The sequence below is a fragment of the Pollachius pollachius genome (assembly GCF_949987615.1).
Source record: "Pollachius pollachius genome assembly, chromosome: 1".
Taxonomy (NCBI): domain Eukaryota; kingdom Metazoa; phylum Chordata; class Actinopteri; order Gadiformes; family Gadidae; genus Pollachius; species Pollachius pollachius.
In genome coordinates, this window is record NC_136934.1 from 31,456,086 (window position 1) to 31,596,131 (window position 140,046).

General features: G+C 45.2%; 12 protein-coding genes across 22 annotated transcripts in view; 7 read left to right on the forward strand and 5 right to left on the reverse strand.

The window, feature by feature from the left end:
- fam131bb (family with sequence similarity 131 member Bb) overlaps positions 1-11,335 on the reverse strand; it is an 18,219-nt gene extending 6,884 nt beyond the window's left edge. The window contains exons 1-4 of the mRNA XM_079758204.1: positions 11,206-11,335; positions 3,535-3,572; positions 867-902; positions 216-318 (exon numbers count right to left, since the gene is read on the reverse strand). Coding sequence (XP_079614330.1) covers positions 216-318; positions 867-902; positions 3,535-3,572; positions 11,206-11,233 — 205 coding nt within the window. The 5' untranslated portion in view covers positions 11,234-11,335. The remainder of the gene's footprint in view (positions 1-215; positions 319-866; positions 903-3,534; positions 3,573-11,205) is intronic.
- A 7,787-nt stretch (positions 11,336-19,122) lies between these two features.
- Positions 19,123-33,793, forward strand: zyx (zyxin). 2 transcript variants are annotated; one of them, XM_079745529.1, is made up of 10 exons: positions 19,123-19,309; positions 26,332-26,576; positions 26,763-27,016; positions 27,555-27,650; positions 28,405-29,055; positions 29,280-29,421; positions 30,282-30,451; positions 30,838-31,016; positions 31,108-31,228; positions 31,620-33,793. In XM_079745529.1, the coding sequence occupies exons 2-10, from the start codon at positions 26,357-26,359 to the stop codon at positions 31,731-31,733; spliced, it is 1,947 nt and encodes a 648-aa protein (XP_079601655.1). In that variant the 5' UTR covers positions 19,123-19,309; positions 26,332-26,356; the 3' UTR covers positions 31,734-33,793. The 2 variants fall into 2 exon arrangements, with proteins under 2 accessions (XP_079601655.1, XP_079601656.1); XM_079745530.1 differs by lacking the exon at positions 19,123-19,309 and adding an exon at positions 19,679-19,908.
- A 1,171-nt stretch (positions 33,794-34,964) lies between these two features.
- On the forward strand, positions 34,965-41,271 carry kel (Kell metallo-endopeptidase (Kell blood group)). Its single transcript, XM_079735204.1, has 18 exons — positions 34,965-35,057; positions 35,446-35,755; positions 35,993-36,286; positions 36,584-36,702; positions 36,797-36,955; positions 37,051-37,122; positions 37,240-37,428; positions 37,949-38,109; positions 38,228-38,345; positions 38,428-38,523; positions 38,922-39,020; positions 39,098-39,175; positions 39,818-39,921; positions 40,029-40,118; positions 40,221-40,288; positions 40,410-40,570; positions 40,675-40,764; positions 40,865-41,271. The coding sequence occupies exons 1-18, from the start codon at positions 35,031-35,033 to the stop codon at positions 41,024-41,026; spliced, it is 2,397 nt and encodes a 798-aa protein (XP_079591330.1). The 5' UTR covers positions 34,965-35,030; the 3' UTR covers positions 41,027-41,271.
- Positions 41,272-42,768: 1,497 nt separating this feature from the next.
- On the reverse strand, positions 42,769-46,487 carry emg1 (EMG1 N1-specific pseudouridine methyltransferase; the record flags this gene model as incomplete). Its single annotated transcript, XM_079758058.1, has 5 exons — positions 42,769-43,278; positions 43,520-43,728; positions 45,854-45,995; positions 46,085-46,186; positions 46,338-46,487. 5 exons carry the CDS (start codon positions 46,485-46,487, stop codon positions 43,165-43,167), a joined length of 717 nt encoding a protein of 238 aa, XP_079614184.1. The 3' UTR covers positions 42,769-43,164.
- A 158-nt stretch (positions 46,488-46,645) lies between these two features.
- On the forward strand, positions 46,646-52,105 carry nop2 (NOP2 nucleolar protein homolog (yeast)). Of its 2 annotated transcripts, none has more exons than XM_079734855.1 (16): positions 46,646-46,747; positions 47,217-47,338; positions 47,439-47,481; positions 47,564-47,628; positions 47,872-48,149; positions 48,256-48,463; positions 48,576-48,775; positions 49,074-49,163; positions 49,268-49,355; positions 49,510-49,650; positions 49,828-49,967; positions 50,192-50,281; positions 50,386-50,508; positions 50,935-51,032; positions 51,114-51,250; positions 51,345-52,105. In XM_079734855.1, the coding sequence occupies exons 2-16, from the start codon at positions 47,233-47,235 to the stop codon at positions 51,722-51,724; spliced, it is 2,187 nt and encodes a 728-aa protein (XP_079590981.1). In that variant the 5' UTR covers positions 46,646-46,747; positions 47,217-47,232; the 3' UTR covers positions 51,725-52,105. The 2 variants fall into 2 exon arrangements, with proteins under 2 accessions (XP_079590981.1, XP_079590980.1); XM_079734854.1 differs by having other exon boundaries at positions 51,342-52,104.
- A 137-nt stretch (positions 52,106-52,242) lies between these two features.
- m6pr (mannose-6-phosphate receptor (cation dependent)) lies at positions 52,243-57,015 on the reverse strand. Of its 2 annotated transcripts, none has more exons than XM_079757844.1 (7): positions 56,724-57,015; positions 56,155-56,324; positions 55,732-55,883; positions 54,332-54,441; positions 54,053-54,180; positions 53,882-53,952; positions 52,243-53,466 (listed from the first exon to the last, which is right to left on the reverse strand). In XM_079757844.1, exons 1-7 carry the CDS (start codon positions 56,727-56,729, stop codon positions 53,396-53,398), a joined length of 708 nt encoding a protein of 235 aa, XP_079613970.1. In that variant the 5' UTR covers positions 56,730-57,015; the 3' UTR covers positions 52,243-53,395. The 2 variants fall into 2 exon arrangements, with proteins under 2 accessions (XP_079613970.1, XP_079613969.1); XM_079757843.1 differs by having other exon boundaries at positions 53,826-53,952.
- A 6,702-nt stretch (positions 57,016-63,717) lies between these two features.
- Positions 63,718-75,373, forward strand: arhgef5 (Rho guanine nucleotide exchange factor (GEF) 5). 4 transcript variants are annotated; one of them, XM_079745649.1, is made up of 15 exons: positions 63,718-64,226; positions 64,800-68,096; positions 69,565-69,610; positions 69,769-69,815; positions 70,534-70,937; positions 71,367-71,527; positions 71,633-71,785; positions 72,130-72,259; positions 72,615-72,689; positions 72,814-72,903; positions 73,293-73,435; positions 73,692-73,835; positions 73,946-74,016; positions 74,406-74,510; positions 74,683-75,373. In XM_079745649.1, the coding sequence occupies exons 2-15, from the start codon at positions 64,820-64,822 to the stop codon at positions 74,823-74,825; spliced, it is 4,989 nt and encodes a 1,662-aa protein (XP_079601775.1). In that variant the 5' UTR covers positions 63,718-64,226; positions 64,800-64,819; the 3' UTR covers positions 74,826-75,373. The 4 variants fall into 4 exon arrangements, with proteins under 4 accessions (XP_079601775.1, XP_079601776.1, XP_079601777.1 ...); XM_079745650.1 differs by having other exon boundaries at positions 64,895-68,096; XM_079745651.1 differs by lacking the exons at positions 63,718-64,226; positions 64,800-68,096 and adding an exon at positions 68,537-68,841.
- A 500-nt stretch (positions 75,374-75,873) lies between these two features.
- Positions 75,874-79,532, forward strand: LOC307091043 (gamma-aminobutyric acid receptor-associated protein-like 1). Of its 2 annotated transcripts, none has more exons than XM_079757888.1 (5): positions 75,874-75,943; positions 76,517-76,606; positions 77,074-77,152; positions 78,482-78,600; positions 79,140-79,532. In XM_079757888.1, the coding sequence occupies exons 2-5, from the start codon at positions 76,517-76,519 to the stop codon at positions 79,203-79,205; spliced, it is 354 nt and encodes a 117-aa protein (XP_079614014.1). In that variant the 5' UTR covers positions 75,874-75,943; the 3' UTR covers positions 79,206-79,532. The 2 variants fall into 2 exon arrangements, with proteins under 2 accessions (XP_079614014.1, XP_079614013.1); XM_079757887.1 differs by having other exon boundaries at positions 75,888-76,051.
- A 275-nt stretch (positions 79,533-79,807) lies between these two features.
- Positions 79,808-86,530, forward strand: LOC307085230 (early activation antigen CD69-like). 2 transcript variants are annotated; one of them, XM_079749926.1, is made up of 7 exons: positions 79,808-80,061; positions 80,565-80,657; positions 81,160-81,273; positions 81,800-81,901; positions 84,769-84,920; positions 85,052-85,143; positions 85,332-86,530. In XM_079749926.1, the coding sequence occupies exons 1-7, from the start codon at positions 79,977-79,979 to the stop codon at positions 85,450-85,452; spliced, it is 759 nt and encodes a 252-aa protein (XP_079606052.1). In that variant the 5' UTR covers positions 79,808-79,976; the 3' UTR covers positions 85,453-86,530. The 2 variants fall into 2 exon arrangements, with proteins under 2 accessions (XP_079606052.1, XP_079606053.1); XM_079749927.1 differs by having other exon boundaries at positions 81,803-81,901.
- A 2,003-nt stretch (positions 86,531-88,533) lies between these two features.
- LOC307085343 (transient receptor potential cation channel subfamily V member 5-like) lies at positions 88,534-89,227 on the reverse strand (the record flags this gene model as incomplete). Its single annotated transcript, XM_079750120.1, has 2 exons — positions 89,105-89,227; positions 88,534-88,868 (listed from the first exon to the last, which is right to left on the reverse strand). Exons 1-2 carry the CDS (start codon positions 89,142-89,144, stop codon positions 88,534-88,536), a joined length of 375 nt encoding a protein of 124 aa, XP_079606246.1. The 5' UTR covers positions 89,145-89,227.
- A 23,477-nt stretch (positions 89,228-112,704) lies between these two features.
- LOC307073198 (natural killer cells antigen CD94-like) lies at positions 112,705-131,503 on the forward strand. 3 transcript variants are annotated; one of them, XM_079732899.1, is made up of 8 exons: positions 112,705-112,766; positions 126,727-126,846; positions 127,325-127,417; positions 127,814-127,927; positions 128,454-128,552; positions 130,283-130,434; positions 130,566-130,657; positions 130,850-131,503. In XM_079732899.1, the coding sequence occupies exons 2-8, from the start codon at positions 126,762-126,764 to the stop codon at positions 130,968-130,970; spliced, it is 756 nt and encodes a 251-aa protein (XP_079589025.1). In that variant the 5' UTR covers positions 112,705-112,766; positions 126,727-126,761; the 3' UTR covers positions 130,971-131,503. The 3 variants fall into 3 exon arrangements, with proteins under 3 accessions (XP_079589025.1, XP_079589027.1, XP_079589026.1); XM_079732900.1 differs by lacking the exon at positions 112,705-112,766 and having other exon boundaries at positions 126,558-126,846; positions 128,457-128,552; XM_079732901.1 differs by lacking the exons at positions 112,705-112,766; positions 127,814-127,927 and having other exon boundaries at positions 125,570-126,846.
- Positions 131,504-131,620: 117 nt separating this feature from the next.
- Positions 131,621-140,046, reverse strand: part of trpv6 (transient receptor potential cation channel, subfamily V, member 6) — an 8,729-nt gene continuing 303 nt past the window's right edge. The window contains exons 2-17 of the mRNA XM_079732890.1: positions 139,773-139,920; positions 139,497-139,594; positions 139,051-139,173; positions 138,533-138,673; positions 137,580-137,678; positions 137,244-137,419; positions 136,762-136,908; positions 136,551-136,630; positions 136,313-136,448; positions 135,904-135,990; positions 135,464-135,540; positions 134,484-134,649; positions 134,114-134,180; positions 133,560-133,828; positions 133,094-133,200; positions 131,621-132,887 (exon numbers count right to left, since the gene is read on the reverse strand). Of these exons, the coding sequence (XP_079589016.1) occupies positions 132,614-132,887; positions 133,094-133,200; positions 133,560-133,828; positions 134,114-134,180; positions 134,484-134,649; positions 135,464-135,540; positions 135,904-135,990; positions 136,313-136,448; positions 136,551-136,630; positions 136,762-136,908; positions 137,244-137,419; positions 137,580-137,678; positions 138,533-138,673; positions 139,051-139,173; positions 139,497-139,594; positions 139,773-139,903 (2,178 nt within the window). The 5' untranslated portion in view covers positions 139,904-139,920 and the 3' untranslated portion in view covers positions 131,621-132,613. The remainder of the gene's footprint in view (positions 132,888-133,093; positions 133,201-133,559; positions 133,829-134,113; positions 134,181-134,483; positions 134,650-135,463; positions 135,541-135,903; positions 135,991-136,312; positions 136,449-136,550; positions 136,631-136,761; positions 136,909-137,243; positions 137,420-137,579; positions 137,679-138,532; positions 138,674-139,050; positions 139,174-139,496; positions 139,595-139,772; positions 139,921-140,046) is intronic.

Genomic DNA, 140,046 nt, shown 5'->3' on the forward strand with positions numbered 1-140,046 from the left:
GTGTGTTGGCTGAATCAATTGCCGTTAGCATCAATGGCAGCCATTGACGAGGGATATCGTAGCAGGGGGGTGAGGGGGGGTGAGGGGGGATGATTCAGGGGAACCCATGTTTGGGTGCCATGTTGACTCAAGCCTCACCACGGGGAGGGAGGGCAGAGGTTGAGGCAGGGGCCAACATGGGGACCGTTTACCAGTTCACAGCAACAGACACACACCTGACACACCTGTCAGAGAGGACTTAGCCAGAGCTCCGATCCCATAGGCGTTTGAGTTCCTCTTCAGCCGTGGCAAGATGGATGTGGTGTCTTCCATAGACAGCTAGAGCAGGGAGGGGGGAAACAGAGAGGAGAAGGACAGAAGAGGAGGGGGAGGAGGAGGAGGAGGAGTAGGAGGAGGAGGAGGAGGAGGAGGGAGTGTGTGTGGACGAGTTGTGTGGACAGTGCACATCATGACACACCAGACAGTGAGAGTTAAAGAGAGAGTGAGAGAGAGGGTGAGTTGAGAGGTGACGTAGATGGAGGATTAATAAGTTGTTGGGTGATATGTACAACCAAGCAATCAAACAAACAATACAACAAGAATCTCAGAAAAGCTACGATTTAATAAAACCTGCAAATTGGCACGCGATTAGGAAGTCGTTTTGAGACCTGCGCCTATATCCAAAAATGGACTAGTATCTGTATCTGCTCACTTCAATTATTAAAAGGGGCCGTACCATTGAGTCTGAAAGAGAAGGTGAGGGAGGTGTGAGGGCAGAGAGTCAATTCTTGGGGGGTGAGTGAACTTAAAGCGTGCAAGATAAACGATAATGATAGGAGGAGGGTCAAAAAAGTATAGGATGAAGGAATGGTAATCACAACACTTACATTGATTCCTTCCCATGAAAATTCTGAACGTCCATGCTGAGGAAGAAAAATAGGAGGAGAGAGGGATGGGGAAAGAAGGAGAGGAGGGAGCAAGACAGAGTAAGAGAAGAGTGGGAACGACAGAGGATATCGATGACGTGCATGATGGAGAGAGAGAGAGGAGGGGAGAGGAGAGAGGGAAGGACGAGCAGGGTCAGTGTGGGGAGAGAGTGGAGAGGGGTAGCAAACCACACATGCCAGACAGAGAGAGAGCCATAGAGAGAGAGAGAGAGAGACATAGAGAGAGAGAGACATAGAGAGGGACTTAGAGAAAGAGAGAGACATAGAGAGAGAGAGAGAGAGAGAGAGAGACACACACACACACATAGAGAAAGAGAGAAAGAGAGACAGGGAGAGAGACAGAGGGAGAGACATAGAGAGGGACATAGAGAAGGAAACAGAGATGGACATAGAGAGGGAGACATAGAGAGAGAGAGAGAGAGACATAGAGAGAGAGAGAAAGAGAGAGAGAGAGACATAGAGAGACCGAGAAAGAGAGACAGCGAGAGAGAGACATAGAGAGAGAGACATAAGTAGAAAGATGGAGGTAAAGAGAGACAATGGAGGAGAATGAGAGAACAATGCAGGGCAACAGGATTTCCAAGGAAAAAAGATGGAAGGGAGGCGTCCCGGAGCCAGAACAAGGGAGGGAGAAGGGGAGGGATGGAACAATGGATCAGTCTATCGTTTCTAAGACGTGTGCAGCAGAGCGAAAAAACTTTGTGGATGAGCAGGTTTCTCTCCTCCCTGCCGACCCCACCCAGGCTCCATCCGTGGCTAAGACCCTGTAAGCTAGTCCCAAACTCTGTGTGTGTGTGTGTGTGTGTGTGTGTGTGTGTGTGTGTGTGTGTGTGTGTGTGTGTGTGTGTGTATGTGTGTGAGAGCACATCCAGACTGCATTCTTGTATGTATGGGGAGAATGCCTGCGACAGGGTAGATAAGAGGTAATCTATGTCTCACCGTCTCTCAGTTGGACTTTAGCTAAACAGACTAAGGGTCTGCCAGCGGACCAATGCTAATAACTTCCATAACCTCTCAACCGCTCATACGGCAGATATAGGATCCAAACTCAAATAAAGATCAACATTATAGGGTCAACATTATACACCACACTGTAAGGCTTTTCTTACAGTGTGGTGTATAATGAGATTATTGAGAAACGTGTTCTTTTGCTGGGTTGTATTATGTGTTTCCCTAAAGGACTATTGTACTGGTCTGGGTCATTAAACCATCATAAGCATCTCTCTTGGCGTCACTAATTTGCCAACATAATTTCCTAAAATGACTTCCGTTGTACTGATTCTACCGCCGAGCATTTAGCCTGAGTGCACTCTCACCACAATGTAAACAATAGCATAAGCCCTTTCAGCTGCCGTCTGCTACATATTGCATATGTATCTGTATATTCTCTAATGGCTGTATGCTTTTATTGTTATCGTTGCCCTACAATCTCGCATCCCTTGTATTCTCTGTATCTCTGGGTCCATTTAATGAGACATTTAGAGCTGGAGTGGTGCAGCTAATGCCTGTTGAAGTAGGGCTTGCAATGTGCTCTGGCATCGCTGATGTGTGTGGTGTGGCGTGAATGTGTATGTGTGTTTGTTTGTGGTGTGATTTGAATGTGTGTTTGGGTGTGTGTGTGTTTGTGTGTGTGTGTGTGTGTGAGTGTGTGTGTGTTTGTGTGTGTGTGTGTGTGTGAGTGTGTGTGTGTGTGCGAGTGTGTTTGTGTGTGGTGTGGTGTGAATATGTGTTTTGTGTGTATGTGTGTGTGTGTGTGTGTTTGTGTGTGTGTGTGTGTGTGTGTGTGTTTGCCTGTGTGTGTGTGTTACAGATTTCCTCCAAGCCAATGACGGGCATTATAGGGAACAATGGTTAAATAAATAATGGATTCTACAGTGCTTCTGGGAGAAAAGTAAAGAGTTTTCTTCATTTGAGACCAAATTACTTATTTTCCCACTTGTGGAGACGTGTGTCTCCAAATAACTCTCTGTTCCCAGGAGAGATGAGAAGGAAGGAGAGAGGAGAAGAGAAGAGAGGAGTGGAGATAAGAGATGAGAGAAGAAAAGATAGGAGGAGAGGAGAGTAAAGAGAATATAGGAGGAGAAGAAAGGAGAAAAAAAGTAAAGAGAAGAGACACAACGACGAGAATGAGAGGAAAGGGCAGTTGAAAAGAAGCATTCAAGAAGATGAATGGTAGAGAGAATCAAAGGGATAAAAGCATACGAGAGGCCAAGGGATGTCAAGATATCGATCTGACATTATACTCAATCTCAGCCCATAGCGTAGCTCTGTCGCACAGACAAGCAGCAGAGATGGCAGCAGCAACGATACTTCCAGCTACATCTTACCGTCTCACCAATGTAGTGGAAGTATAGCGACACGGAGAGTGTCAGCCTATATAGGGGACTATTACGCTAGTAGCATGGAGCGCTAGCACTTGGAGAGGGCGAGCAGCTATTAGCTGAGGGAGACAATCTGTCTTCCCAGAAGCAGCAGGTCGTGTGGTACCTTCCTGGGACAGCGGTCTGAGGCGGGCGGCCGGGGTCGCCCCCCTAGAGGCCGCAGTGGCGAGTCATTTACCACAGGAGCCGTCGAGGGACAAAAAGGGTACGACATGGGGAAGACTTACCTGCTCCCCATCCTTCTGGACCGGCACACCGTCTGCCGCTGGGAGACAAAAGACAGAGAGCGAGAGATGGAGGGAGAGTTGGAGAGAGAGGGCGGGAGAGAGAAAAACAATGCTAATTTTAATTCAGTTCCATGACATTTACGCAACAAATTAATTCTTCAATCTATCTTGCCTCACTGTCCAAAATAGCCAAGGAGCAATGCAGTGATCCACGGCCTTATAGACTGGGTGTATGGTGCAGGGGCCACCTGACGGACATGGTCTCTTTAGGATTAATGAATGTTAATATCCCACCTCCCCCTCTTCCTGGCTGTCCAAATCCTAATTAAAATATTAGTTTAATTAGGGGGGACTGCGCTTGTAATGGAGTTTAAACACGGCAGTGGTCTCCTGATGCCTCCTCGCACTATCTCTGCTGCCTGCAGGTTCCTCTCTGGGGGGGTGCACTCCAGCGCCCTGTGTCACTCGGAATGTGTGTGTGTGTATGTGTGTGTGTGTGTGCCCGCATGTCTGCACTGGTTTTCACGTGTATGTGTGTCTTTGTGTATGCCTTCCTGTGAGCGCACACTGTGATTTTTTTGGAGCTGTGTATTTAACTAATGATGAGTAATATCCTGTGTTCACCCAGAAGCCATATTGGTTGGGCGGGGAATCCTTGTACAATCTCTGGAAACCATGACATTGTTATTAGGCAATTTCAGTTGAGCTGCATTCCATTTCCTCGCCCATGCAGCATTTAGAATACATTCCGATCAACCCTCACGTTTTCCCCAAAAGATCCGGACGGTTTCCCTACTCAACTAACCAACTGGGCTGCTATAGGTGAATGAGCTCTGTTCCACGGCAGCCACTGTGTCACAGGGCCGTGACACAGAGACATCCGGTGCTGGGTTTCCATCATCCCATCAGGGCCCTCTAACCCACTGACCCAGTCATTCGCAGACAATCAGCTCCTCGCTGCCTTCTTGGTTGGACACTCGTAACTAGATTCATAACCCTTCCTTGGGCTCTGTCCTGAGGCATCACGTCAACAAGGAGGGGTGGAGACAGCAGAAGGGTTCGCTGTTGGTTTGTTTACGGTGTCGACAAGGAAACCTGCTACGTTCCTTAAGCACTGTTGACACTGGGGGAGTCTGCTGCTCCTTCAGATGTTCAGATGGATCCACGCACAGCACAGCTAAAGCTCTTTCCCAGATTGACACCTGTATTCAACAGTCTTCAGGAAGAGAAGGGGTCCAAGAGTTCATACACAGCAAAAATCTGTGTACGAGATCGACTTGGAAACCACCCTGAGAACACGTACACCTGCGAATGTCCACACCACAGCCGATATATGTGTGTGCACCCAGAAGAGCAATGTCACATAGAATCACGCTCTCTCTCCCTCTCTCTCTCTCTCTCTCTCTCTCTCTGCCTGCATGTTCTCGATCTCTGACTCTCTTGCTTTCTTCTTTTTGCTGTCTTTGCTCCTCTGCCTTTGACTGTCTCTTTCCCTTTCCCTCTCTCTCATTACGCAACCTTAGGCCAATTAGCATTTGAGCAGCCATCACTCTTCCTATAAGGCACCGATGCAGGGTTCCCGAGCTCACAACCGCACTTCCAAAGACGCAAGGAAGCCTTTGGGCATCAACACAGAACTGGGTCAGACTCAAAGTCTTGTATAATTTATGGAAATGTCGTTTTGGGAAAAGCTACAAGTGGTATATATTTTAGCATTTCGTCTCCTATTGTCTTCAAGAAACACACACAGCCTCAAACCAGAACTTCAGAGCATGTTGTATTAGGAAGGAGGATTCCACGGTGGAGGATTGTGGAAGCGGATGCTCCCCAATGTAATTCAGAGCTTCTTGGCCGTCCACACCCTGTATTTCTACACTCTCGGACTCACATCCCATGGTAAGTAAATCTGCTCCTGAGGATGCTGGATCCCTTGGTGGAGATACGGCAACAACAACAGAGCACATGACCGCCGCTCTGAGCCAGCTCTCTGTCCCCTGGCACTCTTCATCCTCCTCCGCAACACACATACACACAAAAACACACACATACGCACAAGCACACACACACAGATACACATATACACACACACATATGCACAGGCACACACACACACACACACACACACACACACACACACACAGCGGTACGGCGCTGGATCCCCCCCTGCAGCCATGTGGGAGCCAGGCTCAGCTCAGTGGAGGAGAAGGAGTGAGGAGCGGGGAGGAGAGGAGAGGGAGACAGAGAGAGATGTAGAATGGGTGGGAGGCTGTGCGTAACGAACGATGGCGGATCTGCAGCGGCTGCATGGTCGTGTAAAAATGCCCCCCGCTCCCCATCCACCCACTCTGCTCCAGCGTTGGAGGCATGATGGGCGCCAACAGAGGCGCAGAATGCCGGGCCTCATCCGTCTCTCCCTCACTGTCAATCCCCTGCAGCCCGCCGCGTCATACGCCAGGGCTGCCTGTTTACTGAGGGACAGCTGCGCTCGGGCTGGTTGCTACCATGGGGGGGGGGGGTGAGCAGCACTACTGGTGGCTATGTGTTGGTGTGTTTGTGTGTGGGTGTGGGTGTGCAGATGCTGGGATACTTATGAGCCTCTCAGTTGGGCAAGACCACAGCTGAGCACCAGAACCCAGCTGGTAAAAGAGGAGTTCTGTGAAAGCTGAGGGGAGGGAGGGGTCCGTGGAGGGGAGGGTTGGAGGATGGAGGAGTATGTCCGAGCACACGATGCACATGCAAACACACAGGCATGTGTACAGTACACCCACACAACATTCCCGGCGCCGTATCAGTGTCTTGTGATCCTGCCCTACAAGCCCTGGTCCTGGAAGGAGGTGACATCATTAATCTGGTGAGCCATTAAAAACTGGCAGCTGTATTCATCCAGCGCAGGTTCAGACCCTGATGCTCTGATGCTAAGTAGGTTACAGCAGCAGTGTGCCCACTGCAGTGTTTGCTAGAAAGATGCATCCTTGTCTTGGAAACCCGGCAGCCAGCTGGGAGGCCCGACTGCCTGGCCTACACCAGAACGAACTCAAGCTAATGATTATTGTGACTGTATGATAATTGTGGCTACGACTCCTCAGACCAAATAAGAAAGAAACTGGGGCGGGGGGGGGGGCTTTAGGCTGGTAGGCTAACCATGATGTGGGTTATATGCTTTGAAGCGGCTCATGTTAGATCCGAAGCTACGCGTCAATCTCTTGTCTTCTTCAACCAACTTTTTTGTCTCTCTTCACTGCCCTGTCTTTGAAGGCAAAATCCCATGAAAATAAAGCTTTAAAGCTTTTATTCAGTATATTTGTGATTGGCAGATAACAACAATTATGGCAGCTCTTTAAGAGGAAGGTGTTAGATGAGTGTACTTGTGAGGGGGAGTGTTATGAAAGCAAGATTTCGTTTTTCTATTTTACTTGCAAAGAGCGGTGTGTGTGTGTGTGTGTGTGAGAGAGAGAGAGAGAGAGAGAGAGAGAGAGAGAGAGAGAGAGAGAGAGAGAGAGAGAGAGAGAGAGAGAGAGAGAGAGAGAGCAAGACTTTTTGTTTTGCTAATAAGTGCTAGTCAAAAGGTTAAGCATACACACACACACACACAAACATTTTCACCAACATTGTGTGTCGGTTCCCCAGCTCACTGTAAAGCTGACTCACAGTGTTTGCCACCCTTGCATTTACACTGCCTCTCATTTATCAACAACCACACACTGCACAAGTGCTCTGTCAGTCACTCACATGGGGCGAGCTTGAAGCACACACACGCTGCCATATGCACTAAGAGGCCATTTTGTTTTTACTACATAGTTATTATAACTTTCTATAACTCAGTCATTAGACACACACACATACACACCCACACACACATGGACGCACTCTCTCTCTCACACACACACACACACACACACACACACACACACACACACACACACACACAAAACCATAGATGGTATAGGGGTACTCTTCTGGTTGTCTAAGTGACATAACTGACAGTCATGCCAGTCATTAATATCCTGCATTTTTTACATATCTATAAGATTTACCTTGCAGAACATTTTAGAAGCTAGAGATGACATTTTATAAGTCCACACGTCGGAAGTCTCTGAGGTAGGTTGTTACAGAATAGATGATCTTTCTAGTTGTAGTTATATCTGTGTACATGTGCGCCCTGTCAGTACACAGTCAGCTATCCATCTTCTGTTTGTATGAGTTTTGCTGAATGAATATTAACTATTGGTGGTCATTTTGATGACATTAACAATTTGAATTCAAGGGATTGCTCTCTGTAATGCAATATCAGAAACAGTAGAGTAACACACACACACACACACACACACACACACACACGCACACACGCACACACACCCTCAAAGAGTGCATTAATAGAATTGGCTCATAGTGCCTCTTCACTCAACAGTGTGTCAGCAGCAGCCCCATGCCAAGCCCATCAACAGAAAGAAATCGTGAAGAGAGACAGAGAGCGCGAGAGAGAGAGAGAGAGAGAGAGAGAGAGAGAGAGAGAGAGAGAGAGAGAGAGAGAGAGAGACATGAGAATACAATGGCAGAAAGACAGAGGGATAGGAAAAAGGATAACAAATATGTAGAGAGGAGATAGGGAGACGGGGAGTTGGATGAGATAAGAAGGGGGAAGAGAGAGAAGGGAGGTGGGAAATATTGTCATGTCCCTCAGTTATTTCTAAAGTCGACCTCTGGAACCCCACATTGTCTCCATTCGATTTACTACATGTCCTCATTTATAATGTGATGAATGTTTTCACTATGAACTTACCTGATCTTTGTTGTAACCTATTTAGCGAGAAACTAAACCCTGGCTTTTATCCGAGTGGGAAACTGCTTTAAAATCGTAAACACCAAGCTCCCCTAGCATTTAGTATTTTGTTGTTGTTGATAATCATGATTTGCAATGACTATCTTTAATCCAGAAATATATATCTATATAGAGATATATACATCACCCTTCACTTTTAAAAATCGAATACATTACCATGGATACGTATTAGGCCCATTCCATGATCAAATAGATTTAATAGTCTAATAAAATGTAACAAGCAAAGGCATCAAAGATATCCTCCAGGCTCTAGTGTCACCAATCACAGTGAGGCGTGTTTCTCATGGGGCTCCGTGATGTGAGGACAGGGAGAGGTCTTCGGTTTTACATAGGTCTGACTACATATACGACCACGACAGAGGGCTGTTGTAGGTTGTTGTTCCTGTAATACAAAAACAGCGGCCTCATGTGTTCGTGACTACCGAGCCAGCTCTTGTCAGACGTGACACGGAGCCGGTGTTATTAACAGAGGGCAGGGAGACGCGTCCGACGCTACTCCCGTGTGCCGTTCATATATTAGCCCACCCAGCCGCCGCGTTATCCGGCTTTTCCACCCTGCTCTTGCTGGTCGGCAGCCGGTGCCTGCAGCTGTGCTGACCGAGGGAGAGACAATCGATAACGCAAGCGAATGCCATTCTCACCCAGGATAAACACAACCACGCCTTGAGACACCAGCTCGAGTTCAGCGACAGCAGAAGACGGACTGGCACTCAAGCCTTTTAGCTAGCATACACTTCTCACCGGACAGCGTTCGTGTCAATAAGTGGTTGTTTACAGGTCCATGCGGAAGCATATCGATGGTGTTAAAGGGCATTCGGGCCGTGTCAAATTGATGGAAAAACGTTCCGCGGGGGCAGGTGGACGGACCTCGCAGATGGACTTCATTATGGCCTCCTGTCTCGGACGTGGCTGATCAGAAATTATAACGTTACAATTTCAATGAGATAATATCAGCTGGCTTCATAACTTCTTTATGACATTTATAATACAATAAGACCTATAAGAGATAACACACAATGTTAATCCCCCTCAATGTCACAGCTAGATATGTTCTGTTAAATAGCTGTTTATGTTATGGTGTTTATGTAGAAAGATTAAATCATAGCTCTCTCATTGTGTCATGGCTGTTAATGTGATACACAAACACAGGCACACACACAGACACGTGCACACACACACAGAGACACTTCACACACACACACACACACACACACACACCTGTAATCAGACATCCTGATAATTGTAGCTGAGCTCAAGCAGTGGCCATGTTTCTCCTTGTATTCAGAATACACGCCACTCTGCTCTTCCCCTGTAAAGATTCACCGTATTGTGCTCATGTAGAAACTACCGTGTGTTTCTTTCCCTCGTTGCTATCTACTCAGAGAACAGGTCCTTACGTTGCCATAGGGGTGACCTTGTCTGTAAGGGGATTCTGACATTAACTGACCCCTAAGCTCTGGCCCCTCTTTAGTGTGACCACACAGAACATACATAAATACTGATTGGTGCGTATGGTACGCTAAGTGGCTTATGAATATTTCACGCTGAGCTGCATAATTTAAGATTTTTTTTTGCTATTTAAGAGGGCACCCTCAATTTACACACTTAGATGTGTGAGTGTGTGTGTGTGTGTGTGTGTGTGTGTGTGGGGGGTTCCGAGTGTGGTCTTTCCCACATGTAAACGCTACATATCAATTTGTTTTGTTGATTACCTAAAACCAATGCCGTTATTTATAACAGGCATTAATGTCTTATTTCTGTCATTTCCCATCCCCCTCTCACGCTGTCGCTCTCCCTCTCCCGTCTCCTCTCTCCGTTTCCTCTCCCCTTGCCTGCTTGTCTGCATAGGCGAGGTTACGAGTTGTCCGGACATTCAGTGTGTGGAATTCTTTACACCAGGACGGTCCTAGCGGGAATTCTCCACACAATCCCACAAGCCCCTCTACCTAAAGCCCCTCCCTCTCTTTCTGTCTCCATGTCCACCCCCCTCCACCCAGCTCCCCCTCCACCTCTCCCCCCCGCAATAAAAAAAATGAAGCATGTGTTTGATGCTGTCTTCCACCCCCTCTCCATTCATGCACAACAGTGGATCTAACTGCCCCGGTAATACCCCCGGCCAGCGTCGCCTCTCCTTGCCCTTGTCTCCTCCTTTTGTTCTTCCTGGTTTCCCATCGCGATGCCGACCCACAACATCATCATCATAGCACCACCTCAGCTTTTCAATCTTCCCTCCTCCGCTCCATCCCTCTCTAGCCTTTATCCTGCACACACACACATACATACAGCCACTGCCAAACAGCATCATATATCAACGAAAGGGGGGAGGAGGGGATGCAAACCACCGCCTTCATCCCTGCCACACACACACACACACAGCAGCAGCATCCGCGGTACATATAACACACACACACACACACACAAACACACACACACACACACTGCCTGTGACATCTTGTCATCATCTCATATGCACAGAGATTGTTCTGAAGCCTGTGCATTCACAGTCTCCCCCCCCCCCCCCCCCCCCCCCCCCCCCCCCCCCCCCCACACACACACACACACACACACACACACACACACACACACACAGACGCTGCGCTCAGTGGCAGCAGCAGCCTGGTTGATGCACCCCCGCATGCATGCTCTTCCATACAAAACCTGCCCTGGTCCACCCATACCTCTTTCTCTCTCTCTTTTGCTCTTTCTCTCTCTCTCTCTCTCTCTTCCGCAGGACCCCCCCCTTACTGCTCTCCCTATCTCGCCACCAGCCTCCCTCCCAGACCTAGCCATGCGCCGGATAGGAAGGACAGGAAAAGAGAAGCCGGTCTTACTGAGTGTCCTGGAGCCGATGCATCCCATGGTGTATTCACAAAGGCCCTGGAAACAAGCGTGGAAGCGTAACCCGGACACCGCGCATTCTCCCTCTCTCTGGTAGATCGCTCAGTTTCTCTCTCCAGCGTGTCTCCGTCCGGCGTGTCTCTCTCTCTCCTGTGCCCTCCCTTTTTCTCTATCCCTCCCTCCTCTATTTGCTTGATCAGTCTCCCTCTCTCTCTCTCTCTCTCGCGCTTCTTCACACCCACCCCCCTCCCTCTTTTTTTTCCCTCTCACTCTCCTCCTCCTCCTGCCCTCTCTCTTTCTCTCTCTCCGTCTCTCTCTCCCACTCTCTCTCTCGCTCGCCCCGGTGCAGTGTCTTAGAAGATATCCTGTTAGTAAGTCAGTCTGCCCTGGGGAAACAGATTAGGACTAAATAAAGAAGTGGCCCATTATTATCATGACTGTAATATATGCAATACTGCATCCTCTACCTCCCAGCATTTTGAATCACTGATACTGTTTTAGTCCTTAGAAATTCCCAAGGTGACAAAAGTGGTCAATATATTTGTCGCCATGATTTGTAGGACTTTGATCGGACAATTGATTTGATTATTCCTATCAAAAAAGGGGACAAAAGGGGAGCATAAACACTGGTGTGATGACAGACCGAAATTGGATGACTGTTTGTGTGTAGAGCGTATTGAGTTACCATCAGAGGATCAATTGCAGGGAAGCTTGAAATACGGTGCTGCCATTGTTGTCATTGTTGTGGAGAGATCACTGCACTGCTGTAATATTGTGGAGCTAAAATGGGGGATTCTCTCACTGTCTCCCTCTTCTGTGCGCGTGCTGCCTAACAATACACTGCAGCGGTTTCCCTGAGAGTCGCTCTCTCTCTCTCCCTTCATCTCTCTGATGCGCCTCGCCTCTCCAAGTCCCCGCCACTCTCCACCCCCCACCCCTCACTGTCTCGCTCACGCCGATCACTCACATAATGCATATGGATCCATAGATCCCAGTGTTGAACTATCCTGTAAAATTGAGTCTCTTTCTTTCTCTCCCTCTTTCTGCCATAACTCTTTTTTTCTTCCCATCTAATTCTTTATATAGCCTTCACCTGGTTTAGCCCACTTACTCTCCTCATTCTGTGTGCATGTGTGTGTGAGTGTGTGTGTGTGTGTGTGTGTGTGTGTGTGTGTGTGTGTTTGTGCGTGCATGCATGTATGCACATAAATGTGTGTCCATGAGCATGTGTGCACGTATGTATATGTCAGTGCTTCCAGGCAGAAGACAGCGGGTTCATGGATATTTGCTGATACAGGGGTGAACCGTGGTTTTGGCTTTTAAAGAACCTGAACCTGGCCTTAGATAAATGCTGCTCTGTGATTGGTCAGGAGGCCACCAGGGTCCAGCTTTAAGAGCCCCCGGGTCCCCCGTGTCCATCTATCTCCTTGCACCCTTCCATCATTCTGTGTCTTGCAGATTGACTTCATTCGTCTTGTAGTCTCTCTCTCTCTCTCTCTCTCTCTCTCTCTCTGTCTCTCTTGGACTTGTCACATTGAATAAGGTGGTCTAAGGCTCTTTCCTTTGCTAGAATCTGCTTTGAATATCCATCCATCTTTGAGTCTTCATGTGTGTCTCCTATGTCAGAGCCTCTTCCTCCTGTGTGGCTCTCTGTCGGGCATGCGTCTGTGTTGTGACAAACGGGGCCGATTGGGTCAGATGCGCATGTTGTTCAGTTGAGAGACAAGCAAAGGGAGCAGTGAAAAAGGCACGGTGAGGGATGGACATGGCGACGGAGGTCGTAGGTCGTTGAGCTACGGCACCCAGCGTCACCGCGTGGCAAGGTCAACGCAGATGGAAGGAGACCTTGAGACTAATCTCCCCCATGATGCATGGCTCTTACCTAGCCTTCCTCTTGGTCTTCCTTTCTTTCTTTTTGACACCCACAGTAGAACATACACGGCCACACACTAATACAATCAGCCGGTGAGACATGGATATGGATGTTACAACACTGTATTTCTTTGTCCTGATTCTTGGCCAGGGGTGACTCACTGTGTTGAATAACAAAGTGGCAGCCTCTCCATGACGCATATCTTGGAACCAGGATATTACACTTCCAGAATCAGTGGCTTTTAAGTGAATGTTTGCTGTCACGAATTGTTGATTTGCTTCTCTGGCGGACACGGACACTGTGGTTAAGAGAATATGAATTTCTGCTTGATAATGGGATGGTTGTTTTAAAGGTGTCATTTCCCGAGAAACCATTTAATCTTGTTTCCTTTGAAATACGATAGGTCACTTGGAGGCTCATATGAATGCTGAACGCGAAAATGTTCTTCTACCTCGATTGCCTGCATTAGCAAATGAAAGAAAATAGATGCATAAACAAGCAAATCAAAACGCCTCACCAACTGACGTCAGTTGGTGAATTAGTATTCATGGCCTCGCCCACCTTGGCTTGCAACGGCCCACAGGAAGACAGTATAGATTTTGCGGCCAGGTGAAAAGAGCCCATCTCGGCAGGTAGGAGGTAATAGCAAGGTGCTTACATTGCGGAACAAGTTCGTGCCTGTGCTATTTGTGGTGATACAAATCAACGTTGCATCTCTTGGCCAAGAAAGAAGACTTGTGCCCGGCAGCCCGGGTACCGTGACCATGCACCAGGCATCGCGGGCACAGCGGGAGTTGCGGGAGTGCCCGGGCCGCGGTCACGGTGAATGAATGTCCAATCCAACCATTTCTTCCTCAACTCTTCTTTCTTGGCAAAGAGATCTCTCTGTGTGTCTCTCTCTCTCCTTCTCCCTCTCTCTTTCTCTCTCTCTCTCTCTGTCTCTCTCTCCTTCTCCCTATCTCTGTGTGTCTCTCTCTCCTTCTCCCTCTCTCTAAGTATCTCTGGAAGTTTAATTGGTTTTATTACTGTGACGGACAGTGGTGTTAGCCAATCAGAGGTGATACATTTGCATGTCATGAATATTCATGAGTAAGAGCCAAAATCATGTTGTTCCTCCCCACCCACCTCCTCCACCACACTAGAACAGCATGAAACAGGAGCACCAGAGCATTTTTTTCACCAAAACCGACTCATTCATTGCTACTAGTGACCACAGCAAAATGAATGAAAAAACAATGCAATGACACCTTTAATGGAGTTTTGGAATTTGCTGTGGAAGTTGCATTGTGTAACCTTTGAACTGAATCATAGCATAAAATGACCTGACATGTAGTCTAAGCTGGTAAATATTGATTTAAATTATGTTATCAATCAAATCGAATCGTATAAACTATTTTCTAAAAAATAAAAAGGCAGGCTGGCCCGTAACTCTCTCTTTGTTTACAAGAATCCTACAATGGACCCTCCCGAAACCATTCACGTAACCCACGTCGAGCTACGCTAGTTCATGACAACCAGTTGCACAGACAGATAGAGTCTCCTCCTTCAAACTGGAAAGGGCTAACTTCTACACATTGTGACTTTAATATATAGAGTGAACGGTAATCTTCTGTTGTCCAAGAAAGATCAATCTAAGAAAGATAAATATGGCACACAGCAGGCAGGAAAAGAGAGACGCCAGGGGCCTGTGGGCTCTGTGCCTGTGTGGCCTCTGGCCCCTTGATATCTTTTTTGTTTTGTTTTCTTACGGGCCCTTTGTCATTTCCCGGCCCCAAGGCACTTGCCCCTGCTGCCCCCCCTCTCAGGGTCCCTGCACCCATCTGCCTCCACGCTGCCCCTGAGTCCATGTCATCTGGAATGAAGAGCAATACCCTTGGAGAATGGCTTGGGGTGTGTGTTTCTGTGGTTGTGTGTTTGTGTTTGTGTGCACACACGTGTGTATGTGTATGTGTGTGTGTGTGTGTGTGTGTGTGTGTGTGTGTGTGTGTGTGTGTGTGTGTGTGTGTGCGTGTGTGTGTGTCTGAATGTGTGTGTGTGTGTGTGGTGGTTTGGGGGGGGGGGGGTGAGTTTACTAGCCACATGGTGGACTGAGCAGTACATGAGCGGAACAGTGAGGAACAGTGAGTTTAAACATGAAAGGAGAGCCTATAATTGAGTTCAGGGATTGAGTGGGTTTTTACGGGGTTGTTAAAACAAGACACAGGGTGAAGATGTGTAGCGAGAGTTGGGGAGGAGGAGGTTGGAGAAGGGGGAGAGATAGTTGGAGGAGAACATAAGGGTACAGTGTGGTCTACAAGAAGGGGTGGCGGGTGCTTAAAGTGTAATTCTGGTGAAAATGTAACCCAGGGTCTTTGTTTTGGCATGTATACCCATCAAATAAGTATAGAAAAAAGACTGTTTTCCAAGTCTGTGCCTTACCAGTACCACTATTATATGATTTACGGTAGCAGGTCATCGACTTGTGTGGACTTCCTGGAAACATTGACCTATTGGTAGGGCACAGACTTGGAAAACAGTCTTTTTTTTATAAACTCACGGTACGCTAACTAAGTTGTTGATGCTTTGTTTTATGTGTAGCGACTCTAATCATGCTCCTGCAGAGGATTGATGCTATTTTGAGCAATATGAGTGGTTAAAAAATGCAGATTTGGAAGCGTTCGCGGTGGCCCTAACCAATAACATGGAAGCCAAACATTGCGCCGGGCAAACTCTACTCGATTTTCAATTAAAAAAGTATCTGGAGGGCTTATTTGATGGGTATACATGCTAAAACGAAGACCCTGGGTTCAATTTTTGCCAGAATAACACTTTAAAGAACGGAGGAGGAGGAGGGTGAAGATAAAGATGGAGAATATGTTTTTCTGGAGCCTTGCTTGTGTAGTTCCACAGCCTTATCTCTACTATAGTAAATAGAGCAGCACAATGCTCATGGTGTGGGCGGACAAGGTCACACGTGGGAGTGTATTATTAATATTTGATGCACGTTTTCTGCATGTGTAAGTGTGAGCAAAATATATGTGTTTGTGCACTCCAGTTAGTGAACCTTGTTCACTAAGTTAGTGAACCTTGTTCACTAAGTTAGTGAACGAGGTTCACTAACTGGTTAACGACAACTGTGCACAGAGGGAGTTCCTCATTCCTATCAATTATTTAGGCCCACCTTTTTCTTCTCCTCTGCTACAATCACTCTTCTCTATCTCTCCAATGTTGTACCATGTATTTTTCCCATGTTGTGGATACTACCACCACTTCTAAACCTCTCCCCTGTAGGAGTATCCACCACCACTTCTCTCTCTCCCGTCTGTTAGACATTACCACTTCTTGAGTTCTCCAATGTTGTAGACGCTACCAACACTCCTTTATTCTGTCTCTGTTCCGACAATGCCCTTATATAATCCATTCTCCTCACCTCGTATGTCATTATTTTGCACTCTGTATATATTAGGAACTTAACCGAACCTCTGTATCTTTTTTCCCAGTTATTTCAACTCGTTTTTCATTATTTACAGGCTCCCTTTGAGGCAGTGAATGCGTTATGATTACTAGGCTGTTTGGCTGATTGCCGCCGAGGATAGTGTGTTAGACTGACATCTATTGGGGAGGCGTGGAGCTGCACCCTGAGGCTCTGACAGCCATTGGATGGAAAACTACGTAGTTGGCAAACAGCAATCTTTTTTTCTTCCTGAGTGTGCTGACTGAAGAGAATGCACTGTCAAAACACGCTCGCTCATTCCAGCCAGTGGCTGCTTGAATTCCTCCATGATACTGTTCACGATTTTCGGTTCAACAATCATTTCACATTATGGGCAATGCACTGTTAATTTACTGTGTTATGTGCACTTATAGCTGCAGATCCAGTGTATATCCAATTGGAATGGAAATTATATACTGCATTCAAATATTAAATTTGTGGTCTGAAGTAATTAAGGAATGGTCCAGAGCAGGGGTCGCCAACCTTTTTGACCCTGAGAGCTACTTCATGGGTACTGAGTCATACGAAGGGCACCCAGTTTGATACACTCTTCTGAAATAACAAATTTGCTCAGTTTGCCTTTAGTTATATATGATTATTAATGATACTCATCTATGTGAAGACACTGATCATGTTAATGATTTCTCACAATAATTATCAACGATGACTTTAAGAACAGGCCTGCGGGCGCCTCATATGGTCCTTGCGGCGCCCTGGTGCCCCGCGGGCACTGTGTTGGTGACCCCTGGTCCAGAGAGTGTGTGTGTGGGGGAGGGGGAGGAGGAGTCCAGATCGGTACAGATCATACATGATCAGGATGTTACCTCTTCAGTGAGATTTGAACAGGTAGTGCCTCACAGGAAAAAGAGGAAGGCAGCAGGGAGGAGGTGAGCTAGGAAACAGACGGGGCACTGAGCACACTTGGCGAGAACTGCAGAAAGAAAGAAAAAAGAGAGGAATAGAGATAGAGAGAGAGAGAGAGAGAGAGAGAGAGAGAGAGAGAGAGAGAGATAGAGAGAGAGAGAGATAGAGAGAGAGAGAGAGAGAGAGAGAGAGAGAGAGGAGACAACAGGGAGGGATCTCCTACTGGGCTCTGGCAGGATTCCAGCCTGTCTGTCTCCTAATACCGATGGCCTCTTGTTATTCTCCTTCCTCATTCCTCCAGGACAGCTATGGAACCCCCAGAGCTGCTCTCAAACCGCCCACTCCATCCTTGCCACGAGGGTTAGGGTTAGAGACCCTTATAGACCCTCACCTTTTCTTCTCTTACTAAAGTGGATGGAGGTTAACTGTGCATGCGTTAGTTCTGTTTCTAAAAGCTCAGAGAGAGGCTTTTCTTGCTCCTAACTCTTGTAAAAAGCTTTATTTTCCTCATGGAATTTGGGAGCAATCTGGAAGGATGCCACATTTAACAATAGGCCATCCAGGCTACCACCCTCTCCATCAGAATCACGAGCCCTGATCTAGAAACAACAGGTTATAAAACCAAGCCAAAGCCACATGGCTGCATTTAGTCTACCTGAAAGTCAGATAAGGACTTTGGGTGTGGCCAGAATAAGTCCTAAGTCCACATGAGGACTGCAATGCATTAGTGTGTTTGTGTGTGTCTGTCTGTGTGAGAGGGAGAGAGAGGAGAGAGAGAGAGAGAGAGAGAGAAGGAGAGAGAGAGGAGAGAGAGAGAGAGGAGAGAGGAGAGAGAGAGAGAGAGAGAGAGAGATATTATTCTGCCAGATGTGCAGAGAAGGAGATATCCTCTTTCCTTGGGCAATACGCGCCCAACTATGATATGCAGGCAATGTGATGGTCTCTCTCTAGATCTGGTGCATGGGACCATCCATGTTTTTATTACCTCCTCCATTGAATTAACGATGGGGCATCTTACTGGCAACAAAGATAGAGTAACGACTTAAACATTTAATGTAACATTTAACGGTACTCAAAGAGTTACAACTTTAACATGTGGCCCGAAAACATTGTTGTGCTAATGTGGGGAAGTAGGGGGAGAAACAAATCGTTGAAATCAATTGAAACATCTATGGACAGCATAATAATCCCTGTTGATCAGAGCAGGACACCGCGAGTTCATAACCCTCAACCAGCAGTCTGGGGGTCTGTATCTAACAGAGTTACAGCTCCATTATCTCTCCCTCACTCGCTCGCCGTCTCCCTCTCTCTTACCTTAGAAGGAAAGGCAGCAGGGTTGATGTCATAGGATGAAGAATGTTGCAAGAATTCAATGGCGGAGTGAGACAGAAAGGAAAAAAAGGGGGAGGAAAGGTTTGGTTGGATGGTTTGTGGGCACATGTGAGAGAGGGGGTTTAGCGGAGAGAGGAAAGAGGAAAGAAAAAAGGGCGCTAGAAAAAGAGGGCGAGTGAGAGAGGAGGGGAACAAAGAGAGAGAGAGAGAGGAGAGAGAGAGAGAGAGAGAGAGAGAGAGAGAGAGAGAGAGAGAGAGAGAGAGAGAGAGAGAGAGAGAGAGAGAGAGAGAGAGAGAGAGAGAGAGAGAGGGAGGGGTGTTTGTGTTGTAATATACACGTTGTGAGCACAAGTCAAACGAGAGGGAACTTGTTTGGAAGGATGGTGTCATTCCTTTTCCAGAGAGTGGGGGACAGGGGGAGGGTCTAACAGCTGGAGGAACTGAGAGGGGGGAAAGCAGAAGTTGCCATTAGAGACCACTGCCACAGTTTGGATCCACAGAATCCAGAGCAGGAAGGGAGTAAGCGAAGCAAGAAGACCTACTGCACACACCAAGGGTAAGGCTGTTGTGATGTTATCGGAAATCCATTGATGGGAGGTTTATGTATAACAATGGGCTTGTTACATCTTGGATTTATATTCCCTAATAAGGTAAACTATTTAAAATGGGGAAGGTACCATGGCACTTTGGACTATATGAACGGTTGTACTAAAGTGTTACCATGCACAACCAGGTATATCGCCTGACGTGTGTTTATCAAGTTATGCATTAACAATAGGCCTACGGAAAGATCTACGAATTAATAGTTACTTTGGTCTAACAGGGATCTGCGCTGCTTGAGGAATATGCGGAAGCATGAACCGGAAGTCGACCTGAAAGTTGATTTAGCACAGCAGCACTTCACAATTTTGTGATAACGAAAGCTGCTGAAAAACGCAGTGACAGTAAAATTGTGAAAGTCTACTACCTCTGTCACGAATGAATCAAACCAGTGGTGTCTCTTTGGATATGGCTAGGCCCGTCATTAGCTTGGCGGTGGAGCATCACAGACGGTAGCAGCACCGTTAACGTTAGCAGTACCGTCAACGTTATCTTTAGTGGTGGACGGGGTGAAGCTACCAGGCTAGGACGCTGAGGAGACACACGGGGTCACAGGTAACATAGATGACTCTTTAATGAAACGATTGATGCATTTCCATGGCGTTTGTAAATACCGTGTTATTTAACAAGACGGCTAGCCGTGTGATTTGAGACGGTCCAAGATGAACCGCGGAGCCGCCTCACCTCCCCGCGTCTCATAGACCAGGAGGCTCGGTCGGTGAGGGACCAGGAGGCTCGGTTGGTCGGTGAGGGCACAGGAGGCTCGGTCGGTCGGTGAGGGACCTGGAGGCTCGGTCGGCCACGGATGGGCCGGCGCAAGCCTCTCTGTCTTTATCATCGGAGACTGGTGTTATGTTGCTGCATCATTTGATTGCATTCATTCGTTCGTTTCACGCCATTCTCGCTTTACAATTGGTTCATAACCGGGTTCATCTATGTGTCTGTGGTTTGTGTGAGTACCATTCCTCTTATATGAAAAATTGGACTTTAATTATTTTTTGTTGTTGAAGAAGGTGCTGTATAATATGTCTGTATGCTGTCTTGCTGATCATATGACTTGACGCGATGCCAATGATACTTTCACTGTGGATCTCCTCGGGGTTTCTCATTCATCTACAAAAGCTTCAGTATACTGTTCTTTGACTCAATTAACGTAAAGTAGTCCTACATGTAGGCTAGTGTGTATATAAAGGCTCAATCGTGATCATAGACGTAGCTATAATTGTATCGTTAGACTCTATTTACAAATAAATATATTCAGAGTATTTTTACTACTCCACTAAAGCAGATTTTCCAAATCATGGTTAAAGCACTACTAGTCATACACATATATTATCATAACAAAAGATTGACGTAAAGTACGTAAAACATAGGAGTCTATAGCTATGGACATACCAGTCCTACAAGGATATCATAGCCTGCTCCTAAAATTACACGTTTCCTAATAGAGTTAGGCCAAAGCATGGGGCTTGGGTTAGGGTGCTGTCTCTGAGATTAGGTTTCTCATTGCTTACTGTTCAGTACATTACGGTAGATGGCAAGGATATGATTTGCCTTGCCTCCTCTTACTACTAAGTAACAGATAAGCCTGTCCTAATTGAAATATGTATTGGTCACACACATTATTACAATGCACACCTTTCACTTCCCTTATACCCTGACGTTGTTCCTCATCACTTGGAATTGTTCTGAAGTTGTTCTCGTTTCCAATGAAAGCCTCTTTTGATCCACTCCGTTTTAGGTCAGCATAAGAATTTGAGATGACTTGTGAGTCTTTGCACTCATGGTATAGTGTTTATCATGCTGTCACTCAAAGACGAGTACAGCCCCAGTGGAAGGTCAGCAGTGCCCTCTGTCCAGTAAAAGGGTGATGACCTGTAACATTAGACTCAATTAGACTGTTTGTTCCTGCGTGAGTAAACCCAGGGTCTAGACAGACCCCTCTTCCCGCACAGAGGGCGTGGCAACGGCATCGTAACAATAGAGTTTATCACCATAATGCCAGACACATTAATAACAAAGCGAGGTGAAATTGACTGGAAGTTCTTCCAGGAATGCTGTTTGTTCATTGGCTAACGATTACAACTGGGCTGGAAATGTACTTTTTACATGAAGCGGTGTAGTTTTAAATTGTTATTGACAATTCAAGGTAATTGTCCAGCTTTTCATTTCAGCTGGAATTATTGGTGACTTGGTGGTTTACAACATGCAACCTAAAATTCCAACCAGATTTTTGACCTGTTGAACCTATCACTGAAGTGCCAAAATAAACAGAAAACTGTTGAACAAGTATCAAGAAGGGGTCTTGCAAGTTTACTGCTCCAGCAACAAAAGAATCATTACCAAAAGCAGAACACTATCCATCATCCCCTGTGACGGCTGTTTGATGTGATCATGGTCTCAACAGAAATGGTTCACAGACGGTGCCGGTCAGGCTACGTAACAGCAGTTTATTCATGTAGAAATGTTAAAAAGTCAAGCCATGCACTCGGATTACAAGCAGGATTCTTTGATGCCTTTACATGATACGTAGCTTGCGGAACTGTTTTTGCAAGTCTTTGTTTTTTTGTTTCAGGGCCAGAAAGTTTGGATTTTTGGGGTGTAAGACTGTCAACAGCAAGAGACACAACATTGCAAGATAATGACTGTCTGTACCACAACAAGAAAAAGAGCAGTACTTTGCTTCTAGGTCCTTTTTATTGTCTGTCTGCCCTTCTCTATATTTGGGCATAATCAACATTGCTTTAAGCTGAAGTCACTCGACCTTAAGCGTGCTGTCGATAAAGTAGCCCTCGGTACTAAAGGCCTCGCTGCCATATGGAATTCATAAGTTGCATTAAAGTCAATGAAGTACCATTTCCTCTACATGATCTGTTGGAGACCTTATCGCAGATTAGAGGGCCGTGATGCCATCCGCTGCCTCGGCTCCACAGTGCGACTAATGAAAGACAGGCCGCGATGATGTCATCGGTGTGAAATAACCACGGGGACATGTTGAAGGAAACGGTGAAGGAGACTGGAGTCCATGATGATGGATCAGTGGTGTAGGCTTTTGTTAGAGGGAGGGAGAGAGAGAGAGAGAGAGCCAAGTGATGTCATAGGTCTACAGTGCAAAGCATGCTCTCCCGCCGAGGGTCTCTCTGGGATCAGGTTTCATTTAGTGTTGCTGGGGGGGCTGTCATCGATGTGCCTGGAGGTGAGGTCATCCAATTATATGTGCGTCTGGAGCCGCTGGAATCCGACCAACTCACCAATGTGAAGTAATTGGAAAGGCAGTTGTTTATAATGCAATGTATACGGGATCGTGGGGTAGCCGTTAGAGATGGGCGATATGGCCTAAGATCCATATTGCGATATACATGGCAGCCTCTTGCGATAACGATTTATATCACGATATAAAATCATAAAATAACCATTTCAGAACAGGTTACATAGACCCTAAGGAAAGCCAAACTGCTAGATGTATTTAAAAAAAAGAAATATAGTGTGTCATTTCGAGAACATTTATTGTGAAACACTGTAATCATACAACATAATGTTGCAGATAAATAAAATTAGTTTTGGGTTTCTTTCCTTTAGTGCAAACCATTCTAAAAGGCACTACACTTAGTTTAAGTCCTTGGTTCTTAAATGCCACCCAAGATGCAGAGAACAAGAAAAACGGGTGTCTTTCTAGATAAGGAACAGACACTGTACTGACAATTAGGGATGGGCATGATTAATTGATGATCGATCATTGATTGTTAAGATTTTTGTCGATTACGTGATATTTTTAACCATCGAAAGGAGGTTGACCCAGCCGGAGAGGTGGTCTCGGAGACGTTGCTCAACATGGAGCAAAGAGGAGACGGAACGTCTTTTGGATATTTGGGTCCGATATCCAAAAGACATTCCGTCTCCTCTTTGCTCCATGTTGAGCCACCACCCGACGGTCCGACAAAAGCAAGTAAAAAGTATGCTGGAAAACATAACTTAAAAATGCCGATGCATTTAACGCATTCCGAGTCAGGATGAGAGAGAAGGAGTTGGACCAGTCCGCAGATCAATGTATATCACGCTGGATATCCATTGATATTGTTTACTGTCACCGGTGCTTCCCCCCCCCCCCTTTTTCTTTAACGCTTTACAACGCCCCAGACCTTTTTGTCCAATGATTTAACCCATTCAGACCGGATCACGCATCTGTGCGTGTTTACCTTTAAGACCGGATTGCGCATCAATGCGTGTTTACCATTAAACCATTTGTACTGGCTAAGCGGAGCAACATTGTATCTACTAGATATAATGTTGCGCCGCACAGCAGCCGGTACAAATGGGTTAACGTTCTTTGCACACATGCAGGTTTGTTGACGAATTCTGGCACTGTTGCGAAATTTGCAATGTGAAAAGGAATTGCACCAAACCAAAAATTAAACATTGTATTTTGCGTCATCAACATGCGTTATCGCGATAGAGCGATAGAATTAAAATCTCTATCGTAGGCCATTTTCTTTAAGTTTATATCGTATATCGTTTATATCGCGCATTACCAGTAGCCGTTCAACTGCCTCGGATCAACCGTTGCAGTGCGGAATGTCTCAGAAGGATAAGAAAAGAAAGTGGTATGCCTGTTGTGTTTTGATCAGTTATGATGTGAACCTTGAGGATGCAGTCAACTATGCCAAGAGATTAACATAATAATTGTGTAGGTGCATTTGCTGCATACCGAAACGATGCACCATATTTTTTATGTGCAGCTTCTTCTTTGATTGCATGTGACTTAATGTCTAAGGGACGGCCACTGAATCACATGGCTGTAGGCCCACAGTTCACTGATCACAATCACAATAAACTGGGTCTGGGGGCGGGGGCGGAAAAACACAATCTTTGGCTAACAATTCAAGTTGTGTGATTGGTATAAGAGCAAAATAATCTTCCTATAATTATTATTTATTTAATAACACTTAACAAATGTCTCAATTTGACATAATTAAATAAACACACATTTAATTTGTCTGAATAAGGGCAACACAAGGGCAGCAGCATAATCCTAGCTATTAGTCGAGTTATGCTAAATGATAAAGAAAAGGGTTATTTGGAGGTCATGTTGGTACTCCTTCAATACATATACACTGGAATAGCTATCAGTCTTGGTAGGCCTACTTTAAAGTGTTCCATGTGCAGCACTCTACTGATAAACCAAAGAGTCCTGCCGGTTTTTGTTAGCGTCTATGAGGCCGTTCGATGTATGTGCCTTGGTTTTGTTCTGCTATTTGTCCTCAGAACCTAAGAGCTTCTTTAGGAGTGGCATTTGTGTGTAAACGTCTGCTCTGTGTGGGTGTTCTGAAATAACTGTTGCAACATGTTTTTCGTGATCATTCTAAATATATCTCCTTTTATGGTCAAACTTTAAAGCTAACTTGGAACTGAAACTGGGGGGGGCTGTAGTTTTATAAATATATATATATATAAATGAATCTATATATCCTTATTTAATGTATTGCAATAGAGGATATTACCAAGAAAAGGGAAATAACCCCCTCCATCCCTGGTGTAGGTCTAACAGACAAGTGGATTGGGTGTCTGTGACCAGGAGAGTTCCCCAGATCCATCAGACATCACTCAAGGACCTTGAACACAAGACTAGAGCTGACAAAACTAAACAACCCAAACATATTGAGACTGAATAACAACTGTCCGCTGTAGTCTTTCAACTTAGACTGGAGTTTCTTTACTTATAGTGAAGCACAATGAAGTGAAGATAAAATTATTGTTGATAAGTTTTGTTGTCAATGTTTCAGATTATGATGCATGCTTTTATTCTTCTTGTCGGCTTGTGAGAATTAAGTTAATTTAAGTATCCAGTAGAGTAATCAGCATTGCCATATAAAAGTATGTGCTGCCCTTATGCTCTGTATTTCCATGCAAGGCCTTCCAACCAGCAAAAAAAAATATTTGTAGTTTATCTTGGATAATGGATTGTTTTAAAAAATATCCTGGTCAGCACTTAATCATTCCACTTGGCGGATCAAACAAACGGCTATTCAGAAGGAGCAAGAGAATAATGTCTTGTATGGAGTACTGCTGTCCGACAGTAAAAGGTGTCTTTTGAGGACCACAAAGGACCTACTGTCCATCAAACTGAGACCAGTGTGCTCATCTTTTTAAAGGGGGGGGGGGGGGGGGGCGATGTCTTTAGACAGGAGGGATCTCAGAAGGAGGCCTGAGGAAAGCTGAACCCCCTACATGTGTGAAGTAAATATTTAGCCAGCTTTAAACACCAGCCTCTCGTTGACACTGTATGCTTGAATATGTTATGGTAGTATACAAGTCCTCTCTACTTCAAAGGAGCCACAGCCTACAGGAGAACCAGGGGGATCAGTTAGCCTCATGTAGGGTCTCGTATTCTACACAGCAACGTGTTTTGATAGGGGAAAGTATCTCTGGCATCTGTTGGCGTCCCCTCGCTATATGGTATGTCTGCTCTATATACAAAGCCTAAGGGGGACTGCAGTACAATTGTGTAGAGTCAGCTCGCCGTATGTATGCCAAAGTTTTATTTTTAAATCTGTCGGCTGATTGATGGTACTTTAAATTAACCTAACAGGGACAGTATCTTGACACGTTTTATTTTAACACTCTACTTTTTTTAAGCATTTTTCAACTGTTATTTTACTTCAGTTGAATATAACCAAGACAAAAACATAGCGTAACAGATCCAACCGGAATCTCTTTTCAATGATGCTAATGCAACAGGATTCAAACTGAGCTCATGACTCACCACTACCAGGAATGTACTTATCACACTTGGGCAGTGAACTATGGCTGTCCAAAATAACTTTACCACATCATGATGATTAATATCCTGTGTGGGATGTGAGAATGTCAAACTTTTGTGGTGTTGCATCGTTTCTGTAAACTTCATACACTGCTTGTCTTTCCCTATCGGTTGGTAATTATGTTTAATGTGTCTATCATTATGTCATTATAATTTTTCAGAGTTTTGGTTGGATAAAGACACAAGATGGAGGAATCCAGCAACAAGCCCTTAATGGTGACCTCCTCCATTAACTTCAAGGTCACCACTCCATCATTTTATAACCAGCCAAAGAAGTTTGCCTCCGTCGCACCACCCCGCCCAAAAAGCCAATCCCCGCCCTCTGGGCCGTCCCCAACACCAGTGGGCACCGCTGTGATTGGCCGCGTTGGGGAGATTCCTCCGCCCCCTCCTTCGCTCTGTGAAGGTAATGAGATGTTTGTGGTTTGCTTGGATGCAGCAAAGTTGCGCTTCATATGTTTGGTTTTAGCAATGTATTAATTGTAATTTTAGAACAGTTTACTTTAATTTCAGCCAAATATTTATTCCCATATGTAAATAAAAAACAGCCTTCTAACTGTCCCAGCGTCTAACAAAGTGTGCTTCCTTTCAGACTTCCCGCCCCCCCCTCCTCCTCCCCCATTGGATGACGACTTGCCGGCCCCTCCCCCCGAATGCCATGCCCTACCCCCTGCCTTTGACGCTCCGCCTCCCGTGGCAGACGACCTGCCCCTCCCGGCTCCCCCCGAAGAGAGCTCCTGTCTGCCCACCTCTCCGTCTCCCCCTCCTCCCCCTCCCCCTCCGCCTCCCCCTCCTCCTGCCCCCTCCAGTGGGTCCAGTTTCCCCAGCGCTGGGGGCAACGCACCGGTGAGTGGGGGGGCGGGGCTCTCCTTGGTGGGGTTTGTTGATGTAGTCTGTAAGATGGTCCAACTCCCATGGAAGCACAATAAACTTTCTTTGGTGGCGATTGATGGCAGTGCTGGTGTGCCAGGATCGCCCCCCCCCCAAAGCAGGGAGTCGAGGCCTTGCAGCATCTCCCAGCACCCATTAAAGAAACTGTGCGCTATGTTTAAGTACGACTCCCCGAAGTCATTAGCTCCTTTTTAAAGATGCTATGAAGTATTTATAGTGTTGCAAAGCAGCAGAAAATGAAGTCTTCCACCACATGTTTCCTGACCACAGTAGACATGTACCCAATACACCACGCTGTAAAACAAACACATTTTAAGAATTTTCTCTTAAAATTCTTGAACAAATAAATGTCATCTATGGTTATTGGGGATATAAAATACATGAAAGATCACATGTGGTGTGAAAAACACATTTTATAGTCACCTTTCAGATATGAGCAAAACCTTGTTTTGACATGTGTGTACGCGTGCATCTGCGTGTCAAATGTTCCCAGAGGCCAATTGGTAAGCAGACGAGTTTCGACAAACAGCTGGACTCCCTGACCGACCTGCTGTCTGAGATGGAGACCAGGGGACCGTTCAACCCCAAGGTAAACAGCAGAGAGACTAGAGGATGTTGGTGGAATAAAGAGTACGCAGAGATGGCTATTCAGCGACACCAAATAGAGAACCAGAGAAACAGAGCGTTGGCCTTTGTTTAGTCGTTGTAGGGGTTATCGTGGGCACAGTACACTACATCCTGTAGCGTTTACAGGCTGCAGTGCGTCTTTGGTTGCTTTTGTCCACGGTGTAAACAAAAGAGACCAAATCTGACGCACAATGCGGAATAAAGCGTGCAAAGGTGAGGTCATTAGGACAGAGTTCGGGCCAGATGACATTCTGCTCCGTGGGCTCTGTGTTCAGGGTGAAAGCCCAGTGATGAGTGAAGGACACGCAGCCAGGCACTGGATCCAAACAGAAAGCAGAAGGGGCGGGAGGACAGGAAGGACGGAGGTGATGATTCATCAAAGGAGAGTCAGGGATGTTTCAAGAGAGCGAGTGATGCGTACACAGGACTTAGTGGAGCGCATGAGTGTGCGCCGAGGCCAGCGTGCGCTGCCAAAGGGCCATGTGAGAGGGCCATAAATGGAGAGTGTTTTCATCCCAACTGGAGGGAAACCGGATCACAGCGGAATAATGTTGAGGCAAGATAAGTTGCAAGGCTTCGCTCTGAGCTACCGCACCTATATCAGCATAAAAATATAAGGGTTGGCCTGCATATCTTCATCTGGGCCTATAAAAAGCCATGTATTAAATAATTCATTCTCTGTTGTGTGGTTGTTGTTGTTATTGTTGTTTCCACAGTTACCAAGCCAGTACCCTTCAGCGCCAAAGCCATCAGGTCCTCCCCGGACCGCTCCCAAGCCAAACCTCTCCTTCCTCCCGCCCCCGGAGATGGGAGACCGGCCTCCCCCTGCCCCCTGGGCCGAGGAGCTCAAAGCCAGAACCAACCGTCACGGCAATAACAACGCAGTGTCCGGCGCCTCGCCCGCCCCCCAGCCATTGGCTAAACCGGCAGTGGCTCCCAAGGCCGCTTATGGCGGGAAAATGGCCACCTCTGCCACCGCTCTGGCCCAGAAACTCAACCAGAACTTGAACCAGAACCAGAATCTGAACCACGCCCCAGCCAAGTTTGGTGTAGCACCAAAGCCCTCTCCTATGATCGCCCCCTCTGCCCCCTGCTCTTTCCCCCCCGTTCCTTCTGCTGCTCCTCCTGCTCCTCCTCCTGCTCCTCCTGCACCTCCTGCTACTCCTGCTGCACCTCCTGCTCAGCCGGCCAACAAGGCCGCTCCTTTCACTTCCTACAGCTGCATCAGGGGCGCTCCCTCCCCCACCAGTCAGGAGAACGTGAGGCCCAGTCCCCCGGCTGCTGCCCCGCCTCCGCAACCAAAGCCCATGGTGACTCCGCCCCCCTCCCCCTTCAACCAGCCAATGAAGGAAGCGCCCTCATCAACGGTACAGTCCCCAACAACTTCCTGCTTCCTGTTATACTGTATGAACTTCATAGCAAGGTTGAATTATTTAATAGGGCACTCAACAAGACTTCATACTTTTGTCACCCATAAATAACAAAAAATCATATGGATGCACTTATCCATTTGAGTATAAAATACTTTTAAATAATGCATTCTGTGTGTGTGTGTGTGTGTGTGTGTGTGTGTGTGTGTGTGTGTGTGTAGCCCTCCCCCCCTGGGCCAATGGCGGTTCCGGGTGGGGGTGTGCCTCTAAACATGAGGGAGGTGGAGGAGCTGGAGAGGATGACGAACGACTTCATCAGAGACATGGACACACACGCTCCCGTCATCACATCGCCCCCTACAGGTAGACACGCTGCAAGGTCGGCCTGCTTGTCAAGACAAAACCAAGCCCGGAAGACACAAGATGGGGTTCTGATAAGGGAACTGTGTTTAGTGTGTCTTTATGCATTCTATGCTTTGTTCATGTTAGGTAAATTAACTTGCCATTATTTAGACGGGCTGAAGCACATTTCAATATTATCTTGTTGGCTTTAGGTTGCAACTATCTAATGTAATGTGATGTCATCATACATTTTGACATTTGAAAAAATAATATAATACGTAGGACAATTGATACTATTTTTGTTAAGTTTTATTTGAAAACTAGTTGAGCTCTTTCATATGTTAGATGATATCACATTGTTATCAAACGTTGTTGATAACACAAATAGTTTGAAGTCAGATCAGGCAGAAGGCTATGCATTGATGTTAGATGAATATCTTAAAGTAAATATCTATAGTCTGATGGCAGACCAGCTCAGCCAGTCGAACAGGGCGTTTACTTTCTTTAGCTTCATCTATGTTTCTACCAATCATGTTACTGGAGCTCGGCCAGCAGTAGTCCACTGTAAAAAAGAGTCTGTAAAGGTTTCAAGTCAACACGGTGAAGACCTGCACTGTAGAAATACACTTATTAAAATCCCCTTTGGAAAGCTCGGGCAAAGCAGCTTTCTACAGTATAATTTCTCAATATCAGGGAACAGGACACAAGGCTTAGCTCCGGCCCTCACTGTTCTCTGTTCCTGGCCCAGGCTCTGAGCCGTCTACCCCCAAAAGTTCTGCTGTTGCATGGTAGACTGCAGGATCCGAGTGTTGGACTTTTACTGTAACCTTTGTTATTTAATAAATCCTCGTCCTCCCACCGTCTCTCCCCGTCTTCATCAGAGGTGTGTGGGAAGTGTGGTGAGTCTCTGTCCCGCAGCCAGCCTGCCGTGCGGGCAATGGACAAGCTGTTCCATGCCAACTGCTTCTGCTGCATGGGCTGCCAGCGCCCCCTGCAGGGCATGCAGTTCTACGACCGCGACAGCTCTCCGCAGTGCGAGGACTGTTACATGGTGAGGAAGAGTGTCATTCTCTAGTCCTCTGCTGACCACTCCCTGAAAAGGCTTGAACCTTTGAAAAATTGCCTGTTTTTGATTGATTGAATACGGTTCTGCAGACGTCCAACCAAGCATGGTGAAGAAGCTTTTTGTTTTCCTGGAACAAACGTCCAGAAGGGTTACCTCAACACTATACTTTTCAAACTGGCCGCCAAACTTCTTTAGCTTATTTGTAGTTTCTATATCTTTTATTAAAATTCTACACACGGCCCCTTTTTAAAATGTGATTTCCTCCTATGTTTTCCTCCTCTGATTTGTTTTAACGGGGCCAAACCTAAACCTGCCCTGGCTGTATAAATGGCTGGTTGTGCTGCGGCTGATGAGTGTCCCTGATCCCCCAGAGCTCCCTGGCGGTGTGCTCCCGCTGTGGGGAGCGCATCACGGACCGAGTGCTGAAGGCGGTGGGCCAGTGTTTCCATGCCCACTGCTTCCGCTGCAGCACCTGTGCCTGCAGCCTGGAGGGGGCGCCCTTCATCACCGACGACAACAACAACCCCTACTGCGTCCAGGACTACCACAGGTGGCCCCTCCTTTCTGCAGGGCTCAGGGTGGATGTGGGGGGGGGGATCGGCGCCGGGCTGAACGGCTGTGTGACTGTGTGTGTGTTGCAGGCGCTTCTCCCCGCTGTGTGTGAGCTGTAACGAGCCCATCATCCCCGCCCCGGGGAGCGAGGAGACGGTCAGGGTGGTCGCCCTCGAGAAGAACTTCCACCTCAAGTGTTACCGGTGTGAGGTAATGGAAGAACACAAGACAGTTCGGTCTTTTTAGATGGTCAGATACAATGAGATACATTGGTAGTCCGAAAGTCATTAGGAACTTTTGCTTGTTTGCATATTCATATTATTTGCTATGTATGCCATACTTTTTTATAAATGTAGACGCCCAAAAAATAATTTGGTGTTGAAATCTTTCAAGTTGTAATATTTATTTTATTGAACCACTATTCCCCTCTCCCTTATATAGTAATAAGTCATATTTCATTCCCCCTATTTTTTTTTTCCCCTGCTAATGAATTGTTTCAATTTTTGGAAATGTGTTGCATTACAGAAGCAAGATATTTTCAGGATTGGAAGCCATTTTACATTCTCTTTAAAAAATAATTCACCTTAATTTGTGGTTGCAGGACTGCGCCCGACCCCTGTCAATAGAAGCAGACGCCGACGGCTGCTATCCATTGGATGGCAAGATCTTGTGTATGAAGTGCCACACCCAACGAGCCAAGCAGGCCATGCAGTGATTGGCGGAAACACCCGTCACCCAAGTCACTCTATGAACCAAATTGAAAGCACAGGATTGATTCAGCTACCAGTTTTGCCTTTTTGCAATAGAGCTCCATGTACGTGCGCAAGTGGGTGAGAGAGTGTGAAAGAGTGTCCTGTGAAGAGGATTTCTGCATGCCTAAATAAGTGGTGTGTGTCAAAGACTCATCAATGCGGAGGTAATGTACTGCATTGAGACAGATTTACTCCATCTTGTATCCTCCATCTCCTTTCTCCTGAGCTCTCTCCTAATAGCCTTTCGTGTGCTGTGCCAGAGTATTATTTCATGGCTATTCTATGTTTACAAATACTCTCCTAGCATATTTGCAAAAAACTTCTTGATTAATCAACAAAAAAAGCATCCAACCAAGCTAAAAGTAGAGCCCCTTTGGATGATTGTTGCTTAATCTGCTAAATCACTTTCTTAATAACGCAGACTTTTAGACGTTTTATAACTGTTTAGTGTGCGACGCTAGGTCTTTGGCCGTCTTACAGGTCTGTAGGCTTGCAGGTTGTACGGTATGCAAGCATGTTGCTTTCTTGCCCAGAGAGAGCAAGCTCTCCTGTCAATCAGTATGCTCTCTCTCAGAATAACATTACATTTGTAGTTCTTTCAGGGCTGTAGCCTGAGTGCAACAAAAAAAACATCACAGCCGTGAATTCAGATCTTTGTATTTTTCTCTTTGTTATTATATGGATCTGTGGGCTTATTTGCATGCACTGTCAAAACTACATGTCGCTCTCCATGCAACATGGAATTCAAAGGAAACCAACACTGTTTTTTTTAAGGTTGCCCTGTGTTCTTATGTTCTCTTGTATGCATGCTAGTGCGAATTGATGAGCAAAAACATGAAAGTGTTTTGTTGAGTGCTGACTTCATTCCATATATCTTAAGAGTATCATAAGAGAGTTGTAAGAAACTGCTACCATGGCTGAAAACGGGACCTATAATTGCACAGCTTTTTTACAATGATGCATTTAGCTGAAATTAACATAGAGAATGGTAGAGCCCCTTTTACGCTTGCTAACGCCACAGCACACGATACAAGACTGCACCTTCAAGAAACATGCTGTAGTGGACCCGTCTGGGGAATTGAAATCCCTAAATAGCATTTATGTTGTATGGACGTTTATTTGGTGAAATGTTATGGCTTTGTAATTCAACCAAACAGACTTGTGAGGGCAAGACACAAAAATAACTCCATGAGCAGATTTATGAATAGGGCTGACCAGCTTATTAGCAGTGACCAAGTTCATTTAACATCTGTTTGAGATAAAGGACACTCTCCTGTCTTTCTTTTATATTCTCTAACATTCACCAGTTTTATTGTGGTTAATCAGCACATGAGGACCTTGTAATTTAGTGATATTACAGTGAAACCACTACTCTTTCCATTTATCCTATAATGTACGTTATTGTGTTATTGATTATGTACTACTTATGTCACTCGATGTTGATCTATGTTATTCAGTCTGTCATGTACTTTACTGTTTTCCTCCCAAGTTGGAAACGTTGGTTTTCAGATTTTTTGGAAATGTGCCTTCTACGCTTTTGTATTCCTTCTCTATTTTGCCTGCTTTCAATGCCATACCAATTAATTCTGCTAACAAAACGATAATATTCAACCACTTTTGTTCAAATTAGGTATTTTGTTTGGCGAATGCAACAAAATTCAGGGTGATTAAAAAAACCATAACATGAGACATTTTGAGACCCAGTATTGCATGCTACTTATGTCCTTGGTGGGGATTTTAGTATTATATCACAGTCCTTTTGTATTTTGTATTATTGCACAATGTATTCCAACTATGTGATTCTGCCTTTATCATCACAATGTGATCAAACGTGCCCATGTCCTCACAGCAGCAGCATTTATTAAGTGTTCTTGTCTCGTGATCTAAAGTTTTTCCTCCATAGTATTTTTTTATGTAAGTTCCCATTCCATTGGTGTGAATGTGTAAACGTATATGATCAAACATGCCAGCATTATTCAACCTGTACTCCAACCCCCCCCTCTCAATTTGGATGCATTAAAAAGAAAATAGCTAAAGACCAAGCTGTCCTGTCTCTGTGTGTGTGTGTGTGTGTGTGTGTGTGTGTGTGTGTGTGTGTGTGTGTGTGTGTGTGTGTGTGTGTGTGTGTGTGTTCAAAAAAAAAAAATTGGTCCAAGGTCAGCAATAGGAATCTCAGACAATGTACACAGTACACTGTGAGAAGGATCATTGTGCACATGTTTTTGACTAGGATGGATAGCCAGGGTGGGAATAGAGGGAATATTCTTTGTTTGCCAAAAAGCATAAAGAGAAGAGCAGACGAAGAGACTCAGATAGGTTGTAATTCAACTGATAGTGAGAATTTTATCTTTGCTTCAACTGATAATTTAATTTTGATGAAAGGCTTACTCAATACCTATTCAAGACTTGAGGAAGCTTCCACTTTCTATACCTTTCTGTTTCTAGTTAATATCTTGTGCCCCGGGCTGGAGTAAACTAGCTGTCGATACTAAACATACCCCCTGAGACTGGAACTCAGTGGTCAACCTTACAGTGGGAGACACAGTCAGCCTGCACCTGGGAGAAGTAGAATGGGAGGGTGGTGTTTGATTAAGGTGGTCATTGTTGAAGTTGGGAGCTAGTTGAGGTTTCTGTCTCCCTCCTGTACCTGTGTTTGTAGTTTCATTGCTTGTGTCTTCTTTCCATGTATTTGATTCTGTGTCTGTGGCACAGAACCCACGTGACGTCATAGCAAGGTGTTGGGTCCCATGTGCTCGAGGGTGTGTTACACTTTAAAGTGACACATTGCCTTTATCGGCTCATGCCAGCCATGAGTTGCACTGATAAGACCGACACACGTATGCACGTGTGTGCGCATCTATGCATGTGTGTCTACTCATCCTATGTATCTATGTAAAACAAATAGCTATTTTTAGCATTATTCATTGTATGTGTCCGACACAACAACGACTATTAACCCCAACATGAATTACTCCTGAAGCCTTTGGGCCTTGGTTTTTGTTCAGGAAAAAGACTTGTTGGTTGAATGTGATCCATGGCCTCATTATCTTGAAGAAGTGAGCAGTTAAGACGTAGCCAGTGCGTTTGGTTGTTTTTCTCATAGCGTCAGAAGAGAAGTGAGTGATGCAGAGATAGAGGGTTGAGAGGACAGTTGCTTGAGGGAGAGAGGTAGTGGAACTACTACACCTGAGAGTGAATCGACCTCAGAGGATGTCACATCCTGGACAGATTAAAGAGTTGGTCGTCTAGCTGCCAGGAATATGACTGAGAACCAACTGGAACATGAGGTAGGAATCTCACTAACTACGTTGTTATGCTGCTGTCTTGAAATGAATGGCCAGAATGCTCATATAAAAAGTTATTTTATTGTTTGCACATGTCATCTGCATACTTTAAAATGCACTTATAATATGGAAAACTAGACTGATACTGGAGTTGGGTTGGAGGACTGGTGCAGTTTAACTTTATTTTCACTTCAGAAAACGATCAGATCTACACTTTTTATCTCAATGCTGTGTAATCATTTTGATTATCATGTTTTCACAATGAAGCAATGGAAGTCAAATTTGAAATTATAGTTAAATCTATGCCCATGCCACAGCAATACAGATCTATAACCTTAATGGATCGACAGACAATTATGTTGACACATTTACATCCTCCTTTCCCTTGTAGCTTCTGCCATTACCTCAGTCGTCATTCGCTCAGCCACCACCGCCAGACCGCCCCCAAGGTCCTCATCAGAACCAGCTGCTTCAAAGTCTCAACCAGCATGATATCCCACTCCACCCACCGTCAGACCCAGACTCCAGCACCCAGAACAGGCAACGGCTCCCCGACCAGAGTCAGAGGTGGACCAACCATAGGAGGCTCATTCTTCTTGTCCTCCTAGGTTCTTTGCTGTGGGCCATCGTGCTGGTCCTGGTTTACTACAGTCAACAGGATGTTCAGACACAAAGCAAAGAGACCACGCCCACTGAGAAAGGTAAATGTTGTCCTGTGTAGTCATGTGTGCTTTTTTAGTTCCACTGGCCAGAACAGGACATTAACACTGTTAGGGATTTGATTCCCACTGGGGTCCCCCATGCTGAGAATGCCTGCACTCACAGCACACCAAAACGCATTTATGTATTCATATTGAAATATAGTGGGGTGGGGATATTGGATGTTGTCTTACCTGCATTATATTGTAGTTTTCCTGTCTGATGTTTTCTTCCCCCAGTTACTCAGTGTCTCTCCAAAGCTTGTCAGAGAGCCTCAGTCCGGTTATATACCTCTGTGGACCCCTTCAGCCATCCCTGTGATTACTTCTTGATTACCTGTGGGTCTGACAGACCTTGGCCGACCACCAGGGGGAAACAAAGAGGCGATGGCCCTCCCCTGAACTTACAGAGACAACCGAAAGGAGCAGAGATGAGAAAAAAGAAGAAAGAGCAAAATCTGGATGGAAATATGAAAGGAGAGGAAATACTGGATAGAAAGAATGCATTGATGCGGTATCTCCAAAAGGCTTTGGGTAAGATTATTTAGAAAAATTATGTTTTTTGTTTATTTCACTATCCTGTCCTAGAAAAGCGCTGAATTCACAGTAGACACAATTTGACCCACTGCCATTGTAAAACGTGCTGTTGAAATGGTAAATGGACGATTCTAAAGAAAAGTTAACAAGACGTTTAGGCATAGCACCTCTTTTCTGCCCTCTATTGGTAAAAAAAAGAATTACTGCAGCTTTAAAAAAATAATGACAAATTTGCAGATCTCTAGAGGCCAATAGTATATGCTTTTTAAACTATACTATTCTATTATTTGCCAGAATCAAATAGCACGTCTGGTTCAGCAGTGCAGAAGGTCAAGGACTTCTACCGTTCCTGTTTGGACACTAAATCCATAGAGACTGCTGGGGTGGAGCCCTTCCTCACACTGGTGCAGCAGGTGAGACGCTTACAGGGGCATGGAGATGTTTTGTTTGAACTGTGCTTGCTGTATTTTTATGTATTAACACATATACACCATGACCTGCTCTCAGCTGGGAGGCTGGGGAATATCAGGCCAGTGGAACCACAGTGACTTCAACTCTACGCTGAAGGTTCTCATCAGACAATACGCCTCCTTCCCGTTCTTCAACCTCTATGTGGGGAGAGACCCCAATGAGATTCTCCGTGGGACCAACCGGAAATACATACAGGCCAGTATCCCGCAAATCATGTTTGGCTGGAGAAACCCAACTAAGTACGTAGAAACGCAGGTTGTTTTTGACAGCTTGAACTCTATTGTCAACAGATAGATGAGCCTGATCTGTTAATCCCCATTGCATGGAACAACAAGACGCAGAAGTCCATCGCTAAAACTCAGGTTTCTAAACAGTCTTCAGGAACATTGTGGGCACCAGGATACTGATATTTGTGTTATACACGTCTGTCCTGCCAGTGTGGGCTGATGGAATAGCCCTGGTTTGTTTTCTCCACCTAGACCTTGATCCCCTTCTTGGCATTGTGCCAGAGGTACCTGGCTCTACTTGGGGCTCCTTCTGGCAGCAACATCGTCCACGTGGGCATGTTCATCTCTCTGTCCTCTGAGCTGGCCGTGGCCACGTCCCCCCTGTCCTACCGCCTGTTGAACGGACTTCTCTACCAGCGCATCTCCATCAAAGAGCTGGCGGTATGTTTGCCGTTTTTCACCTCTCCCACACACACTCTATTGGTGCTGTCAGTAAGAACCATTGGTTGCAAAGAGATGCCCTTTATTTGTCAGAAATCAGCACAGTTTCACTCACTTATATCTGATTTATTTATTCATTTATTGGTTTATTTCAGAGTCATTGCACACTAATCAACAGACAAACTGTTAGTGAGCCAGAAGTAGCCCAAGAGGCTAGTTTACATCTGTTGTCCCCTGCCAGATATTCAAAAGGCAACCTAAAATTACAGAAACAAAATGCATGTATAAACAACATTGGGACTCAGAAGATACAGTAGCACATAGTAAGAACGAATTGTCAGAAAATAAAATAAGCAGCTAATAAAACACAGCGTACATAAAACATTATAGGATGGATGGCTATGGCATTCCTAACAAATACACTCAAAAGATTGCTCTTTTAAACCTTACCAACAGCACATTTAATGATTAATCCACTTCAGCTGTACAATGTCTATGGTTGTCATTTGTGTCCACACAGAATGAAGCTCCTGTCATCGATTGGCTGGGCTGCCTGCAGGCCGCCTTCCACCCCCACCCTGTTAGGCCAGAGGACCATGTACTTCTGCATAACCTCCCCTACATTGTGCAGATGTCCAATGTTATCCAGAAGTGGCTGACAAAGCATGAATTGAGAAGCAGGTATTATTGGATTGGTCCGGTGACTACCCCTCCTGCCCCCCCCCAACAGACATATCGAACATTTAGATTAATATTATTAATAATTAACTGGCTGTCCTTCTTCTCTTCTGCCTTCAAGTGGTCCACTGCGCACCTTCATGTTCCTCAACCTTTTGCACACCTTCACACCTGCACTAGACTCCCGCTTCAGGGAGACAGAGAGGAGGTTTTATCTGGCCCTGGGACACACTGTACCGGTGAGTAAACAGCATGTCAGGAATTACTATGAGCTATGTTAAGATTGAGACACTGTGCATTTAAAATTGGATCCCCTACCAGGAAGTTCCGCGCTGGAAGCATTGTATCACGGAGACGGAGAAAGGATTTGACATTGTTCTCCCTCATATTCTCACGGACATGGCTACACAACGGAAGGTTAGGGGTGCATCAAAATCATCCATCTTTTGAACTTCCTCACGCTGATTAGAATGTTTAAGCGACTTGAGTCACTCAGCAGGAAAAGTAAAGTATATTTCAGGTCAAACTGTATTTGTATTATGTGTAATAATTAAGCTAAAACAACATAAAATGAGGGATTCTTGACACTGTTTGAAACTGCCAAACATGATATCTGGAAAGTGAATGGTTTGGTCCTGTGTCAAAGTTGAGCAAGAAACCTGACAAAAGAAGTTGGTTGAGACCACCATCAGTGTGTGTCTCAGTGTGTGTGTGAGGCATTCCAGTGTGAAGCCCTTTCCGTACACAATGTTTCCAGAAATGTGCAATCATATTACATTATATGTCTTCAATGCTCACTACCCTTTTGTTAACAGGCAGAGGAGATGCTTGAGAATATATTTTCAATCTTCAAGACCAAATTCAATCATCTCGATTGGGGAGATTACAACTCTCAACAGTCTTTGATGAAAAAGGTAAATTGACACCAAAATAAATCAAGCGTTTGTTGAAACTTAAATCTGAAAGTCAAGATGTTTCCTTTTCTCTGTAGGTCCACTCGCTCACACCAAGACTCTGGACTCAAACTGAGAGCAAAAGAGAATCTGAACTTGACCTACTTTTTTCAGAGGTAGAAATGTATAGATTCAAACCATAATATACAAATATTCCTTCTTACATTTTATTCAAGTTTTTGGTTATATACATTTAGAACGGACTAGAAGGATTTTTTATTACCTGGGTAAATTTTTATAATACAGTTCATTGATAAGCCAGGAATAAGCCTTTAGTTAATGATTAACTATTCATTAAAAACATTATATGCATTTGTAGATGATTAGCCTGCCAACCACCATCAGTGGACTGTACCAACTGCTAGGCTGACCTTCCATCATACATCTGGATGGACACTCCCACTTGTGATGTCACCAGAGGGTCGATGTTGACATGGCTAGTGATGGCTAGTCACTAGCCAACATCACATCTGGTGGTAATGTAGGGGCCCTTTAACAAAGTTCATCAATAACTAAAGGCTTCTAAACAGAGCCGGCGCTGGCCGTTTCAGCGTCCTAGGCGACTCGCCATCAATTTGGGCGCCCCCAAGCTTTTGCCGCCCTAGGCGATCGCCTAGGCCGCCTATGCCGAGCGCCAGCCCTGCTTCTAAATTAATGTTTGGTTAAAGATTATTTCATCGTTAACTAAAGGCTTATGGCTGAATTTGTATTACTAAGTGTTGCCATTACTCTGTCCCTGACTCTTTCCTTGTATTTAGGTGAATATTAGCACACGCAGCTACTTCTCTAACTACATCCAGCTGCTGGATCTGCAGCGACAGAGACGCAACCGCCTCTTCAACCAGACCCAAGAGGACGACATGTGAGTGCTATATTGTCTTCCATTTCAATTCTGAAATGATAGGAAAAAAGTATTTGATTTTGTTTTTCTACAGCTCTCAATGTATGCTTCTTTTCGCCACTTTTCAGTTTTTCTGTCAGACCATTCCACTCTGGCAATGAGGTTATATTTCCTATGGGAATGTTTGTCCCTCCATTTTTCCACGAAACCTATCCCAGGTAGGAAAATATTCTCACCCAGAAAGCCCTCACCCTATCTCTGTTTTTTTGGGTCATATATTTATTAATTTAGATATACATTGCATGTTGTTGTTTTAACAGGGCCATGAATTATGGTATTTTAGGTATCTTTATTGCCAAAGACATCTTTCATCTTCTTCTACAAGACAGTGAGTCATGTGTCTGCACAAAGTGAAGTCATGCCACTGGAAGGATTCCTCAGTGGAATCAGTTATTATACCAGTTATTCACCGATACAGACTGACTGGTCACTGCTGGTGCTCCCCACAGACCCCTCTCTGAGCGAGGCGGGGACAGCGATGGCCGAGTGTGTGTGGGCCCATTACCTCAGCACCACTGGGAGGGCCGGCGGAGGTAACGCCACGGTGCTCTCTGCGGTGCAGCGGCGGGAGATCTGGTTGCAGTATTCTGCTCTGCAGGTGGCGTTTCAGGTCTGAGAATAAACTCATTCGTCTTATAATGATAAATTGAGAGTCCGTGGGTTTTGTTTTGGATAATTAATTTGCTCATCTGGACTGTCTTGCACTTCTCTAAGGCTTATCAGCAGAGTCTACAGAGACAGCCCGAGGATAGTGCTCTATTGCATCTCTCTCTCACACACCTGTTCCTCACTTCATTTGCCCAGGTAGAATAACCATGCATTGTTATATGGACTAAATTTCCTCACTTTTGCTTTAAAATGCTGCCCTCCATATTGGCCTAAAGAAGTGGTGTCCCTCTTTCAGGTTGACTGTGATACTGAGCCATATGGTGACTCCATGCCTTTGGAGCCCTCCTTCATGATAACGGTCCTTTGCTCCACCTCCACACTGTGTCCTGCAACACTGGAGTGCCCCTCAAAGACTCAACTGCATTCATTAAAAGCATGTTTACCGCATTCCTCTTAAGGTCAACACGAATGATTCTCTGATGCAATGCCTTATTTTATATTTGCTGCTGAGAATGTGATAACTATTAATGATTGCCTAATATGTCAGACTATAGGTATAAAAGGATAATGACAACTTGGAGATTTTCAAATGTTGTATAATCTGTTTGCAGTTAATGAAAAATGTATTTACTTTATTAGAAAGATTTTTACAAGGTGAACTATGTATGCTGTTTAATTAAATGGCAGGCCTAGTTAGGCCTATTTGTTGTTCTACATATCTCGCTGCTTGGGAACAGATTGAGGAATTATTTTTCATTAAAAAGCACCATAGCAACGGTTGTTTGTGTTTGTTACAATATCTAACGGTATTTCAAACCGTCAATTCAGTTGCTGCCTGTCCTTGCTGCCGGTCGTTCATAGGAGTCTTCTACATTGTTTTAATGATGGCAGGAGTGAAATCGGCTCGCAAGGTCAGCTCTCAGATGTCCAAAAGGTCTAGAAAAACTGTCCGTCTCACCCCGAAAGGAGTCACGGAAAACAAGAAGAAACCACGGAAGACCACACCGAAGAAATCGTCGAGCCCGCGGCGGAGAGCGGTTAGCTCTCCCCGGGGACGAGGTCTTCTGAATGCAGGGCCTCAACGTAACGGTCCCCTGCTGAAACCAAGGTCTACCATTAAGAGGAAAACCAACAGAATGAAGGGGGTCGCCAACATTGCACTGCAAAGTAAGTACAAATTAATTAAGGGTCTGATACTCTTCCTTCAACACTAAAGTAACAGAACACGGGTACATTTGTAATTGAGGTATTGTATTTGTGTGTTACATCAACGAAATGTACAATTTATTTTTCAGTATGGATTGCTAATATATATTGTTGTATCTTGTAGAGACTCCGGTTCGTGTCTCAAAGGCCAGGTCCAAGGCCAGGTCCAAGGCCTCCAAGATAGCGGGGGGCGGGCGGCGTCTGCCCGGGCTGCCACAGCTCATCCGCCGCGCCGCGCTGCAATGCGCGCATCGCGGCGGCATCACCATGGCAGCGCTCCAGCACGTGCTGGCCGATGGGGGGTATGACGTCAGCAAGAACAACGCCCGCGTGAGAATGACCCTGAAGGGGCTGGTCGGAAAAGGGACCCTTCTACAAAGAGCCGGGTCCCGCTACAAACTCAACACGGTGGTTGTTATACCTTTGTAAAAACCCGTTCAGTTTATTATTGGAGTCGAGCTGTTTGAACAGTGACCTTATTCGTAGTCTCTTGTTTTGTTTTAAAGGGGTCAGGTGAGAAGATGAAGACGACAGCCGCGAGAACTACTAAACGCGCACGATCCCGTCGCAGAGGTGGTAAAGCCATCAAAGCTTCCAAACCAGCAAGCAAGTCAACCCCACCCAGAAAGCCAGCCAAAAAAGCCAGAAAGTCACCCACTAAAGTCAAGAAACAGGCAGGCAGGCCGAAGGGCAGAAAACCAATGCGAGCGACCAAGGCAAAGAAACCAAGAGCCCGTAAAGGAAAGACCACTCAGAGGGCTCATAGGTCCAAAAGCAGTTAACCGGCTGACTTCTCAAACAATGTAAAAGGAAACAATAAAAAAATTGCAGTTGAAGTTTTCAGGACCAATAATTGCTAATAAGTGGGTGCCTAGAAAGTTAAGATGTGCTTATTTCCTAACCTCACCTGTCTATACATACAGCCTATAAGTTATAGACCTATAGCCTATAACTTATTTATAAGCAGATTGAATGAATGGACAGACACATAACTCAAATGTTTAGCCCTTTAACTGTATACTCATCTACAGTCAGTCCAGCATGATAATACAAAAGTACTCAAGCAACACATCTGCCAAACAAATAAAAACTGAGCTCATGAAAGTATCTCTGATGGTCCAAGGCTGGGAGGTGGCAGAGTAACACCATGGTAGACATTATGCCTAAAAATACCATGTCAAACTGTACATATTACAATTCATGACAAAAACGGTTATATATAGAAAGATCTATCTTGATTGTGTCATGGTATCAGTTGGAAATTGGATGTACATTCCACAGAAAAAAAAAAACACAGGGTCCCAGGGTTATGAACTTGTTCAGATAGTGGGGCGGTCATAACTATAGGTTAGGACTGAAAACTGGTGCTTGTGGTAGTCTTCCATATCCTCACAATACACCCCAGACCTCCTCGAAGGCAGAGCACATCTTGGCACAGGTCAGTGCAGCGGAGAGGGGGTAGTTACTGATGGACACCGTCTTCTCTGTGTAATCCACATTTACCTAGCAGCAAAGACAACAAAATATACAGTTTACTAACAGAAAAAAAGAAAAAGTAAACAAGAAAACAAAGGATGGCACAAATTCTATGTTTTTTTGTGCTCCCAATAGCACCCATGATGAAACAACGTTCAAACGGTGAGGACATCCCACACATTGTAGCGAGAAATTGCAGTATTGCAATGGGATTTTAAGAGAGATTAATAGGGACAACGAGTTTATGAATGAACAATTCTGTACGTACAGCTCCATGTGCAAACGCTCCAATCACGATGGCAGCAGGACCTTCCTCGGGCACCACGGAGCGGGAGCACACCGCCTCTCCAGAGGTGAAGGAGGTGGAGATGCGCGGGCAGCCGGGGGGGAGGTGGTCCGACACTGGGTTCCTGATCATCTTTAGGAGACGCTGGGAACCGTCCGCTGCCCTCACACTGAGCTTATGCAGCAGCTGGACTGGGAAGGAGTAGTCCCAACGGGAGGATTAGCACCATATCATTTCAACACTAATCATGGAAAAACATATATTTACTGTACTTTACTATTATAAAATTAAACATAACATTTATTAACCTCTTAAACCCGAGCGCCCCCGGAGGCGGGGGCAGCTGCGCCAACGTGTGCTGTAAACAGATGTAAACAGCACTACCAAGCTCCAACATGTCCATGGTGCATACCCACGTAACGGGAAGAAGCTTGGCTAAAAGCCCATGATAACCATTTTTACCTAAATAAAAACACAATTCTAACACCAAGCAACTAAATGAGCCCGTAGCAAAACACGCAAAACGTGCATACTGGCCGCCGCCGATTTCGCTACTTGCATGCCACCCACACAAACTATATGTCATATGAAAGCTGAGGCTCCACAGACAAAACTCACTGAACTAGCAGCCACAGAAGAGCAAAATAAATAAACAAATAAAAAAACGTTATACAGTGTGATACTTTTGATTGGCGAATTTTTACATGGATTTGGGTCCTACGATTTGACTGTCCCTCGACTCTATTGGCTCTGACGGTTTGGTAGAGGGGTCAATCATCCAAATTGACCAATGCATACCCAATATATCTTCCCACGTTTGACTGGCAGGTCAGCATAATTCGCGCCAGAAGCGCCGAGAACATTCTCAGAGCAGACACTCCGGCTAGATAGAGGCATACGCTCCTACAACACGCTTCTTACAACGTTTGCATTCCTAGTTAGCTAGTAGTTAGCTAGTTATTTTGTATTTTCTAGCTTTTTTTATCATTTGTTATTCTTTTCAAATAAATAATGGCAGGCAGGAGAAAGACCTATACGTTTGCGGGGGCATTTGCTATCATTACTAGCGACAGTGGGGCTACTGTAGTCCCTCTTGAGTCCTTGTCTGACGACAGTGACTTGCTGTTGCCAGAACTGGACACGGATTAATTGTACTGCAGGAAGTGCCAGGTCCCTTTGTGCTTCACTTCAAAAAAGAGCTGCTTCCAGCAGTGGCATGAAAGCCCTTAGTGTATATAGTTAGTTAGTTATATTTGTTCAAAGTTGCTGCCAGCGTGATATATATATATATATATATATATATATATATATATATATATATATATATATATATATATATATATATATGTATATATAGTGATTGTAGTCTTTAGCTGTGTTTTTACCATTGTTTTTACAGTTTGGTTTTATTATATGTTGTTCTCAAATATATCTGCTCCAGTTGGAGTCAAACTTCATTTTGATTGTATGGTTTTCTTTGACTGGGAAAATGTATAGAGGTCTGGGTGAATTTTCAAAACAAGTCAAAACTGTTGAATTTGGATGGAATGAATACCTATAGTGATATGTCAGTGAAATAAAATTAGTTTTACAGTCTGGTACCTTAGAAAGGTCAAATGGCACTGATGGTGCCCAAAAGCGCCCAAATGGCACCATTTAGTCCGCCTGGACCTACCTGTACTAAAACCTCTCTAAAATCACTTTATTAGCATTTATCCTGGAACAGGGTACTCATCAGATGTTGTTATACGTTTCCCTAAAGGTTCTGGTCTACTATCCCATAGTTTCAAGGTCGTATTCACTCTAAATAATGTGTTTTCTCTAGGCGAAAATTGACATTTCTTACTATGTTCTAGCTGAATTTACACTGACACAGTAACATCTATATTGATTCTGACACTTCTGCAGCCATCTCACAGGTGTTACCTTCTTTTTGAAACCAACTTTATTCATATAGCCCTTGTAGTTGTGGAGGCATACTCTATTCATTTTGGGCATGTCATTTCGGGCAGGAGGCCTGTGAAATAGGCCTAGGGCTTAAAAGGTTAAGTAGATCTATCTTTATTTGTTGTTGATAATTCACTTCCCATTCTTATTTTACAGCTGTACACCTACATTTATCTTTTAGGATTTACAAAGTTAGCTGTCTTTTCTTAAACACAAGGGGACAAGTGTGGAGGTGGTGAAGTAAGAGTGGACAATATTCAAGAGCATTCAGAAATGCCCACATTGGCAAAAATAATTACAAGTATCAATTATTTTGGTGCATAATTAGATACAAAAGCAATTGGTCAAATAATATTTGAATAGCCTTACCCATTAGTCCACAGAAGCGATTAAAGGTCCGTGGAATGCGGGTCTGCGGATTGATTTCTATCAGTGCATTCCTCGCTGTGTGGATGTAGACCTGCAGCAAGCCTGCTCTGTTCAGTGGGCTGTCCATCAACATCAGAAGACACTGGGGAAACGAGATTGAGAAAATGGGTTGTAATGGGAACTCAGAGCGGATTGAGTTATAGCAGTAGGGAATATGTAAACAGCCATTACCTGATGAGTGATGTCTGGCCTTATTGTTCCCGGGTCCCTGCCACTTTTTATAATCATATTTTTATGCTGGTCACAGTTCATTAACTCAAACGTTTTGCCAACCTGCAAAACAAAACCAACACAGTAGCATTAATAAAACTAAATCGTTGTGATACTCTTAGAACCACTTCCTGGAATGATTTAAAGAGCATATGGCCACGGTGCACACTACATTGTAGTGTATCATAAACCCTCGACCGCGGGAGTCATTTACCTTGACGGTTTCTAACGTCGCCCCTTCCAATATGACGACTAACCGCCTTTCTGCCATGCGATCATGAAGACTACGCATATGTTTTGCCGGCTTTGGTTCATATTCGTCCAAATGTTCAAGACCACGCTTATCCCCACTGTGAGCAGCCATCGTTCTTTATTTTCAGCGTCGCAAAGTTCAGCGTCACGAACAAGAAGTTAACTTCCGTGCGCGCGCGCTCCTGCACTGGGCTCACGTTCTCCACGAGTTTGTGCGGCGACGCAAAGTGAGGCGCGCGAGCACCTACAGTCGCGTCAGGAAAACGCGCCGGATATACTAATGCAGCGTGTTGCGAAAACTCGCATGTGTTGATTTCTCCGTCAACCACAGTTCAGTATTACAACGGATCGGATTAAACATTTGACATATCGGTGAGTATCTGAACATATTTGAGTAAATAAGCAGGAAAAAAAGCAACAACATCGTTTCAAGTTATATCTCGGTAACGTTTTCATGAATTCCCTGCGTTGGCCTTCTGTACAACTGCGATATCACATGTAACGTTATAAAATGTATGAATTAACTGATCTCGGGTTTGTATATTCAGATGGAATTGATACATAATAATACACATGGAATATATTTTGTCTTTTATAATTTTTGAGAAATCGATTAGGTAATTGGTATGTAAATGTGGTGGTCACGAGGAGAGCAGACTTGACTTTTTCTTGGCGTTGTTAAAGACATTGAAATGAACGATGTGAAAACTAACGTATTCATCCATAGTAAGTAACAAGTGCATCTGGGTTGGCTCAACTTACCCTCCTTGTTAAAGACTTGTTGATTTGTTATCCCCCCATTCACGCGCTTATGTTTATTGTACCCCTACTACTTGTGTAGTATACAGCCAGCCACAATGGGTAGGAAGTTGGATCCGACTAACCAGGTGAAGAAGGGGCCTGGGAGAAAGTCCAGGAAGCAGAAGGGAGCCGAGACTGAACTTTCCAAATTTATCACAGCTGGTAAGTTATCACAACAATTATCTTATGAACTATTGTGAATGCATTCTGCAAGACGTGAGGTGTTAATGTTCCTTATGGGGATATATTTCACCATTTGTAGAAGAGAGTGAACCAAAGCGCCGGACGAGCAGAGCGAGGAAAAGGTAAGAAGTATTCCCCAAAAACACAGTAGAAATCCAAGATGTACACTGTTCTCCAGGCTGAAGTAGTTTTCATTATTTACAGAGCTGTAAAAAGGGCACTTGACCCCAAAAAGAACAAAGATGTTACAGAGCCAACACCGCTGAAAGGTAATTGATTATTTGGTTTCTTTATCCAAGATGTTTACCAGTTGTAGCTTTCAGTTATTACTAGACTGTACAGCTGGTTTAGTAAACTCAAATTGCCAATTTCATAAATGTGGACGAGGTGAACATTTCTGCATTAAATAAAACAGGTGCATGGCTAAAGCTTAACCGATGATTATTTATAAAGAAAAAAACACTCATATCATTCTAAAATACTTGGGTGCAATTGGGGTCCTCTGTTCAAAGGATTCACTGATGAAAACAAGGACTGGTTGAAACCTGCCAAAAGAAAGCGCCAGATTGACACGCCTGAAAGTGAGGATGACAGCGATGAGATGTGGGAGCAGGAGGAAGAGGAGGAGGAAGAAAAGGTGGAGACTAAAAAAGGAAAGAAAGCAGAAGCCGCCAAGATGGAGCTAAAAGAGGAGGAGGAAGATGAGGAAGATGAGGACATGAAGGACGACTATGGAGCAGCCGAGGAGAGCAGTGGTGAAGAAGTGGGGGAAGGAAGCGATGAAGAGGAAGTATGTGAAAAAACATTTATGTCATTATGGCTGAAAGAGTTTACAATGCACATTGCAAGTGTATACTATGACTAAATGCCTAACTGTTTTTCGTCAATCTTTTTAGCTGCTTCCAATCGAACGAGCAGCCAAGAAAGAGAAGAAGATCAAGGCAGCCATGGGAATAGCGAGTGACTCTGACACTGACGACAGTGACAACGAAGTGGCCATTAAGAAAGAGGAAGAAAACGCCGATGAGGACGATGCTATACAAATGAACATCGAGGAGATGGATAAGTTCAGACTACCTGGAGAGGAAGAGCTCCTCAAGGAGAGTAAGTAGCCAAAAATGTCTGCTCGAAATCATCTTTATAACCGCCCCAAAATGTTTACCCACGTTTTTCAAATGATTGTCAGTTGATTAAGTGGCTTTGGTGTTGCCTACAGGCATCATTCCCCTGGACCTACAGTCTATCCACCACAGAATCAAGGAAAACGTGGACGTGCTGTCTAACTTTGCTGCCAAGCGGGAGGAAGGGAAAGGCAGAGGAGAGTACATCTCTCTGCTGAGGTCGGACCTCTGCACCTATTACAGCTACAACGACTTCCTCATGGAGAAACTCATGGATATCTTCCCAGTCTCAGAGGTGAAACATCAGCCGTTAAATATATCTATGTATATATATATGTTTTTTTAAGGATTCATGGATATTCATGTATGATGGATGGATACAGCTACCAGCCTACCTAATCGACTGAACCAGCTGGGGGTGTGATGTTCTAACCATCATACATCTTAAGTAGAAACTCAAACACATGATGTCCCCTTATGGTGGCTGTTGTAACGGCTAATTAAAATCATACCTGGGAGTAAAAAAAGTGGCCCTTTAATGCACATTGAAAAAAGGAAATTCAGTTGAATTTAAATTTGTGCTTGGCTTTTAGTTGATCGATTTCCTGGAGGCCAATGAGATCCAGAGACCAGTCACCATAAGGACCAACACTCTGAAGACCAGACGGAGAGACCTGGCCCAGGTAAACCCCCCTGCAGGGCTCTTCTAGTTCACCCTGCTGACACCTGACACCTGAAGGCTCCAGGTTGATACCAGCTCTAATGAGTTTTCTTTTTCTCTGAACAGGCATTGATCAACAGGGGGGTGAACCTTGATCCATTGGGGAAGTGGTCTAAAGTGGGCCTGATCATATTCGACTCATCCGTGCCCATTGGTTAGTTCAAGTATATTTACATTTGTTATATGTGTAGAAAAGCCTTCTTATAAACCGGAAAGCCGTGTGAAGAAATGTTTTCAACAATCAACTTTATAACGTATTGGATGCATTGTTGTGTGATTGTGTACACATTGGGCGTGTCTCTCTCCAGGTGCTACTCCAGAGTACCTGGCTGGTCACTACATGCTGCAGGGGGCCTCCAGCCTCCTCCCAGTCATGTCCCTCTCGCCCCAGGAGGGGGAGTGTGTGTTGGACATGAGTTCGGCCCCTGGGGGCAAGACAACCTATATCGGTAAGTTCATATCCTAATCACTATTTTTAAATATATATTTAACATGGAAGCCCTTCTGCCAGGCATTTATTAGCCTACAGACGCTCCACCATCAAGTGCGTCATATATTTACGCGTCATATAAGTGCGTATTGGGTGGTGCACATATGGAATCCCAGAGGTGTGTTTGTGTTAACAGCTCAGCTTATGAGGAACACCGGGACAATCGTTGCCAACGATGCCAATGCTGAGCGACTAAAGAGTGTGGTCGGAAACATCCACCGTCTGGGCGTCACCAACGCCGTGATCTGCAACTACGACGGCAGGCAATTCCCCAAGGTAACGTAGTGTTCACGGGATACAATTCTACGTGTTATTGTTCTTTTGAGCGGCAGTATAATAATGAATTGTTATTTCTATTTAGTTCTAATGGATGTATTTAGAGAATGGTACCTTACGTCCTGACCTTGTCGTGTTGTGAAGGTAATGGTAGCTTCCGTCCTGACCTGGTCGTGTTGTGAAGGTAATGGTACTTTACGTCCTGACCGTGTCGTGTTGTGAAGGTCATGGGGGGCTTCGATCGAGTGCTGCTGGACGCGCCGTGTTCCGGCACCGGGGTCATCGCTAAAGACCCCGCCGTGAAGACCAGCAAGGTACGCAAACAGCCCTCCGCACTGGTCCTTAATCCATGTCAGTAGAAAACGTCCACGTTGTATGTATTGCCGTCACAATGGTTTGTTTTGTATTCATGGTGTAGGATGAAGCAGACATCCTTCGCGCCGCCCACCTGCAGAAGGAGCTGCTGCTGGCAGCCATCGACTCTGTGAATGCAGACTCTGCGACAGGAGGCTACCTGATCTACTGCACGTGTTCCATCATGGTACGTAGATATGGGAACAGTTCATGGGTAGAATATGAAAAATGTCTGCAAGAAATATCAAAGAAGGACTACCCATGTTATAATTGTGTTGAATGTTGTGCTTACATTATCTCAAATGGTTCCAACTATGTTGAAACACTTGAAATGTTACACTTTGCAACTTTAATAGTAGCATAGTACAATAGTAGCATGGAACACAGATTATATGTAATACTGCAGGAGCTGATTATCAAAAGCGATTTGGTTGTCATGTCTAATTTGCCCTTTGAGACTGTACCGGTGATTTAAGGGCTATACAAATAAATTGAATGTAATTTAATTTGTTTATGCTTATTTTACCAATACCATCTCACCTTTTAATTTGTAGTGGTTATTTGAATATAGACTTGGATAGATGTTTAGAGTTAACTAAATGTATTCATGCAGGTGGAGGAGAACGAGTGGGTTGTAGATTACGCTCTGAAGAAGAGAAACGTCAAATTGGTTCCCGCTGGACTAGACTTTGGCAAAGAAGGCTTCACCAGGTAAGATAGAATTGGACGTCATACCATTTAAAAGAATGTCTGTTCTCTAGTTTCCAACTAAATAATGGTGTTCATGTTAAGGTTCCAAGAGCGCCGATTCCATCCCTCTCTTCGCCTCACGCGCCGATTCTACCCTCATTCTCACAACATGGACGGCTTCTTCGTGGCCAAGCTGAAGAAGTTCTCCAACTCAGTTCCTGCTTCAGAAATGGAAGATGGTAACAGATGTGAAGTCAGGATAAAGTCCATCCATCTTTCATCCGGGTAATGTGTCAAAATGACTAAATCTCGTGCCTATTTCTTTCCAAGGAGACGGGGACAAGACGGAGACCTCTGAGTCCCTAGTGGTCGCAGGCAGTGCCGATCAGAAACCATCCAAAAACAAGACCGGCAAGGTCCCCGTGAAGGCGTCCGTCTCACCCAAAGCCCAAACCAACGGCGCAGTGGCCAAGAAATCACCAAACATCCCAGCTAAAGGTCAGAAGGAACAGAGCCCTAGGCCGAAAAAGGCCAAGAAGGCCAAGATGGAGGCAAAGAACGTCAATGAGGGGGAAGCCAACACAGAATCTGGCAACACGGAAAAAAAGAATGAGATAAACAAGAAGTCAACTGTGAAGAAGAAGACCAGGTTGGGAAAGAATAAATTCAATAAGTTGAAGAAAGCGCTTCAAAAGGAATGGAACGGAGATTGAAACTGCTTAATACGTCAGTGTACATGATTACGTAAGACTTTTTAAGAGCTGTTTTCCATTCTCAGGGTGTAGAAGTATCGTCTGAAATGTTATCAGATGTCCTTTAGATTGAGCAGCTTCCTGGTTGTTGTTCATGTATTTTACACCTTTTCAGAAGACTTGCATTGTCATAGGGACACAATTTATCAATGAACTCAAGAAACCCTACCTTTGTATCTCTACAGAGGTCCCCATCCATTTATAATCTATTGATTGATTGACTTTATTTGTTTAATGAGTGAGAACATAGGTGTACTGAGGCAATAAAATATTTACCCATTTCTTTGGCAATATACTGTTAGGAGTCTTAAATTAATATATGGTCTTGTTTTGATCATTCTAAACCCTTGAAAAATTATTTGAATTATGGAGTGATGTTTTTGCATAGGAAATGGTTCCCATTTTGCACTGAAACATTTATACATATTGCTAATTGTTTCGGAACAAGTGCTTGCATGAATACACAAACTCACCCAATGTATACTGAAATTATTTGTTTTAATAGCAAAAGCCAGAAAACAAGTCTTTTTCAATAGTGTTTGTACAGTGCACGGACACACAAACTCCCAACATTCAAGTCAAAAGCCCAGTTTCTGCAACCCAATCACAACATTAATGTCACAACTCTTCACTAGCTGTTTTCAGTTTGACAGAACCAAGACAAATTCACTCCAAAGGGTCTCTAGTAAGCCCATATTGGTACACTTCAAACTATGCCAGATAAGGATCAGTAGTAAACATTTGGTGAAGGCAAAGTATGCATCCTACATGTACAAATTATGTCCAGTGCCATCTACAACTCTAACTATATGGTGTGTCTTGACGGTTTTGCAGAGGCATTTGCAGCCACCTCAATGCAAGAGAGCTGAAACAGTTAAAATGTCTAGACTAGGAAAAAAGAGTTGGTTCTATAAACGGGGGTGAACAAAATACATTTTATACTGAATATCATCTTATTTTATGTCAAACATGGGAAAGAATTTTGGTATATTTGTACATCTTTAGGAAAATACTAGCTACATACTGTTGATAAAGCTTGAGTATTTCATATAAATATTGAATTTCTTAATTAAATTCCACTGCCAGCATAATACATATATAAACCTATTCTGACTAGTAACATTCAATATTAGTGGCATGAAGCATAATACACATGGAAGTTTTGGTTTTTGCAAAACGTTTCCAATTCAGTATCCAGTGCAGACAAATAGCTGCAACCTCAATGGCAGCTAATAGCAAACAGAATAGGATGTGGAAGTGCTCTGCGTCTGGGTCTGTCTGCCAGACCCTAAGATTCCCATTTATATGGAAAAATATATGGGTTATCCTCAAACTAATGTCAACTAATCTACCAGTATGAAGTGCATGGATTATTACAAATTAAGTAACAGCTCTTTCTGCCTTCCACTCCAACAACTTATAGATCAGATAAATATTGCATTCAGGCACAGATGTGAAGCATTAGAAGTGAAAAGCTCCAGACCTACAAGCTAACGGAGGGGCAGCAGTTTCATCTAACCTCTGAAATGGTAAACAAAACAAGAATGCGGGGGGAACGTGTCTGCTTCTGACTAGGATCACATCGGCAGCAGGTGGTCGTCTCTCTCCTCCTGCTCCTCCTCGTCCAGGGGCTCAGTGGCCACGCCCCGGTAGGTGGGCACCTCCTCTCGCGGCCGTGATCGGCACACAAAGTCGCATCCGTCCTGCCGTGGCCAGAGAGGTTTTGGGGGAAACATGTAGTTAATTCTCATGAACACAACGGCGGCTTGATAATAAATCATACAGATTTATGCTAAAAATCCATTTCTGGTCCTCTGCTACGTTCAGTCTGAAATATATATATAGATATTTATTGTCTTGGGGCCAGTATGTCTCAGACCCACTGGCCAATCTTAACGTTAAACTTAGTCATTCCTTAAACTACTCTGCTGTTCTAAGCCTTACATGCATGTTTTTTATAATGTTTTTTATTAAGTGTTGGCCAACATGACTACATGTAAATGTAAACAACGTTCTAAGGGCATGCACGCTTTGAAAATACTTTAAACAAACAGCTGTGTACCGCTGTGAGGTTTCCAAACTCTTGCCAGAAGGTGATGTTGGGGAACTGCTCCATACCCTTGGCTCCGACCACCAGGCGCTGGTACAGGAACCCTCCGATGAGGTACGCTGCCAGCAGACAGATCCCACTGCACAGACAGAGAGGTGGTTTATAATCAATGAATAGAATCCTCTATGTCAAACATGGCCGTTAGAACCTTTGAATATCTTCAAAGTACCACTGCTCACATGATTATTATAATGGTACCGGTGCTGATATGGGATTGTACCACCGGGCACAGCTCGCTGGAATCCAGCTCAAACAGGTAATAACATTGCTTCCGCACCCGGTCTTCTTCGATCATTGTCAGCTTGGCCTGAGAGAGTTAAGACGAAGAGACGGAAGAGACGGAACCCATTACATGGACAGGGGTAGTGGCAGCCAGCCCATTCATATTGTTTACGTGTTGTGTGATCATTTAACAGGGCATATAAAACACATATAAAAACACTTATCGTATCTCTTACTTTGTCCGCCTTCCTGTCACAGGAGATCATCACAATAGCTCTTCTCATATCCTTTGAGCAATGGCTGTCGTACCCCTCCCCACTTCCGTAGATAAGCATTACCCAGTCACCTGCAGGAGGCCGGAGCAACAGAAGGCTTAGAGATGTACTCGGAAAGGGAAAGAAACAGCTCAAAGATGCTAGTAGATTGTTTACCATTGACATTGTGGCCACACATAGTATCAACAGATCCTTCATTTAAACCAATTTTTTATGTAATCAAAACATCTAATTTGATAATTTAGAACACTATTTTCCGGATGCACGTAGAGGTCTTTTCATGACATCTACGTTAGTTTTCACATCGACTTCATGTGTAAGGGACACCGGCGGCGAGTTGGGTGTAATGTTTGGAGCTCTGTCTGGGCAGTGGTGGGCTGCGGCTTCTAAGGGAGGTTATGCTTCACAGACACCTATAGTAAAGCTTCACAGACACCTATAGTGTAACGTAAGAGCTTAATTTTTATATCATTACATATCTGTCAAGTGTTTGATGCTCAGTACAAAAAAAACATCACAAAGTGCCTGTAAGTTGTAAACCCTTCTTCCCAGAATGCTTAACCCTTAACATATATATATATATTTTTATCTCATAGTTTCAAATTCCAGCTGAAACAGTGGGTTCAATTACTGTTAAGTCATCTATGCAATGTCAACTTTTAGTGATCCCTCATACATTTAATCTGAATATCCTGTTTTGCGTGGAAATGTGTCATATGATGGAAGCAAGAGTGTCATTTGATGTAAAAAAATATTCTAGTCTTTAAGAGGTACGTGCTATGCCTGTAATATTACCCTCATCTGCCTCTTTTCTATGGTTCCATAGCATTATGTTTTCTCTAATTAAAAGATTCTCCTGCCCCACCGCGCAAGTTATTTTGCACTTCAATAATTCTCCCATCATAATCCCCTGCAGTGTTATGACAATGGCTTAGAAGAAACATGCCAACAGGGGGGCTGCTTTAGCATTTCACTTCAGCCACCGGACACAACTATAATCACCAGCAGCATCATTGTATTCAGTTGAGGAATGAGCAGAGTGAAGTGGAACTGTAATTTAAAATCAAAATCCCTCACTCAATCACAAGGCGTGATTGAGTGATCAATGTGACAATATGTGACTCAATGTGACAATGTATTGTCACATTGAGTCACATGATTTAACAAAGATACCAAACAGTATATCTTTCACAGTGAGAGAGTTTTAAAGTGAGTGACTATAATAAAGTCATGCATTCAAATACGCCTAAAACAAAAGTGAAGTACTCAGTGATTTGGGAAGCTGCATAAACCTGAAAAACAAACATCATCACTCATACAGGATAGCTTTAGCTATAATTTCTCAATTTTCTAATACTCACTTCCTCCATAAGCCTCTGTTGAGTTGTACCTGCCGACGATTGTCAGTTTCTTTACGCCGTTTTCTTTCTGAATGACCCCAGCCCCTTTGACGCCATCCGCGTCACCACAGAGCTGGAACACATACGTGTAGTTCTTGTCGACTGTCGTGAAGCTGTTGGCACGGCAACAAACGACAAGGAAAACAATAATCACAGAGATTAGTGTGAAAAGGTAACACAGAGACTAGATTGTGCGTTCATGAGTCTATGATTTATTAATTAAAGTGATTCAATGTATTGTACAGGGCTAATCTGTTGTAGTGCACTTATACAGTAAGTAACGTGGCAATTTATGCTGGGGACAGTTACAGCTAAGCAGAATAAAACAACAGCGCAACAGAACACTGATTTTCAAATTGGAATGTAAAAAATGAGAGCACCTACTTTTTTCCGGTCAGTGGCTCCAGCCTCTTAAGGACATTTCGCTCTGTCACAGACTCAGACAGCAGTATACATTTCGTATTGTTTTCAGTAGCGGCCAGCCCACTGCAAAGGACCAGGGAAGCTGCCAATGTCCAAATGAGGACAGGCACACTGTTGGGTCCACATGACACCTGGCAAAAATACATGTTTGACTGAGGAAGACGTACAATATGCTATTGTACAGCCAGCACGTTTCATGTATTGCTCGAATTCAAAGGCATTCAGGTTTGTACATAGTGACTACAGCCAGGCCTATACATTGTATTGCAGCACATGCGGAACCAAATTATTCAGACAAAGGAGGTCACACACATGGAAGTAGGAGTCCATGAGTGGAAGACCAAAAATACTAAATACTTTAAATAAATGTACCAAAAAGTTATACAGAAGCTAGCATGCATGCATGTGATGCATTAAACAGGATTAATCATGAATTGTCATGTTTATTACTTTAGTATAGTGACCTGTATTGGAACAATACCCCTCAAGAGAATACATGTTAAATCTCAAACTACTTTCACAACCCCTACCTTCATGGATTCTCGTAGATTGAACGCCAAACTTTGTTAGCAAATGTGTTTAAGTTATTTCCAATGGTCACCAATTAAAAACTATGTCAAGTCTGCTCAAAGCTAGCTTCCTTGACGTGGTCTTCAGCAGCCGTGAAACGTCATCGATCGGTCTCCTCTTTTGTCATGCAAGTAGGTATTTAGGTGGCGATATATTTAGAATGAATTAAGTGGTTATAAATATATATTTGTCCTGTTAGAAACCCCCATTCACCGCCATGCAGTCTGTCATACACTGGACGTTAGCGGACGAGGAAATAACGAAGCGCGGAAGTGAAACTAAACACAACCACCTGACTCGACGGCAGTGATGCCAGATTGGACCAGATTGGGCGGGAAATCTGGCCCAATCTGGCAACACTGCTGAACCACCGTGTTCAGATTGAGCAAGTGTTAACCGATCCACCGCCTTGTATTTGTCCGGTACGATGCATAGCAGAGGGGGTTCTGTAAACAACAACAAATGTCCAATACCTTTCTCTTCAATCTCCCTGCTTACGGTTGAACTTGGAGAACCGGCGTGCTTTTGTGTTTGACTGAGGAGCCGCCAGGGGGCTCTCCGGGAGAGCGGCGGTGCGCCACCGTGTGGACAGACACGTCAGGCTCCAGTTTTACCACTTAGTGTTTGTTTCTCGTCTGACAAGTTGTTGGATGATTCGCTGCCTGGTATCACTGCCTAATCATGGTTGTACCATGAGGTCACTACTGAGTCATGTGGGACTTTGAGTTGTATTTAATTTACGGGAATAAAAAGCCTATGATGTGCTGTTGAATGAGGTAGTTGAAAATCGAGCTATTACTGATCTGAGAAAGAGAGGCCAAAGGTGATGAGCTACAGTCTGAAGTCAACAACGTTGAATTTAACATTATACTGAGAACCTGTTCTCTCTAGGGGCTACACTAGTTGGGACTTGTAAATATTTCAATGACCAGGTCTCATTTAAATTCAAAACGTTGTTGATTCTTTCCAAATATGTATTCACTTACAACCGCTCAAACTGCTGTGGAAAATTAGCTATTTATAATTACCTTTAAACTTTTTGTTTGCAGAATGAGCTTATAAATAGCTTGTTCTTCATACAAAACAATATAAGTATAGAAGAATAATTTAAGACTGAAGAATGAGCTAAATACTCTGAGAAAATACTATGAGCACTCAAACAATCAAACAGTTCACATGCTATTTCAATCACACAGGGAGTATTATATTGCCTTACAGTATGCAACATTAAGCTATACAGACATAAGTGTCGTACGTCCTTTCAGTGGTTTTGCGTGATTTTTTTGTAAAAGAACTCTCCATCATATGAATACAATTTGCTATATTTAATATTTTGGATTGTAACATCACCTTTTTTACTTAATTAAATTAAATTTAATTGTTTACATTTTTTCAACATCTTTCCTAAAGATTGTGAAATGACGATGATGTTTCTACGATATGACCATAGGATGTGACTCAAGTGTGTGTGGGCCAGCGATCTGCTAAGTTGAGGTTGTTCACAGTAGATGGCGCCTTATCAATATTTTTGTGGTTAGAATGCTATGGACGCCCACTCGTATATTCGTTTCACAATCAAAAAATCTTTTAGCATCATAAGAAATGAGCTGTCAATCTAAAAAAGTGAATTCCCATCTGCAGGCTCATTTTGGCCCAGACTGGCCCATCCTAATCGTTTATACCCAGGCTCATGTTTTCCTTGCAATCTCAAAGCGCGCCCTGCTTTGAGGATCCTGTCTGCCGGCACCAGAGGGGTCCTGTGAGGTTCTCAGAACCCCTGGCCCACCCGCTGACGATCCTGCAGCCAACCTATCCATGAGTTTGGCTAATTTTGAAGCATCTGTCTGAAGGGAGTGTCTTTTTTTGGCCAACGATTATCTTCACTTCCTGCTCTTTAGGTCTTATGCAGAGCTGCCAGAAAACCTGGTAGAGGGATTTGAGGGAAGTTGGAGTGCGGGCGACAATTTCTTTGGCCGTTTGGCGTTGTCACAGCATGCTGAAGGCAATTATAGATTTATTTCTTAAGTTCTGTAGTTCTATTTTCACCCATTTCAAAGTTTCCTAATCTCTAATCCATCCCCAGTCATAAAAAATGAACATAGAAATAGATCACTGACCTGGTCAATGAACTCCATTGACCACCAGGTCTGGTGCCTTTTGACCCAGATTGGACCGTTACAGACTGCAGTCCCACATAACAGCATTTGCTTGCAATACTTGATCAACTAAGATCTGAATCACTGCATGACAACTCAGACAAGACATCAGTCATGTGTACGACACATGTTCAAAACAAGACCATAGGTTTAGAATTTGTATGCCAGAACCCCTAACATTTGTAATGCAATTGTTATGTTCAAGTAACCCACACTCAACTTATGAGTGTAGGTTATTAGATCAAATTATAATTAGAGCCATATATATTTATAACATATATTTATTGGGTGGCAGTAGGGAGGGGGTCATAAATATTATAGCACCTTAATGGCCCTTACACCACTGTCACATTGCAATATTCTATGACCATGAAAGGCAATTGACAATGTCTGCGTTATTTATCTTAACTAACTGGGAAGATTTAACTAGGAGGGGTTAATCTCTGAAAAACTGTGTTAAGGAGCCATCAGAGAACTAAATGTAAAACAAGAAAAGTAAAAGAAAGTTGTGTCGTCTGCCAAAAAAGGACGTTGTCGAGCTGGGGAAGTGCCTGGCCATCTGGCCAGATGGCCAGGTAACCAATAACCCCAGATAACCCTAACCCTAACCCTAACACTAACCAAGCCCTGTTATTGATGTAGACAATCACCAACACCTTATCGTGTTGTGAGTAGGACTTTATGGTATCATATATACGGTAAAGTTAGTTTTTACATATTGCCACTAGATCCTTAAGGGGTTTGGTGATTCTCGATTGGGAATATCTAACCAGTACTTAATGACATAAGGCGTTTTTGTCATATCATATACTGAGTTGAATTATATCAATAGTTGGTCAGAAATATTAGGCCTAAGTTCTTTAAAAGATTATGGCAGTGATTCAAAAATTGAATCTTGTTCAATCATTCACAAGCTCACCAGGTCATTTGGAAAAGGTAATTTTGAAATAAGGAATTAAATTGATTTCTTTTTTTCTTAAAACTGAATGATAAACGGGAATAATATGCTCTTTGGCTAGTCGCAAACAGAAAGAAACGCTTTTACTCCACCGAGTCAATCACCATCAAAGTAATCAATCACAGCTAACGGGTTAGGGTTAGGCAGAGGTCTTGTATTTTATCAGTTTGAACTTTGCCCTACTCAACCATTCTTTATTTTAGTGACTAATCATTGACATTCCTGCCTGTTTCAAATGACGAGATTAAAATAGGTTAACTACTTGTGATATTAGGCTTCTCAACAACGTATTAAGTTATAAACTATTTTCGTACATCTGTTTCTTTTAGCAGAATGGCTCCCTCTTAGTCTGACTTGAGATGCTTTCCTGAGGAAAGAAGCCAATCCAACTCCATAGGAAGTATTTAGAACCCATAACTTTGAACCAACTTACAAAGAACAGAATTCTGTGTATATTGTGGTTTTCGTCTTCTACACACACCTCATCAGGATATGGCAGCACTAGGGGGCAAATAAAGTAGAAGTCGATGGCCATGATTTTTTCATTCTTCAGGTGCAGAGCGAAGACTGCCAAGACTGCTTACTATAAACTGTAAGCAAACGTAGCATATACCGCCCTATCCCGATAAGATATGCAAGTAGAAGTATCGTCATAAGATTTTTTCACTTTTACAATTTGTTGCCATTTCTCGCCCAAAACGGCTTTAAGCTACAGGTAAGAACAATTTCCTATGGAGTTGGATGGGCTCTATCCTGAGATAAAGGGCTAGACTGGGCCCACATTGTGTCCGCATATAGGAATAGGCCTGTGAGTGATCAGTCTACCCATTATTTGAACCAATCCTGATTTATCACAATGAGTATTTTGTTTGCAGGGGTTTTCTGAATGCGGAAAGCCGGTCATCATTGGGAAAATAAGCCCCGACAGGGCGAACCGGACACCAACGCGAACCGGAGGTGTATTGCTTCGCCCTGAAGGAGCTTATTTTTGATAATGACTGTGTAATAAGCGTTTTAGACATTATCCCGCTTATTACATGGCTACTTGCCAAAACTAAAAGATAACTTCACACGGTGTGTCTTTACAATTTATGTTGATCAGCAGAGAAATAGTTCGCCAAAGACGTGGACGTCGCTTAGCAACGACATGCTGGGGTTGATAAATTACCAGACTACTTGCGGAGTGATACGAAAGGCGTGAATCAGAGGCAAAAAATCAAATTTCCTTGACAGCGGTCAATATATGCTTAGCAACGGTCAAATATCAAAAGATAATTGACCGATGGAAGTCGGAGGCCCATGCAAGTGAATGGAGCAATCTACACCATTAAGAAGAGCCGTGTAATAAATTCATATACCTGGTAGGAAGGGCAAATCCCATAGGCATTGTCTTTCTTTTTTGTTCTCACAGAAATGACGACAAGTCACAGAAATAGACTACGCTGATATGCTGGTGCTCTCCTCTTGTATACTGAACTGAAATACAATCCTTTAAGCTACAAGGTTTAAAGTTAAAGGTGACGGGTAGAGGATTTCGTGACATCTAGCAGTGAGATTGCAGATTGCAAACGAATTAATACTACCCGGCCTCCCCCGCCCTGTAATGGCCTATAAGTTAAAGGGATACTTCACCGGTGGAGATATGAAGTTTATATGAAGTAAATAATTCAATGTATTATAAATGTGCAAAAAAAATAGAAATCGGTTCATCCTAGCCTGAGAAAAGGCAGAAAGTGTTTCTCTGGCTCAAACGTAAGAAATCCTCAAACTACCACAGTGCATTGTGCCCGCTGCACTGCCCGCCTGTTTCCGTTTGGAGGGGGAAGGACCCATGGTCCTAGCGCAAGCAAACATTTGTGTAAATATATCCCTGTGATACGTTGACTAGTTTAGACGTCTGCCCTCGTTTTTTCAAACGCATCATTTGCATATTACTGTACAGCATAAAAACATTTGCTAATTACAGTAGCTCAGCATATCAAGTATTTGTACTCAAACTTTTCTTCCCAGTTGAAATAAGTGTATACCTTATGCAGTAGGCCCACTTTAGTATAACAGCACTTGGGTTAGTAAACAAATCACAACAACCAACATGAATTTGAAGTTTTATTCATGAAAAAATGTGAGCTATTTACAAAAATAAAACGTGTAGGGTAAGTTTGCTAGAGTCAAAATAGTCACAGCTCATCTTGAGCATCTACTGTCTCCTGGTAGCCGCGGTACTGCCCATCTTGTGCTGGGTAATTAGCTCTGATGGCCTGGACAACACAGGAAGCCGATACTGTCTAAGAAAGAAAGAGAACAACATTAGCAAAGCAAAATAAAAATTATGCCTTGAGTAGCCTATACAGCATTACACGGACTTCAAGCTAACGTAACGTAGCCTATGCTCTGCCAATAAGATTGCTTCTTTCGGATAACTACATTGTCACGTTCACCGGGACTCAAAACTATTGTAGCCAATGTGTTAATAAAAAAACACTTACTCTATGCTCAGACGTCTGTTTCTCCCGGCGGGCTTTGGCTGGCGTTTCCAGTTCACTTTCTGGGTCTGGAAATATGTATCTAATACCCAACTGTTCAGATGAGGCGTAAAGCCCCGGTTCAGAGGTTACACACATGGCCCCGTCCTTGCCAGATTCAGCCATTTATTCTAGAATAAAGTGGCATCGCTGAAATTCGCTGCAGCGCAGGGACTCTATGTTAGCATCTATAGGCGAACAGAGCAAACCGGCGCGCTCCGGCTCCTCGTCCTTGGCAACAATAATAACAATAATAATAATAATAAAAATTGTTTTTATATAGCCTTTCAGGATACTCAAGGTCGCTTCACAAGAGTTGGAGGTGAGGGTGGATGTGTAGGGTGTAACAGGCAAGGCTTGTTCAGCCGCAGCCGCAGCAGCCTCCTCCTCTATTTGTGTCAATTCTTCCTGGCTGTATTCTGGCTCATACGAATAGCCCTGAATGTCCAAATCCAACAATAGATTTTCAAAATCCACTTAGGCTGTTTCACATTGCAAATTTGTTCTTGCGGTGAAGAAACATGGCTGACATTGTGTTTACAGCTCGTATTCGAGCTCCCGCCCCCCCTCATTCCTTATTGGTGGGCTCACAAATTTGCGGAACCAGTGGTTTGTAGTCCTCGTCCCTTCTAGCAGGCAAGCAAAGTTCTCCCGAGATGACGTCAAATGACGCATTTGACGTCATCTCGGGAGAAAATTAGATCATGAAAGCTTAGCCAAGGGAATACTGGGTTAGACTGAGGGAAAAAAACCGTGTTTTTTACATTACAACAGCGATTTTATAATGATAGAACGCCGGTTCTGAATGGGTGAAGTATCCCTTTAAGTTCTTCTTATAAATTGTATTTATTCGAGGTAAAATTACAGCTGACAAATGAGAATGATCCTACAATAAAATGAGACAATCTCTTAAGCCTTTTGTCTGTTCTGGAATACTGTTTATGTTAAGAAAAGAGAAAGGCACAGGTAGGCCAGCATTTTTATAAGTAGAAAATGTCATATAGTAGTGCATGATCAACATTGGCAACTGATTTGTCCAGGTCATTTTAAGCCAAGAGACAGTTGAGATGTTACGTATTGCAAATTTAAGTTGTTGCGAATCAAATGGATTAGTCGTGGTCATAGTTTGTAATATTCACTAGAAGTCAAAGCGATCCCTTGTGATGTGTTAGCGCGTGTGTCGGTGAGTGTGTTATGCGCTGTTCTGCTCCTCCCCTCCCCCGCTCGCCCTCACGATCACCGACCTTACCTGTCGTGTTATACAGACACACCCGGTTACTGCATATCAACCAATGAAATCTCTGAGAAAGTGAACCTGCTGGAGGTTCACTTCCTGTGTCACCCCTGGGAAAAGAAAGAAGCTGAAGAAGTGGAGGACATTGATCTACTTTTAAGTTCACCTACTCGAGTGTTGCCGTGGTTAAAGGGGAAGGGAAAGCTCGATTGTCCTGAGGCGTACTGCCAACCTTGCACTCGATTTAACATGCGAAACGACGTTCCCAACGCGGGCTGTGAAGACAAGACACGGGAGGGAAAGGAGGGGAAGATTAGTGTCATCTGTTGAAACTTGTTTGGGAATTCAAGGAAGGAGAAGCAGAGGAGGGCTGTCGTGGATAATGAAAAGAACGCAGTAAGAGTGGAAAGTAAGGAGTACACTTAGTTTCAGGCACACTGAATGTGTTGTTTTTTTTTACATCAAACACGTTTTTAATAGAAGAACGTTTTATGGCAAACTAACCTTTGAGCTGTGGTTTCTGAAAGCCAATGCTTTCTCGCTGAACTGGACAGAGGGGGGACAGAAACTCCCCTTGCTACCACTGCATTCAGGTTAGTTTCAGCTATTTTATATTATTTGTTTGAGTTGCTTATTTTCTTTATTGTCGATCAAGGTAAAAACAATTGTTGGACTATGTCTCATAGGTAGGATACTACATTTGTAAAAGTCTTTCTTTGGTATGCTGGTAGGTCTGCAGCACAACACTTTAATCATGAATCATTGTAAAAAGGGTCGCACCTTATCTCTCTCTGCACCGCCACCACCCGCACTCCTGCTGAGTAACTGCATGCTGTGTTGGGGCATGTGGTTTGACGAAGAAACACTGCTTGAAATTTTAAAACATGTTTATTATACATTATTAGCACATTATAAAAATGGTAATATGTTTTTAAATATTAATAGGGATATTTATTTTATGATATTTCAATACTGCTAATGTTTAGCAAAGGGCATACTTGTTGACGCAACAGTGGTGGAAGTAGTGGTAGCTGAAGGAGACAGCCAACTACATTGTTTATAACAGCGATATTGTCAAGCGCTAATGCATGTAGCTTTATTCTTGATTTACAGACGACTCTTCCACAAACTGGTTCATTTCTAATGAGTATTTCATTGTTGCATAGGACTTGCGGATAATGGTAACATGGGGACCAAACGGCCCAGTTGGACCCTATTTGACACGCAGCCCAATCAAAACAAAGCTGTTCTTCCCCATCAGTCAGATGCACGCATCTCCGGGGAACCCAGCCAGAGACCCCCCGGGACCACAGGCCCCAGCGACCGAGGCAGGGGGAGACTACGAGAAGAAGAGCGGAGGGGAGCTAGAGAACCGGAGCGAATGAACCCTAGGAACAAGAGGAAAGACGGGGAACCAATGGACTGGTACCCGGGGAGGGAGCCGGTCCCAGGACCTGGAACCAGGGGGGAGAGGGAATGGATGGAGCGAGAGAGGGAGAAAGTGGAGGAGAAATTAAGAAATGGACGACTGGTGTCATATTTAGAGCCAGAGTATGACCTGGACAAAGTGGCGAAGAAAGGTGGGACATTTCCCCGAATGAGAAACGGCAGCAGGGAGCAAGCTAAAATAATGACTGCATTAAGGGAGGAGGAGATGGACAGGTACAGGAAGGTGCTCACGGAACGGCCAAGAAGAACAGATATTGAACGGGAACCGGAGCGAGAAAGGGACAGAGCTCGGCGAACAGAGAGGCATGGCGATAGAGAGAGGTACAGAGAAAGAGAGAGGGATGGCGGGAGACCCAGGGTCAAAGACGAAGGGAGACAGAGCGGGGGCAGAACCAGGGAGGAGAGGCCGGCACCACAAAGGGAAAGACCGAGAGATCCAGACCACAGGTTTCCAGAAAGAAGGAGGGAGAGGGAAGGGGACACCAGCGACTTGAGGGACCGGCGGGAAAAAGAGATTGCAAGGGAAAGAGAAAGGTCAAAGCTAAGCTTCGGGGACAGAGTAAGTAAAGCGCCTAGTCCACGCAGAAGAGACAGAGAGGGGTATTTTGAGAGTGAGAGGGAGAATTGGGAAAGGGCAAAGACAAGAGATGGGAAGAGAGACACAAAAAGCGAGGGAGACAGTGATGGAGGAGCAGGGAAACGGTGGGCAAAGGACAGAGAAAGGGAATCTCATCACAGCCGAAGCGAGGGGGACACCGAACGGAATATGAGAAATAAGGGCAGAGACGAGCCTCGATACAGAGATGATGAGAGGCAGAGGCAAAGAGAGGCCAGGCAGCGAGACCAGGGCATCAGCTCTGAGAAAACAAGGGACTTGTACAGAGAAAGGGACCGGAGAAAAGAGAGGGACTTAGCAGAGGACTTGAGACGGTCAGATACTAGTGTCAGAGACAGAAAGGAGCGGAGGCCAGAGGACAGACAGAGGCCAAGCGACGAGCGAGAGTGGGAGCGACACAGGTATAGGGAGGAGGAGGAGAGACGATACAGGGCAAGAGCGGAGGAAGAGAGAAGGTACAGGGACAGACGAGAAAGACCAGCAGGCCCACGGCAGTATGACCCAGGCACAGGCAACGCAGGCAAGCCAGTGAGCGAAGCACCCCCCAAGGCACTGCCCCGAGACCAGAGTAGCGGTGAGTGGAGCAGCGATCTAGACAGCGAGATCAGACAGACTTGGACCAGAGACAGTTATGAGGAAAGGGAGTCTGAGGGTGAAAGCACGGCGGAAAGCGACCGAGATGTTGGGCGAGATCGGAGCGAGGCCGAAGCCAGCCGATGCGTTGATGAATCAGAGCGATCAGCCGACCAAAGAGGGGAGAGGACGGGCCCTGTGCCGCAGCACAGGAGGATGTGGTTGGAGCCACAGAGGAGGAAATGTAGCAAAGACTCCTCTTTAGAAGATGAATTTGTTGAGGCGCGCACCGGGCATACAAACAAAACCATGGGGCAAAAGGGGAGGTCAGGTATAGAGGGGGGGAAGGAACGTGGGAGACAACTAGAGGAGCCCTATCGGAGGTTATCAGAGGAAGGACGACAGGTTGATAGACCCAGAGACCCCAAAGAAGAGACCGAAGGTGTCAGTGTAGATGCAGAGAAGTTCTTGGCAGAAAGGGAAAAGGAGGTGATGGAGTCTCCTTTGAGTGCCCCAAGAAGGGGTTTCAGGGACACCGGGCAAGGGGGTGTGAAAGATGGCGTAAAACAGGGTGACAGAGATCCCAGGAGTGATTGCACACGTTCAGAGAGCGAAGGAGGAAGTGAGACAGGGTGGGACCTAGGCAGAGACAAAGTGTTATCTGGAGAGGACGGTTTTATTACCGTCTCGAGTGGCGGTGAGGAGGAAGACGAGAGGGAGGAGTTTGAAGACTGCAGTGAATTCTGGGAAGATGGACATTCTTACCATGGCCCTCCAGCAGAAGAAATGGGAAGACGCAATAGGCAAAGAGAAGATAAAGAATATGTCATCGAAGAAGAGGAAAACGAAGAAGAAGCAGAAGACACACCACCGGGAACGGAGATGCCCCCCAAGTATGTGTTCTGTGTCATCGGGCAAACGGAGCTGCTGGCGGAGCACAGCGAGCCGTCAGAGACGGATCAGCTGGAAAAAGTGGAAGACAACGTGCCAGGAAGCCGTCTGCCCTGTGATGTTGAAACGGCAGCACAGCCCCTCCATGACACGCATCCTGTTCTCAGTAGTACTACAGAACTACATGACGGCGATGACCAGCACACACCAGACACCACCAGGAGCCAGCGCACCGAGGATCCCTCGCCGAGCAATGAGAGCTCCTACACTGCTAAGTCTGCTTCCCAGATGGATGTCAAGTACCGGGAAGCTGGCGTCCGAACGGAGAGGGACCCCGAGCACCCCTACGCTGAGATCAGAGCGGTGAGCAGGGATGAACAGACGGAGCAGCTCCTGGTGCAGTGGAGAGAGAAACAAAGCGAGTACAGAGGTCTGCCGGAGAGCAGCCCGACCCAGGAGGGGCCCGACCGGGTCTACGCCGACACTGGTGGCGATGTGGTGGTCTCACAAGAGAACTCGGTGCCCCTTCCGACCCACCCACAGACCACACAACCTGAGGACGTTAGGCCAGGGGAGGCGGAGGAGGACGAGGTGTCCATCCGTGTCCGCATGAGCGGGGCCTGGGGCATGGAGGAGGAGGCCAAGCGACGCTCCCAGGCCCCGCACCTCAAGTGGGCCAAAAACGTGGTGAGAAAGATCCTGGGCTCCTCCGAGGAACGCGGCATCGACGAAGACGCCCCGTCGTCACCCTGGAACCGGGCTGAGCCGACCCGGCCCGAGGTGGGGGACCAGGCGGCCGGACTAGAGGGACACACAAAGCCAGACACCACAGCCACCTCCGGCGACGGACAAGAGTCGCTGGGCAGCGACCAAGACTCAGGGCCGGAGGTGGATGAGGGGAACACGGAGCCACTGGAGTCGGAGGAGCTGAGAGGTAGGGCGCAGAGCCGCCGCGACATGCATGCTGAGTCGTGCGCCGACATGCATGGAATCAACGCCGCATACACTCATACCGACACACGCGTGGTAGTGCAGGGCCCTGAGATTCACGTGGACAGAGTGGCAGGGGACCCCCAGAACCCGCGGGCTGACGGCACGCAGCTGGCCGTTGGGGCAGCAGGGGGGGCAGGGGAAGGGGAGGGGGACGGGAGGAATGAGGTGGAGATGATGGCGCATAAGGAGGCCATGAGGGCAGAGGAGGTGGAGATGTATCTCTCTGTGAGCAACACGCTGTACAAGCCCCGCAGCTGTCCCTGTCTAAACTATGACTCGGAGGCCAACCCCCTCCACGGAGAGACCACCACCGCCCAGCACAGCCCAGGGCAGGAGGGTGTGAGGGGGCCAGGTGAGGGGGAGGAAGGGGAAACGGGACAGGCGACTGAGGAGAGCAGTGGTGTTGTGTTGAGCCATGGAGGGAGTGGGTGGGGAAAGTGGTCAGAGGAGGAACAGAGGAGGGGGGGGGGGGGAGGTAGGGGAGCTGGCGGAGGGGCGAGAAGCCACCGCAGCGGTGGGCAGAAGCTGTAGTTTGCTAGAGCTGGGCTCCAAGGGGCCCACGCGACGAGGGGGATTCCGCAAAACAACCGAGCGAAGAAAAGAAGAGCATGTAGAGGAGGAGAAGGAGGAGGAAGAAGAAGGAGATGTTGGAAGGGACCGCAGAACCAGAATTTTCTCCACCACAGGTAATAAGAAAATGGGAGGTGTGTGAGAATCTGAAATTGAAGGCTGCTTGGATCAAATCAATATCAACTAATACTGCCTCATCCTTTGCCTGAATCACACTTCAAATCATTTACTGACATTATTACTAATGCAAATATAATTTTTATCTAGCAAAGGCACCCCTATCTCACATTTACGCTGCCACAGAGGTTAACCAGAGGTTTATCTAGTCTGCATGTTAACGTTTTGGGTGCTAGCTTTCCCAGCAAGTGTTGGTCTGGAACTTATCCTGTCACCGGTGCACTGATTTGATATGATTGTATTTCTCAGAAATCCCAATTGCGTCACAGCTGTGGGGCGGCCGAGAAGCTGCCGGTGGTGGGAGGAGACACGACAGTGGGAAACACGAGCCTTGTTGTGGGCAATACATATAAGACCTGCGTTTATATCTCTCACTTTCAGAATATCACTGGTGCCTTATAGAGCCTGGTAGCAGAGTAATAACATGCCAAAAACATTCAACCTAATCAAGTGAATCTTTCGTTGTCAGGAAGCTCCTAGCTGGGTTAATAATTTGCTTGGATATTTATATCATTACTTCATTTTACTTTTTTATTGCAGCTACTTAACGGATTTACTTTTACGAGGTGCTTCACTTATTGAACACATCCAGTTGTAACGTAGGGCAGGGCTGTCAATGCATCTGTATGACAACTTGATGGGTGGATATTCTCTTCTTGCAGACGAGGAGAGTGCCTTTTCCGAAACCTGGGGAGAAGATGACCTCAGGTGAGCCAAACGTTGATTTGTGTCACTTTAAAACATTGGGCAACTACAATTGTGAAATAAAAATATTTAGACTTGGATATGATTTTTGTTCATGATTGCTTTGAATATGGGCAGTTTTCATACTTATTCAAGTTTGGACTGTGTTTCCTTAACTACAGGAATGTTTTGGACAAAGTTGGGCGAAAGAAAAGGAACTCATTTTTCAGTAAGTGGATCTTTTTGTCTTTCTTTGCACTGGTCACATATGACCTCATAGAAAATGTATAGCCCATATTCAGATCTTTTCATCGACTTTATTGATGTATTTTCATTTGCTTTTCATCTTAACGCATAACATGTCATTCAACTACCAAAGCAACAGAATTAATCTTAATTGCTGCAGGAAATCAACCGATTTCATCTGCACCATGCTGACTTTGGTTAGCACTGTGATCATAAAGTCAGAGTTCTTACTTAACCATTTATTGTTTGTAATTCATCATTCTCAATTTACTGAGTGACAGCTATCGCTACGTAAACTAAAACAAGTAAACAAATGAATGTCAAATTAATAATTTCTCTGACTTTTTCCAATTCTCCATTCAATTGGAGCAACCATCTTAAGCAATACGTGTTATGCTTCACACAAGGCTGTGTCTCTCTGTATTGAAGTACATGTGTGGTTACGCATTCTCTGGGGCCATAGGCAGGTCCCTGCAAGCTTTGCTATATTCTTGCTAGGAGGTGGAAAACCCTACTGCAACCGTGCATTCCAACAAGTCCGTGCAAAGGAATGCAGAACGCAAATATCACCTCTTGGCTAACCAGTTCCCTTCTCCTCTGTGTCCCTTTTGCTTTTCCATTCTTTTTTTTCTTTTTCTTTATTTGCTCACTATAATCCTCTGCCCTGCAACACTATTCACTCTCTCTCTCTCTCGGCTCAGACGCTGCCCAGCTCTACCAGCAGTACAGCGAGGAGGCTCAGAACATAGAGATCCTGCGCCAGTCGCACTTCACTGTCGTGCCCGTCCACGAGGAGCGCCCCGCCTGGCCCCTGCCGTCCGGGCCCCCGATCTCGGCTCCTCCCGCTCCCCCCTCTGCCCCCGCCAGCAGGCCCCTGCCCCCGCTCCCGCTCGTCCCTCACCCTCACTCGCTGTCCAGCTCGCGGAGCAGCAGCAGTGCCAAGAACCTGCCCCTCCCCGAGACCCCTAAGGCCGAGCCCCGGCCCCCGTCCCCGCGCCTCTCCATCTCCCTGGGCCAGTCCACCTCGCTGTGGCAGGACCTGCCGGCGGTCCGCAACAGCGCAGAGCTGGGGCAGCTCTCGGAGGACCAGAGGCGTCTGCAAGAGGTGAGGGAGGTGGAGAGTTAGGATGACAGTTGGTTATCAACACGTTTGTCCGGCATATCAGACCTACGGTTTCCTTTTTCGTTTTTATAAATAAGGGTACTTTTTGGAGATCACTAGACTTTCCGAAAGTAACAATCAGTTACCTAGAGGATCATCAATGGAAATTTACTTTTATTTCTTAACATTTCCATTGTAATTTGGGAAATACCCAAAAAGGTTCCTTGGATGAAGCGCATGTTCATGTATCATAGCTCAAAACATGATGTTGTCGCGCCAATAGTCTTGTCTGTTCAGTTAAACATTTCACAACCCCAGAGTTCTGGAGAAGAAACGCCTACGATGATTCACATCCTACTGTTCAAACGTTGCGTCATGGGAGTTTGTTGATAACTTCTAAATAATCCCCCACCCCTCTGCTTACACTCCAAGGTGCGGTTTGAGGTTGTCACCTCGGAAGCGTCGTACTGCCGCAGTCTGGACATAGTGGTGGAGCATTTTGTCAAGTCTAAACAGCTGGGGGTGCTGTTAACCACTCAGGACAGAAGCTGGCTCTTTTCCCGCTTCGCCGATGTCCGCGCCATAAGCCACAGGTATAAAGACTGCTATTGTTAACAATGGCCTCAGGCACAACAAGCCATAATGAAGTGCATACGTTTTTGTTTTTGTAAGTGCCCCTAAAATATATATTTTTTCAGTTTTCTGTCAAAGCTGGAGGAGAAGGTGGAGTCCAACATGCTCCAGTTCACTGTGTGTGACGTCATCGCCCGACATTGCCAACGCTTCAAGATGGTTTATGTGCCCTATCTCACCAACCAGTCATACCAAGATGCTACCTACCAGAGGCTTATGTAAGTCCTCCCTCAAATACGTGATGAATCGCGATAGCATGGTGACTTGCATATCAAAGAAGCATGTCTGAGTGAAAGCTGCCTTCACACATGACTCCATTGCAACTGAAAACCCTCCCAGGTTTAGCCTGTGGGAAGTTGTACGACAAAGGATCAACACAGAAAAGCAAATTGTCAGCGAAGGAAAATATGATTGATTCAAGATGATTGATTGTCATTTCAATTACTCCTCTATGAATTGTAATTCCTGTGAATTAATAATTAGTACCTCTTTTGACTCATTGCTTGGTTTCAGTAGTGAATATCCACTAATAGTGTGATTTTGATGTGACCTTTGGGTGTAGGAATGAAAACCAGAGGTTCAAGCGGGTGGTGGAGAAGCTGGAGAGGAGTCCGGTATGCCAGAGGCTTCCCCTGCGCTCCTTCCTCATCCTCCCCTTCCAGAGGATCACACGCATCAAGCTGCTGGTCCAGGTGGGTCCACACACACCTCATCCACTAGCAGGGTTTTTCTAACAGAGTTATCACTAATGTGACTCTCTAGACACTGAAATATACCTCACAATGTTCTGCAAACGACTGCACAGTACACCGAAATATACAAAGGATTTAAGTACCACAAATGCCTACATTGAATCAGTATTGCTCCGCAAGATATTGAATGCCCAGGTTTGGATTGCAATATACAGCAAAACACTGCATAATAACAAGGTGCAAACGCAGAGACATGTGATCCTACGGTGCTGTGTTTAATCTGAACACTGCTTCGGACAATGTGTTGGTCTATGGCCTATCATCTTATTTGTGGATGGTGTTTGTTCATGTGCAGAACATAGTGAAAAGGACCGCCCCCGGTACAGAGGAGGTGGTGCAGGCCATCAAAGCACTAAAACTACTGGAGAAGGTACGTTATGTCCTATATGAGGAATAGGGTTGGGCACTTTTGCGATAACCGCAATAAAAGTTGTTTATCCAGTTACTTCTTATTTAAACCCGTTTATTTCTTCTCTCTTTTCCCGTCTCCTTAGATGATACAAGAGAGCAATGAGAGTATTTCCCAGATGAAAAGCATAGAGTCCCTGGTCTCCCTCAGTGCCATGGTGGACTTTGAGTGCAAGGTAAATAATATCTAACTTGCCCCCCCCCCCACCCACCCTCCCACCCACCCCGCCATTCATTTTAGTGAATTAGAATGTGTGTGTTTATTGAATATCACCTGTAGGACTCTGAAAAACCCCAAAGAGACAGACTGACGACCAAACGATGTCCACTGCAGTGTCATTGTCGTTCTTTTGGGTTGTATGTAGCAGGGGTTTTGAAAGACAGTTAAAGAAAGGTATACATCATGAGCGATAGCGCCTGTGCTGCAGTCGGGCCGGTCTGTGAAAAACTACTGTTTCAGGGCCTGGCAATAGTTCAATAAGAAAAAAACTCTTAATTGATTGTATTTTTTTGTATAAAATACTACACACACTTACAAAAGACTGCTTGTGTGTGTGTCCTGCAGACTCTGCCACTGGTCAGCCAGTCTCGGCGTCTGGTAAGGGAGGGGCCGGTGACGGAGCTGATGGAGTTCTCTGTGAAGGACACGGAGAGGAGCATCTACCTGCATCTCTTCAACGACCATCTGCTGCTGTCGCTGCACAAAGAGTGAGTCCATAAGTCACCACTCATCCTCCCTTTCCCCCCAAGTTGGAAGTAGATGTAAAGTATTTTTAGATCTTGTCGTAAGACATCCTTGAAAACTGCAACATTCATTGTTTTCATTCATCTATTTTTGTGACTTTTTCTTTTGTTTGTTTCCATTGTACTCTTTGTTATTTCATTTTTATTTATTATAAAATATCTTGATCACGGCTCCCTTGGGTCACCTGTGATTTATCACGGTGTATGCATTTGTTCACAGAGGGGGAAGATTCACTGTAATTGACCACTCCCCCGTGTCGGACCTTCGTGCTGAGAACTGTCGGGTGAAGCTTCACTCCCTGCAGAAGAACCTGTTCCGGCTGCACCTCTCGCAGAAAGCCCTGCTGCTGAGAACTGACACACAGTAAGTAACATCATGGCAGTGTTTTGTCTTGAGTTGGACTGTGAGAGTTGGATCAGAAAAGCACCCATACAAGGACAATCGTTTTTAATGTGCCTGTCTTTTTTCTTCAGGAATGATAAGCTGCGTTGGATCTCTGCTATTTCCCGGCCCCAACCTGAGGTGGATTTCTCCGCTGCACAAGGTAATGCCGGAGATTTTCCACACATTAGAAAACGAGTGTCTTGTTAGCAGGGGCGTAGGAATGAGTTTAACATTAGGGGGGGACACATATCGGAAACCTGACAGATCCGGTATAATTTTTATGTGGGACAAATGCGCCTGTCTCCGATATTGGAGGGGACACGTCCCCTCCGTCCCCCCCGGTTCCTCGGCCTTGCTTGTTAGTCATTCATTTAAAATGATGTGGGTTTAAATTGTGCAAACATTGTTATGCCACACTATTAAACAATGACTTAAGACACTAAAAACAATACAATTTGAACAGTTTAATTACAATTGCAGAATATAGGTATTGTTGAATCGAGATGAGCAACAATTAAAAATAATGTGTGTGTGTGTTTGTTTGTTCAGATTTTACCCAGATGCAGTGTATACGTGCGTTTGTCACTCAGCAACCCGATGAGCTGTCCCTGGAGAAAGCTGACGTCATACTGGTGCACCAGCAGAGCGGCGATGGTAAGATCATCCACCCCTCCACAATCTCTACATTAGTCATCATTACTCAGTGGAGCATCTTAGGGATGATCTGCTGTGGTTTGGGTGGGGGAAACATAAACATCATCGGAACAACATATAAATAGCTTATTTTCATGGTTGAATAACATTTGTTGCCTCCCCCCTCCTCCAGGCTGGGTAGAGGGGACTAAACTCTCTGACCGGCATCGTGGTTGGATGCCTGAATCCCACCTAGAGACCATCGCCAACTCGGGAGTCTGCCAACGCAATCTGCAGGACGCCCTCAAACTGACCACGGCCACCGCTGCCGTGTGAGCAACACCCCATTGGGAGAGGACTCATTGAGACTGTGGATTCACTGCATAGGATGCAAGCCGGCCATCTGTGGAGGCTGGCTGAAATGTGGAAGACACTGAGGCACCAAAGACTCTTTTCAGAGAGAAACAGACTGACGACCAAACGATGTCCATTGCAGTGTTGTTGCTGGGCTTTTTGGGTTGTATGTAGCAGGGGTTTTGGCTGACAGTCAAAGAAAATGATATATCATGAGCGATGGCGCCCGTGCTGCAGTCAGGATCGGTCTGTGAAAAACTACTGTTTCAGGGCCTGGCAATAGTTCAATCTGAAAGAACACACAAAGATATGTTCTCTTGAATAATTATATTTTCAAAATACTAGAGAGAGACACACACACACAACAAGAATGTTATGTCTTGAATTTGTATTATTTGTGCATACAAAAAAGACGTTTAGGGAATGAATGCATGCTGGCCAAGTATGAACCAATGACATTGGTGCAATCAAACATTTTGAGCTATATTACATATATTTCATGAAATATGTAAATTAAAGCCTTCTCAATCATGAAATACTGTTTTTGGAATGAACACACTTATTATAGACTACATATATGTATATATGCCCTTTATTTTTAGCCTTCTGCTATTGTAAGTGTTTTAGGCTTTCGTTGTTGAGCACATTTATTATAAAAATATATGTAAGAAAAATGCATTAACAATGACACGTCGTTAAGGCACTATTTACAGGACAAGTTGTTCAGTCTTAAACCAAGAATGTGAACGATGCACGTAGGGTAGTTGAGGCCGACTCACAAGGTGTGACCCTTGATATATGAGAGTTTCGACCGCCTCATTATTGGTAGATTACCCGATCACTCAAGCATAAGCAGGACAAAGGGGCGTGCCGAGTCTCTAAACATAACCATCTAACCAATGAATTCGTTGTCAACAAACCGAGACACCGCCTTCCTTTTGTTTCTATTGGACAGATGGTGTTGTCTATCTAAAAAAAGGTGTCCTATTGGTGATATGTCAAGTGGAAGGGCGTTACCGACGTTTGTTGTTTCTGCTCAGAAGAACTAGAGAGCAATCGACATCTTATAAACACATCTCATCGTTGGACCTTTTTACCAGGTTTTGATCAAACTGATGCCCTGGAGACCTTGTGAAAGCGCGGAGGACCGGCAGGAATAAACCTATATCTGTGGCGGCATTCGTAACGATCTCATCGATCGTTCAAAAGTAGCGTTTATTGTTACATTCGCCAGTTTCTACCGATGTTACGTCTTTGTTAGCTATTAGGCTGGCTAACGTTAGTCTTTTGGGAATAACAATAAAACAAATGATTTGTTATAAGTATGGATAACGTGACAGCCAAACGGTATTGTACGGCCTCCGTTAAACGTGGTTTAAAAGGCTTGTTGTGCGAGGTGTAGCAGCACTCGTGTGTGTACGTGGCTTCACTGCTGGTTACACTGACCTTAATCACATCGATATCGACCTGACCAGTGGTTCGTTATGTAACGTTGCATACAGAAGGGAACATTTATAATTATAGTTCACAATACTCGAAGTTGTAACACATGTAGGTGGAGGTATGGGGTATCGACCTCCTGTTGGATCCATATGCAGCATGAACTATGTGCTTGTAGCCTACATCCTCTTTTAAAAGGGACGATCGTGACCTCATGATTTCCTTTCGTTCAGATGGGCAGTCAATATCAACGAACGGTGGCCCTGGAGGTGAGGAGAGCGGAGGGAGAGCGGGTGCGGGCCAAGCACCCCGACAAGGTTCCGGTCAGTGCGCTTTCCCCACAGCATTACGTCATACACGAGACGCTTCGGATTACACAGGCATCGTGAAACTGCGCCTCAGATCACCAACATCAGCGTGGGAGCATAAAAGCATTGAAAGTCATCATTTAGTAATCATCATCACCTGTTTTGTCATTATGGGTAGACATAGTTGTGTTTGGAAATGCCCCGGCATTTATCACGTATCATATTTCAAAACCACATTTTTATTTATTATATAGGATTTACAGTTCATTCATACCAATATCATCCAATTAATTTAATCATAGTCATTCCTTTGCCTTTTTTAATAGCATCAACAACAACCTGTTTTACAACACTGTTGAAATCCATTTTTGTACAGTGGTACCTAACACTTTTAGATAAAACTGATTGGATCATGGATCATGGCATATTCTCGGTCAAATAATGGTAGTCTACCATTATACCTGTTCTGCCGTATGTTCTAGATTATTGTGGAGAGGGCACTGAGGTCACGGGCTCCTGACCTGGACAAGAAGAAGTATCTAGTACCATCAGATTTAACAGGTGAAACACGCACACACACACACACACACACACACACACACACACACACACACACACACACACACACACACACACACACACACACACACACACACACACACACACACACAGACAAACACACCAGGGATCCAGGATGAGCTGATTCAGGGGGCAGTTAAAAACTGCAGGGGTCTAACATTTGAGGTGGTGTAAGAACCTGCAACAGTCCTTATTGTGCTATGTATGCCTATTAACTGCACTAGTAGCCTACCTTACTACCATGCTGGTGATATTGTTGGCCTAGGTAGACAGAGGTCCAGTGTTTTTTTCCAAACAAATTGTGCCAATATGACTTTTAAGATATGGCCAGGGTAGGTCACCACATGCTAATTGTCCTGGTCAGTATATTCATTATTTTAAAAAATACTATTGTGTTAGAGAACTAAATAATGACTGCTACTGTCCCTTTTTAAAATCAAAGAATTTACAACACCACAACAATAATACAAAGTGCTAGAAAAGTCTCCATGTTGGGCAGCTATTAAGGGCCAGGCTGGCTTGTGTATGAGAAGGGACTCCAGGGGGAGCAGCACAACCCCTTAGCGTCTTGTATCGCTCCCCTTCGCTCTTTTCCTCTCTTTTACCCGCTCTCACCTCCCTGTGGTTTTCATGGAAAGATAGAATGAAACAATGAATGGAATTAGGACAGACGGCTCAGACAGACAGACAGCTCACACCGTTTCAGCTCCGTGGACAGTGCAGGGGGCTGACAATTTGGGCTACACACACACACACACACACACACACACACACACACACACACACACACACACACACACACACACACACACACACACACACACACACACACACAATATACAATACTAACTTCATAATGAATAATTTAATGAAGTAATACCATTTAAAACTCAATAAATTAATCAATAAAAAATGGTTTGTGTATGAAGATATGAAATTTCTTGCATTTGAACCTCCCATTCTTAAATTTTGGTCTGAAGTTGAATCTTTGCCTTGAATGAGGCTTTTCGTATTAAAGAAAGTAAAAATGTATATGTTACATGACAAAATAAATATTACCAAAGAGATTTGACTTTCCACGTAGCAAGTTCATTTCAGATAGTGACCGCGCCCTCTCCTTTCGTAGAAAAATGAAAAGGTTATTCACGGCAGTAGTTCTTTTTTTATTAACCCCTTCTCTTGGAAGCTGTATCTCTTGAGACATCGGACATGTGTTAACTTCCTCTTTACAGTAATGCAAGAGCATCAAGGAAGATAATTCTCTCTTTCTCATGCCTCGTCTCTCTGTGTGATTACACTCTGTATGTTCAGTGGGCCAGCTGTCCTTCCTCATTCGTCAACGTGTGTCCATGCGGCCAGAAGAAGCCCTCTTCTTCTTTGTCAACAACTCTCTCCCTCCGTCCAGCTCCCCACTCTCAGCTGTTTATGAGGTAACCTTCCACCCACTCACTTCACGTGTGCCCCTCTCTTTCTCTTAAGCCGCAGTTACTCTCCCCAGGATGTAGGAAATTTTGAGGGAACTCTTAAGTTCTAGGGGCACTATTTTTTACCCCTGATAAAAAGTCCCTGCTCCTGGTGTAGTACTTTCCAAAGTACAGGATCTTTTGGGGTGAGGTCCCCATTTTTTTTTTTTACATTTCCAGCCCCAATCCGACAGTTAGTTTTTTGTTCATCAGACTTAAATCAAACACAGTCCTCTTATTGCATCCATTGTGGTAATCTACATTAATATAACTAATATTGCTATTATATGTATTGTTCCTTCATCTCGATAGCAGTTGGCACTGCAGGCCTCTTTCCTTCCTTCGCTGTCTTTATTTCTCTTTCTCTCTCGTGTTACCTTGCTCTCTCTCACTGTGTGTGTGTGTGTGTGTGTGTGTGTGTGTGTGTGTGTGTGTGTGTGTGTGTGTGTGTGTGTGTGTGTGATCATCCTAACAACAGTCTAATGAGAGCTTCCCTCTGGTTCCAGGAGCACCATGAGGAGGATCTGTTCCTCTACATGACCTACAGTAACGAGAGCGTTTACGGGGCCTGAGGCCGGAAAGGAGAAACACAGCACGCGAGTGAGACGCTGTTGAGGCAGAAGTGTCTGGTGGATGGGGAGCATGGGGGTTATATAATGGCTGATACACAGCTTGTGATGAAAGTACGCTTTGCCAGAGAGGTTTCCCAGGGGCCTGCTTTTGACAGTATTTGAGTGGGGGACTAATGGAAAACCATTACAGAGAGTTATCCATTTATGGAGAGTTTATTTGTCATCTCTCTCTCCCAGTCATCTGTATTTAATGCAAATATTATCTTTTTTGTAAATTAATGTGATGAACCTTTGTGAAAAAATAAAAACTTTCATTTCTGAATTACACATGTTGAAGTCTGTTTCATTCATAAGAAAACTTGAGTATGTTTATTTATCCTTGTAGGGCAATTCTTCTTAACATTAGTTACATATTAGTTACATTGTCAGTAACTAATACATAGAAATGCTCCAATTCCTCATAAATGTATCAAACATTCTCAATATAATCAGCTATGTTGGATGAGGAAGCATGAAAATGCACTGGTCAGTGTTATTATTTATTTGATGATGATATAAAAAGCCTCTTAATGGGGAAGCGATGAGTTGTTATTGGAGAGGAAGTGGCCTAGACCTCTTGGTTTGAAAAACCAAGAAGCTGACCTGCTCGTTGTTTAGTACATCATTTCAACTCACAGATTTGAAAGAATTGGTATGAACATTAACGGTTCAAAGCTTAACTAACGAGTCCATTCAGGCTAAACAGGTAGGCAGAGAGTTCCGACTGTTGTCATGGAGATGAAGGCGATGGAGGTGGAGGCAGGACTTCTGGACAAAGCTGGGCCGAGTGACGAAAATCTGGAAACCAAAACTGAAGGTAAGACAAAGGCTCTAGGTTTCACCCTATGAATGAAGAAATACCGTGGCCAAAATAAGCATAATAAAATCAAAAATCAATCACTTTTCTGTCAAGTTTAAAGAAGATTTATAAAGATACTCTCTTGTGTTTAATTATATTTTTATATAATGTTTGTTTAATGTTTTAATGTTTGTTTAATTATATTTTTATTTGGAGGTGATACGTATAATCCAGTCAGTGCATTAAATAAGATGTGACAGCAGGAGCAGAATAACAGGACACGAAAATAACATATACACACATGTTTATATTTATTTTAATAGCAATATGCAGCGAACAAAACATGAAAAGTAGAATGCGTACAAGGAAGTATTTATTTTGGGGTGGGGCCAAGGGAAATCAATTAATGTATCTATTTTTTATTATTAATAGTTATTATGTGTATGCAGTATGTATAACGCATTTATTTGTTTTACCTATATTTAATTATGATATTATTAATGTTTGTTTTGTGGCACTAGCGAAAGAAGCCTCAAAGGAGTACTGCAAGCTGAATTACCCAACTGATGACATCTACTCCGAGGCTGTGTTCCCCAGCCCAAAGCCGCCAGAAGGTATCGGGGCTGTTCTGAGTTATGTTTGATATTTTGTTGATGATCATGGTGGAAATTTTGTGTATTTATGTCTATGGTCCATTTCTTAAAATAATCTGGGAAAATATAGATTAAGCACACACACACACACACACACACACACATACACACACACACACACACACACACACACACACACACACACACACACACACACACACACACACACACACATATACACACACTTAGTTGAGAAAGAACTCATCAGACCTTGTCACAAAGTGGCTATAAAACCTCTGTTTAATTCTGTTCCCTCTTCCGGTTCCACTTCTTCTGTTGACTCTTCCTCCCCTCTCCTCTCCTCCTCTCCTCTTCTCCTCTCCTCCCCTCCTCTCCTCTCCTCTCCTCTCCTCTCCTCTCCTCTCCTCTCCTCTTCTCCTCCCCTCCCCTCCTCTCCTCTCCTCTCCTCTCCTCCTCTCCTCTCCTCTCCTCTCCTATTGTTGTCTTCTCATGTCTTTGCCAGTGAAACCCACCAAGCAAGCTAGGAGCAGGAGGAATGTGTTGCCGATTTTGTGCATTGTCCTTGGTGTGATATGTCTGGCCGAACTCATCATCATCCTTATTCTGAATGGGAAGAGTGAGTATCCCTTCATATGAATGCATAATCACACAATTCATAATTTATATCAAAGGTGCTGTAAGAGGGGGAGCAAAAAGGATCGGAAGAGAGGAAGATTGAAACCAAACAACGCCAATAAAGTGGCGAACCCGCCCCATAAATTGTTCTGCTTAGTGGATAATGATATTCAGATTGGGAAATAGCGCCGTTTCAGACAACCAGGCCTGGCGGTCTCCAGTTAACTGCTGCCCCGACCCCATCTCACTTCGGGGGAGAGAAGATCAAGCATCACTATTTATTGTCATCACTGATGAAGCTCACCACCCACACTTGATAGGTCCCCGCGATTAAGCCACCCCGCCTCCTTGTTGGCAGCTGACAACAAGCCACGCCCCCAGCAATTATAAATAGTAGCTCTTAATTGTTTCCTACAACACATTAAGAGCAGAGCGGTTCATATCTGAAATAGGTGTTGTTACATTAAATGGACTTGTAATCGAAAGAAAACAACACTTCTGCTGTTTTTGCTCCATCTGTCCTGCAGCAGCTCCTACCCCCGTCTGTCCAGATCCACAGCTGCAGAGGGGCACAGTTGCTTGCCGGTTTCCCTGCTTCAAGAACCCCAACACTCACAACACCGCCAAATGTGAGTACTCTTCTTTTCTATTTTACATAAGAAACATGAGGCGTCCTGAACTGCTATTATATATCCTACTCACCGATGACACTACACCACACACACATACTATTTATTTTTTATTAAAGTTTTTTTATTTTTTCATTCTATTCAGTATTATTTTTTATGATTTATTCGTTTAGCGGCATTTTGTATATCGCTAGTCGTATTGGGGCGAGTGGGACTCTGTCTCCAGGGCCACAACGGGGGGGGGGGGGGGGGGGGGGGGGGGGGGGGGGGGGGTAGTGCCCTCAAAGCCTGGGATGAAAAGTAGTTTTTTGTTTGCAATATTTTATTTAAGTAATTAATGTCATAAGTACCTTTTAAATTGGCTGAATAAAATATTTGAGTGACTGAGCATTGTATATAGAAAACTGTAGAGGCTCACTGTCACCCCTTACAAAATGTGCCAAATGTTCTACCACTGCACAAGGATTCCCAAAAACAGTGACGCAGCTCATCAAGGGTTGAGTGACTGTTAATGCTCGAGCGCTAATTTGCACAACGATAGTCGTGTCTTTCCCCAAGAAAGGGAAATCAGCCTAACCCTAACCCTAAAAAGAAAAGAAAGAAGGGAAAGGGAAAAAGAAACAAGCTAAAGAAGGGCGAACACAACGGTTTGAGAACCGTGGTTTAGAATGGTCTGGTTTGTTGTTTGGATTGAAGACAGTCAGCGAGGAGTCTATAGCTTGGAGCATAATTGCATTGAATAACATTAATCAATCAACATCATAAATTAATCAGCATTATACCTACAATGGCATGTGACATATCTATGAAATAAATAAAATCATATGCTCACATGCTCATAAAGTGGCAACGAAAAGTTATTTCAAGCAATCATGGGGCACTTCAGACGGAAAGGAGCTAAACAACAAGTAGTCTATTTTATGCTATGATCAGGTTAAGAGGCTGTTGTCAATCCTGTATGCTTCATGCTTTTAGAGAGGTCTCTCCTTCAGCAGACAGTGAGAAAGAAGACATGATAGAGGAAGAGGGAGGTGAAGAGCTTGAGGGAAACAAAGGCTGCTCTAAGGGTGGGGAGTGGTCAGCAGAGGAAAGGGAAAGAACTGAGAGCGCTGCAGATCAGCATTTGGACCCAGGACTACTGTGAGATACTGTATATATATGTTTTAAAGATGCGTAAGATACATGGATCAAGAGAGTAAGAGACTGCCTTTGTATAGGGCCAAGGCCTTTTTGCTAAACTCCTGTATATTTAGTGTGTTTAAGACAGATAAAACACACACAATTACATCCAGGAGAATGATGATTAATCCCCCTTTACCTATTCTAAATATCTTATTAAGAGCCTATTAAATTAAGATTGGTATTTTTCACACTTTTGACAATGTTTCAAATATATTTCCCTGAGTGCCACACAATACCACCCAGCGATCGAATGGGTGAAATATTGTCCGATGTTCAGTCTTTAGAAAAGGACTAATCTATCTTTTTTCCACAAGCTATTTGGTTTTGCAAGTGAATATCGTCAAACTAAAATCAATGTGTGCAATGCTCTCCTAGCTAGACTATCATTAATCCTTTAATTTCCGTAAGAGATATTACGTCTTGGACAAGTGAGACTTCTAAATGCAAAAAGCACACAATAGTTGTAGACAATGAACCTATTTTAATGCATGCATACATTAGACTCCTCTCTAGCACACACACACACACACACACACACACACACACTCACACACACACACACACACACACACACACACACACACACACACACACACACACAGATAAGTAAACAAAAATTGTACAATTTCAGAATACATTTAGACAGAGCTATAATCAGATGTCAATAATCAAATACGGTAACGTTTACCCAAGACACAGAGCTGCCTGTGTTCTCATCCAGCAGAAGAATGCATAAGGGGATGTCTTCTCCCTGGTGACCGGTTTACCCCAAGCACAAAGGCTAACATTTAGATTACTCTGAGGAAGGTAGGGTGGCTACCCTTAAGCACAAAGGTTAACATTTAGATGACTCTGAGGAAGGTAGGGTGGCTACCCCAAGCACAAAGGCTAACATTTAGATTACTCTGAGGAAGGTAGGGTGGCTACCCCAAGCACAAAGGCTAACATTAAGATGACTCTGAGGAAAGGTATGGTGGTAAGACAATGCAAGGAATAGGAAGCAAAGCTTTAGATGATTAAAAGGAAAAAACATATGGATTTTTCCATCACAATAGTTATACGAAAAGAATATTAGCGAAACATGCGGTTGAGACATCTAGCCCTACTCTGCATGCATAGAAATGCATCTCAGACACAAGTAGGAACAGTTATTGTACTGAGGGTAGGCCTAACAGTTTGAGAGACCAAACAGCAAGCAGGGCTGACGTCAGTGCAACCCGCTTGACACCACAGAAACCATCTAGTACACCCTAGCAACCACCTAGAACACCATATAAACCATCTAGAATGCCCTAGCAACCACATAGAACACTATAGAAACCAACTGGAACATCTTGTCATCCACCCTAGGACACCTCTAGCAACCATACAGAGCACCCTGGCAACCACCTACAATATCCTGTCAACCGTCCAACACACAAAATAAGCCACATATAACCACCATAAAACTACAGCACTACTCCTCGACACTCAACTGTACATTTAAAATATACCAGGTACTAGAAACCTTTTTTCATCAGGCTGCACACCTCAATTTATTCTGAAATTGTACTTTTTCTACTACTTCTTTCATTGTCATCTCAATACAATTTCTGTGTACTTATCTGTGTGTGTGTGTGTGTGTGTGTGTGTGTGTGTGTGTGTGTGTGTGTGTGTCTTTCTGTCTGTCTATTCTTCCCTCACAGCCCCTGACAGCCACCGATGTCCTGACAGCTGGGTGTTCTTTAAGGACTTCTGCTACTACCGGTCCAATCTGAGAAAAAGCTGGGCGCAAGGCAGAACCTTCTGCCAGAATCTAACAGGGGACCTGGCTGTGATCTCTAGCGAGGGCATCCAGGTAACATCCATACTTTCCTTCTTTCCCATGTCCTCTTCTCCTCTAAGAGCAAACCTGGGAATGTCCTCATCTACTCTTACAGCCTATCTGTAAATAAACAACGGTATGAAAATATAACTTGATGTTTTCAGAATTTTCTGATGCAAGAAATCCGAGTTTCACACTGGATTGGCCTACAATACGACAAGCATTGGAAATGGGTGGACCAGACCCAATACCAGGGGTAAGAAAAGCATAGGATCTCTGGTTATAGCTGGAGATAAAACATTGAATCGATATAAGGCGTGCTTTTATTTAGATTAAGGGATCATCAAGGGAACGAGCTGGATGACACTCACACACACGCACACAGTCATCATCATCCACTTCACCATCCTCTAAACCTCTGTATTTTCTGCTTTATCTCTGTAGTAATTTGTCTACAAACAATGAGAAGTTCTGTGCTGCCCTGAGGGGCAAGCCACATGGAAACTTGGAAAGTGCCAGCTGTCTAGTTTCTGCCCATTTCATTTGCCAGAAGAAGGCGTCATAACACCACCGGTACACCTGGTTTGCTGGGGCCTAGGGCTCCTGATGCTCTTCTAGCTATAGGCCTGTGTCTCATATAATTCTATTATATGAAGTGCTATTAACAAGTATAATGAAAATCATTGTTGCGGCACACTCTATCCTTTTATCTCAAAGCCCAGCACTGTATGACCAACTGAGTAGGCTTCATGCAGTGAATAGTAGCCTACTGTGTTTGGGTGAATATCCTCAATTTATGTTTCTATGCAGATAATCTAAATGAGGAGTTTGATTTCCTACATACTCTTTCACTCAAGGGCATTGCAAATCATAAAGCTTCTTTAAAACTGTGCTTATTTTTTATTAGAATAAACTTAATCCACTTCAAAGGATTAATGTGGTATGATACTCCATTATTCAGATTTTACACCTTAAGCGTCTGCTGAATTTAGTATTATTCAACTATTAATTGTATTCAACTAGTAGTCAACTTTTTTGCATATTTGCTTTTGATATATCCTGTGCCTATTTTGGAAATAGACATCTTTACATTTAAGGATGGTTGTAACGACATATTCGTGTCTAATGGCATATTCATGTGTTCAACTATTGAATCATTTACTTGTACAGTAAAGGTATAGTCAATTATGGTGTATTTGCGTCACCTACTGGCGAGAGTTAGCGCCACTCCTTCTTTAGGATTTTATTTTGATATATTCAGCAACAGGAAGTTGGGTAAACAGTTCATTCCCAAAGACCGTTCGGTAAAGAAACCACATCGAGATAAACTCCTGTAAACTCCTGTTAACGTTCTCGCCTTGGAAGGCTTTTGCTTGTAAGTTGATGAAAACCAGTAGTATTAATGAAAGTTCATAACAGGATAATTAAGTTGTAACATTTCATGTTTATTGGACCACTTATATTTTCGTTTTATAAGTAAGCTACATGAAACAAAGGCCTAGCCACGTTAAGACCATAGACCTAAACAGCGTGGTTGTAATGCAGCGAGAGTAATATCAATGTTTGTATTCTTTCTGTGTTCTTCTAGTTTTACCACACACACACATAATTCACAACTAACTTCACTAAAGAGAAGAAATCCAGCCCAAGGTGTCGTCTGTTTATTGAAGAGAAGTTAAATGGTTTAGCTGCCCGTCTTGTTACGGCTACAAGGACGGAACAATGGTTATATTGTCATTGTACATTTATATATATGTTAACAAAAAACAAACCAAAAAAAAAGGTCAAATATACAAAACAAAACATGCACATTGTAAAACCCAGAGAAACCAAAAAAACACTCAATAGCAAACACACAAAAATAAACGAGTGCAATAGTCACTTCCTCATCCGTTTTGGCTGTGACCAGACGCAATCAAATACAATTTAATTCATCTTATCATACATCGGTCCACACACAACACAGCGCAGCATATCTTTCTTCTATATAAAAAAAAAAACATATATTCATTTATATGGCCTAATACTGCTTAAACTGCACCGATGGCTATGTACAGACATCACTTCTTTGAGTGCTCTAGCGTAGCGATGGACAAGGGGGAAGGACAGCCAGAGGGTTTTCTCAGGCCACAACACCCGAACTTATGATCGGCTTTACGATCTGCTGGTGCAACCGACTGCAGAGGTCCCAAATACGTAGATCGCAATCGACCGGTCGATCGCAAAGGTAGGGCGGGTAGATCGCGTGACGTAAAAAAAAAAAAAATTTTTTTATTCTTTATATATATATATATATATATATATATATATATATATATATATATATATATATATATATATATATATATATATATATATATATATATATATATATATATATATATAACATTTAAACAAAAAAGAATTGCATCCCTATGGCATTTACCACTGGTTGCTGAAAATTGTCTGTTGGACTTTTAAAAAACTTTTCCAAGACTCTCAAGACTGTGCTATCCATTTAGGGAAGATGTTGAGGTTGATTTACTCAATCACAAAAAATTGCAGCACTGTTTCATCTGAACACGTCTGCAGTGGAGGAAGAGATTTTGATAGTACAAACTGATATTGAGCTTAAATCCAGGGCTCATGGACAATTTTGGAACTTACTCACAAAGGAAAGTATCCAAACATGAGGAAATCTGCTACCTCCTTGACTGCATTATTTGGCTCTTATTTATGCTTGTCCTTTTGCCTTATAAAGATTATTAAGTGCAAATACCATTCCACCATGACTGATTGTCATTTGGAAGCCTGCTTGAGACTAGCTACCAGCAGCCACTGTGTCTAGCGTTTTGATATGAACAGTAGGTAGATAATTTTGACCTGCTTATTGTTACAGTAGCTTGCACGCCAAAAAAGTGTGGGCCCCCCTGTTCTAGACGATTCGGATGTCCTGCACCTCCTGCTCCTCATTCTCGTACTCAGGCTCCAGGTCCATGCTCAGAGCGCTGCGGCGGATGGCCTGCCAGCCCGCGTGGGCCTTGTTGAAGCCCCTCCTCTGCTTGTTGCTCCTAGGCTCCAAGCCGCCGCCTTTCTCCCCCTCCTCTCTCTCGACGGCACCGCCTTCGCCTTCCTTGGCGAGGGCGTTGATGTAACGCTGCATCTTCTGCACCATCAGATCGCTCCTGTCCTCCACCCTGCGGATGGGAGACCTGCACAGGAAGGGCTCCAAAAGGTTCTACTGATACGGAGTGTGTTTAATTTTTAAGAGGAAGAATCTGTGCAATTGCTATGCATTTGCTGTAGTTTTGATATAATTCTAGAAATAATGTATGCATCTATGCTTGAAATATGTTCAATGGCAGAAGCAGAGGCAGCCAGGAGGTCTGTGGGGGTTCCATTCCTGTGCAGGCCACCACACACACACACACACACACACACACACACACACGTCTGAGTTGAAAACCAATGTGTCAATGTGTGGGTGTTTTGGTACAATCCCACAAGTGTTCCAATTTACAAAATAAAAATGAATTGATGGAAATGATTTCAATAAACTCACCCTCCCATTATGTGGTGCATTTATAAGGAGGGAGTGTTATACTTGCTTTTTAATATCCACATCAACACTTCCCACAATTTGTACAAATGTGTAACACTTGTTGAATCAAATGTGTGCGCACTTGTTTGAGTGCGTGTTTGCCGCGTGCGCGAGCCCAAAGACGCTCCCCACCTGCGTCCTCCAGAGCTTGTCCCTCTCCTGCGCCACACGCCAGTGGGTGTCGCTCATCATGGCGATGAGCAGGTTGAGCAGCAGGATGTAGGACACCACGGAGAAGGTGCAGTGCAGCACGTGGACGATGGGTGGTGTGTAGAAGGTGTGGTCCACCGGCAGGTCGATGAGGCCCACACTCAGCTCGAACTGGGAGAACAGCGTGATGGGGAAGGAGCGGTACGCGGGGATGGACTCCGGGTCCTGGGTCATGTACACCATCCACAGGGCTGCCATGGCAACCAACAACGGACAGAGGGACAGAAGGGGGATTGGTTAGAGGAAATGTGTTCAGATGGATGCCTATACCGAGGGTATATACACAGATAGGTTTCATTAATACAAATGTACAACTATGGAATGTGTGGACACAATGAACAATCAATAAACACTAATATATATATATATATATATATAAACATTGCATCTCCACTAGGGTTAGTGGTTATTGAATTTCCACACTCACATGTGGAAAACCCGATGAGGACAATGAAACTGAGCCACATGAATTTGGTCAGGTCTCCAAATGTAATCTAGAGAGACCATAAACACATTGCAACACATCAGATTAATAAAACAATACTCATTCATAGTACTAACTAATAAAAATATAGTTAAAAGTGCATCGACAAAATAGTTAAATAAACACTTTAAATAAATATATTACATAAACACTAATAAATATGTTACATAATATATATAATATGTGCCTTTTGGGATTCATATGCGAGGAGTGCGGGATGAGGTGGCCGTGGACCGTGGGTGAGAGGTACTCACCCAAGGTCCACGGCCACCGCACGCGAACAGCTTTCTCTCGCCGACACTCGGCACCAGCTCTTCGTCCCGGTGGGGTGGACCATCAGTCCCGCTGGCCAGCCCGCGCTTTAAATCCAGTCATTTAATCCCGCAACGTGCATATGAATCCCAAAAGGTTCTCTCATCGAAGTGTCGCCGAGCAACGTTTGTCCATCAGGTTAAGTTCATTGACTTGAATCTCACCTGCTGACACCTGCAGAGCCAGCTGTTCCTACTTGTGGCTTAATGAGCCCTCAACACTTCCCCCTCTGTGTTACTTCAGTACTGACCCTAACCCTAAGAACACGCTACCCTACCGTAACACTTATGTACAAGAAAAAAGGTACGACCAGGACAACCAGTGCGTGAGGAATAGGATATGTACACAACATATGCCAGTGTTTACCCCACGTTCACACAGCAGCGGCGCGCCGCCGCTGATGAATTTTCTCCGCCGCTGCAATAAAAATCCTTCTCCTATTTATTTTTTTTTTTTTTACGTAGCTCCTTTTAGAAAATGTACAGCGCGTAACGTCAATTGCGCAGCACGCGGCACATTGTCACGTAACCAACATCAAAGAAGAAAAATACACAGCGAGTGTGGCAGTTGTTGGCAGTAGGCTACCCTACACGGTTGCAAAGTTACATTGATTCTAGCAGTAGCGAGTGAAGCGGAAGATCGAAGAAAGAAGGAAAGAGTGAGCCAGAGAGACAGAGAGAGAGAGACAGAGAGAGAGAGAGAGAAAGTAAGTTGCTAAAATGTGTCGCTACATGACCACCAGTGTTAAAAACCCTCTGAGCCCAATCATTTTATTGTATCTATAAACCGCAACCTCCGTGACGTTTTTCCTCTAGTATTGTGTGTGTAGGCCTGTGTGTGTGTGTGCGTGTTGTCGCTCTTTTTGGGATAGCAACCATGTTTAGTGTTTAAGCATTAGGCAAAAATCTGTAAATAAATTGTGCAAATTATATTTGCGTTGTGGCATTTTTTGTTTAAATATTACTATACAAAAATATAAAAATCTGTAAATGAAGACACAAAAGGCAAAGTTACAACACCAATAATCCCATCTACAGTAATACACAGGACTGTTTGAATAGGATTTAAGTGCATATTCTCCTCTCGAAGTGCACCAGATTCATGCATTCCAATGTAAAGGGTACAAAAAAATTTCGGCCGGGGGGGCATGCCCCCTGACCCCCCTAGAGGGTTTGGGGACCACACCACCGCTATTGGCTCTCATCTCTACCATAGGCATTTTGTAAGTCAAAGGGCTTATACATTTCAAGACTGTCAGCTTTTATAAGATGTGTTTCTTCACTTTCGAATACTTCGTAGGCATGAAAATGTTCACTGAAATGATCAACAACAAGTTTTGCCATTAGGACGTAGACAGTACTTTCAACTAAAATTATATTTTGTATTCTGCAAGACACTGGCATTCCATGTTCAATCTCTCTGCAAACGACTAGTCCTGTCCTGTACTTTGTCCAACTGATTCTAATCCAGTAAGTGCTCCCCCCTCCTTAGGAGGGGGGAGCCCGGTTCTTCCTGGATATGGTCCAGAGGCGCCATGATAAGTATCCTGTGATTTCCCAACCCAGTCTCTTCAATATGCGTACAGATCGCACGGCCAGTCTCTCCAATGTGCGTACAGATCGCACGGTTTTACAATTTCAAAATGCGTGCAGTACATACGCCATATGCCAATTTCGCGTGCATATGATACTCAAACACAGCATTAACTTCTGTGGAGGGCAGACGCGTCCACATACCACGCATCACTTTATACCCACACCGACGTCACCAGCGAGGCATGCTGCGTTCCATTGTACTCAGGACTCGGGAATTTCCGTCTTCCGATAAGGAAAAGTGCAATAAAATGGTTGTTAAAGTCGGAAATTCGGACTTCACTGAGGTGACGCAGAGTACGTCACAGCCCAACCCAGTCGCCAAAAGCATACGTTGACAGTGTACGTTTTCGTGAACACTGGATTACGTCGCATTTCAACGTAAAATAGCGTGTTATACATACAGTATGCCCCCCCTCCCCTTCAATAAATACTATGGCAGAATAAAGAATAAATTCATGCATTATCATTGAACTTCAACATGTGTTTTTACAGTTTGGAGTGGTGGAGGGATGACGTATGTTGGCCAACCCGGAAGTGAGCGTCGCCCTGGGTTCCCTTGACAACAAGCCAACGGGTTTTTCCATTGGTTTTTGGATTATTGCAGAAAATTTAGCATTTTTGAAGCACCTCCTCAAAAACTGAAAATAAAAATAAATAAAAATAACCGTGCTCCAAAGAACGAAATGTAAACCAATGCATTCTGAATGGGAGTGTTTCTCTGATTTTTCCATGCTACACAGAACGAAATGTAAACCCATGCAAATAAAGGCTCCATGGTCATAATAATTTAAATATAATTAAATTAAAGTGTGTAACGAGGAAATGAGACGATCTAGTTGTGGGCCAGCAGAGGCTGAATTCTAACCGAATTCGGCCCATAACCTTATTTTTTTACATCGTTTTTATATTATGAATAGTTTAATATTTTCTGGTATACCTGAACCACACTTACAAATTGGTGGAAGTGGATTTTTAACGGTCAATTAGGCTACAGATCTTGTTATAACGATAATTGAATAAAAGCTACATGGTCTAAATATTAGAGGCTAACTAAATAATTGTATATTTATATATATGTAACGGGTATAAGAAATACTTTAATTATTTTATTGAAATTCCTACTAAAATGTGTATATAGCCTGTATATTGAATTGTCCTGCTATGAGAGTAATTGCGCCATCTTATGTTACCTTTAAATCTATATATATGATCGCAAACCGGATGCTCTTCCAGTTTTCCAGCTCTCTGCTTGGGGTAAGCCACGATTTGATGTTGCTCTGCAAAAGTATTATAAATTACACTTAAGCTAACGTGAGACTTATGTCATGTAACAGCAAACATCGAGATGTTATCTTGGTGCATTTCCGTATTGTATTGGTTGTTGCTCACGTTAGTAGTATTATTATTTTGCACTGAAGTTATTGTTATTCCCCCCTGTAGATGTCGATTCCGGTGAAAGTGCTATATCATATTGTAGCACCGGCCAGGGAGAGACGGAAGAATGAGACGGGAGACAGGTTTCAACCGCTTAGTACCACTCTCGCGCCCCTTACACCGCACGACTGCGACAGTTGGTTCTTTATTTTAACAACGAACATAACAGAAACACGGGACACCTGACCAACACACACAACACTCTCACTCATGGTCCCGATCACACAACAATGGAACAACACACAATTAATAAAGACCCCAAACCCGTTGACCCCACTTAACCCCAACAACAGAACAAATCAACAAAACCCCTTTTGTCAACTGACAACCCCAACCCCAACTCCAACTCCCAGAATCCCCCGCGGCTCCGGAACATGGCGCCCACCCGTGGTCGCCACACAGCCCCCACCTCAGGGGTCAGACGTCCCGACGACCCCATGATCCGTCACATAGTCCCTTAAGTGTTCAAGGGGCCGGCGCCGCCGGTTCGGCCGCTGAAGCCCCCCAGAGGCGGCAGCCGCAGGGCCAACGGCCCCACCCGGGGAGCCGGCAGGGACAGAGGAGCCGCCAGGGGAACCGCGAGGCGTTCCTCCTTCCTCACCAGCAACAACCGGGGCGAGGGGGCGGTACGGCGAGAGTCTGTCCTGGTGCAACACCACCACCCGCCCCCGAGCGCCCGGCATCCGCAGCCGGTACACCACCTCGGACACTCTGTCGAGGATTTCTCCCGGCCCCTGCCAGTGGCTCCGCAGTTTGGGGCAGACCCCCCTCTTTCTGACGGGGCAGTACACCCACACCCTGTCCCTGGGTGTGAACGCTCGTCCCCGGCAGCGAGTGTCATAGCCCCTCTTCTGCCTCACCCCTGAGGCAGCCTGAGCCTGGCGGGTGTAGTCGTGGACCACCAGCAGGCGATCCCTCAGCCTGCGGAAATAATCCATAGCCGCACCCCCGGCGAGCTCAGGCTCGGGCGGGGACCCGAACACCAAGTCCACCGGTGTCCGGAGCTCCCGCCCGAACATGAGGGCAGCCGGCGTGCAGTGACTGGATTCCTGCACCGCCGTCCGATAGGACCACAGGACCAGGGGCAGGTGACGGTCCCAGTCCCGCTGGTGCTGGCTGGTAAGGATGGCGAGCTGGGTGGCCAGGGTGCGGTTAGACCGCTCCACCAACCCGTCACTCTGGGGATGGAGCGGCGTCGTCCTCGTCTTGTGCACCCCAAGCCGCCGGCAGACCTCTCCAAAGACCTGGGACTCGAAGTTCCGCCCCTGGTCGCTGTGGAGCTCAGCAGGGACCCCGAAACGGGCAAACATCTCCTCCACCAGCCTCTCCGCGGTGGTGGCAGCGCTCTGATCCGGCACCGCATACGCCTCTGGCCATTTGGTGAAGTAGTCCATGGCCACGAGGACGTAGCGGTTGCCAGAGTCGGTGACTGGAAACGGCCCCAGGACGTCGACCCCCACCCGTTCCATCGGTGCTCCCACCAGGTACTGCTGGAGCGGGGCGTGGGAACGCTGGGCAGGTCCTTTCTGCGCCGTGCAGGTGTCGCAGCAGTGGACATGCAGCTCCACGTCCCGTCGACAGCCCGGCCAGTAGAACCGCCCCCGCAGGCGATGCAAGGTCTTGGCGTTTCCGTAGTGCCCCGCCCCCACCAAGCCGTGGACCAGCTACAGCACCTGGGGACGAAGCACACGGGGCACCAACAGCTGCAGGATGTCGCCCTTCCCCCTAGGGTCCCGCCAGCGGCGGTGGACCACCCCGTTGTGGAGCTGGAAGCATCCCCACTGGGAGTGGTAGGCCTTCAACTCAGGCCCTCGTGCCGACACCTCCGGCCAGCTGGGGCGCTGCCCCGCCTCCAGCCAGTCCCTCACCAACGCCAGGGTCTCGTCGGCCCGCTGCTGCTGCTCCAGCTGACTCGCCGTCAGCAGGAGCCACCCCTCCGCCTCCCCGATAGTCTGGTCAGCCTCGGTGGTCTGGAGAGCCGCCACCATCGGAGACTCGTGGGCCCGCTCCTCGTGGCGCAGGCATTAGCGACACTCCAGGACTGCACAGGGCCGTCGGGAGAGTGCGTCAGCATTGCTGTGGAGCCGCCTCGCCCGATGCTGGATCTCGAAGTCATACTCCTGCAAAACTTCCAGCCATCGAGCCACCTGGCCCTCAGGGTTCTTAAAACTGAGGAGCCAGGTGAGGGACGCGTGGTCGTTGCGGATCAGGAAGCGCCTGCCATGCAGGTACGGCCTGAAATGCCGCACGGCCAGAACCACAGCCAACAGCTCCCGTCGGGTCACGCAGTAATTGCGCTCCGCCCGACTGAGAGTGCGGCTGAAGTAGGCGACGGGACGTTCCCCCTCCCCCACTCCCTGGGAGAGGACCGCACCGACCCCCACGTTACTGGCATCGGTGTCGAGGACGAAAGGCCGACCAGCGTCGGGGTAAGCCAGGACCGGGGCCTCGGTGAGCACCGCCTGGAGTCGGGCGAAGGCCGTGGCGCAGGCGTTGTCCCAGACGTACGGCCGGCCCGCCTTGGTTAAACGGTGGAGGGGGCTGGCGACCGTAGCAAAGTGCCGGACGAACCGGCGGTAGTACCCCGCCAGGCCCAGAAAACTCTGCAGTTCGCCGGCGTTGATGGGGGTCAGCCAGTCCCGAACCGCAGCCGCCTTGGCCGGGTTAGTGGCTACGCCATGCTTGTTCACCACGTGCCCCAAGAACAGCGTTTCCCTGGACAGCAGGGAACATTTTGCAGGGTTCAGCCGCAACCCGGCCCGGCGGATGGCCCCAAGAACCTCCCGTAGGTTCGCCAGCGCGCCGCCGAAATCGCGTGCGTGCACCAACAGGTCGTCCAGGTACACGTCACAACGACTCCGGGGGACGCTCGCCAGGACCCTCTCCATCATCCGCTCGAACGTCGCCGGCGCGTTGCATAGTCCGAACGGCATGACGCGAAACTGCCACAGCCCCTGTCCGATGGTGAACGCAGTCTTAGGTCTGGCCTCGGGCGCCACCTGCCAGTAGCCGCTACGCAGGTCCAGGGAGCTGAACCAGCTAGACCCCCCGATGTAGTCCAGGGCGTCGTCGATCCGTGGAAGCGGGTACGAGTCCTTCCGAGTGACCTCGTTAAGGCGCCGGTAGTCCACACAGAATCTCCAGCTACCGTCCTTTTTTTTTACCATGACGGCCGGGGCCGCCCATGGGCTGGACGAGGGCTCGATCACTCCCCCGGCAGCCATCTCGCGGACCTTGTCCTCCGATGCCTGGCGCTTGGCTAAGGCTAATCTGTGGGGCCGCAGGCGGATGGGCCGGGCAGAGCCGGTGTCGATGGTATGCTGCACCAGCCCTGTCCGCCTGCAGTCCTCATCCCGAGCCGTGAAAATGTCCCCGTACTCCTCGAGTAACAGCCTCAGCTGCCGACTCTGCTGTACGTCGAGGCCAGCTCCACTGCGCAGCCACAGCGCATTGACGGCCTCGACGGTCTCAGGGGAAGGAAAAGCGGCAGACACAGAGCCGCGGGGAATGCAGGGACTGGGCAGAGGCTGAGGCTCCTGGGGCATAACCTGGCAACTACTCCGCTGGCCGCCAGAGCCCCCGTGCCCCCCCCGCCCGGACTGGAGCGCCACAGTCTCCGCGCCGACGGCGATGGTCACTCCAGCCATGTCCAACCTGGCACCCCAACGGTTCAGTAGGTCCAGGCCGATTATGCACGAGTCCCACGAGTCCTAGTCTTCGGCGAACCAAAACTCGTGCATGACCTCCCGATCACCCACTCGGACGGCCAGCCGCTTCCTTCCCCTCATTCCGGTCTCCTGTCCCGTAACAGTCGTCAGGCGGACGCTGGTCGCCGTCCACCCCCCCGAGAGTGCGCCGGCGGTGCCCGGAAAAACGCCCGGACGCACCAGGGAGATGGTCGACCCAGTGTCCACCAGGGCCGTGCAGGGTTGGCCGTTGATCCTGCAGCTGAGGTACAGGCCCCTGGCGCGGCCCGGGCCGCCAACTAGAGCGCACCGACCGTGGAGAGGGGCAGGAACCCGAGGGGAACAGCGTTCCCCTCACTGGGCCGCTCCGCCGCAGTTTTCCGCCGGACGAGATGGTCTAGCCCATTGGTCGCCAACCCGTCGATCACGATCGACTGGTCGATCTTTGAGGCTTTCCATGTAGATCCCGAAAATAATAGAAAAATAAATACACAATATCCTATATTATGCATGATACATTTTCATAATAAGTATAGCAAGCACATCTCTCCCTCTCTGGAGGCCTACTATTTTTTTCAGTGTAGCAGCGCTGCATTTAACAGTGTCTGATTTAAGTGACCAATGAGATTAAAGAAGAGTAGGGCGTGGGGCGCGAACGTCAATATTGGCCTGTTGCTACGGTACGCCTCTCTGGTGATAGCTAGCATGGCAGAGGCTCCATGAAAGAAGAAGAAAACGTACAACTTCCATTCAGAATGGGAAGAGGAGTTTATTTATACTTTGGTGAAAGACAAGTGTGTGTGCATGTTATGCCACCAAACACAAGCACTGTTCCAGGTTTCCTCTAAAAGAGGAAACCTGGAACGGCACCACAAAACCAACCACTCGAAATTCAAAGACAGCTACCCCCCAAAGAGCGCAATCCGTGCAAGAAAAATTGAGGGGCTGAAATCTGGGTTGAAGGCCCAGCAATCGCTTTTCACAAAACCCGTTACGCAAAATAAGGCTGCTACTGAAGCATCCCTTTGCATTAGCCACCTGCTAGCTAAACACAAGAAACCTTTCACAGATGGAGATTTAATCAAAGAAGCAACGGCCATCACCGCAGAGACAGTTTTCAACGACTTCAAAAACAAAGACGACATTAGAACTGCACTTCGTGGTGTACCGCTTGGCCCTGCGACAGTGACAAGGAGGGCTGAATCACTGTCAGAGGACGTGGATCGACAAGTATTAAAAGACTTGTCCCGCTGTGAATAGCTTTCTCTACAGTTCGATGAATCCCTGGATGTAATGAACACATCCCAGCTTGTTGTATTCGTCAGAATGGCTTTCGAGGATTCTACAACCAATGAGGACTTCCTTACTCTTTTGCACTTAAAGGAGAGAACGAGAGGTGAGGATATTTACCAGGAGTTCAAAAAGTATATAGACGAAAACGGCATCCCCATTAATAAACTAGTTGCCATTACTACTGATGGGGCCCCGGCAATGCGAGATGTGCGGGCAGGTTTCTTAGCGCTATGCCGTAATGACCCCAAATTTCCCGCATTCATGGATTATCACTGTGTTATCCATCAACAGGCCTTGGTTGGGAAAGTCTTGGACTTTTTCCCCATGTCATGACACTGGTGGTCAAACTGATAAACTCGATTAGAGCAAAAGTGCTTCAGCACCGCTTATTCAAGGCGTTATTGGATGAGCTCGATGCCGCATACGGAGACCTGCTTCTCCACACTGAAGTCCGGTGGTTGAGTCACCGGACTGCAAAATGTTGCAGTGATTTGTTGACTTGCTGCCTGAGACTTTTTTGTCAAAAAGGAACGAGGAGCACGAGGAACTGTCCGATGATGCGTGGCTACTGGATATCGGGTTTTTGACAGACCTAACGGCAAAACTTAACACACTCAACAACGAGCTGCAGGGAAAGGACAGACACCTGCCCCACATGATTAGCGCAGTGAATGGGTTCAAGGCCAAGCTGGGTGTTTGGACCACACACCTAAAGAACAAGAGGCTGACCCACTTCCCCAACCTGGAGAAAATGTCACACGCCATCAAAAACAAGGATGTTTTTAACCCTGAGCAGTACTGTGCCCAGCTGGACAAAGTGAGAAGTGACTTTTGGGGACTGGTCAGCAAAGAGAAGTATCCTCTCCTCACTGCATGTGCACTATGAGTGAGGGCCTACTTTGGATCTACTTATCTTTGTGGAATGGCGTTTTCACAAATGAAAATAATCAAATCAAAGTACAGGAGCTGCCTTACAGACCAACACCTCACTGACTGTCTCAGGCTGGCTGTCTGTAGCTATGAGCCAAACTTCAAGGCACTCACTGACAGTATGTACAGTACTGTCAGTCACAGCCATCACACTAATTTGAGCAACATGACTGCAAGAGTTTTGCCTTTAGATGGCGTTGTGAGGTGATGCTGCTTTAGATGGGACATGGCGCTAACTTAATTGCACTGACTGAGAATTTTATTAGCACACATTACAGTTCCACTTTCTAAAATGTGAATCATACATTTGTTAACTTCCATGTGGGTATTAGTATCTGTCCACTGCAAGTGTGTAGATTTTTTCCTCTTTGTTGTGTTGTGTTTGCTGTGTTGTGTGTGTGTGTTGTGCAAATACAGTTGTACAATATTATAAATGGGAAATAGGGCACATGGCTTTATTTTTTGTTTTCAGTTAGTTTTGCTGAGCAAAGAGTTACATGTAATTCATACAATTAGACTCAATAAAAGGCCTTAAATTGGAAATACATTCTGCGCTGTCTGTTTTTTCTCAAGTCTTCAATAGGTAGATCTTGCCTTTCACACAGGTTGAGGTCAGAGATCTTGGGCTTAAAAAGGTTGATGACCACTGGTCTAGCCCGTGGTGCCGGTGCCGGGCAGTCACGGGCCAGATGGCCTGGTTCACCGCACCGGAAACAGCGCCGGTCAGCTCCGGACCCTCGTCTGTCGTCGGGTGGTGGACGCTGCGGTGGACGCTGTCGGGGACGCTGGGGCGTCCATGCCTGAAAACACTCCTCCCCGACGTCGTCCTCGTCCCGCTCGTAGTCCGCCTGCCGGACGTGAGGTCGGGAGGCACTGGACGGTTGCAGGTCGGACAGCTCCCGCTCCGCCCGTTCCGCCACCTCAAGAGCCACCTCAAGGTTCGGGGGCCCGGTGAGGCGGACATGCCGTCGGGAGTTGCTCCGTGGGCCACAGCCGGGAGCAACTCCCGGCTGTGGCCCACGACCCCCCGCTGTCTGAAACGCCTCTCCAAGGCTAGGGTCAGGGCCCGGAGGTCCTGCTGGTCTGCTGGGGCCAGGTCCAGCAGAACCTGCAACGCCGTTCCCTCCAAGGCTAGGGCAAGCTGGGCGGCGGACTCGTACATAGCCCAGCCGTAGTACTGTGCGGCGATCCTCAGCTGTGCCAGGTAAGGCTCCAGCGGTGTCTCCCCGGAAAATTTGGGCAGCCTGGCCACCAGGTGGCGGCCGATCGCCGCCGATCCTGAGCATCACCAACGGCCGCTGTGTGGCACTGCGCCGCCGTCGAGCCGGGCCATTCTGACTCTTCCTCCTTCGGACGCTCCAGTTTGAATAATGTGTTCTTCTCCATAATCCCACTTCTGACACCATTGTAGCGCCGGTCAGGGAGAGACGGAAGAATGAGACGGGAGACTGGTTTCAACCGCTTATTACCACTCTCGCGCCCCTTACACCGCACGACTGCGACAGTTGGTTCTTTATTTTAACAACAAACATAACAGAAACACGGGACACCTGACCAACACACACAACACTCTCACTAATGGTCCCGATCACACAACAATGGAACAACACACAATTAATAAAGACCCCAAACCTGTTAAGCCCACTTAACCCCAACAACAGAACAAATCAACAAAACCCCTTTTGTCAACTGACAACCCCAACCCCAACTCCAACTCCCAGAATCCCCCGCGGCTCCAGAACATGGCGCCCACACCCGTGGTCGCCACAATATATTGTGTGTGCACATCTACGTCATTGCAGGTAATAATTGTTGAACTATGTGTGTTAAATGTGCCATGAAGTTGCGTTTCGTTCATTTTGTCCGCCATGTTCAACACGGCGCCATGTGGCCTGTTAAATTTGATAGTCACCACTAGGGGGTGCAGTTACGTAGTTTAATTATTTATTTAACATTGCGTCTTGCATTTTGTATTTTTCTATTGTATTTTTTTCTATTTTTACTTTTCTATTTCATAAATATATAATAAAAGGATGATGTCTGTTAAAGAAATAAGTTCAGAATATATTGTATTGTTAGGTTAAAACCACTATACGATCACATGTTAAAAAGTATTCTGTTAAAGATCTTTATATTGTATAAAGTCACATCTTGAAATGCATTTCCTGTAGTCGTAAAATGTCAAGATGTGATGTGCTTGGGCAGTTTTCCAGCTCTCTGCTTGGGATGTCGATTCCGGTGAAAGTGCTATATCATATATTGTGTGTGCGCATCTACCTCATTGCAGCTCTCTGCTTGGGCTACCACATAAAGAGCCATCATCCAATCCAGCCTGCGTGTGGGTTCTTGGCGGGACGGGCACACAGCAGTTACATTGGTGCCGTGACCCGAGACTTCTATCAAGCTCTTCGAACCGCTGACTGTCCTGCCTACCACATTGCTCCATGAAGCAGGTTCACAGTTTGCAAGGGTAAAGAGTATTACAGGGAAGTAATAACTGTACACTGGACAGTGTGTCACAGTGGCACAAATCATTTTATGTGCTATAGCAGTAACGTGTCATACAGATTGCTGATTTATTTGCCATTTTCCTATTGATGATTTCATATATTGGGGTGGACTGTACTGTTTTGTGTCAGATATTTTTGAAACATGTCTTTTCAGAGTAATCAGTTTTTCCCACGGTTTGGCACACCCACTTATGTTGGCAGGGGCAGGGGTATGCTTACTCCTATCCCCTTTTCTGTTGATAGTTCTACCCCGGGTCTTGGTTTGTCCCCATTAGAGGTAGTTTCTGATGCTAGCGTCCATGATGCAGCTGACCAGCATGCTAGCTCCCATGTGCCTCAAGTCACGTCTACACCAAATCCTATTGGTGGCAATCATCATCAATTAGCTGACAGCATCATGTCGCGTATGCAGCCACACATCGCAGTAGCTCCTGATTTACCTTTCACACAGAATGTGACGAGCACACTGAGTCAGCCTAGCCGTGTGTCTGATGTGTCTCAGGTTCAGGTTGTCACACAGAGGAAGGTTAAGGAACCATCATCGTTTGTAGGAGATGGGTCAGATTCGATCAAGGTACACGAATGGGAAGATCTGATGAGAGCATTCATGAAAAAGAGTAATGTGAGAGTCGGAGAGCAGGCTGAGGAAATCCTTGTGCATTTGAGGGGAAAAGCTAAAGATGTAGTGAAGTTTGGCATTAGGTACAGTAACATTGATGTGCATGCTCAGCCTGACATGATTTATGGTCTCAGGAAACACTTTAGCTGTACTAGGTACTCTGCTGTCCCTTTAGCTGACTATTACTCGACTTTACCTAACGGCCAGGAAGGCCCCTATGACTACTGGCTGAGACTAAACAGAGCAGCTGACCTCGCCATTGACTGTCTGAGAGAGCAGGGCAAGACGCTGGACAACCCTGACATGGAGGTGACTCACATGTTTATAAGAAACTGTCCCTGCAAAGACCTAGCCCTCACTTTCAGGTCCAAGACCATCGAGAAGTGGTCGGCATGTGAACTGCTGGAGGTGCTGAACGAGTACCATGCCGAAATGAGCTGCAAAGAAACTCCCCCAGTACATGCTGTGAAGAAGATGGACGTTGCAGTACACACAGCTGAGGTGAGCCATAACCCGGCCCCTGGCCACAGTGGTCATGTGCCACCTCAGTCCCAGAGCCCTCAGTATGTTCCCCTGGCGGAAGTGATGGCTATGTTAGAGAAGGTTCTGCTGCGTGGGACCTCTGACCAGTCACAAGTGAGGAGGCGAGCTCCACACAGGCGTCCTGAGGACAGAGTTGACGGGTTCACTGACGTGCCATGCATTATTTGCAAGGATGATGGTCACAGTGCTTTCTCTCATTGCCGGGAGAAGAGGCTCTGCTTCAAGTGTTAAGCTCCAGGCCATTCGCGCCGTTACTGCCCAGCAAGGAGGGCCACTCTACAGCCTCAGGAAAACTGACCAGTCTGTACACCGGGGAGGACTGTGCAGATCGGCTAATTGAACCTCCCACCAGTTATGAGGAACCCGACATGCTGAATATTGAATCCCTCTATGAGTCGCATAGCAGTTATATTGGCAGTACAGTAATATCATCCACGAGACTGATCTTTCAGGGATCCCAGAGGATAGTAGAGACTGACAGCTTGTTCTACACACCTGTACTTGTGAAGAATGGCCCCACTTTCAAAGCGCTGTTGGACAGCCCTGACATGACAAGAGACACGGCTGATGATTATATCATTGTAGGCTGCGGAGGACACCGCATTTCCCCCAAAGACATGTATGACCTTGATGTCATCGTTTATGGATGCAGGATGATCGTTCCAGTAATGGTTGTTCCTGGCCAGACAGAACAAATGATCCTCGGCAGCAATGCTATCAAGCATATTCTAACGCAACTGAAGAGCACTGACGGCTACTGGAGGCTAGTTTCCTCACCCGACAATGGTCAGACTGATGACCACTGCCAATTCCTGTCGCTGCTTTCCAACACAGAGAGATGGAGAGGTGAGCACATTCCAGATAAGGTGGGAACAGTGAAAGTCAAGAGTTGCGTGACACTGAAACCACGGAGCGAGCACCTTGTCTGGGGCAAGTTACCTGAGTCGACTGTGATGTCAGTAGGCAGTACTGTGGTCGTTGAACCGACCCAGTCTAAAGCCAGACCCAAACAAATCCTTGTTGGAAGAGTTATTACTCCACTTTGGGGAGATAGATGGGTGCCCGTTAAAGTTATTAATCCTACAGACAGAACTGTGGTGCTGAGAAGGAACGCCAAGATTGCAGATGTGTGCCCCTGTATAGCGGTGGAGGACCTGCCTAAAGCAGAGGAGGTCAAGTGCAACATGCAGTGTGTGCAGAGCGAAGATGTGCATTCGAGGTCAGAAGAGGACATGATGCGTGCACTGGAGGCTCTGGGACTGCAAGACATTGATCTGAAGTCATGCGAAGTGTCACCGGTGTGGAAAGACAAGCTTGTTCACATCATTGAACAGTATGAGTCAATCCTCTCCAGACACAAGATGGACTGAGGAGAGACTAAAGAGTTTGTGCATCGCATCCACCTTGTCGACGACAAACCATTCCGTCTACCTTACAGACGCATACCACCAAGCCAGTATGAGAAACTGAGGACGACTCTGAATGAGATGGAGGAAAAAGGCATTATTCAGATGTCGAGCAGTGAATATGCATCTGCACTCGTTCTCGTGTGGAAGCGGAATGGAGACCTCAGAGTATGCACTGACTTCAGATGGCTCAACGCAAGAACTGTGAAGGATGCCTACCCACTGCCGCATCAAGCAGATGCTCTAGCCGCACTTGGTGGATATGCTCTATTCTCCACAATGGACCTGACATCAGGCTTCTATAACGTCCCCTTGCACCCTGATGATAGGAAGTATACAGCATTCTCATCGCCCTTTGGACTTCATGAATATAACCGTCTCCCTCAAGGCCTTTGCAACAGTCCGGCTACCTTCATGAGGATGATGATGTCCATATTCGGTGACGAGAATTTCACGGGCCTGTTGTGTTACCTCGACGACCTGATGGTATTTGCGCCTACAGAGGAAGTCGCACTCAGACGCCTGGAGATGGTGTTCGCTCGCCTCAAGGAGCACAACCTTAAGCTTGCACCCAAGAAGTGCTTCTTCCTCAGAAGGACTGTGAAGTTTCTTGGGCTCGTCATCAGTGAAGATGGGGTTCGAACAGACCCTGAAAAAGTGAGAGCCATAAACGATCTACAGGTCACAGAACTCATGGAGTCCGATGGAAAAACGCCTTGCCCTAGTAAAATCAGATCGTTTCTAGGCATGGTGATGTACTATCAGAGTTTCATTGAGGCATGTTCTGCGAAGGCTAAGCCGCTGTTCAGGCTCACAGCTGAACCTTGTGCTCAGCGTAAGCGCAAGAGAGGTCGAAAACCTGTGAAGAAAGGAGGTCCCGTGAAACTGACTCCTGCTGACTGGTCCGACGCATGCCAGAATGCGTTCGAGACACTGAAACACGACCTCATGGCAAGTGTCACTCTAGCGCACCCGGATTTCAATGCCCTGTTCATCCTGGCTGTCGACGCATCCTTTGATGGGATTGGAGCTGTCCTGTTGCAAATGCCGCCTGGTGGAAAAGTAGCCAGACCTGTCGCCTTTGCGAGTAGAACGCTTTCTCGCTCTCAGCTGAACTACCCTGCACACCGCCTTGAATTTCTTGCCTTGAAATGGGCAGTGTGTGACAAATTCAGCCACTGGTTGAAAGGCAGGCACTTCACCACATGGACTGACAATAACCCCTTGACATATATTCTGACCAAACCCAAACTTGACGCCTGTGAACAGCGGTGGGTGGCGAAGCTCGCTGCTTACCACTTTGACTTGAAGTACATTCCCGGCCCAAAGAACATCGTGGCCGACGCCTTGAGCCGTGAGCCACTTGTCCAGTCGTGTGTGGGTCATCGCCTTGTCACCGAGCCTTATGCCTCACTGTTGGACCTGGTCAACGGTGTGACTGACAGAACCGTACAAGAGGTGTTCAGAGTGTCCAACAACTGTCAGGCTGTTGTGGACAACGGTGGTGAAGCATCGGACGAGCCAGTGCAAGGGGCAGTTACACCCGACACCAGAGGCTCAGTAGCATCAGAGGAAATCGCTGCCATCCTCAATGCACAGTCCACAGGCGGTGTGAGTCACATGATTGGGAAAGATGCTGCCTTCAGTTATCTGCAGAAGGAAGACCAGTCTGCTGCACTCCCTCAGAGCCAGCTCATCGGTCAACAAGAGCAAGACGGCAAGATAAGCAGGGTCATGTACTTTGTACAGAGACACAAGAGACCTACCAAACGTGAGAGAGCTGTTGAGTTACGTAGCGTGATTAAGCTGCTAAAGCATTGGAGTAGACTAACCATACAGAATGGCATTCTGTACAAGATAAGGAAAGATCCCCAGGTGAACAAGAAGATCTTCCAGTTCATATTACCTGACTCGTTGAAGCAGAAAGTCCTCCAAGATCTCCATGACTCAGCAGGTCACCAAGGCCAGCATTGTACCTTGTCTCTGGTGAGGCAACGGTTCTTCTGGAGTGGCATGGAACCTGATGTCGTGAACTATGTTCAGTCCTGCCAGCGCTGCATAGTAGGGAAGACGCCTGAGCCACACAGCCGTGCGCCACTCAAGAACATTGTCAACTCTGAGGCTATGGAGTTGGTCTGCATAGACTTTTGGACTGCTGAGCAAGGGAACAAATCTGTGAATGTTCTAGTTGTGACTGATCATTTCTCCAAGATGGCACACGCCTTCCCGTGCAAGAATCAGACTGCCAAGCAGGTCGCTTGTCATCTCTGGAATGACTTCTTTCTCATTTATGGCTTTCCTCGGCGTATCCATTCGGACCAGGGAGCCAATTTTGAGGGCAAGCTGATCAAGGAGCTTCTAGAGATGGCTGGGGTGCAGAAATCACATACGACTCTGTATCACCCCATGGGAAATGGTGTCACAGAGCGGTTTAACAGGACCCTGGGAAATATGATCAGGTCTCTTCCCCTTCAGTCCAAAGCAAAGTGGCCACAAATGCTTCAGCAACTTACCTTCTGCTACAACTGCACGGAGCATGAGACGACAGGGTTTGCACCCTTCTACCTAGTGTTTGGGAGAATCCCTCGTCTCCCTGTCGACGTCATGTTTCAGCATGCTCTCACCAGTGAGACTGTTGTCAGCCACTCAGCCTTTGTTTCCCACCTGAAGAAGGATCTGCGTGAAGCCGCTCAGATGGTGCAGAGGAACAGTCTCAAGGAACAGACTCGCCACGCCAAGCTGTACAACCGCAAGGTCAAGGGCTCACCCCTCGTAGTTGGAGACAGAGTGTGGATCACCAACAGAGGTGTGCCAGGAAAACACAAGGTTGCAGACAAGTGGGAGTCGACCCCATATGAAGTGATCTCAGTTAGACCTGAGATCAATGTCTGCAGAGTCAAGGATTGCCTGACAGGCAGAGAGAGAGTCGTTCACCGGAATCTACTACTCTCTGTCAGCTTCCTGCCTTGCGAGAGAGGAGTGGGCAGTGGGTCCGAACACTCAGAATGTGACACAGCTGCGCACAGTAGTGATGCATGTCCTGATGTGCCTGATGTGATGGAAGACAGTGATGTACGTACAGTCAGCTGGCTGATGCAGACAGGTGAAGAGGAAGTCCATTCAGAAGAGGAGGATCACTCGCTTGAGGTCTGATGTTGCCCAGTCTGACTCTCTCTCAGTCGCCGCTTCCAGTCAGGACAGTCAACTAATACCTGCAGAAGATATTGACCATGCTGCTGTCGATGGTGCGGAAGGCCCACCACAGTGCTCTGAAGGTATAGTCCCTGACACAGACGTGATCCCTCCCGAAGCTGTTCGCCCAAACGAGACCCCTTTGGACACTGACGCTGCTGACATTGCTCCTCCTGACAGTAACCCTCCAGACATTGACTCCCCGGACACTAACGCCCCTGAGACAGCCATTCCTGACACTGACTGTCCAGACAATGAAGTTCCAGGCCCTCTAGCTCAGGTGGTTTGCACACAGCCTGGCCGTTATGGTCTTAGGGATCGTAGTTCCATTGTGCCTCCCAAACGCCTTATTTGTCGAATGAATGAGCAAGTAGTAGATGAGGATTCTGTGTCCACAGTATCAGTTAGTATGTTGTTTCGGTTCTTTAGAGATGCACTTTCGGTTTGAGCATCGGGATTTATTAAGTATTTGACCAGAGATGAGTCTGGGTAGTACTTGAAGCTACAGGAACAATGTTTTGCAATTCAGAGGTGTAGCAGGCATCTCTGTGTCTGTGTTTAGTTAGGAGTTTGATCGCCTCCTTTCTTCCCACACTCCTTTTTGGGAGAGTTTTAGAGCTGACATGCACTCTAGTTTTGTTCCTTGAAATGCACAGTTTTATAGTTTTTTTTATATGAAGTATTGTGTAACCAGGTGTAAGAAACACTGTTGGTTTGGTACCGTGGGAGAGGAGAGACTGTTTGCTTTGATTGTCTTGTTTGTTTTGAATGCACCGCTCAACTCGCATGGTCCCACGTGGGGTACCTAGTTCTCAGCGGCCAATCAGAAGCTACGCAGGCCACGCTCAGCCTGTCGGCTCGGAGAGGAAGTGCAGTCGCGTTGCTCTTCCGGTCTTTTCGGATCTCGGCCCGGGAAGCGAGGGCAGCTGTGTGTTAAGGAGAAGAGGAAAACTAGAGAAAAAAACCCAGAGTGAAACCTGTGAAAAAGGAAAAAAAGAGTCGGAGCACTTACCCAGTGGAGGTCTGGAGCCAAGTGGTTGAACGAAGGAGAGTTACGTCGGTAAGACGTGTTAATTATCCGATGAAAAGATAGCTTGACGCTTACCGTCGGTGTCCATGCTAATGCTAGCTCTGTGCTTAGCAGGCTAACTGCTTGCCTGTCCTCCGGAGAGCTGCTACGAGGTTCGGCATCGGCATGCTCCACCTTGATACACAGAGCAACGGTGAGAAATTTGCTCTTTAGCTGCTCTGGTGCTATTTTCCTGTTGTTTTCTGTGTGCTGAAAGAAAGCAGTGGTGATATTTGGGAAAAAAGAGTAATTTGATATGTTGTGAATGTGATGAATATAAAACAATTGTTTATTTTGTATTGTGCAATTTATTGAAGACATTTATGTTATTCCAACTGAGTTTAAAGCAATTAGAGGGTAGTTTTTGGTGCAGATCTCGGACATGAAAAGGCCTATAGTGTAAGAGTGAACTAAGCACAATTCTTTAATACCTCTGAGTCTACTTCAAAATGTGTACTGTTATGTTATTTGCACATGGTTCAGATGTTTATAATTAATGGTTTTGTATGTTAATGGTTATTTGCCATAAGTATTATTTAAACTGTTCACATGAACAGGTAAATGTGTGAGCACTTTAATATTTAGTTCTCATGAATGATACACTAAAGATTGAACGTTGTACAACAAAGATAGAGATTTGAGAATTGAATAGAGATGAAGATTTGTCAGAATAAGATGTAATTGTGTGCATCTTTTGACATCTGATATCCCTAATGATGCATCTGAGAATGGATAGTGTTGAATGTATTGTGTGACCCTGTCTACAGGTCAGGTTTTTTAGAGGACTGAGAGTCTGAGGTTCAGGACAACTTCCTGCTGTGAAAGATGGAGAGCCAACTACCCTGATTGAAGATTAGCACCGAGGAGATATTCACGTACACACTCATTCACACAAATAATACACTCACATTACACTACAAGGAACCTTGGAATCAGGTGAACTTTCAACAACTCCTTTTATTTTAAGGGCCCCAACAGACATTTTTGTTTTAAGTGTGCACACTATTTTTTTTATTTTTCTTACTGTTTGGTATAATATTTTGCATTTTGTACGAACCAGACAAATTACTTTGTTCACTGTAAAATATAAGAGTGGTTACTCAATTGTTACTCTTGTGTCTGCCTCATTGTTGTTGCTCAGTATAGTGGCTCCTCTCGAATTTGGTCTCTTCTGATTCTGGTCCTGGTGTTATTGTTAGTCCATCTTATATTATACTGTAATTCACTTTTACACTCCTAAAATTGGTTACAGAAGTGGCGAGCCAGCCAGGAGCCATTTGATTTGAGCATCAATATTGAAGTAATGACCAGTATGGATTTCATACAAAAGTCTGGTGTCAAAATTCCAAATGCAGTTACTGTCAGTGGAATTACTCAGGTAGCTGAACAAGATGAACAAGTGATTGACTTTCTAAAACACTATGGTATCCCGGAGAAGTTACATAGTGACCAGGGTCCAGACTTCGAGTCCCGCACGATCAAGGAACTCTGTCAGGTGGCTGGAATCCACAAGGTGAGGACAACCCCATACCATCCTAGGGGCAACCCCGTGGAACGGTTTAATCGTACCCTGCTTGATATGTTGGGCACTCTCCAAAATCAAGACAAGTCCAGTTGGCGTGATCATGTGAGACCCCTGGTCCATGCCTACAATTGCACCAGGAACGAGGTGACTGGCTTCACCCCGTACGAACTGATGTTCGGGCGCCAACCTCGCCTGCCAGTTGATCTTGCCTTCAAGTTGCCAGTACCAGAGGGTCAACATTCATCTCACTCTGATTATATGCAAAACCTCAAGGCACGTCTCAAGGAGAGCTACAAGATAGCCATGGAGAAGGCTGCAAAGATCGCTCTCAAGAACAAAACAAGGTTTGATAAACATGTTACCGTCTCAGACCTGGAACCTGGAGATCGAGTATTGGTCAGGAATGTCTGCATCCGGGGAAAACACAAGATCTCAGACAAATGGGAACCCACTGTCCATGTGGTGGTGAGAAGAGCAGGCACTCTCCCTGTATACACTGTTAAACCTGAAAACGCGGATGGTCCCCTAAGGACGCTACACAGGGACCTGTTGCTGCCGTGCGTGTACCTACCTGCGGAGGAAAATAGTGAGCCTGTGCAAAAGCCGGTACCACGCAGGCCGGGAACTCGTGCAAACCCTGCTGTAGAGGAAGAGAATTCCTCAGATGAAGAGGATGATGCACTCATTCCTGTTTGGTTAAGTTCCCCTGTCCCCATGGTCAGTGAGATTCCTGTGTACCCGGATCTGTCCATGACCGATGTCCAAGACACTCGGCATACTGAACCTCCAGGCGTTCGTCCTGTCGAGAGTCCTGTAAATGCTCAAAATGATGACAATCCACCTGAATTTGACAATCCAACCGATCTTGACACCCAACCCGATTTTGACAATTTACCTGATATGTCCAATAGTACTTCAGATGGTCCTTTGATGTCCATCAAGTTTAACTCTCATCAGAGTGATACTGAGTACTTATCCGGCGATAGAGTAACACCAACCGAGCAAGCCAATGAACCAGCCTTGATTCAAAATGACTTGCTTGAGGATGATATTCCAGATGTCCAAGGAGAACAACTTCCAGTTGAGGAGGATGGTTTTAAAGGAGCAGAACTTGAGGAAGGAAAGGATGGAACAATCCCAATGGATACAGAGGAGAACACAGATACAAATGATTATGTCAGGAGATCTGAACGAAATCGTCAACCACGACGACGGCTTGATTATACAGAGCTAGGAAATCCTTTGATCACAGCAGTGAAATCATTCTTTCAAGGACTGTCCACAGCTTGGGAAGAAGTCATAAGAGAAGAACCTGTCCAACCCCCTGCCCTGACCCCTCTAATAATTTGCCTTTAACTGTATACTATGCACAGGGACGTGCATAAGTTCAGGAGGGGAGGGTGTAACCAGGTGTAAGAAACACTGTTGGTTTGGTACCGTGGGAGAGGAGAGACTGTTTGCTTTGATTGTCTTGTTTGTTTTGAATGCACCGCTCAACTCGCATGGTCCCACGTGGGGTACCTAGTTCTCAGCGGCCAATCAGAAGCTACGCAGGCCACGCTCAGCCTGTCGGCTCGGAGAGGAAGTGCAGTCGCGTTGCTCTTCCGGTCTTTTCGGATCTCGGCCCGGGAAGCGAGGGCAGCTGTGTGTTAAGGAGAAGAGGAAAACTAGAGAAAAAAACCCAGAGTGAAACCTGTGAAAAAGGAAAAAAGAGTCGGAGCACTTACCCAGTGGAGGTCTGGAGCCAAGTGGTTGAACGAAGGAGAGTTACGTCGGTAAGACGTGTTAATTATCCGATGAAAAGATAGCTTGACGCTTACCGTCGGTGTCCATGCTAATGCTAGCTCTGTGCTTAGCAGGCTAACTGCTTGCCTGTCCTCCGGAGAGCTGCTACGAGGTTCGGCATCGGCATGCTCCACCTTGATACACGATCAACGGTGAGAAATTTGCTCTTTAGCTGCTCTGGTGCTATTTTCCTGTTGTTTTCTGTGTGCTGAAAGAAAGCAGTGGTGATATTTGGGAAAAAAGAGTAATTTGATATGTTGCGAATGTGATGAATATAAAACAATTGTTTATTTTGTATTGTGCAATTTATTGAAGACATTTATGTTATTCCAACTGAGTTTAAAGCAATTAGAGGGTAGTTTTTGGTGAAGATCTCGGACATGAAAAGGCCTATAGTGTAAGAGTGAACTAAGCACAATTCTTTAATACCTCTGAGTCTACTTCAAAATGTGTACTGTTATGTTATTTGCACATGGTTCAGATGTTTAATTAATGGTTTTGTATGTTAATGGTTACTTGCCATAAGTATTATTTAAACTGTTCACATGAACAGGTAAATGTGTGAGCACTTTAATATTTAGTTCTCATGAATGATACACTAAAGATTGAACGTTGTACAACAAAGATAGAGATTTGAGAATTGAATAGAGATGAAGATTTGTCAGAATAAGATGTAATTGTGTGCATCTTTTGACATCTGATATCCCTAATGATGCATCTGAGAATGGATAGTGTTGAATGTATTGTGTGACCCTGTCTACAGGTCAGGTTTTTTAGAGGACTGAGAGTCTGAGGTTCAGGACAACTTCCTGCTGTGAAAGATGGCGAGCCAACTACCCTGATTGAAGATTAGCACCGAGGAGATATTCACGTACACACTCATTCACACAAATAATACACTCACATTACACTACAAGGAACCTTGGAATCAGGTGAACTTTCAACAACTCCTTTTATTTTAAGGGCCCCAACAGACATTTTTGTTTTAAGTGTGCACACTATTTTTTTTATTTTTCTTACTGTTTGGTATAATATTTTGCATTTTGTACGAACCAGACAAATTACTTTGTTCACTGTAAAATATAAGAGTGGTTGCTCAATTGTTACTCTTGTGTCTGCCTCATTGTTGTTGCTCAGTATAGTGGCTCCTCTCGAATTTGGTCTCTTCTGATTCTGGTCCTGGTCTTATTGTCCAACTTATATTATACTGTAATTCACTTTTACACTCCTAAAATTGGTTACAATTGCACTCCCATATTTAGCGGAATTTCAGGGGGGTGTATGTAACGGGTATAAGAAATACTTTAATTATTTTATTGAAATTCCTACTAAAATGTGTATATAGCCTGTATATTGAATTGTCCTGCAATGAGTAATTGCGCCATCTACTGTTACCTTTAAATCTATATACATGAGCGCAAACCGGATGCTCTTCCAGTTTTCCAGCTCTCTGCTTGGGGTAAGCCACGATTTGATGTTGCTCTGCAAAAGTATTATAAATTACACTTAAGCTAACGTGAGACTTATGTCATGTAACAGCAAACATCGAGATGTTATCTTGGTGCATTTCCGTTTTGTATTGATTGTTGCTCACGTTAGTAGTATTATTATTTTGCACTGAAGTTATTGTTATTCCCCCCTGTAGATGTCGATTCCGGTGAAAGTGCTAAATCATATATTGTGTGTGCGCATCTACCTCATTGCAGGTAATAATTGTTGAACTATGTGTGTTAAATGTGCCATGAAGTTGCGTTTCGTTCATTTTGTCCGCCATGTTCAACACGGCGCCATGTGGCCCGTTAAATTTGATAGTCACCACTAGGGTGCCGAACGTAGTTTAATTATTTATTTAACATTGCGTCTTGCATTTTGTATTTTTCTATTGTATTTTTGCTTTTCTATTTCATAAATATATAATAAAAGGATGATGTTTGTTAAAGAAATAAGTTAAGAATATATTGTATTGTTAGGTTAAAACCACTATACGATCACATGTTAAAAAGTATTCTGTTAAAGATCTTTATATTGTATTAAGTCATCTTAAAATGCATTTCCTGTAGTCGTAAAATGTCAAGATGTGATGTACTTGGCCAGTTTTCCAGCTCTCTGCTTGGGCTCTCTGCTTGGGCTACCACATAAAGAGCCATCATCCAATCCAGCCTGCTTGTGGGTTCTTGGCGGGACGGGCACACAGCAGTTACACTTGTAATACCTGTTTGCGTACAATTCCATTCAAAAACATTGGTGGACACGCTGCAGTGATTGGATTGATTTGACTTAAATGCCGTGAGGCGACTCGAGGGACACAATATTATGTAACAGGACCTACGGGACAAAAAAAATGGGGGGGACGGGACTCGATAGTGTTATCGATAAGCCCAAACGTTAATGATTTTCCGGTTTTGAAAAAGTGGTAAAACCGTACACGATGCCACGGTTTGAGCCACGCTCTACATCTTCGGGTTCTATGGCAAGTGGCCGGGTGAAAATGCGTGTAGCTTGTCTTCAGCAGGAGACGCAGGATAGGAAGGAAGAGCGAGAGTTTCAACTCCGGAGAGAGTTGGAAATGAAGAAGTTGGAATTTGAGTCAGCTCGAGTTAAAGAAATTGGAGTCAGGATGCGCCAGTTAGAGTTACAGAAGAGTGAAGCCGACGCTTCTATCTCTGGCAGACGACCACCGTCAGATCCTGATAGCGTCTTTGATGTACGTAAGAATGTGGCAATGGTTCCTATTTTTCTGAGATAGAGTCCTACTTTGGTGCATTTGAGCGCATTGCCGTTGCTCTGCATTGGCCAAAGGATGTGTGGGCTATACTCCTGCAGTGTAAACTAACTGGTAAGGCTTAGGAAGTGTGTGCTTTTCTCTCCACGGAAGACAGTCTTGTGTACGAGATGGTAAAAAGCGCTATTCTTCGAGCCTATGAGCTAGTGCCAGAGGCCTACCGGCAGCTTTTTCGTAGTCTCAGGAAAACGGTAACCCAGAATTTTATAGACTTTGCCAGGGAGAAAGAGATTCTCTTCGACAGATGGTGTGCATCCTGTAAGGCAAAGGACTATACTTTACTGTGTGAGCTGATGTTGGTGGAAGAGTTCAAAAACTGTGTGACAGTGTACTGTGATCTACCTGAATGAGCAGAAGGTAGCTACGCTACAGCAGGCTGCTACACTGGCGGAGGAGTTTGCTCTCATTCACAAGAGTGTCTTTAGTAAATCAGATCCTCCCCTCCATCGTGGTTTTTCGCAGAGGTCTGATGACGCTCGTATCACTTAGCCCAGAGCAGTCTTGTCAGGTCCTAGTGCTTCTTTTGTCACAAACCTGGTCACCTCATTGCAGATTGCATTTCCATGAAGCGTAAGCAGCAGGTGCCAGGTCAAGGTGCACTTGAACGTTGGCACCAGACTTTGAAGTCGATGCTAAGGAAGTACTGTCATGATACGGAGTAGGATTGGGATGAGGGGCTTTCCTTTGTTCTCTTTGCAATTCGTGACGCTACACAGGAGTCTCTCGGGTTCAGCCCAGCTGAACTGGTGTTTGGGTCATAATGTGCGTGGCCCCTTAAAGTGTTGAAGGAGCGGTTTATGTCAGATTCCTCTCAAGAGATTAATGTATTGGATTTTGTCTCCCAGTGTAGGGAGCGTCTGCATCGTGCAGTCTTGCTGGCTAAATAGTGGAGCACATTAAAGAAAAATCGTTCACTTTGTGGTACAAGCGCCAAATTTGGTACACAAGTGCTTTTGGACCTACTATCTCATAAAAGTACGTTGCCCACTTGAACAAACAAAGTGGCCACCATTTTTCAAGATGGCCGCCATTCGAAGTGGTTTGAAACAGCGTTTGAACTATATTTTGATTGAATAGTCCTATTCCGATGGTTTATACAATAAAAATATGTATTATTGAATATTATGATGATACAATGCGAATTAAATGAAAAAAACACTCACAAAGACATTAGTTTCACTTAAAGCTTTTGGACCTGTTAGCTACTTGTAGGGGAGGCCACGTAGAGGCTGTCTTTGTCTCCCTCATTTTTTTTTTTTTTTTGTATAGGCTATTTTTTTTTTTATTTATTTATTTTTTTTAATTTTTAGATAACGGTATAAAAACACAGAAAAGGTGTCAAAGCATAGGCTGCATGTTTTACGATCCAGAACTTGAATCAACATAACTTAAAAAATAATAATACAAATATCCAACTCAAACATTCAACTTAAACTTGGTTGTTCTATTTTCTTAGCCCTCACATGCACAGGCACACAACTGTGTGCACTTCAGGCCGAAGCGATAGCATTTGCATCGTCCTTGGCATTCAGTCTTGCAGCCACATTTTGTCAACTGCTCACAAGTCTGAGCAATGGGTGGAAGGGTTGTCCAGAGAACTTGCCAGATCTGACCATCTTTTTGCCAGCCCCAGTTGGCAGGACTTTCAGTTTGCATTTTGCACACTGTTGCTTGGCCCCATATGCAGGCAGCTTGGAAAGCAGACCGTTTCACATGCTGAACGAGGGATGCGCTTGTTGGTGGAATGGCATCATAAGACCTTTGCTTCCGAGCAAACAAGTCCAGTCTTGCCTCATCAACCTTGCATGTAGTACTTTGCTTGTCATACATGGTGATGACAAACTTCTCAAGGATGTTGAGGTCTGCATCTTCTATGATAGGTGGGTATTGGCTGAGCTTTTTGAAGACAGGACTCACTTCAGGGCAAACCTCCCATGCTTGCCATGCACTTTTCTTGCTTTTACCACGGAAAGCTGACACAACATCGCAGCCAGTGAAGGCATGGAAGAACAGCATGCCACTGGATTTCTGTGGGCCAAGATTCACCACCATATCATGAATTGGCAACCACCTAATGGACTGACCCTGGCCAAATTCTATCCAGATCTTTTCCAAGCCTGCATCCTGAAGAGTCGCAAAAACATTGACTGCAACCACAAGAATATCTGTGTCGCATGCCTTAATCAACACAGACTTTATCTGTTGCTTGGCTGCATGAAGAGCATGTGTGAAGATTCTGGAGTCAGCTTCTTCGTGGTTGCAAGGACTTAAACCTTCAAGGCTGATGGGTTTGTTTGAAAGAGCCTGCTCTCCTTTGGTCACAACTACGACATTGTCAGGACACAAGGTCACTATCTTCTCTGCTAGGAACCCAAAGAGTTCAGTCTTGTTTTCATTGTCTCGCAAGAAGCTTTTCCAGTTGGGCGGTAGTTTGGTTTTGTCGGTCACTCTACGTCGACCTCCCTTACCTCTGTTTGACCTTGTTTCAGCCTTCAGGCTTGAAGTCCAGTAGACATCAAAAATTATGTCTGTTCGCTCATACTTTGATGAGTATGCCTGGATCTTTGGAACTACATCTTGGACAGCATATTCCTCAAAGGTCTTTGATGTCTTTGGAGACAATGAATACACAAGAGAGGAACCATCAATGATAATAGCACCACATTCTGGTTGTTTGTCAGGAGGAGAAATGGTAGCTTCCAAAATGTTTGCAAGCTGAGACTTCTGGCCGTAGTAGAGTTTCCCTGTGTCGCTCAGTGCTGCAGGGAAAGACTGATTCTCATGCTTAAAGAACTCAAGCAGGTCACACTCTCGTGATTGGCAGGATATAAAGAGCTGTGAGAACAGGCGACAGTCATCTTTGAGTACCTGCTTCTTCATGTCACTGCAAGCTGAAGCTGCTTCTTGGCGAAAGAAGTCAACTTTGTTCTTTTTAATCGGCCTATAGAAGGAAGTCTCATCACCCAGACCATTGAAAAAATCTCTGAAGGCAACTTGACCTTTCTCAAAGTGAGTTCTTACAAGCTCAGCTTGTTTTTTGTGTCCAATGTGAGCAGATCTTTGGACTCTTCCTGAAAAGGATTACCCAGATCCTTCATCACAGCAAACAACCTCTGGACCTTGTCAGTGAAGGACTTCTGAGACTGACGAGTCCATCATCCAATCTGGATGTGTCTAACCTGATGGGCAACACGTTGATTACCTGAAATAGAGGTATGTTTTTGGCTATCATGGAATAGCCGTCAGAACTACACTCATAACGGGTAGGGGGAGACTTCAACGCTGCTTTTGTATCTGTCTGACAGAGGCAACACTTGCTCCAGTCAGTTTTAGTAGCACAACTCAATGGATTATCGGCAGACATCTTATACAGTTGAAGGTCGAGGGATTATCCTTTTACCACCCAAACATACAAAATATCATAGCACATTGGAATATGGGATGCAACTAGGTTCAAGTATCTGGTGCCCTACACCTAGCCCGATCGTTCATCCAGTGCCATAAATCCCGTGCGATCTGTACACCATCCAGGTAACTAAAGCCCCGTTACCCTTGGCTCGGCTATCCCGCGCTGGTACATCCTGTCAATTCAGGTGCGGCTATCTAACTACAATACTACAACTAACTAAACTTCTAGTTGAGTCTATACAGGGGCTTATTAGATAGCATTTGGGACACTAAAGTATACTACAACTACAGTGAGTACACCACTACAACAGTTAGTAAACTACAACTACAGTTAGTACACTACAAGCTGACACTGAACCCCATGCTGAGTCTCACAGCAGTGATGTCACCAGTGTGCCCTGGTTGTGCTTTGACATCACTCTTATAAAAAATTACTAACCAATAAATGTTGACCACAGAATTTTAATGAATTATCATTTATATTGCTAAATTAGTACTTTTATTTCAGTAAAGAACGCTTGTGTTGCTGTATGTGTGTGTGTGTGCGTGCGTGTGTGTGTGTGTGTGGTGAGTGACAGTCAAAAGTTTGGACACATTTTCACAAATGATTCACACAAAAAACACATCCCTCAGAATTCTGCTGATTTTCACTTAAGATCATTGCAGAAAACTGAAGAAAAAACGCGAAAACGCTACTTTTTAGTCATTTAATAGCCATTATCTTGAAAATTGGTGGCCATATTGGAATTCAATTGACACCATCGAGTTATTCCAGTCATAATACATTCATTTTGATGCTTGGATCATTAACATTCTTCTGTTAATTCAAGTTCTACCTCGAAAACCTTTTTTTGGCGTTTGACGAGGCGGCCATCTTGAAAACTGGCGGCCCTCTTGGATTTTCAGCTGGGCAACGTACTTTTATTAGAAGGTATGTCCTGGACATCATTTGTACCAAATTTGGTGCTCGTACCATGAAGTGAACGATTCGGCTCAAAAATGGACTTAAGCAGCCCCACTAAAAGAGGCACTCTCCTCATCCCAGGAGAGTATGAAAACACGGTTTGGGGAAAAGCGGAAAGCGGTTGAACGGCAGTTTCAGCCTGGTGATCAAGTTCTGGTATTACTACCTGTGACGGGGCGCATAACTACCGTCACGGTAGCGATACGCTACACACAGGAGACTGAGTGTGAATATTGCCTGTGGGTTTGTCTTGTTTGTTTATGTATTCCGTTATCTTCATACTGTTTTAAAATCATTCATCTACCATGTCATTTATCATACGCACTACGACAGTTTAATACAATCTTGCAAGTACCATCATTACAACTTTCTGTTTGATTCCATTTACCATTAACGTCACCTGTTTTGTCGCAATAACCACTCGTCTTATGTTTATATGAGGGTTGGAGCACCGCGTCACCAGGGTTTATATCGACGTCAAATCTTCCGGGTAAACCGGAAGTGACCCCAAGTTATTATATTTATTTTTATTGCTGTCTTTGTACATTTTGGCTATGCCAAAATATAGCAATGGTGCACAGTTTACAAGGTTAATTGTTTCTCGCTAATTGAGGATAGCACGGAAGCTGTTTTAAAGCTGTTGTGTAACTGCTCTGGTAATCACCCCTGACGCAACGGGAAAATTGGTATGCACCAATTAGCAGTGGGGGTTAGGCCTACTTAGGCCGACGTTCAACAGTGGTTTGGGGGAGCTGATGGAGGCTGAGAGACTGAGAGACTTATGCCTCAATATTGCTCTCCTGTATTTGACTTGTTTAAAGGTCTGGTTTCTTGAAGTTTTGACTTATGTTCTTTTTTTGGTGACTCTCAAGCCTATTTGGTACGCTGAGTCAACCTTATGTATATATATAGATTTGTTTTTGTTTTTTTGTTAATTTTTGTTCTATTTTTTTATCGCCTTAAATTGGGATAAATAAAAGATCCCATCCTATCCATCACTCCTCGTCTGCTCCTGAGTGTTTTTCCATCTCGTTCAAGTCGCTCCAACACATCTACCCATGACAATTTGGTGGCAGTGTTTTCCGGGTACCAGTAGTCACGAGCGGCACTCAGTGAGGCAAGATGGAGGACAAAGGCAGAGGTACGGCACCCCCTGGAGATGGCTCAGCGACGGGGACCAGGCCAAAAGCAGCGACGTCCAAGCCTCCCACTCCAGTGGTAGAAGACCGGACGGATCGCCTTGAGAGGATCGTGAAGTCGATGGTGGAGTATCAGAGGCGGCAACATGACCAGGCGGAGGAGGAGTCCTTTCGTCAGGAACAGAGGTGGAAAGCCATGGAGCATCAGTTACAACTGCTTCAGAGGTTGGCGAGAGAGCCGGCGACGACGCAGGCAACAGGGCAGTCACTTGCCTATCCGCAGCACGTGCACCCGCCCAGCTCCCGCCCTTCTACAGCCTCGGATCCACTCTCCAACATGCCCTTTCTGGACATACCAACTCCTCTCCCACGTCCAGGGCAACCAACGCCCGGGATGCACAGTTCACGCAACTCCACTTCTCTTGGCCTTGCCACCTCTCCAAACCTCCATAGGGGCTGGAGACCCCCTAAGATTGCTCCTTTTGAAGAGCATGAAGATATTGAACATTACCTGACCACCTTTGAAAGACTCGCAACGGCGTGTCAGTGGCCCCTGGAGACTTGGGTATTGTACCTCGTGCCCTTGTTGAAAGGTAAAGCCAGAACTGCCTATGTGGCAATGACTTTTGATGACAGCCAGGATTATGTAAAAGTAAAGCAGGCCATTTAGGATAAGTTCAACATTAAAGCAGAGACTTACCGCCAACGTTTCTGTTCGTAGACCATTCTGGAGGATGAGACGGCGAAGGAGTTGCAGGCTCGGCTGAAGAACTTGTTCGGAAAATGGATTGCGCCTGAGACACTGACTAAGGACCAGATTTGCGACCAGATGGTGCTGGAACAGTTCCTGGGCATGCTGAACACTGACCTACAGGTGAGGGTGAGAGAACACACCCCTCGCTCATCAGCTGAAGCAGCAGACCTGGTGGAAACCTTTGTGACTGCCAGGCCTTCCAGAAGGAAGTACTTCCTGGGCCCACCACACCATGACTGGAGAAGACCATACCAAGCCGCCCAGCAAGAGCCGGAAAAGACATCTACTGGTAAGCCTGCGGGTGATAGTGGTCGTGTGGTTAAGCTCTCCTACAGCCCCAATAGCCCCAGTGTTAGCTCCACTCCAGCTAGAACACCTAGAGCCATTATTTGTCATGGTTGTGGTCAACAAGGTCACATTAGGCCCAATTGTACGGCAAAGAAAATGTCTGATTCTAGACTGTGTTACCTACCTGGTCCTAGCAAGCACACGCATAGGACCTCCACTGACGTGATTGTCCCAGTGAAAGTGAAGGGAAAGACCCTTCAAGCTTTAGTTGATTCAGGAAGCAGTCAATCTTTTATCCTCAAGTCTTGTTTAGAGTCTGATTTCCAACCCCGGGGCAAAATTAAAGTCTGCTGCATCCATGGCGACGAGTCTGAGCACCAGACCAGCGAGGTTCTCTGTGAGATTAGAGGCCAAAAGTATATGTTAACCATGGGGGTTCTAGATAAAGGTCCATATCCCCTGATCCTAGGCCAGGATGTGCCAGTGCTGGTGGACCTATTGCAGACTGTTAACACAGTGAAGGCATATGTGACAACTAGAGCTCAGACTAGAGAGAAAGCAAATGATTTGTGGTCTGAGTTACCATATGACTGTTGCCCTGGTGGCAAAGTTAAGAAGTCCAAGGCAGAGAGACGCAGAGAAAAAGTGACAGGTACCTCAGTGCAGGAAAGTATGCCCTCCCCACCACTAGAGCACAATAAAGTGTTGGTAGAAGATTTTGCAAAGCTGCAACTAGAGGATCCTACACTTAGTTCCTCTCTGCTGTCAAAAACCCAGATGAGGCTAGGGAAGCATTGGAAGAGGGTAATACATGTTTTGTCAAGAATAATGAGAAGCTTTACAGAGTGGCTGTAGACAGCGAGCAGTTGGTAGTTCCGGAAGTTCTCCGTGCCAAAGTTCTACATCTGGGTCATAGTATTCCTTGGGAAGGCCATCTAGGTATGGAAAAGACAGAGAACAGGATCCTGAACCGATTTTACTGGCCAGGGTTCCATAAGGATATTGCTGAATACTGCAGGTCTTGTCCAGAATGCCAACTGTCAGCTCGCTCCAGGAGAGGGTTAAAAGTTCCCCTGATTAGCCTTCCCATTATTGACGCTCCATTCAGTCGCGTTGCCATGGATGTGGTAGGTCCCCTGGAGAGAAGTAGGGCAGGTCACCGCTATATTCTAGTCATCTGCGACTATGCAACACGGTACCCAGAGGCATTCCCCCTCAGAAACACCAAAGCTAGACAAATTGCCAACTGTTTAATCCAGCTTTTCTCCCGGGTGGGGGTCCCGAAAGAGATCCTAACAGATCAGGGTAGTAACTTTACCAGCAAGTCACTGAGACAGGTATACTCCCTGTTAGGAATCCGGGGCATCAAAACCACACCCTATCACCCGCAGAGTGACGGCTTGGTCGAGAGGTTTAACCAGACCTTGAAGTCGATGCTGCGGAAGTTTGTGTCTGAGTCAGGAACTGACTGGGATCAGTGGCTCCCATATCTGCTATTCTCCTACAGATAAGTACCGCAGGCATCCACCGGGTTCTCCCCCTTCGAGCTCCTGTATGGACGGGAGGTGAGAGGCCCGCTTGACATTCTCCGTGAGAGCTGGGCGGGGGACGCCTCTCATCAGCCAACCAACCTGGTGGGCTATGTCATCAAGATGCGGGAGAAGCTGGACCAGCTGAGCTCCATGGCACACGAACAACTGGCCAAGGCCCAGACGCGGCAGAAGACATGGTACGACCGGACAGCACATAGCCGCACCTTTATTTCCGGACAGAAGGTGTTGCTGTTGTTGCCGAGAGCAGTCTGCTGGCGAAGTGGCAAGGTCCGTTCGAGGTGCTTCGCCGAGTTGGTGAGGTGACCTATGAAATTGCCGCGCCAGGCAGACGCCGCTCGAAACAGACTTTCCATGTCAATCTGCTGAAAGAATGGAGAGACCGACCATCGTCTGACATCCAGGACCAATTGTGGGCGCGGACCGTGGAAGAGGAAGAGGAGCCATCAGAGCAGTACTTTCCTACTGCAGGCAGTGAATCGACCTACCCCTCCGTCACCCATCTGACACCTGATCAGCAGGAGGACCTGATGAACATCATTCCCCGAGGCCTGTTCAGAACCCTGCCAGGACGAACCGATGTCATTACCCATGACATCCGCCTGACAGCTCCAGGTCCCATCCGGCAGACCAACACCAGGGTTCCTGCGCGACTGATCCCCGCGCTAAAACAGGAAGTAAAGGCGATGCTGGAAATGGGGGTGATCGAGCCGTCACACAGCGAATGGTGCAGTCCCGTGGTACTTGTGCCCAGAAAGGACAGGGAGCTCCGCTTCTGTGTCGACTACTCTAAGCTGAATAGCATCTCTGCATTTGACCCGTATCCCATGCCCCGTGTGGACGAGCTGGTGGAGTGTCTGGGGAAGGCTGAGTTCCTCAGCACCCTCGACCTGTGTAAGGGGTACTGGCAGGTACCACTCTCCCCCCAAGCACAGGAGCTGACAGCCTTCAGAGCTCCATCCGGCCCATTCCAGGTCCGGGTCACGCCTTTTGGCCTACACGGCGCAGCAGCGAGCTTCCAGTGCATGATGGACGAGGTGCTTAACGGCGCTGAAGAATACGCTGCGGCGTACATCGACGGCGTGGTCATCCACAGCAGTTCCTGGGAGGCCCACCTTCAACACCTGAGCGACATCTTCCAGCGGATCCATCGGACCGGGCTGGTAGTCAACGCCAGTAAATGCCAGCTTGCCCGATCTGAAGTGTGCTACCTGGGCTATGTCCTGGGTGGTGGCACCATCCGTCCTCAGGTCAGCAAGGTGGAGGCCATCCACGGCTGCCAGCCGCCTACAACCAAAAAGGGGGTGAGATCCTTCTTAGGGCTGGTTGGCTGGTATAGGCGTTTCATCCCCAACTTCTCCAGCCGAGCTGCGTGTTTGACTGACCTCACTCGGAAAACCAGTCCCAACAAGGTGGTCTGGACTCCCGAGTGTGAGGTCGCTTTCCGGGACCTGCAGGAGCGCATGTGCTCTGAGCCGGTGCTGCAGAGCCCTGACTTTTCCTTGCCCTTCACAGTGCAGACGGACGCTTCAGGCCTAGGCCTAGGGGCTGTGTTGCTGCAAGGTGACGGGGAGAACAAGATGCCCGTACAGTATGTGAGCCGCAAGCTTTTCCCTCACGAGACTCGATACTCCACCATCGAGAAGGAGGGTCTCGCCATTAAATGGGCCCTTGATACTCTTAAGTACTATTTAGTGGGAAAAGAGTTTGTCCTAGAGACAGACCACAGGCCCTTGCATTGGCTGCATCGCATGCGGGACTCTAACACCAGGATTACTCGTTGGCACCTGTCTTTGCAGCCCTACAAATTCACGGTGAAGTACAGGGCTGGTAAAGACAATGTGATTGCAGACTTTCTGTCGCGTCGTGAGACGGACGCTCCTTCTTAAGGGGGGGGGGGGGGGGGGGGGTGTGTGACGGGGCGCATAGCTACCGTCACGGTAGCGATATGCTACACAGGAGACTGAGTGTGAATATTGCCTGTGGGTTTGTCTTGTTTGTTTATGTATTCCGTTATCTTCATACTGTTTTAAAATCATTCATCTACCATGTCATTTATCATACGCACTACGACAGTTTAATACAATCTTGCAAGTACCATCATTACAACTTTGTTTGATTCCATTTACCATTAACGTCACCTGTTTTGTCGCAATAACCACTCGTCTTATGTTTATATGAGGGTTGGAGCACCGCGTCACCAGGGTTTATATCGACGTCAAATCTTCCGGGTAAACCGAGTTATTATATTTATTTTTATTGCTGTCTTTGTACATTTTGGCTATGCCAAAATATAGCAATGGTGCACAGTTTACAAGGTTAATTGTTTCTCGCTAATTGAGGATAGAACGGAAGCTGTTTTAAAGCTGTTGTGTAACTGCTCTGGTAAACACCCCTGATGCAACGGGAAAATTGGTATGCACCAATTAGCAGTGGGGGTTAGGCCTACTTAGGCCGACGTTCAACAGTGGTTCGGGGGAGCTGATGGAGAAAGGACTTATGCCTCAATATTGCTCTCCTGTATTTGACTTGTTTAAAGGTCTGGTTTCTTGAAGTTTTGACTTATGTTTTTTTTTTGGTGACTCAAGCCTATTTGGTACGCTGAGTCAACCTTATGTTTATATATAGATTTTTTTTATGTTTTTTTGTTAATTTTTGTTCTATTTTTTTATCGCCTTAAGGGCCTTAAATTGGGATAAATAAAAGATCCCATCCTATCCATCACTCCTCGTCTGCTCCTGAGTGTTTTTCCATCTCGTTCAAGTCGCTCCAACACATCTACCCATGACACTACCCTTGCCTGGATCTGCTGTAATGGCTCGTTTCTCAGGTCCGTATTTGGTGAAGAGTAAGGTGTCAATCACCGATTACATCATACACACACCTGAGCGCCGAAGAAAAACATGGCTATGCCATATCAACATGCTTAAGCCGTATCATTCCAGGGGAGAGGTCCAAGTAAAGGAGAAAGTAACTGTTCAGATACTGTTGCTCCCGAAGCAATTTCTGCTTCATTGGTTTGTGGGGAAGCCATGTCTGATGATGGTTTGGCCTCAATTGCCAACGGTCCGCAAGGTGGTAGGTTACTGAACTCAGAGTCGATGTCTGAAATAGGAACACATCTATCTTATCTCTCTGATTGTCAGCGGAAAGATGTAATCCATTTGCTTCACTCCTGTCCCACTCTGTTCCATGTTGTGCCATCGTGCACCAATGTGTTAAGCCACGATGTCGAAGTCGGTAATGCCGCCCCTATCAAGCAGCATGCTTACCGTTGCCCTATGGCAAAAAGGGAGGTCATGAAAAAAGAGGCAGAGTATCTGTTGTCAAATGGTTTAGCTAAGCCAAGTCGCAGCCTCTGGAGCTCACCATGTTTGTTGACTCCTAAGTTTGACGGCACGGCCCATTTTTGTACGGATTTCCGCAATGTCAATGCAGTTACTGTACCAGATTCCTTCCCACTGCCTAGGATGGAAGATTGTATAGACAGCATTGGCCCAGCTGTGTTCATTACAAAGTTAGACCTATTAAAGGGATATTGGCAGGTTCCTTTAACCTCACAGTCTTTGGATATCTCAGCTTTTGTAACGCCTGGCCATTCCTGCAGTACACCGTAATGGCCTTTGGCATGAGGAATGCGCCTGCTACTTTTCAGCGTCTGATGCAACTGGTGTTGTGGGATGTGCCACGTTGCAATGTGTATCTTGATGATGTGGTGGTGTACTCTGACACCTGGGTGTGTTGGTTCCAGTTCCTCACCAGTAACTGTGTACACTGACCATAACCCTCTCGTGTTTCTAGCCCCGATGTACAACCATAACCAGAGGTTAATGCGTTGGGCTTTGTTAGTGCAGGGTTACAATCTGGAGATCCGGCACAAGAAGGGGACACAGAATGTTGTGGCAGACGCACTATCCCGCGGGTAAGGTGGGAAGAGAGTAGGTTACCCATTTGTACATTTTTTGGTGTTGAATGTATGGGTAACTGACTCACGTGAATGGTGAAGCGAGCAGTCGGTTTCCCATGTGGTGACAATTCTCCGCAGACTGATGCCCTTTCCCCCCCTTTCTGATTGCAACCCTAGCAATCAGGAAATTAAGTGCAGCTCACCTGATGGCTATATAAGCTGGGAGCAGACAGGCGCACATCCCTTCCTTTTTGTGCCAGCAAGCAGTTGACGATTGTTTGTGTGTTTGAGCTAGTGAAGGAATGCCGTTGTTGGTGTGATCTTGTGATCTTGTGGATTTGGTAGTGAGCTATTGGTTCTGAGTAGTAGAGTATTTGGTTGGTTTGTAGTTAGTTCTTTTGTTTTGTGCTTTCCTCTTTTGGGAAAGTGGTTCTTAGTTGTTTGGCACGTCAATAAACCTTTTTGCTTACCGTTACCTCTGTCTGTGTCTCCTCTTTGTCCCCCGGAAACTAAAATATTCTTTGTTACTCCCCTGATCCCCCTGGATACTATTTGGGGTTGTAACAGTTACATTGTCTGTAACTAATAGGTAGAAATGCCCCAATTCCTCATTATTAATTATAATCAGCTATGTATAGAAGAGGAAGCATGATAGAGCACTGGTCAGTATTATTATTTATTTGATGATGATATAAAAACGCCTCTTAATGGGGAAGCGACGACTTGTTATTAGAGAGGAAGTGGCCAAGACCTCTTGGTTTGAAAAACCAAGAAGCTGACCTGCTCGTTGTTTAGTACATCATTTCAACTCACAGATTTGAAAGAATTGGTATGAACATTAACGGTTCAAAGCTTAACTAACGAGTCCATTCAGGCTAAACAGGTAGGCAGAGAGTTCCGACTGTTGTCATGGAGATGAAGGCGATGGAGGTGGAGGCAGGACTTCTGGACAAAGCTGGGCCGAGTGACGAAAATCTGGAAACCAAAACTGAAGGTAAGACAAAGGCTCTAGGTTTCACCCTATGAATAAAGAAATACAGTGTCCAAAATAAGCATAATAAAATCAAAAATCAATCACTTTTCTGTCATATTTAAAGAAGATTTATAAAGTTTCTCTTATAATGTTTGTTTAATTATATTTTTATTTGGAGATGATACGTATAATCCAGTCAGTGCATTCAATAAGATGTGGCAGCAGGAGCAGAATAATAGGACACGGAAATATCACATACATACATGTTTTTATTTATTTTACCAGCAATATGCAGCGAACAAAACATAGCTCAGATGAAAAGTAGAACGCAGAATGCGAGTAAGGAAGTATTTATTTTGGGGTGGGGCCGAGGGAAATCTATTAATGTATCTATTGTTTATTATTAATAATTGTTATGTGTATGTAGTATGTACAACACATTTATTTGTTTTACCTATATTTAATTATAATATTATTAATGTTTGTTTTGTGGCGCTAGCGAAAGAAGCCTCAAAGGAGTACTGCAAACTGAATAGCCCAACTGATGACATCTACTCTGAGGCTGTGTTCCCCAGCCCAAAGCCGCCAGAAGGTATCGGGGCTGTTCTGAGTTATGTTTGATGTTTTGTTGATGATCATGGTGGAAATTTTGTGTATTTATGTCTATGGTCCATTTCTTAAAATAATCTGGGAAAATATAGGTTGAACACACACACACACACACACACACACACACACACACACACACACACACACACACACACACACACACACACACACACACACACACACACACGTTTGTTTCTGTTCCCTCTTCCGGTTCCTCTTCTTCTGTTGACTCTTCCTCCCCTCTCGTCTTGTAACTTCTCTTCTCTTCTCTTCTCTTCTCTTCTCTTCTCTTCTCTTCTCTTCTCTTCTCTTCTCTTCTCTCCTCTCCTCTCCTCTCCTCCCCTCCTCTCCTATTGTTGTCTTCTCATGTCTTTGCCAGTGAAACCCACCAAGCCAACTAGGAGCAGGAGGAATGTGTTGCCGATTTTGTGCATTGTCCTCGGTATGATATGTCTGGCCGAACTCATCATCATCTTTATTCTGAATGGGAAGAGTGAGTATCCCTTCATATGGATGCATAATCACACGATTCATCATTTATATCAAAGGTGCTGTAAGAGGGGGAACAAAAAGGATCAGAAGACAGTAAGATTGGAACCAAACAACGCCAATAAAGTGGCGAACCCGCCCCATAAATTGTTCTGCTTAGTGGATAATGATATTCAGATTGGGAAATAGCGCCTTTTCAGAAAACCAGGCCTGGCGGTCTCCAGTTAACTGCTGCCCCGACCCCATCTCACTTCAGGGGAGAGAAGATCAAGCATCACTATTTATTGTCATCACTGATGAAGCTCACCACCCACACTTGATAGGTCCCCGCGATTAAGCCACCCCGCCTCCTTGTCGGCAGCTGACAACAAGCCACGCCCCCAGCAATTATAAATAGTAGCTCTTAATTGTTTCCTACAACACATTAAGAGCAGAGCGGTTCATATCTGAAATAGGTGCTGTTACATTAAATGGACTTGTAATCGAAAGAAAACAACACTTCTGCTGTTTTTGCTCCATCTGTCCTGCAGCAGCTCCTACCCCCGTCTGCCCAGATCCACGGCTGCAGAGGGGCACAGTTGCTTCCCGGTTTCCCTGCTTCAAGAACCCCAACACTCGGACCACCAAATGTGAGTACTCTTCTTTTCTATTTTACATAACAAACATGAGGTGTCCTGAACTGCTATTATCTATCCTTCTCACCGATGACACTACACCACACAACACACTCATTCTATTTAGTATTATTTTTTCGTTCGATTTATTAGTTTAGCGGCATTTTGTATATCGCCAGTCGTATTGGGGGGGGAGTGGGACTCTGTCTCCAGGGCCACAACGGGGGGGGGGGAGAATGATGATTAAATCCCCCTTTACCTATTCTAGATATCTTATTAAGAGCCTATTAAATTAAGATTGGTATTTTTTACACTTTTGACAATGTTTCAAATATATTTCCCTGAGTGCCACACAATACCACCCAGCGATCAAATGGGTGAAATATTGTCCAATGTTCAGTCTTTAGAAAAGGACTAATCTATCTTTTTTTCCAGAAGCTATTTGGTTTTGCAAGTGAATATCGTCAAACTAAAATCAATGTGTGCAATGCTCTTCTAGCTAAACTATCATTAATCCTTTAATTTCCGTAAGAGATATTACGTCTAGGACAGGTGAGACTTCTAAATACAAAAAGCACACAACCTTTTTTAATGCATGCATACATTAGACTCCTCTCTAGCACACACACACACACACACACACACACACACACACACACACACACACACACACACACACACACACACACACACACACACACACACACACAGATAAGTACACAAAAATTGTACAATTTCAGAATACATTTAGACAGAGCTATAATCAGATGGCAATAATCAAATACGGTAACGTTTACCCAAGACACAGAGCTGCCTGTGTTCTCATCCAGCAGAAGAGTGCATAAGGGGATGCCTTCTCCCTGGTGACCAGTTTACCCCAAGCACAAAGGCTAACATTTAGATTACTCTGAGGAAGGTAGGGTGGCTACCCTTAAGCACAAAGGTTAACATTTAGATGACTCTGAGGAAGGTAGGGTGGCTACCCCAAGCACAAAGGCTAACATTTAGATGACTCTGAGGAAAGGTATGGTGGTAAGACAATGCAAGGAATAGGAAACAAAGCTTTAGATGATTAAAAGGAAACAACATATGGATTTTTCCATCACAATAGTTATACGAAAAGAATATTAGCGAAACATGCGGTTGAGACCTCTAGCCCTACTCTGCGTGCATAGCAATGCATCTCAGACACAAGTAGGAACAGTTATTGTACTGAGGGTAGGCCTAACAGTTTGAGAGACCAAACAGCAAGCAGGGCTGACGTCAGTGCAACCCGCTTGACACCACAGAAACCATCTAGTACACCCTAGCAACCACCTAGAACACCATATAAACCATCTAGAATGCCCTAGCAACCACATAGAATACTATAGAAACCAACTAGAACATCTTAACATCCACCCTAGGACACCTCTAGCAACCATACAGAGCACCCTGGCAACCACCTACAATATCCTGTCAACCGTCCAACACACAAAATAAGCCACATATAACCACCATAAAACTACAGCACTACTCCTCGACACTCAACTGTACATTTAAAATATACCAGGTACTAGAAACCTCTTTTCATCAGGCTGCACACCTCAATTTATTTTTCTACTACTTCTTTCATTCTCATCTCAATACAATTTCTGTGTACTTATCTGTGTGTGTGTGTTTTTGTGTGTGTGTGTGTGTGTGTGTGTGCGTGCGTGTGCGTGCGTGTGTGTCTGTCTTTCTGTCTGTCTATTCTTCCCTCACAGCCCCTGACAGCCACCGATGTCCTGACAGCTGGGTGTTCTTTAAGGACTTCTGCTACTACCGGTCCAATGTGAGAAAAAGCTGGGCGCAAGGCAGAACCTTCTGCCAGAATCTAACAGGGGACCTGGCTGTGATCTCTAGCGAGGGCATCCAGGTAACATCCATACTTTCCTTCCTTCCCATGTCCTCTTATCCTCTAAGAGCAAACCTGGGAATGTCCTCATCTACTCTTACAGCCTATCTGTAAATAAACAACGGTATGAAAATATAACTTGATGTTTTCAGAATTTTCTGATGCAACAAATCCGAGTTACACACTGGATTGGCCTACAATACGGAACGAGTTGGAAATGGGTGGACCAGACCCCATACCAGGGGTAAGAAAAGCATAGGATCTCTGGTTATAGCTGGAGATAAAACATTGAATCGATATAAGGCGTGCTTTTATTTAGATTAAGGGATCATTAAGGGAACGAGCTGGATAACACACTCACACACACGCGCACACAGTCATCATCATCCACTTCACCATCCTCTAAACCTCTGTATTTTCTGCTTTATCTCTGTAGTGATTTGTCTACAAACAATGAGAAGTTCTGTGCTGTCCTGAGGGGCAAGCCACGTGGAAACTTGGAAAGTGCCAGCTGTCCAGTTTCTGCCCATTTCATTTGCCAGAAGAAGGCGTCATAACACCACCGGTACACCTGGTTTGCTGGGGCCTAGGGCTCCTGATGCTCTTCTAGCTATAGGCCTGTGTCTCATATAATTCTATTATATGAAGTGCTATTAACAAGTATAATGAAACTCATTGTTGCGGCACACTCTATCCTTTTATCTCAAAGCCCAGCACTGTATGACCAACTGAGTAGGCTTCATGCAGTGAATAGTAGCCTACTGTGTTTGGGTGAATATCCTCAATTTATGTTTCTATGCAGATAGTCTAAATGAGGAGTTTGATTTCCTACATACTCTTTTACTCAAGGGCATTGCAAAGCATAAAGCTTCTTTAAAACCGTGCTTATTTTTTATTAGAATAAACTTAATCCACTTCAAAGGATTAATGTGGTATAATACTCCATTATTCAGATTTTACACCTTAAGCGTCTGCTGAATTTAGTATTATTCAACTATTAATTGTATTCAACTAGTAGTCGACTTTTTTGCATATTTGCTTTTGATATATCCTGTGCCTATTTTGGAAATAAAGACATCTTTACATTTAAGGATGGTTATATTGTCATTGTACATTTATATATATTATATTAACAACAAAAAACAAACCAAAAAAAGGTCAACTATACAAAACTAAACATGCAGATTATAAAACCCAGAGAAACCAAAAAAACACTCACAATAGCAAACACACAAAAATAAACGAGTGCAATAGTCACTTCCTCATCCGTTTTGGCTGTGACCAGACGCAATCAGATACAACTTATTTCATCTCATCATACATCGGTCCACACACAACACAGCGCAGCATCTCTTTCTTCTATAAAAAAATAATACAAATATTCATTTATATGGCCTAATACTGCTTAAACTGCACCGATGGCTATGTACAGACATAAAAAATTTAAATAGACATCTTCTTAGAGTAATCTAGCGTAGCGATGGACAAGGGGGAAGGACAGCCAGAGTGTTTTCGCAGGCCACAACACCCGAACTTATGATCGGCTTTATGATCTGCTGGTGCAACCGACTGCAGAGGTCCCTAATACGTAGATCGCAATCGACCGGTCGATCGCAAAGGTAGGGCGGGTAGATCGCGTGACGTAAAAAAAAATATATATAGATATTAACATTTAAACAAAAAATAATTGCATCCCTATGGCATTTACCACTGGATTGTTGAAAATTGTCTATTTGACTTTGAAAAACTTTTCCAAGAGTCTCAAGACAGTGCTATCCATTTAGGGAAGATGTTGAGGTTGAGTTACTCAATCACAAAAAATTGCAGCACTGTTTCACCTGAACACGTCTGCAGTGGAGGAAGAGATTTTGATAGTACAAACTGATATTGAGCTTAAATCCAGGGCTCATGGACAATTTTGGAACTTACTCACAAAGGAAAATATCCAAACATGAGGAAATGTGCTACCTCCTTGACTGCATTATTTGGCTCTACTTATTTATGCTTGTCCTTTTGCCACATAAAGATTATTAAGTGCAAATACCATTCCACCATGACTGATTGTCATTTGGAAGCCTGCTTGAGACAAGCTACCAGCAGCCACTGTGTCTAGCGTTTTGACATGAACAGTAGGTAGATCATTTTGACCTGCTAATTTTTAAAGTAGCTTGCATGCCAAAAAAGTGTGGGCCCCCCTGTTCTAGACGAATCGGATGTCCTGCACCTCCTGCTCCTCCTCCTCGTACTCAGGCTCCAGGTCCATGCTCAGAGCGCTGCGGCGGATGGCCTGCCAGCCCGCGTGGGCCTTGTTGAAGCCCCTCCTCTGCTTGTTGCTCCTGAGCTCCAAGCCGCCGCCGCACTCCCCGCCTTTCTCCCCCTCCTCTCTCTCGGCGGTACCGCCCTCGCCTTCCTTGGCGAAGGCGTTGATGTAGCGCCGCATCTTCTGCACCATCAGGTCGTTCCTGTCCTCCACCCTGCGGACGGGAGACCAGCACAGGAAGAGCTCGAAAAGGTTCTACCGATACGGAGTGTGTTTAATTTTTAAGAGGAAGAATCTGTGCCATTGCTATGCATTTGCTGTAGTTTTGATATAATTCTAGAAATAATGTATGCATCTATGCTTGAAATATGTTCAATGGCAGAAGCAGAGGCAGCCAGGAGGTCTGTGGGGGTTCCTGACCTCAGGTACCACAACTGCTTCAGGCCGTAGTTCAGACCACACACGCCCAGCCGCGGCCACAGGCACCGGGGAAGCCTTCTCTCCAGCATCAGAGTGGTGGCCACCACCTGCACACACACACACACACACACACACACACACACACACACACACACACACACACACACACACACACACACACACACACACACACACACACACACAACTGTCTGAGTTGAAAACCAATGTGTCAATGTGTGCGTGTTTTGGTACAATCCCACCAGTGTTCCAATTTACAAAATAAAAATGAATTGATGGAAATGATTTCAATAAACTCACCCTCCCATTATGTGGTGCATTTACAAGGAGGGAGTGTAATACTTGCTTTCTAATATCCACATCAACACTTTCCATTATTTGTACCAATGTGTACGCACTTGTTTGAGTGAGTGTTTGCCGCGTGCGCGAGCCCAAAGACGCTCCCCACCTGCGTCCTCCAGAGCTCGTCCCTCTCCTGCGCCACACGCCAGTGGGTGTCGCTCATCATGGCGATGAGCAGGTTGAGCAGCAGGATGTAGGACACCACGGAGAAGGTGCAGTGCAGCACGTGGACGATGGGTGGTGTGTAGAAGGTGTGGTCCACCGGCAGGTCGATGAGGCCCACACTCAGCTCGAACTGGGAGAACAGCGTGATGGGGAAGGAGCGGTACGCGGGGATGGACTCCGGGTCCTGGGTCATGTACACCATCCACAGGGCTGCCATGGCAACCAAGCAACAGACAGACGGACAGAAGGGGGATTGGTTAGAGGAAATGTGTTCAGATGGATGCCTGTACCGAGGGTATATACACAGATAGGTTTCATTAATACAAATGTACAACTATGGAATGTGTGGACAAAATGAGCAATCAATAAACACTAATATATATATATATATATATATATATATATATATATATATATATATATATATAGACATTGCATCTCCACTAGGGTTAGTGGTTATTGAATAGGGATATGTGCTGAAGTTATAGCACTTACATGTGGAAAACCCGATGAGGACAATGAAACTGAGCCACATGAATTTGGTCAGGTCTCCAAATATAATCTAGAGAGAGACCATAAACACATTGCAACACATCAGATTAATAAAACAATACTCATAGTCATAGTACTAACTAATAAAAATATAGTTAACAAAGTGCATCGAAAAAATAGTTAAATAAACATACTTTAAATAAATATATTACATAAACACAAATAAATATGTTACATATTATATATATATTATAATACATATTATATACATATATAAATAATAGCAAAATAATAAAATATATATTTAAATATTTAAATATATATATATGTACTTTATATATGAAGTGCTAGATGTCCTACTCCCGCTCCATACCTTCTGAATCATGATGACGTAGGGCCCCAGCATCTGGAAGCCCCGGGCGAAGAACATGACGTTGCTCCAGCCCAGCACCAGACACAGCGCCATGAGCACATCCTCCCCGCCCAGCTCGCTGGCCCGCACGACGCACAGCAGCACCACCAGGCACGCGTAGCTGATCCTACAACACAAACACAGACTTTACACACGCATAGGGTTCTGACGTTACCACAGACTCTTTATGTTGACTCATTCTGCCCATTGGTTTGATGGTTTGGATTTGACTCAGGCCCACAGTAGGGTGCAAATTATGCTGCCACATTAAGAATAAAAAAGTTTTCACACCATAGGCCATAAATATGGCCTCTGCAGCAAGAACGAACACACCATGTAGACCATGCCTATACAGAAGAGTAATCATATGTTGTAGCCTAATATGCACAACATTTTGCTCATACTGACCATGCTGGTGCTGAGACACACATAAATAAAACTAAGGTAACAATGACATGAACAGGGAGTTACTTCACCCTACTACTGACCTGAGAGAGGGTCCATCAGAGATCATCCTGAACACAACTATTTACCAACCACAACCTATGTGTGCCTTCATTTAAATTTTTATTTATTTTTTATACAATATTTTTAACATTGTTTTATACAAAATTGTAGTCGCACACCACTCATATTCCACAACCAATAGCAGGCTATTCATAACAGTAATCATACATTTTCAAAAACGTCTTACCTGCCACCAAGAACCATTTAAATCGAGAAGAAGAAATCATATGATGGGCAGCTGCTTATTTGCGCCTCCTGGTGTTGAGTGCAGTATACTACAGCAAAATATAATCCACCATAGGGGTGGTTCAACATATACATATACCACATTTTAACAGTTGGTTTTAAAAGACCCCCCTAATCAATCCCCCCCCCCCCCCCCACACACACACACACACACACACACACATACCCATAATGGCCCCCTAACTTACAGGATGATGTGGAAGGGCCCTCCCAGGGCCGTCTGACCAAAGTAGCGCTTCGCTCCGACTCTCAGTATATCTGGAATCTGTCGTTAAAAACAACAATACAATCTGGTTACACTTACACTGCACTGTGCACAATACTCCTGTATTCAAGTTAAAGCAAATACACCCCCTCAGAAAACAGAAAGAAGAGAACACTTTTCAGAAGAAGCAGGCCTACTAAAGGTGGCTACTCAAACTATAATGTCGTAGTAAGAAGGACTAAGGTGGAGCATTAAACCTACATTATACAAACATTTAAAGTGTTTTCTCGGCCCACTTTGCGTTGATTCAGGTTTTTTTTGATTAGATCAAATATTGAATCACACCAAAGTGTGTTTAATCGCTGATTGCAGCTTTAACTACCTCATTGATGTTCACAGCCTTGTGTGCTTGAGCTGACTGACCTCTAGCAGAAGGATGAGGATGGCTCCCAGGACACTGAGGATCTCTCCGGCCAGCCGCAGGCTGTCTTCGTAGGTCACGTAACTCTCCTACATGCCATTAGGATGGGAGATACACTTGTTTAATTAATGGTTAAAGCTTATATAATTCCTTGCAGTGGCAACCATTAGTAAAAGCACTCAACCATATCCATATAAAAAATGTTCTTTATGTGCCTTGCTGTTCATGATTTGTCGGCTTGGATTTCTTTAAAATACATCTGTTTTTGTAAACAAGGCCGATCTCTGAATAATGACCATAAGCTAGATTAAAGTCAAGTAAAATTTGTGTTTTCCAGCTATTCTACTTGCTGAACAACTCTTAGCTTTCTGCTGTGAAAAAGCAAATCATTCAAAAAAGAGTTCAGCTCACGCTCAGTGTTTTCTGCACTCGTATTGTTTTGTCCATTTCGGAGGTTGTGTAGTTCCCCGGAGCGTCCTTTAGGGGGCGGAATACACAACATAGTGTGAACGTCCCGATGTACAGCAGATACAGCACCAACAGGAGCCTGTCATAAAAAGGAGGAAAGCACATTGCTATAATAAAAGTGCTAAATGTTAGCATTAGTAGTAGTACATATTTAAGAGTCAGTGGAGCTGCAATTGTCTACCTGAAGTAGTGCTTTCCATAAAGGTTCCACTTCAGACTCACAAGCTGTCTAACAGGAGTCACTTCAAGAATCCTCCTAGCCTGAAAACAACAACATATACATCTTAAGACATTTCAAACTTACAAAAGTCAAAAGTGAAATTCGTGTTGTATCATTAACTGTATGTATTTATCTGTTGATGTCCTTCTCCTGAGCGTAGTGCGGGCCCCACCTCTCTCTGGGGGCTTCCCACGATGAGCTCCAGCACCGACAGGTCGTCGGCCCAGGAGTCGATCTCTGACAGGTCGTAGAGGTTAGAGGTCAGCGGGCCCAGGCTCCACTGCAGCACACGCCTCTTGTTCACCAAGTGCTGGAAGGCCTGGCCAATCAAAGTGAGCGACAGGGAGGAGGGAAAGCAGGAAGAGGAGACCAGACAAACAGAAGGGGAAAGAGGAAATGAAGGTTTAGAGTAGATAAAAATAGGGTTAGGGTTAGCTAGGGTCAGATTCAGTTCAAACAATCACAGAACTTGTCCAATAAAAGCTTCTTATTCATAACATAAATGATCGCAGAATCATTTGGGCTGTTTAAATGTTGTATCGCTTCAAATTTTTTTTAAATTGCTTTTTCTTTGCTGTTTGCTTGTATTTGTGTTTTTGTTTGTTTGTATTGCTTTTGTCTTGGGCCCCCTTGTCCGTACCCCACCCCCCTCACCACAACGTTGCCCTCCTTGGCAGCCAGTTTGAAGGGGGTGAGCTCCTTGTAGTTGGGCACCATGTCCAGGGGCAGCGAGTGGTCCAGCTCCACGTCGCGCGTCAGGATCAGGTCCATGGCCTGGCACGCTATGGTCTTGTTAGGCTGCATAACTAAGATGTGGAGCACTGTGTTCCCTGGAAGAGAGATTGAGTGAGAGTGAGATGAAGATTAGATCATAATGAGGAGCTTCTGACGGTTTAGCGTAGTCTGATCCAAATCAAAGTTCCATTTTCCTGAACCTCTTTGTAAAGAGTGGAAGAAAGGAAGAGAGGGATGGTACTGATTGGTCCATACCACGGGAGTCCTGGACCCTTGTGCTGGCCCCGGCGTCCATCACCATGTTCATGATGTATTCGTTCCCCATGCACGCAGCAAAGGACAGGATGTGCTCACCTGTCGCACACAATGTCAATGTTAAGATAATGTCTTTACCAATAACAATAGCTCTCAACAACCTTTGAGAGTCAACCACAGTATACATGGATCAATCAACCCAGCAATAAATTACTCTACCCTTCATTCAAGCTTCAGAGTTCAATAAACCCTTTCACAGGTGTTATCGTAGGACAAATTCAGGTGTTGCTCAAGATACAATTTTTTGGTCTGTACCAGAGCCACGGTTAGTAGACATATCTTCACTAGTTAAGTCTTCTACGCATTCCCTTATACATAAACAGTTGCAGACCCATTATTAGTGTTATGAGCCACACCTGTGTTTATCCTATGACGCCTCTGTGAAAAGGGTTTGGTGAAAAAAATACAATTTAGTTTGGTGGTATGGTTCCACTCTTTTCCTGCTGTAGGATTTAGCATGACGAACAGATGTCAGGTACAGAATACCAACAATATACCGACATTTGACAACACTGGAAGCACTGGAGATATCTCAACCCATTATATAAGTTACATACAATACAGAGCAAAACCAAAGCTGGGTTGATGGTGGTGGACAAAGTTCTGCTCAGCACTACTAACTGTGTGTTGTGTGTTTGGAAGCTCTTAAATTGACCGCCTATCAGTGTACGTGCGTTTCATTGGACCGTGTTAGCTGTCAGCTGATAGGCAGCTAGAGTGTCCCACCAGAACTATAAGCCCATATTTGTTTACAGGCCAGTCTTTGCCTCTCCAATATGGTGGCGATGTTGATATACGATCCAAAGGCCATACATCGTATATGGATAAAACAGCCAATGTCGGTATAGGTGTGTAGTCACTGTCCCCCCACGCATGCGTAGTAGCAGACTGACCGTAGTACGCCAGCCCTCCTGGCCTCTTCTTGAAGTAGAGGCCGGTGACTCGGGGCGTGGCCGCGTCCCCTCCGCGTGCGATCAGCTGACCCACCAGGGTGATGTTCTGGTTCACCACCGCGACGTGGAGCGGAGTGACACCTGGTTAGAACATCCAGAGAGAGGTTATTCATTGGTGCTCACACCTAATCCATGAATCCATTTACTCCTTGAGCATCTTGTCCTAGAATGACTACAGGTAGACTGTGGACGCCCAAACCAGGGTCAGGCCAACCAACTGTCCGCTAAATCCTTTATCTAAAAATGAATACAAATAAAAATAGATATTTCGTATCTTCATTGTAGACCCTATCAAAAAAATGAAACACATTTTATAGAATTATTAATTTTTTAACTTTAACTATTCACTTCATTTATAAACAACTCTCATAAGTGTGTGTGTGTGTGTGTGTGTGTGTGTGTGTGTGTGTGTGTGTGTGTGTGTGTGTGTGTGTGTGTGTGTGTGTGTGTGTGTCCACCTTGCATGAGTTCAGAGGTCATGGGCTCGTTGATGAGTTCTGGGGCCCCGTCCATCAGCGCCACGGCTGCGTCCACGTTGTCGTTCATGACGGCGATGTGCAATGCCGTCTCCCCCAGAGCACCTGATGCAAGAACACCAGAACACCAAAACAACAGTACATCAGAACACCAGAACACCAGAACACCAGAACATCAGAACACCAGTACATCAGAACACCAGAACACCAGAACATCAGAACACCAGAACACCAGAACAAGAACTTCAGAACATCAGAACACCAGAACATCAGAACACACATCACATTCTCCACTGACTGACCGACCACAAAGAACCACACCACACAGAACCACACATAGCCACACAACACAGAACCACATAGAACCACACCACACAGATCCACCCCACAGCAGCAGCATTTTTCAGGGGACCATTTAGTTTCCTCACCTCTCTCAAAGATGTTGGTGGAGGCACATCCCAACAGTTTCTTGACGCAGCCAGCGCTGTTCTTTTTAGCGGCAAAAAAGAGAGGAATATTATTTGTCCTAAATGGATAAAGAGACAGAGAGGTGGAGAAACATGAAGTTGACAATCAATCGAGAAGAACAGGTTGGTGTACAAACCGAGAGAATGAAAGTCTACTGTGTTTGGGGTGTAATGAATTGAATGAAGCTTGAGTTAGTCACCCCTCGGTTTGATTCATTAGGCTTAATTCAGACCTACTGTTTAGTATAGAGTAGAAATGTTTCATCCAGCATTTCAGTCCATCCTTTCTTGTTCTGCAGGCGGAACCTCAGCTGGTTCCACCAATGGTTGAGGTCACTTGGAGCAGATCTGGCCAGACACGGAGCCATGGTAGGTTTATTTTAAGCTGGAAGGAATACAGTTTTAAATAGTGATCACAGCCAGGGAGGACACACAGAGAGAAATAACCGGTGGCCTAATATTAATATTAAAATATGTAATAATACTATGAGTATTATATTAAATAGATTAT

Excerpts from the sequence above, each read along its gene's own strand:
- LOC307073198 (XM_079732899.1), top strand. The coding sequence starts at position 126,762 with ATGGAGATGAAGGCGATGGAGGTGGAGGCAGGACTTCTGGACAAAGCT. Across the intron at positions 127,418-127,813 it reads CAGCCCAAAGCCGCCAGAAG|TGAAACCCACCAAGCCAACT; the intron begins GTATCGGGGCTG and ends TGTCTTTGCCAG. Across the intron at positions 130,435-130,565 it reads TCTCTAGCGAGGGCATCCAG|AATTTTCTGATGCAACAAAT; the intron begins GTAACATCCATA and ends TGATGTTTTCAG.
- LOC307091043 (XM_079757888.1), top strand. The coding sequence starts at position 76,517 with ATGGGCAGTCAATATCAACGAACGGTGGCCCTGGAGGTGAGGAGAGCG. Across the intron at positions 77,153-78,481 it reads AGTACCATCAGATTTAACAG|TGGGCCAGCTGTCCTTCCTC; the intron begins GTGAAACACGCA and ends CTGTATGTTCAG. Across the intron at positions 78,601-79,139 it reads CACTCTCAGCTGTTTATGAG|GAGCACCATGAGGAGGATCT; the intron begins GTAACCTTCCAC and ends CTCTGGTTCCAG.
- LOC307085230 (XM_079749926.1), top strand. The coding sequence starts at position 79,977 with ATGGAGATGAAGGCGATGGAGGTGGAGGCAGGACTTCTGGACAAAGCT. Across the intron at positions 80,062-80,564 it reads TCTGGAAACCAAAACTGAAG|CGAAAGAAGCCTCAAAGGAG; the intron begins GTAAGACAAAGG and ends TTGTGGCACTAG. Across the intron at positions 80,658-81,159 it reads CAGCCCAAAGCCGCCAGAAG|TGAAACCCACCAAGCAAGCT; the intron begins GTATCGGGGCTG and ends TGTCTTTGCCAG.
- arhgef5 (XM_079745649.1), top strand. The coding sequence starts at position 64,820 with ATGGGGACCAAACGGCCCAGTTGGACCCTATTTGACACGCAGCCCAAT. Across the intron at positions 69,611-69,768 it reads TGGGGAGAAGATGACCTCAG|GAATGTTTTGGACAAAGTTG; the intron begins GTGAGCCAAACG and ends CCTTAACTACAG. Across the intron at positions 71,786-72,129 it reads GCTACCTACCAGAGGCTTAT|GAATGAAAACCAGAGGTTCA; the intron begins GTAAGTCCTCCC and ends CTTTGGGTGTAG.
- kel (XM_079735204.1), top strand. The coding sequence starts at position 35,031 with ATGACTGAGAACCAACTGGAACATGAG. Across the intron at positions 38,346-38,427 it reads CCCTGGGACACACTGTACCG|GAAGTTCCGCGCTGGAAGCA; the intron begins GTGAGTAAACAG and ends ATCCCCTACCAG. Across the intron at positions 39,021-39,097 it reads AACAGTCTTTGATGAAAAAG|GTCCACTCGCTCACACCAAG; the intron begins GTAAATTGACAC and ends TTTTCTCTGTAG.
- nop2 (XM_079734854.1), top strand. The coding sequence starts at position 47,233 with ATGGGTAGGAAGTTGGATCCGACTAACCAGGTGAAGAAGGGGCCTGGG. Across the intron at positions 47,629-47,871 it reads AGAGCCAACACCGCTGAAAG|GATTCACTGATGAAAACAAG; the intron begins GTAATTGATTAT and ends CTCTGTTCAAAG. Across the intron at positions 49,651-49,827 it reads GGGCAAGACAACCTATATCG|CTCAGCTTATGAGGAACACC; the intron begins GTAAGTTCATAT and ends TTGTGTTAACAG.
- m6pr (XM_079757843.1), bottom strand. Across the intron at positions 55,884-56,154 it reads GAGCCACTGACCGGAAAAAA|CTTCACGACAGTCGACAAGA; the intron begins GTAGGTGCTCTC and ends CCGTGCCAACAG. Across the intron at positions 53,467-53,825 it reads AGTTTGGAAACCTCACAGCG|GACGGATGCGACTTTGTGTG; the intron begins GTACACAGCTGT and ends TGGCCACGGCAG.
- zyx (XM_079745529.1), top strand. The coding sequence starts at position 26,357 with ATGGAGGAATCCAGCAACAAGCCCTTAATGGTGACCTCCTCCATTAAC. Across the intron at positions 26,577-26,762 it reads CCCTCCTTCGCTCTGTGAAG|ACTTCCCGCCCCCCCCTCCT; the intron begins GTAATGAGATGT and ends GCTTCCTTTCAG. Across the intron at positions 30,452-30,837 it reads AGTGCGAGGACTGTTACATG|AGCTCCCTGGCGGTGTGCTC; the intron begins GTGAGGAAGAGT and ends CTGATCCCCCAG.